We start from the raw sequence: 144179 nt of genomic DNA, 5'->3' as shown, positions 1-144179 counted from the left end.
AAATCAATTTTTGAGAAGTTATGGTGCAACTATTACAGATTAACACGCTGTCGACAAGCCGCATGAGACGGTCCCCTGACGAGTGTGAGAAGAATGAAGACGGTCACAGCTGTAACTTAAGTGATCAGGCACACAAGAGACAAAACAGGGATTGCCATTGACAAAGTCTTTCTTCAGGTCTCTTTCATATAACATGCATTAGTAATCCTGATGATTATTCCCTGGACGTTTCTCAGTGGAAATAAGCATACCGTGACACAGATCTCTTGTGGTGAGTTATTACAGGGCCTCTCCTTGTGTTTTCCAGTGCTTAAAAAGAAAAAAAAATCTCCAAACATTTCCTCTGTGAAGGAGCAAAAGTTTAGCCTTATTAAAACAAACATGGGATACCTTATGAGAATGGATTTTCATTTTGGTAAATACACTTATTTGCTTTCTTGCATCTTATTTAATGAGAGGATCCATAACATTCATGTGTCCACAAAACATGAAGCTTAGATAAACAAAAGGACAAGAAACAGCCACAGTGACTCTGTCCAAAAGTAACAAAATCTGCCTGTCAGCACTTTCGAGGTTCATTTATTACACATGAGGTCTTTTTTGTTTAAACTGCTGTTTTAAAATAACAAGGAAGGGAGTTTTGCATCTGAGTATTTCTTGGTGGGGTCCTAACATGAAAAGACTCCATACATACATACTCTTGATCACTTATCTACTTATTGCTGGGAGCGCTGGTACACTCTGAACAGGTCATCGAAAAGACTCACAACTAAGAAATACTCTGGGGCCGTTTATAAAAAAAACCACATCTTTTCCATTGTTTACTGATGGAATAAATATAACATATTATTACGTTTGTAAGCAGTTCTTTGGCTAGAATCAGGTTTACTTTTTGACTCGCACTCTGCAGACACAAGATTCTGTGCGACTGTGTAAGTGAGATCACACACACTGAGTTAAGTGACACACAAATTTGAGCAAACTAATTTTAAACTCAGCTAATCAGTTGTTAGTCATATCTTGACAAATGGGCTAGAGATATGAGAGCAAAAAAGCGAATAAGCGCACACAGTGCGTGACGGTTCATCCACCAGCTCGACCTGGCTAGCTGATGAACGGCTCGTGGCCAGGTCTACTCGGATCCAGAAGGGCCAGCAGCAGCTCTGTGGAAATACTGACTCACCAGCACGGGGCCTTAATTCAATTCTCCCTTCTCACAGCTGCAATGGTGGTGGGGGAGAAAGAATTTTATTTCTAAAACACCTCTATTGTTACAACACAAAACATAAAAGAGCTAAAGCAAACTTGCAAGAAAACCAAACCACAGTGTGCACAGGAATAAATCTCACACCTCACATAAACAAGCCCCAGAAACTAACTCACATTAAACATCAAGCAGCACCATGGCACCCAAGCCTCCATAAAAGAAAGGAGTGAGAGACAGAAAGCTGTATCATTAAGGTGGTTGGACCACTGGTAGACTGCCGGCCAATTATAAGCCTCTTATTAGACAACTCTGCTCAGAGAACTTGTGGTCTAATCATATAAAACTTTGAGTACCAGCTCCCTGTGTGCTGCACCACTGGCTTATTAGTTACTGCTCTGTTTTTGGTGCTCCGCTGCGGCAAATTGACTTATACTTTAGACTTACTTTAAAATGCTGTTTCGAGGGAGGCCCTTCTGAATTCTAACAAAAAAAAAAGCACAGGGTGAAGCGGCATTGAGGTGTCATTAAAGTCACAGTTTCTTTCACACTGTTCTGTGCAGTTGATGAAAGCTCAATCTTTCATCAGTCTTGCTCAAACATTGTTCTAAGTAATATGGACAGAGCAACAGCAAATACACTGAAAGTTAGGTCATGCTTGCTTAAAACAGGCATATAATATCATGCAAGAAAGTTGAAAATACCATCAACTCAGTGTTTTTGTTCCTTTGTGCATTAATGTTGCAGATTGGAGACACTTTTTTTCTTTTTGAACCAGGTCATTTCACCTCCAAGCAGAAAAACAGAATTTAATCACTGACATTTTTTTTTAATCTAACACAGGAAAACAGGAAACAGCAGTGATAAAGGAAGTCGAAGTGAATAACAACAACAGCAATAGCTGTGGTGAAAGAAGCATGACAATTTAACTGTATGAGTCCTTTAAGGTTTCAGATGCTCAAGCAATATCAAATGAACAGTTGGAAAAGTGCAGATGTTTACATCAACATGTAAACACAGGCAGGGGAGAATAGAAGGGAATGGGACTGCATTGCCCTCTAATCATATGACATTTTAGAGCGTTTGCAGACAGCTTGATGTGGGGGCTGGTGCTGAGCGTGGAAGCATGATCTGTTCTGCAAAAAACACTTTTGTTTCAGCATATATGTATAAACCTCGGCCATTTGCATGCATTTAACCTTTCATTTGTGGTGAAGAGCGATGGCTGCAGGGAAAAGAAGTTTAGCATTACAAAGGGCATGAAGACAAAATGCAGATTTGTTTGTATTAGTGGAATAATTCAACAGAAACCGAGCTAGAGCAGGTAAGCAATACAGCCTCACCGATAAACAGCTATTGAAGGAGCTGGCTCTCTCCAAACTTCATAAATCTGCTTACCAGCAACTGCACTTGTTTTGTTTCACCTATTAATAACCAGAAAAACAATTTCCATCCTGATGTCACAATGACGTTTCCTGCCAGACATGAAGGGGAATAGAAACACAGAATGACACTGAATAAAACAGCTTTTATCAAAAATTCATAAAAATGGCATCTTTACTAACAAATAAGGATAGAAAGCAATCACTAGTGGAGGTTTTCCAACTTTGGCCACTGTTATGTCAGGTATACTCCTCTGCCTCTCTGAATGCAAAGCTAAACCAACCATGTTGGAGCTCTAGTGGTATCAATCTTCTCATCTACTTCTTATCTTGAACTTAAAGGCTTTTGTCACGATAAAAAAAAGAACTATATCTCTGAACTGACTCATTAGTGACTAATGCCAGCCCAGCTTACGCCTTAAAGTGGAAGTTGTAATTCTGATCAACTGGAACCATTACAGTTTGTCTCAATGAACAGATAAAATTTTGTGACAATTTTGATCCGAGTTATTTTTTGAGTCAATTTACCTTTGTGCTTGGACACTAATCACTAGATTACATCTTGTTACTATTTCCAGAAAAACTTTGAGGCTGCTTAAAAGGACCGAATATGTGTATTTCCTCAAGTACTGTTTTCATTGTTTTTAAGTGTTTGAATTTTCAAGAACTCAGAGGAAATCTCCGTACACGGAAGCAGCTAGCACTTAAACACTGTTTTTATTGAGTTGACGGGCATATAAAAACCTCTGCAATAAAGGCAATATGACTACTATATCTGGACCCCCACGCAAACACGCAGACAACAACGACAAGGATTAGATCTTAGAATAAAAACACAAGCCAATGTTTCTCACCACCTACACCCCCCTGTGTTCACTCTCCAGTCCGGGATTTGGTGTGAATCTGGGTTCCAGCAGCTGTGTCGTGGGCTGCAGAGACCTCTTGGTCTCCAGGCCAAGTTCCATGTCCGCTCTGATTATAGCACTAGAACAATGCGGGCCATTGTGGAACAGTTAGTCTGGAGCCTTTTCAGTTTTCTCCATTTCCTTCAAACACAGTCATTCACACATATACACACAAAACAGCTGGAATGGACTAAAGCACTGAGAGAATCACTTTAGGGTAAAATGTATGGCATTTTTTCTTTCTTTCTTTTTCTTTTTTTCCCTTTTTCTGAATGAGCATGAAATATAGTTGACTTGGTCCCTGGTGCTCAGGCAACCTGCCAAGACTTGAAGCAGGCAGTTGAAATTCATCGCAGTTAGGCACACACAAAACATGTGCAGTCACATATACACGCACATGCGCTCATGCACATACACCCTCACTGCAGGAGACCTCAGGCCACAGGGGAAGAACAATCTCACATGCCACACAGTGAGGCTCTCTGCAATTAGACAGTCACTTTATCACACTACAAACTTCTCTCTTTCCATCGCTCTCCCTCCCTCACACACACACACATACACACCCAAACAAACACACAGAGGTGTAATCACTCACAAACACACTGCCAAACTCAAAACTGCTATTATCTGTCATTAGGGACTCACACACACACACACACACACACACACACACACACACACACACACACACACACACACACACACACACACACACACACGGTTAGAAACACATCTCGCAGCCTCACATTCTCCATAAGCAGTCAGCTTTGTGCCACTAGCCAGCACGTTACAGCAAAGTGCAGTAGCATGAGTACAGAGAATCCCCATTATGAACAGAGACGTTTTATGTTATGTCTGTCCCTCAAGGGGAAGAGAGGGGAGAGCAGTCATGACCCCTTTGCCCCATAGCCTTTGACCCCTTACCCTGGGGGTTCAGTGGTCATGCTGAGAGTCAATGATGTACACAGGGGTACATAGAAGCATTACCCTTTATATGTGTCCTCATGTCTCCCCCTTCACCCGTATTTCCTGGAGCACATCTTGAGTTCTACTGTTCTGCATGTGGGCTCATTTCAACATGCAACCTAATGCACATAAGTCACTTTTAACACATGGTTACAGGCATGCAGGGTGTATTTATTTATGAAAAGACACAGTGTATCACTCACATTTGCTGTACCCTTGTATTTACAGAGTAAGCAACTCCATTCAAGCAGTCACTGGGAGATAGTTTCGGACCCAGAGAGCAAGGCTATGATTAAAATTGTTTACATGGGTTTTTTTTTTCCCTTTCCAAAGACTAGTATGCACTTTTATTTTGATGTTTACTTTTGTAGGTGTTGGCCAAATTGCATCTGCTGCTTAGCAATTGATATTTTAGGAAATATATTTTATTTTATTTTTAGCTTCCTTTGACACCCAACACATGTGGCCGCAACTGAATAAATCATCAACTAAGAGACTCATAGTGTGAACACCGATAGTGATTGGTCAATAAGAGTCATCCTTTATTCTTTCAGCATGTTTTTGACTGCCGCAGCAAGAAATAAGAGTTGGACAGGACAGCACAGAAAGGCATGGTCAGACTCACTCTAAAGCATGGGCAACTGACTCTGTGTATTACCTGATGAAGCTCAGAGATTATTTGAGTTTAGCCACAGTAAATGTTGCATTTTTTCTGTGGACCGTGATACATCTTATAGAAGTAATTTAAAATAAATTCACTGTATTATTCTGAGAGAAACTTACTTTGGGCACAAAATGGAATTTTTAATCAATTTCAAAAGACCCAAGACAATAAAATAGGAAACACAAAGGTTAATAAACAACCCTTTTTTATGTTAGGTCACTAAAAAGCTTTAAAAATATGTAAAAGGGAGTACATCCTTAATTGTGAAGGGTTCAAATCCAAAAATGTTCGGGAACAGCAGCTATTTTATTATAACCAGCTGCAACTGTTTAGTTTCTCACTTAACCTGCTACTTTGCAACTTTTTCTACTTCTTTTGCAACTTAATACAGTTAACTACTGATTCATATCTCAACTCTATATTATAATTATAGTGCTAATTTTCACTTACCTTCAGACTAAGCTATTTTTTAAAATCCAAAGTAGCTAGTGTAAGAGAACATGATCTGCCCAAGTAAAGGCTGATGATGTGCTCATCTGCTTCTTTCATATAAAACCAGTGTGTCTCAAAAAATGAACTCTCTCTGTGGAACAGGGAGCAAAGCATGGGGGAGTAAAGTTCAGGAGATGACGCCAGAAAAGATAAACAAATGCAATTCAACTTGACATCATTTCCTTTGGTGTAAACATGCAGATGCAAACAGTGCTAAGACCAGATGGGATGACTTGGAGTGATTTGAACAGATACATAAAATGTTTTACATAAGATGTATGGAGTGCGTGTCTACATGTGTATATGATTATATAAAGCCGTCCATGTTTTCCAGTCTCTAATGATGCAAATGGAAGCGACTTTGAGTTGAACCTGCTGCCACTTCATATCAGTGTCTCCTTTCAGTCTTCTGATCCGTATAGTTGCCATTAAAGACACTAGAGTTGTCTGGCTGATGTTGGGATACGTCTGGCCCTGCCTGTACACCCTGAGCTATTTCTCTTACCCTATAAAGCTGGTTTGGTTTCAAACAGGCTGCTACAGGTCCCCGCATCTGGGATCAGGACTGGGAGACATGGAGCGAATCTTGCCTGTGCACTGCTCTGTGTGTGTGTGTCATTGTGTGATTGCAGATAGTGAAACAGATTTGCTAGAAAGGGCAAACGTGTTGCTGCATGCTGCTAGGATCTGCTGTTTTCTTTTCAGTGAGTAATACTGTAAAATAATCTTTATATAACATCTTCTCAAAAAAAAATAATACAAAAATAAAGGCATTTGGAATTAAACCCCTAAAGCAAATAAAAGCAAACCTTTGTATATATGTAGTAAATATATAAACCTCCAGTCAAGAAGGAAAAATGTGTATTCCCTGAATGGCTGTTGAGTTGTTTCTGGAGGTAACTGGCGGTTGATCAATGAAAGTAGAGACATAGAGCATGCTGCTTTGGTTGCCAACTGCTTGTTGCAGTCACTTGTAGTTGAATAAAGACACTGACATATGCGAAAAATCTCACGAACTACTACAGTAGTTGTAGTAAAACTTGAAGAAGTGCAATGCAACCCAAAAAAGGAGGCTGCTTGAGTTTAATGTAAAAGCTGGAACTTTAGAAACACGATGGCTGGAGCACAGAGGCAAAACTTTTATATTCAAGGTGAACAGCTTCTGTTTCCAGTGTGTGTTGCACTTTTCAGTTTCACTACTGCTGGCAAATAGTTTGCGAATAAAGAGAAGTCAGCAACGTTCCATTCCAACTACTGGTGGCCGCAGTAACTCATTAGTGACCAGTGTACAAAGCAATCATAGGGAAGGTGTCCGTGCAGCACCATATACCTCTTTGTGACCAGTTTTACACTAGTGACTTTCACAACCTCAAAGAACCCTCCCGAACTGGTCACAGAATGCATGTTTTTCTCTAGCACCTGGTAGTTTCTGGGCCTGAGGCTTTAAAGTTCTCTTTTTTCTTATCTCTCCCTTTGGCACTTTTTTCCATTAAAAAAACATAAAATAAATAAAGCTTAAATACTAACTAGCTAGTTAAGTGGTAACAAGCTTGCTAGCCCAATTAACACATTTACCATTATCCCCAAAGGGGCGGATGGGGCAGAGTGATGTATAAATAATATCCGAATTTAACAGGGAGCCAATGTTGTATCCTCCAAATGATACTAAGAATATTAGACAGTGAAAAGCCATATCTCTTCTGTGTTGGTTGATTTTGCTTTAATTATATAGGGATGCAGTAAATTACAGCATACAAAAATATGATTTATATCAGGGTTTCTTAAGAAATTAGGTCAACCAGCAGGGCGTGTTTTCTTGTTTTACTTGCCTTATCAGGAGAGCGATTAGAAGAATTGCTCACAACTTTCTTAGTATGAGTATGACTATCCTGCATGACAAAGCATAACATCTGCTAATAAAATTACAAATTTGCCACTAGGTGCATTTGTTAGATCCTGAAACCCTCGACTGGCACCTGATTGTTGTCTTTCACAGGAGGTTCCCCTTGTGTTGTGGAACACTAGCTGCTGAAATTTCCATTTTCCAACCACTTTAGAAATAATTCTGTCACACTGGTTTGACACCCGAGAGTGAAAGATGAACCTTGACCGTGGAAACGCCGGTAAACAAAACAACTTCACAACCACAAATTCCATTTCCTGACTAAGCTGGAGCATTAAACCATATCACAAAACCAAGATAAAAACAGCATTACAAACACTTTGAATGAAATCCAATTTAGCTAAATAACAAAGAGATTTTCCTCTTATGAATCAATCCATTGGACAATGAAGTCTATGCTTTTAAACACAGCTATAACTTGCCCCAAATGACTTTTTTCAACTATATTTTTGATTTAGTGTTTCTTTTTTAGTCACAAATGTTTACAGTAACTATGGATAAGCAGTTTTACAGGCTTCTTCTTCTGATAAACATGATGGAAAAGTATATTTGTGTATAAAGAGTCATATTTATATTGTATTATATGTAAGTAATACAATTTAAACTGGTAAACAGGTGTAAGCTGTGAGTGAAAATGAGAGAGTGTGGCTCCTAATATGTCTGTGGTGAAGATTAATAAGAATAAAAGCTGTAAACATATATTTCAACCTAATAATAACGACATAAAATCAGAGCTTAGCCTTTCTACTCCTCTGTCGGGAGGTGATTGTGCAAGGCACCCTTGCATCAGACACCCTATGACAGGTTTGATAAGAGTTGATGGACGTGATTGCACTTCATGCCTCGGGTCCTCGCAGTTTGGCAGGGTTGCAGTCAGGCAGGACCAGACAAGCTGCAGCTCACAAGAAAGGACATGATCACGTGATCGCAGGATAGGATTTGAGAAAGCGTACAATAAAACTGCCTTTTCTAGAAGGGTCAGAACACAGGGTCGTCTAACTCTGCAGCTGCCTCAAGTAGTTCAAGTGAGTTCAAGTGGAGTAATCACCTCAAGCCCGTTTACCTCAAAGAAAACGTTTTTAATTACATGCAGTCACATGTTGCACGAGTAGCATGATGTGCACTGTGCTTGAACAGGATAAAAACAACACATGCAGTTGGGTGTGTCTGAGTTATTATTCTCTTCATAGAAATTTCTCTGACCACAATCAGCAAACACAGGTATCTTCTTCTGTTGCCAAAATTGTGTCATACTCTTTATTTGCACAGCTCATGAAGAAGTAACTGAAGCTTAATCTCCTACAATTAGGACATGAAAGATTCAGAATTCAGAAAAGTGCTAGCAGACAAGTGAAAGAGATTGTTGGTATATACAGACTGCATTCATTAGCTCATTACTGGCTTCATAACACCCAATTTATCATGTTTTAGATACATTATTTAAAAATACTACAAATACTGGTGACGATTTTCCACAGAGTAATTTAAAAATATTTAGGTTGTAGTTTCTAGATACATTTTTCTTTAGTAGGAATGTCAGCTGTTGGTGGCAAATTAATTTTCGATCTATAACTCAATCAAAAATGTGTCAGTGTTCCGTTTTAAGACTTCAAACCCTTAACGGAAAGAAAATGATGGACACACGTGAGAAACTGAAGCGGGGTTGCCAACGCTCACACCTCAGATGTGTGAACAATGCTTTTAGTGTCATTCTCTTACAGTTATGCTGTTCTAACAAATTTCACATCATATAAAGAGATAAGAGAAGCATCAAAACAAAACTAGATAGACTTTAACAGATGTTTTTTTCCTTTTTTTTTTCTTGACATCAGGCTTGTTCCACTTTTCAGCACCAACACCGGTCACAGTCTGGTCTCTGGGGAAAAATTAGTATTCCCGCAACCCCCAGTAACCCCTCGACTGGTTGGCGAGAGGACAAGGGGGATGCTGCACGAAAAATCTCCATGCGATTATACGTTGGTTACTAGATGGTTGCCGTGGTCACCCGTGGTTTGCGTGAAAGACGCTGACTTGTCTGAAGACAGCATTCATTTACTCTTAAAGCTATAGTGAACCTGTGAAAAGTATGTTACAACGTGAAAACATCTGCTTTCAAAGTAAAACTTGGGCCTTACCACAGTGACCAACACATTTCAAAAGGCACAACTTGTACTTTGAAGTTTCACCACCACTTAGCGAGGAGTTTGCAGGTGTTTGCAGGCAAATTAGCATCTTTAATATGAACTATGAGTAACTACAGCAAACTACTGTGACTATGGTAGTCTTCTAGCAACCGAAGCAATCACCAGGAGGGTTTTCAGTACCTCTTTGCGAGCAATTGCATGCTAGTGACTCACAGTGACAATCGCCAACCAGTTGTGAAATATAGATTTTTTTTTACCTCAGAACTGGTGATTGCCAAATAGTCGCTGACAGGTCTCTAGGCCTTGCAACTCATGACTCAAGGCAGCGAATTAGCTTAAGACCAAAAGGTAAATCACAGTCTACAACTGACAAGACAAGTGAGCTGTCACATACACAAACCTAGGTGTACAATTAAAGAAATTAACATTATTATAAACTAATAAACTGTTTAATGAGCAGATTTGAGCTGATAAACACTAATGAATTAACTGTGGTATTATTGTGCTGTGGAACATAGCATCAAGGCTAACATTACTAGCTTGACACAGCTAACAGAACAACTACAAAGTGGATGTGATGGCTCTAAGTGGGACTTTTTTTTAATTTGTCTTTCTTTATTTTTTAACATAACATTGTCACAGTGTAATAAATTGTGAAGTGCCCTGGCTGGCAACAGTGGGTTAGCTTACTAGTACAGGTCAAAAGCTGGTTAGCCAGACATGCTAATGATTATAGATTTTACTACGTTAGAGCAAATCCAAACTAAAAAAGAAAAAAATTTGAAAATCGTAATTATATATAATTCCAAGCGGGCATGTTTAACATGTTTAACAAATCTGAAGTTGTTAAGCTGCAATCAGACACCTCCTGTAAAAGAGTGTTTAGTGAACACAACCGATAAACTAATTTCTCTAGCATAACTTTCAAGTAGGTAAAAGACCATTCCCAGAAAATTAGCTCTCTTTTTCTTTCGTGTAGCCAATTAACTCAAAAAGTAGGCCTGAGTAATTCTGCCATCGGTGTTACAGTTTATAGCCCCGAGACAGTTAAAGCTGGTGAGGGCGTTGCTCTTTTAAAGAAGAGATAACTCAGCCCATGACAAAGGTGTTTCAGTGCCGAAACATGCCTGTGTACGCTTCCTTTATTTTGACATAATAGAAAAATCAATCAACAGGAGACGGCCGCGAGGTTTAAGGGAGGAGTTTGTGAGGGTTTCAGCCAAGGAAACGTGTTTCAACAAGGAGATTGTATAAGCTTGTCACATATGACCTGGTTGCTAAACAAAATAACAGTTTCCACGCCCAAGATCTCCCATTCTGCCAAGTGTGTGTGTGTGTGTGCTGTAATTGGTTGGCAATGTGTGTTAGCATATATCTGGTTTCTAAATGTTTTCAGCCAGATTCTAGGGGCTTTGAAAAGAGAAAGAGAAAGAGACCGTGCCCATCCATCCTCCACCCGATTTCCACAGTACATTTCAGTTTCTTACCGTAAATGTGTGGTTAACCAGAAAAAGCTGTCTGTGGGGCCAGAGCAAATCTTGAGGGAAGTGCATTTTGAAAAATCTAATTTTTTGGTAAGATCGAGGGCATTGTGGATTTGCTCCTGCTAAGGCTGCGAATCACCCAGGGCTGTGATGATTATTATTATTTGAGTTGTGCATTTGTATGAGGATTACGCTCATATATGCTGCCTCTCTTTTGCTCCTTTGCTATACACGAGTGCAGATATTGAGGAGGCTAGAGCGTGGCTGGAAAGATAGAAGGCCAAAAACAAGTCTGTGAATGAAAGAAACAGATAGCAAAAGAAAAGGAGTGTGAAGAGGGAATGACAGAACCAGCACGAGTGCGCAGAGAAGGGGATGGGGGGTGGGTAGAGGAGGAGGGAGTGACTGAGCATTGCTTTTCAAGAGCACAGAGAACAAAGGCTCTTTTGTGCGTAGTGCTGAGAGAGTGAAGTGGAGCCAGGGCTTAGGGAGTGTTTAACAGTGTACACCGACTGCATTCCTGCAATGTGATTACAAGACGCTTTTAATTTATACTCAGGAAATGGACTTAACTCGTTCCTTTCCTTGCATTCCCTTACACTCTACCTGTTCTTGCTTCCCTTCTTAATTTTGGTTATTTGAGTCTTTTAATGAGCTCACTTTCATCCAGTTAAGTCCAAACAGAACAGAAATTCGTTTTATATCAAACTTAAAGAGGCTTAAAACTATAAACATCCATAAGCACAGTGTATTATCAAAGTTTAACGGACTTCTTGAATACATTTCCTTCCTCGTTCATGAGCCAGATATTCTTAAACATTTGCAGTGTTAATATTTGTGCACTTGCTGGCAGTAAATGCTGTGTTTCTTGGTCCATTACAGCCACCGCAATACGGATGCAACGCTGTGCTGTATAAAGCTGATACGGCTAACGTGTTACCTCATCAGACATCCTGCAGGAAACATTAACATTCACTTAATGGCGAATGCTGGTATAATAAACACATCAGCCGCAACATTACAACCATTACACCCCGTCTGACCTGTCAGGGCACAGACATGGGACATCTGGAGGTGTCCTGGATCTGGGGAGTTTCAAAGCCAGGTCAAGGGTTCTTGAGCACTTTTTGCAGAGCGGTGGTTATGAAGAGTGGATTTGTGTTAATACCATCAGCAGTCAGAGGTTTTAATGTTGTCGTTATTCAGTGTATGTGGCTGTTTAGATGTTTAATGCTTCACCAGCTTCACCACTTCATTGCAATCTTCAACTTTTAGTAGGCAAAGACAGACAGACAGACAGACAGACAGACAGACAGATAGATACATACATATTGAAAAACAACAGTTTCTCCTTCCACACTAAAAATATCCCAGCATTGTTTACAACCAGAGTGCCAAAACATATTTCTGCCTTCATTATCCAATTTAGCAAATGACATTTGGGCCTCACAGTCTCCTGACTTGGCTTGCCGAGTCAGATTTTCCTGCTGAAGGTGGAACAAGAGAGGGGAAATCTGGAGGATCTGAAGGCTGAGGTCAGGGCATGTGGACGTCAACCTATGGCCTTGCTGCTGCTGCAAAAAAACAACCCAAAAAAACAGTCCCTGTCTGGAAGTGATCATCACAGCTGCTTGTTATCAGGAGGGAAACATCTGATCTCAGATCATTGGCTTTCCTCCTCCTTCTCATCACTCTCTGCTTCTCTATCGAGTTGGGACGGAGACAAAGGTAAAATCTTGGTGTGTCCTCCTTCCATGAGACTGGCCACTAACTGCTTCTTTTACAGCACACTTCCTTTCCTTTTTGTTATTCCACCCCTTACCCCACCACCCACTGTATTCATACATTCAGATGTAAGCTGAAACTCACATTTCTCCCTGCTTTAAATCCTCCCCCTTGCTGAGTGATTTACTTTTTTTTCTTCCCTCCCCTTTCTCTCTCGACATCTTTGCTCAGACCTCGTTCCAGTAATGAGGCTCTGCATTGTCCAACTCAATCTCAATCTTCCATCAAACGCTGAGGAAAAAAAATATTTCACTCAAAGTAAAGAAAACCAGGGGTGGGCTGAGAAAGAGAATGCATGAAACAAGAACAGAAAAACTTTTTGAAAACTCTTTTAAAAGCAGAAATGGCCAGCTCCCCACCCACCACCAGATTAGCTTTTCTTCAGAAAGACGGTATAAAGATTTAATTAGCCAACCGTTTCTGTAAGGCTCAGTCTTTCCTCTCCTTTTTTCTTTTATCTGTATTTCAATATGCCCACTCTGCATTTTCCAGACCACCTAAAAACCTTAACTCCATCATTCTGTGTGTGTGTGTGTTCTTTTCTTTTGCCTAATCAGAAATCCAGGTCTTTAGTGAATGGAAGGTTTAAAAGGGTGATCTGGGTGAGGAGGGAAAGGGTTTCAAATTGGGAAGGAGGGTGAAGGGGGTGTTACAGTATATTGCCCATCAAAAACAATGCACGTTTTATATTCAGCAGGGATTAAGCATCCTATCAACACGTCTGGAGTGTGTGAAGAGCCACATGAGGAGCTTGTGATTGTGTATATGTCAGGCACATAAGTAGTTTTATATGTATGTTCATGTGACTGGACAGATTTCTCATTTATTTTGACTACACTGACACAAATGCAGCTATATCAGAAAATGCATGTTACTTTAAGCTTCTCTCATCTGCACTATTTAACCCCAATGATTTTATACATCAAAGGATCTTTATGTCTGTGGATGAGTACTATTTGCAAGGTAAAAGAACAAAGTTCCATAAAAACTTTCATAAAAGCCTCTGTAGCATGCTTTACAAAGCTGCTCAGGGCTAGGGGGCTCAAGGCTAGATTTAGCACTAATGGTAAAATATATGCAAATTGTCATGCAAACTGTCAGCAGTCAGGCATGATTTGGGGTAATGTATAGCCTTTTTCCACCAACATGGTGCAAGTGCCTAATCTAGAACCAGTTGCATCCATTTCCATCAAAAAGAAAAAGAAAAAAATCACTGGTGTGCCACAAAATTACTGGGGCCAAAGTTGAAACAACTAAAGTTAGTGGTTATGGTCTGGGCTACCACAAGAAATTCAGCATGATTGGCAGATGCACCGGGGCAGAACTGAAACTGGATGGGCACCATTCTGATGGAAGGAGGTGGTCTGCTTCGTGTCTTGAACAGATAGAAGGGTGTGTGAAATTAAAAAAGACAAGCCTCTGGGTTCTGCTCCATCAGACCCAGTATAGTTGTGCCAAAAATCTACGAACTCCTGATGTATGATTTTTCGCATAAGCTCAGAAGAGACTGTGGTGGCCTGTAGTGCCCTGACAGCATTGAACTCAAAGTGTTTTTACCTTGTAAAACAAAGCATTAGAGATCTGATCTGGTGTTTCCATAAGAATACCTAAATGTCCAACTAACTATAAGTGATTGATTGGTTAAAATAAAACAAAAAAGCAGATACAATAGTCATATAAACTTGGTAATGATACTTTGAAAGCTGAGTCACACATCCATTCCTTTACCTTAGTACCATATTTAGATTAATACTAAAACTGAAATATTTACAATGATGACATTTGATGAAATAGTTTGTTGCGTGCAATGCACCTACCACAAATGATCCTTTTCAGTCTGTTTTGTAATCTGTAGGTGTAGGAGAAGTATTTGTAGATCTAAAAAGGGCAAACCACAAATGGAGAATATAACATGCTGATGGTCATTCTCAAAATGTAGGTTTCCCTCCCCACCACTGAAGAGTCAAATCTTCAAAGAGTTTCCTTTAGGGACTTAAATAAGGGCCAGCATAGTTGTGATACACTGGATACCAGATAGTGCGGTTGGAGAAACACTAATAGGGGAGGAAAATCTCTACCAGACAATATAATGTTCAACATTTTTGCATCTGGAACTGGCAACCAAACTACTTGAGTTGTTCATCAACGCAGGACTTTTTCCCCGCTTTTGAAATTTTATGGTGCTAAGATAACCATGTTTCAACACTTTCATGGAAGCAATACATAAATTTGGGGGATTTGTGATTAAACCCCTTTGAATACAGTATGTGGAACAAATCCCATTTTAATAGGTGATTGTTTTTGTGCCCGTTGGAAAGTTCACAGTTTCTCAGCAAAGTCTAAATTGCAGCTGAGGTTAGAGGCCGAGAAGCAAAAGAGTGAAAGAAAGAAAAAAAAAGCAAAGCGCCAAAAGAGCTGGACAAGTTTGGAGGAGACAGCTCAGTGTGCCGGAGGGTCTGTTTTGTCAGTTGAAGAGCAAAGCAATGAGGGAGTAAAGGCGGGAGGACGGTGGGTGGGAAGGAGGCACGGTGAAAGTTAGTCTGTATGAAAAGTTTTTTTTCTTTTTTTTTTCCACATCAAAGCTCGGCCTGGCAATAGAATTAAAAAGAGGCAATCTGCATTTCCATAAGCTCCTCTTGACCCTCCTGCAACCTCCCCTAACCACCGCCCCCTCTTCCACCCCACCTTCATTATCCTCCCACACACCTCAGCTAACCAACAACCATTCTCCTATTTGCGCCAGCAAGACCATGGTCATTTATTATGTTATTTTACCCAAGAACTCCTGTCCTGATCCACGTCTTCCCTGACCTTTCACCTCTTCTGACACCTTTCTGAGGAGTTCAACCCTAAACCAGTTTTAGGTAAGTACTCTTGAATGGGAGAAACCTAAATCAATTAAAATCATCTCCATAGAAAAGTTCCCTTTTAATATATTAGATGCCTTCAGGAAAGAAAGAGAACAAGTCCAGTTGCAGAAGTGTATCCCTGCATCTGGATGATAATCTTCAGATAAGATATGTTGCCAAGGCACAAGCTTGATACCACATATCTATGCAATTTTCTAACTAAGCCCCATTCTGTAAATGAGCACATTTACCAGAACATAAACATTTCAGGATACAAAAATTGGATGGTTTGTGCATGTCTGTGTCTAACTCATCGCTTCATGGACTTAAATCTGTCTGTCATTCGTCTGCACACTGTAAGTGTCAACATGACATCTCCAAGACTACATTATCAAACAGTGGATAAATTAGAGAAAAGAGAAAAGAAAATTATTCCAATAATTTGCTTTACAGGAAACTGTTTGGCTGTAATGCTAATTAGTAAATGGTTGCAAACTAAAATGCTAACATGAAGTTGAAAATGGCAACATATAAGCTAAATATCTGCACATTAGTATGGTCACTGTCAAAATGTATATAGCATTTAGTTCAAAGCAGTGCAGTACCAAGGACGAGTTCAGAATTTGCTTTAAAATCTCTTCTGAATGTCTTGGTAGCTAGGTCGCCCATCATGCTGAAAGATGCTGACTAGCAGATTTTACTCTAAAGGTGAACATGCTATGTTTCCATATTGCGGCACATTTTTTTTCACTACAGCTTAGAAAGTAAATGTTTAGTGTCTGAAGACAGGTCGTCATCTTCCATGCAGACAAGCAACTGTAGCAACTAGCGACCATCTACTAGCGACCAAAGCAATCGCAAGCAAGCTTTTGATGAGGCACCGTCTTTGCCCACAATTTAACCTAGCGACGCACTCTCATGCAGTCATTCAAGATGCTGACTGCACACTGCTGGAAGCAGATGACTTAAGTAACTGCCGAATGGCGATTGGTTGACAAGTAGGGCGCAATAGAAAAAGGAGCGATAATGGAGTTTACTGGGAATAGGGGAACTACAAAAAAATCTCCAAAGATTAAAAAAACCACTTGGTTTCACAGCTCTTTTTGTGTCATAACTTCGGTCTCCTTCTGGATCACAGACCAACAACAACATGTAGAAATCAACCATGCTTTGTACACTGCCACCATCTGACAACAGAGCTCACTGCAGGCAAACGCCCAGTCGCTAAGCTGGAGCGGACAGTGAACGTGCTCCCTCTGCTCGACCATAAAATTAGCTTAACTAACATAACTTCCTCAACTGTTTCATTATAATTACAATGGCTGCTAGCATAGCTTTAGACTCTTAGTCCTTTTATCTCGTAAGTGAAATTTCTATATTTTAGCGTGAAGAAGATTATTAAAAAGAGAGATGACTAATCATCTAAACAGATAATTGGCAGTGTCACTGCTGTCTAGTTCTAAACTGCACATTTTTAACTGGATTAGACTGATTGTGCTGGAATTATTTTTCCATCCTCAACCGCAGTACTTATATCAGACACTCAAATATAAGACGGTTTATAATTTTTTTATTTTTTATTTAGATAGCACTGCAATTACTTGACAGGTGTAACCTGAAAAACCTGATCAACTGAACTCAATGGAAAACGCCACTCTAAATAAAGAGAATCCTCTGTACACATAGGTACAGTTACAGCTGTACATATTCATCTCAATACATGGCGGGTTTTAGCTGTGGGGGTTAAGGGGAGTGCTTGTTGAGGTAAATGACATCATGCTACAAAGTTACATGTCTGCTTGCTTATTTCCCCATACATGTTACATTTGTTTGTTCTGACTATTGCTGGATTGTACTGGTTTTTGTTTGTTTTGTTTGATTGATACTGTGGTTTCTGTTGGTCTACTTCAACATTTTGGGCCATAGCCAGCTCACGATTGCCACTGACTTTTTTGTTCACTGCATGTTAGTGGCTTCCAGATTAAAATCAGCCCCATTTTTCTCAGTTAAAATGTTAAGAGTAAAATGTTTTTGGCCACAGATTCACCTACTTGGGCCAATGTGACATCTAAAGTCTGACCATGTAGCAAAAATACTGCAACTGACTTCGCAAAGGTTATGCTAAGGTTATGCCTCGGATATGTTTTAAGATTTGAACGTGTACTTGAATATAATAGTTCTGTTAATCCCGTTTAGTGACTTTGCACAGCCATGTTTTGGCATATAAAAAAAGCCATGTTGCTATATTTGTCAACCTTTGCTGCCTGCAATGGGCCTCCCACACATCATCTTTTTCAAAGTCTGATCTTTCATTGTCTGTAGGTGCAGTAGACGTGTTTACAGATCTAGAAAGGGCAAACCACAAATGGAGACTATCTAAGAGAGGCTGATGGTCATGGCCAAAATGTGGGTTTCCATCCCCATCACTGGAGACTTAAACCTTGAAAGAACTTCCTTTGGGGGTCTAAAATAAGACCCAGCATAGCTGTGATGCATTGGGTACCACAGACTGTGGTTGGCTAGAGTGATGTGGTTGGAAAGCACAAACAGGAGACGACAAATGTCAAGAGAGAAAGTGTTTACGACACTACGGAGGTAGAAAGACAGCGAAGTAGGACGTACAAGACAAACACAAGTCAAAACGATACCATCACTGTATATTGTGACATTAAGTTATTAATTCAGTCAAGATGCTGAATAAGCATCATGTTTTATGGTTTAAGCTAACCAGAACTATACCATAAGAATAATAATCATTTGGTCTTAGAGTCCTTTTTCTAAATTTGAATGACCTTAAAAGCCTATGTACCCTTAGTCTTAAAAGCCTTGAATAAAAGATTATACACTTGATAATACTGAAAGTATAGTATTAGATTTTGAACTTTATGTGGATAACATGAATAAACATTTTTGTCATCACACAACAAACAGTTACCTGTATTACCCCCTGCCTCAGTTCATGGGAAAAGTCAGATGAACAGAAATAAACAGCTGCCGAGCTGTTTTGCACCAAAAAAGATGATTATGATATTTGGGAAGGTACATAAATCAAGAGTTTTATTGACATTTTAGAGAGATAATTTATCTGAAAATGACTCTGTAGTGCTTTTATAGTGAAATACACTGCTTGTCCGGGACTATGCTGTTTACTTTGTAGGAAAGATTATGCAAGTTGACTATGAAGATTACTGCAAGGGTTACTCTTTACCCTGAGGTACCCCTGAGCAAGGTACCGTCCCTACACACTGCTCCCCGGGCGCCTGCTTAGTGGGCTGCCCACTGCTTCACTGAGTGAATGGGTCAAATGCAGAGAAAAACAAGTAATTTCCCCATGGGGATCAATAAAGTATCCATTATTATTATTATTATTATTATTAATGAATTAGGTTTATATGGCCCACTAGAGGCAAACAGGCTTTTTTTCTCTCCTCTTCTTTCCTCATGTTGTGCATTTTCCATTGTTACACCTCTCTGACCGGTCTTCCCCATGTGATGTTGTGTAATGTATGGCGCTGGCAAAAGGTCGGCAGCCTTAACCCAATTTCCTTCGGGGTCAACCTTCAGGATCAATAAAGTTTTATTGAATTGAATTGAATTTAATATTATATACAGCTATAATATACATGATATAATATTCAAATCCTTTATAAATCAAATATGCTAAATTGCAGCTAATTTATAAATCCAATATAAATCCACCAGCTATGGAGTAAAATATCTGCCTGTGCCGTTTCTAAATACGTTGAATAAGTTCACTGGGTAGTTACTAAGTTTGTGCTATAGAGATATTGTGGTTTATTTTTTTCTTGGTTTGGTTGGGTTTTTAGACTGTGGTTAGGAAAAGAGGGTTTGGACCCATGATGGTTAACCAGACTTAGAAAGCCCCTTATGAGTGAGGGGAACTGTAGAGGTCGGTTAATTTTTATATCTGATAATCACTATGAGTTGGCTCTTTCCTATTATTTCTTTGTTGTTTCTCTTTCCTATTCTAGTGTAAAATTACTCATTCAAGCAGTGTAAATGTAGAGCTAGGCTAATGTATGTAGACATGTTTCTGATATGCACTGATATTGCTTTTTTTCTTACATTACACACGCAAAGTTGCAAGATGGTGAAGTAGAGTCAAGTCGTGTCTTCGAGTTGCAAACTAGCTTCTGAAATACCTTAATGGAAACTTAATAAACAACAACCTCATCATGTTCAACTTTCAGTAAATCTCTGATACAAGAACTGCAAACATGTGACCTGGAAAGCGTAGCAATATGAAAGATCCTAAAACTGAAATGAAGATGTGTACACACTGATAATAGCGCTGCAGCAAGTTTTTCAGTTTCAGAAGTTTATCAAGTCAATGAAGTAGAATATGTATCTATCTCTGTGTGATTGTTTTGACAAGACAGAGTTGTGAAATCACCAAGTCCAATTTACATCACTGTGTCCCAGTAAAACAATGACCTCATGGTTCAATCGTTTTGTGTTCCACCTGGCAACATAATCACCTAACTTGCAGTTTTCAAAGCTATCATTTTCTTAAAGTGGTCTTATAGAGCAACAGTTTCACTGGGTTTCTGAAGGTCTTTCAGTGTGTTTCTTTGGACATGGACCGCTTTTTCAGTCCAGTCTGTGTACCTCACCAGTTTCAGACAAATATTTTATTATTTGTTAGGTCTTTTAATGCTGGCTTATGTATCATTAAAGCATATAAAAGACACCTCACTTAAGGGATGTTCAAGTGATTCGTCTCTTGAAGGTTCTGTCTATACATAACAAACAAAGAACCGATTTTAAACGATGTCTTTACGCACTTTGTTTAGATGAATCTACAAAACATACCAAAGATGACATAACTTGACGTAAAATTATGTCAGCACAAGTTGATTACCTGAAAGTGTGGCATACACCTGCGTTATCTGCAATGTGAATGCAATGAAACTGAATGAGTGGGGGGGGGAAAGAAGAAATTAAGGGTCTAAAAAATCTGTCTACAGCAGATGAAAATTATCCGAAGTAATGTCCTTAAGAAAAAAGACATCACAACCTGTGCTCCAGCTAATGTTGTGGTGGTGTGGGGGATTCTGTCAAAGTCTTTGAAACTATGAAAAGTACCATCAGATTTTGATCTGACCTCAACATTATTGAAGCAGTGTGCCAGTATGTTGACAGAGAATTGAAAAAAAGGCAGCCAACATCCAAAGAAAAAAATTGAATGTCCTTCAGAAAGTGTGGAGAACTGTTCCTGAAGAATACTTAGAACATTACAAGAAAGCTTACTTAAGTGAGTTCAGGCTGTGTTGAAGTCTAAAGTTGGTCACACCAAGTCTTGACTTTCAAGTTCATTAGAAATGTACAAACTCAAAACAGAAGAAAATAGATGGATGGATGCGCATGTTTCACATGTTTTAAATCACTGCACCTTGTTTCCATTTTCCTAGGTAATTTTCCAAAAAAGAAGCTTTTTAAAGCATCTGCTTTTTCTAAAGTTGTTTTTACATGTTTCTTTTAAAGACAATTACTAACATTATTAAATTAAGATGTCTGGTAAAACTAAAAGCACGTGCCTGGCAGACTAACCTGATAAGGACATTTTGGAAACTCCAAGTGAAAGTCCCTCTTTATTTATTTTATGGCTAAGTCAGTAATCAGTCTTACATGTTAGATCTCTTTTGAAACACGGTGTACACATTTGAAAACACCCCCACAACCACTTCTCTGTTTAGACAATAGCAGGATTTGGAAAATACGGGTGCACTCGTCCAGATTTCATGCTTCCTCAATCACAGTGTAGAGGTGTTGACCCTGGCACTGCTGTGCTAGCTCTCGAGATACTGGGCTCAATTCAACCCTTAAGGCCCTAAAATATGAAACACCCCATTGTGTACAAAACAACTCTGTCCTCTGTGTCTTCTTCCTCCAAGCCGCTTTCGTCCTCTCTGTCTTTACAGTGTATTGAATTCTCAGCCATCACTCATGCGACTGACACTGGAATGTGTTGGTTGGCATAGTTCACTCAAGAGGGATTTTCAGGCAAAACATTATTCAAATGAGGTGCAGTTTTGTTTTGAAACTTCTAATACACCTGTCATTTATTAAGTGGCAGAATAGGTCAACGGACTTTTGTCTCTGGCATGTAATCATCCTTTGTGCCTCTCGCAGAGGCACAAAGGATGTCTTTAAATGACTCCAAATGAGATGAAATCGGTAAACTGCTGCAATTGTTCAGTTGCCTTTTAGTGACTCAACAGTTGGACTCTTTATTGACCACAACACTGATCAGAGCACTAATGATAAAAGAAATGAAGAGCAACAGACCTTGTACCAGCAGAGCAAAATGGGCTTTGCCAAGGCTCAGAAAAACCAGAAGTCTTTGTAATAAAAGACTCAAAACCCTTGTTTACTTCATCAAAACAACAGGCTGAAAACGCAAAATGTCCCGTTCCAAAAAGACAAAAGAGCCACATGTATTTTATTTACGAAAAGCTGAAACGGGAATGAATAATAGATCAGTTCAGGCTATCCTAACATAACCCCAATGAGGAAACGGGGACATTCTGGCTTTTAGACAACATTTTAAACAACAAGGATACCTGGTAGCTACCTTAGATGGTAGTGAAGCTCTAAAAATAGATATGAATCTTCATAAATAGGAGAGAGCGTTGTGGGCGTGTCTCGGTTTACCTCAGCTTGGAGTCCATTGGTTGAAGTGTGCCAAACCCTTGTATCGTACGAGATTAGGCAGGGCCAGGAAATCTAAGGGTGGCTTTAGTGTACAGATCAAAAACAAGGCTGAGCTCGGAGCCTACAATAATTGACTGCTCCCTCGCTGCTCTACATTTAACACCTGGTTATTGTTCTTGCTCAATGAGACTGTGGAAATGTTGACTGCGAGGACTTTTTTTATACATCTGACTCTTGTCATTAACTCTTAATAGCAGTTTTATGTTAAAAAAAAATATAAGGATGGATACAAAATTCAAGCAACAGGTGATACAGATCCTCGGAAGTTAGTGAGGATTTTTTTAAAGCAAAGAGAGTGTACATTTTGATTTAAAGTCATCAGGTTGCTGCAAACAAAAGTTCAAAATCTAATGCTGCACTTCCTTAAAACATGGCTTAGTTCAAAGCCTGGAGTAGTTTGAATTTAGGGGGTTTCTGATTGTTTTGTTTTATTTGCCATCACAGTGAAGGATTAAATGTTTACATTCACAGCATTTAAAGAGGGTACTGAAACCTCTCCCACTTGTTTTCACTTTACTGTAGTTCCTTTCCTCTTTCTCAGATTCACAAGAAACTTTTTCCACTGAAAGACCACAAAACACTTTACTGTGGGTGTGTTTTGTTCATCCCACCATAGTGATTAGTATCCTATAAAAAGCAACCAATATAGAGTATATCAAACATATATAAAAAAAAAAACTGCCTCCAATTTCATGTTTAAGCATCATTTTTTTGATTCACAGTCTTACCCAGCAAATACAAATACAGCAAGTGGGAAGGGATGTGTTAAGTCAGACGTGCAATGCATATTGAATGCAAAGTAGTTTTTAAGGGTATTTGCAGCACACAGTGCAAGAAAAAGGAAAAGGTTTATGATTTGGAAAGCACTAATCACAGTAGTAACTCCAGCAGTGTCAGGAAGCTGGTTACTGGCACTTAAGGAGCTCTCTAAAAACTCTATCAAACGCTACACAACTGAGAATATTTTCTTATTTACCAGCGAGAGAAAGAGTGACATGAGCTTCACTCTCCAGTAACATCCTCTAAATCACCGCCCTACGCACACCTGGGAGTAATTTGCGAGCAGTATGGGCTCTGATGAATCCGTAACAGATTTAGATTTAACAATCCAAATTGGATGGATTACACAAACAGAAGACAAGTGCGCCTCCTCGCCTGGCTTTGCCCCATCTTTGTTTAACTGCGATACCGCTGCCACCTTCATCATCGCCATCATGCCCTTCCTCCCAATACTCAACTGACCTGTGACCCAATCTTCCACATCACTCACGGGTCATCAGTAAGAAGAAAGGAGATTTAACGGCTAAGTTGGCTCGTGAAGGCCCGTGGAGGCGGGGGCCGAGCATGTCTCGGAGAATTCCAATCTTCAGCTGACTCCCCCTTTTCTTCCCCTCCCACTGCGCTTTTCTGTTCCCAGTGAGCACCAGAGAGAAAACATCTCCCCTCATTTTTGAGGATGATTATTGGGGCTGGAAAGCACGTCTGTCAGGAGTCTACTGATGAGGAACAGAGACGCCAGCTCTCTCAATGCACGATCTTGGAGAGGCACAGCCAATGATCTGTGGGGAAAAATAACTTCAAAGAAGAGTCTGATATTTTAGAAAACACGCACATTTGCTTTCTATCAGCACCTCCTAAAGGGCAGTAATTAAGCTGAAGTAAGTTGTTCTATAACATTATTCTGTGATCAGTGTTGGGTAACTTAAACTTGAACACCCCTTCTTTTTTCTTGCCCACTTTAGTCATATTATCCATAAGTTGTGCAGCAGCTTGTAAATGTCCTTGATCAAATTTGAATTAGCGCTCATTGCAGTTGACAGACACTGAATGTTCTTCATGCACAATTGGCATTTCACTGCTCTTGCCTTTTATTTAGCCAAAAAATTTAAAGTAATGTGAATATTTCCAACACTGGCCCCTTTAATGCAGCTGCCTGCAACGTGCATAGAGTGCAACAGAAGCTAGTAGGGAACAAAGGGAAATACGGCAAAACTTTAAATTGTGTATCTAACAAAGTAACTACTAACTGATTAGTGCAAAACTAAAATGTTCCGTTACTAATGAGTTACTTTACAACAAGTTACTCCCCCCCAGTACTTTCTATTACCAAGTACGCCACCACAAAGTCTGGATGCAATCACAAACTAAGCCAGTTAAGATGTTACCCATCAAAGTGGCAAAAATGCACCATACTGAATTTAGGGGACCACAATTGTTAGTAGGCCTCAAGAAGTTACTGATCTCAGCCAAGAAGTCCGGTACACAGCTTTGTGGAAAATCCCAGCCTGTCATTTCTGCTCTTCAGGTTTCTATGGATTAAATTAAGAAGATTTTAGATATTTATATATGTAGCTTGTTTAATTCTTAGCAAGAAAGCAGATTTGCAGCGCTATTCCTTTCTGTAAATCAACAAGTGACTTTACTGAGCTGGATGGGCCAACTAAGCATCTGAGGAGTGAAATTATGTGTTGTTGTCTAAGAAAAGAGACCAAAAAGATTAAAGGATCAAGCAGGAAATCACAAATGCAATCCCATCTTTTCTCTAAAGAGCCTCACATCGCCCATTGAGAGGGAAAGTCATTGGAGGGTATTTGTTCCTGCCAGGATTCCTCAACTCACTGCTTCACTTCTGAAGCAGCGCTGGCATTGCAGAGGTAGGGGGGTTTAGCCTAGAAGCAGGAAGGAATAGTGAGAGGGGCTTGTACAATTATTCCAGCTTGATCAATAACGCTATTAAACGCTAATGCATTCAGTAGAGGCAGACTCAATTTGATTGTGAAGCTTTATTTGAACATGGCAGGAAGCAGCAGCAGCAGAATCACATCAAAGACGGGCTTTGTGAGGAGAGGACCAGATTAGGGCCTCTGACGCAAAGATGGACCTAGCCAAGAGGAGGCCATGAATGCATGAACACACACACACGCAAGCCAACACACTGCAAAGGCATTCAATCTATTTTCACATTTTCCGTTCGCCTTTGCTGGATGGCTACACACACAGCTATGCAGAAGCATATGTGCCTGCACATCATCTGCACCCCAACACACAATACACCACAAGATTTATGCTTGCTATTACAATCTAAAGATAGAGGCAGCTCTATCAATCTCCTTATCCGAAGCTCAGCAAAAAAAAAAGGTTGTAAAACTTCAGCATCATTAACATTTTATTTAATTTATACTATGATTAGTGGTTGTAACAATCCTCTAGGTAATCATTTCAGTTATAAAAGTGCTTTTTATGTTAGTCTTGCATTCAAAAAACAACTTGAAACCAACATACGTTTGTTTTTTACACTTTAAGGAGCAGCTTCAGTGTGTTTTCCAGTACTTTCTTATGTTTCCAACCCACCTGCGGCACTTTGCTCCAAGTCCATCTGTTCATACTGATGACATAAAGGTTACAAATATATAGTTTCACATTTGTTAATAAAGGCTTTGTAATTTTATAAGACAGTTCGGCAACTAAGCTTCTAGCTAACATCAGCCAAATAGTGCATTTGCTGTGGACTGCACACATTAATAGACATTTGATGCTTCGGTGGCTATTCACAGCAGCATGCTGGGGAACAGCAACTAACTTCAAATTAACAACATTTGCCATGTTTATTGCAGTGCAGGAAGAAATCAACTGTGTTGCTCAGTGATGTGCTTTTTTTTGTGTACTAAAGAATATTTATGGCAAATGGGAATAAGATGTATCAGGTTTTTATTGTATATCTTGATCTTTGTGGTACTTGTTGCCCATAAGTATACAGATTCTTAATAGACAGAAGAATCTGGAAGAGTTTCTTTAATAGTCCCCGCATGATGATCGCACAAAGAAGGCCCTGCATTGGCTTTCATGGCTGCGGCCTATGTAGCGTTTGCATGTTGTTTGTGTACTCAGCCTTTACCCCACAGTCCATAGTTGTGAATTCAAGCATTGTCTCTTTATGTTGGACCTGTGATGGACTGGCAATCTGCCCAGGATGTACCCTGAATCTTTCCCAGTGGAAGCCGAGATACTTTCCAACCTCCCTGCAATCTTGAATTGGGTCAAGCAGTTGAAAAACTGTGTGGATAACCAGAACAACGAAGCTCCATGATTTAGATATACTGTGGCACAAATACCTTTAGCAATACTGGTATGGGAAAATCCACCGGTTCATTGTATTCTTTAGAATCAAACAGCATCCAATATACGGTCTGAAAGCAACTAGTCGAGCCTGACCAAGGTCATGTATAGTCATCCAGATGTTGTCATTAGATTTGCATCTGCCACACCAGAAAAGCTGTGCAGGAGAGGACAGAAAAAGAAAATGTTCATCTGAGAAGCTTATGAAGCACCTGGCTGTGCTAAAAATACAGACCCAGTAAAGTGGGTTAATGTTGCTAAAAATGAATATTCAACTACAACAAAACAGAAACCATGCACACTCCCACCCCTCCTCCCAATCACCCCTCACTCCCACCTCCGACGTACTTTACGATGCCCTGCTTCCTAATAAACATTTGTGGTGTTTGGAATCCATTAGGAGCAATATCCCACTTCTCAAAACATCCTGGCTCATTCTGGGGGAGTGGAGCAAGGAGACGGTGAGCCGCGGGAGGGGAGGGCCTCAAATTTCCATTTCTATTAAAGGCAGACGCAGGGGATTTCAGCCGAAAGAGCAGGAACGCAGAAGAACAGTGTACAGTCCGATACTGACGTGACAGAAAAGGTGATATGAGTGGGGTTGGTGCTGATAACAGGAAATGATCTTTGAATTTAAGTTTTTATGTACAGTGCAACAGTTTGATTACATATTATCATGGGTTTTCTTTCTGAAAAACACATTAAAGTGACTCTAAATTCAAAACACACTAGACTCACTAGGATCATAGAGCTCTTACTTTACATTTAACCCTATGGACAGGGTCATACTTTCGCACAGGGAAGCTGGTTGTAAAGAAACTTGGATCACAGCAACACCAAACTGTGAGAAGTCTTGCAGAGTTAAGAACCAAAGATCAAACTAACAGGAGCCACATGGAACAATGAAATGTTCCTCAAATAAAACAAATGAACCATGTAGGTGTTGACCCAGTCCTTCAGTTAGTGGCCATAAATCTGTTTAGCACCAGTTAGCCAAGGAACTTTTGTTTTCTTAGTGCAGTGTTTGTTGTGATTCTTGGTAAAGGACATTGAAACGTGTCTGATTTCTTTCCTCCTGGGTTGATTGGTTTTATCAGAATAAAACAACATAGAAGCAGAACTCAATGCCAAGGCCACGGGACTAAAACTGCTTTAAAGGATCTGAGAGTTCACGCTTGACAGAACTTCTATTTTCTTTTCTTTCTTTTATTATCTTCTCCTTCTCCCCTGCTTCCCCCTTTAAACTTACAGGTATTGTTAGGTACTGTCACACACTGCTCTTAGTCATATGTATTCCCACCATATCAGTTCTAGTGGGTGTTATCCAGCTCCAAACAAACCTTTAATCCAATTCAGATAGAAGGCACTCAAGTGTCGCAACAATTGTTCCCACTGTGTGAAAGTAAGCCACAATCTAAAAAACACAAGAGCTGCAAGACAAATGTGTGGCCAAGCGCCAACAGTGGGAGGTACAGGAGCGACGGGCCTGAGATTACAGACAAAGCAGGAGTAAACACTGCCTTCAGATAAAAACACAGTCGGGTACTTTTAACAATAGTTCTTTCCTGGTGGGGAGTAACACCAAAGCGCCTTCCTGCATGCGCGCCCCCTTGCATGCGCCCTCACTTCCTGTGGACGCTCAGACATGTGGCTCGCCGGAGACGCGTCAGCACTGACCGACTCTATGTCCCATCAACCTCTGACCTCTGAGCAGCTTTCTCACACACAACAATGGCGAAAACAGAAGAAGCACTTAAAAGCGACAATCCAGCAAAAACGAAAAGAGTCGCCTTGCATATACAGTACATGAACACAACGAACAAAATACAAAAAGTCTTTGTTCTTCGCATAAACTCCTCCTGTGGCAGGTGGGCTCGTCTGAATTTTCCCTGTTGTGTTGTGGTCATGGTGTCCAAAAGAAATACATTTTAGGCAAATAAGCCAATGCCATGATTTGAATCTCTGTGTGCTTATTTTTTGCAATGCCAAAAAAATCTCATTGATCAAGGTTTAGTTCATTAAACTCATTTTCTACAACAAAATAAAAATCCTAATCGTCTCTGTTCTGTTTTTAATTCAGTGACATCACATACTGACATTTTGCCAAAGCACTTTTGTCTAAAAGATATGAACAAGGTTGAGCTGATGCTGTGATGCACCTGGTTTTAGCGAGGCTGAAAGGAGTCTCACTTCCAGCTCGTCAAATATGGACATTTCTTAAGGATAGGGGTAAGGATAAAGGCGGGGTTTGCCTTTAAGCTTAAAGTGCAGAGTTAATGATGTAAAGAGCTATATTTTCACCACAGACAGTATAAAATATGGATGCAGCTTCCTTGTGCTTTAAACCTGCATTCTATATGAAGGCCACCAGATGGCGATGGCTGTGGTTGCCTATGGAAATACATCCTTTACAATTGTTTCCTAACAAGTTTATGGGCTCAGTCACCCATCTTGGGACAGGCTGAAAAAAAATCATTTTATAAAAACATTCAAAATTATGTTGGGGTTTTTTGCGGTATGAAACCATTATCCTCATTGGCTAACAACTTATTAATCACAATTTGACAGCCAATGAGAATGCAGCCGCACTGTCAGACCAGCCGCTCCTTGTCACATCCATTTTTTTGAAAGGAAAATGGCAGCAGACAAAACGCTACATTCATCTTTTTTTAGCCCAAACTATTATGTTTTTCTTAATCTAACCAAGTAGTTTGTGTTACCTAATCCTAACCAAGCAGTTAGTGAAAAACACACAAAATTTAAAAAAAAACTAAATACTAGAAAAAAGGAACTTTTTAACACAGGGCAAAATCCCAAAGTTCAAAGCACAGATTGGATATTTTGGTGGAAAGTAGATGAAATACCTGTTCAACCAACAGTAAATTCTTTTGCCACTATGCTACTTGAAAGACCTGTTCCGAGGTTTCTTTCTGTAAAACACACGTTGCTTATTAGTTGTAGTTCTTTGTTCCTCGGGACACGTAAGATTAAAATCATCAATGAAGTAGAGGTTAAACTCTTCTGTGGTGCAACAGCTTACAGTCCATGTCAAATGTGATTAGGGGCCAAACTCCAAACAGTATTTTTTTGTGAGGTAACCAGCTTATCCTTTAACATAATTCTTAAATATTACTGTAAACGTAACCAGCTGTAGCTATCAGATAAAAGCAGTGGAGTTTACAGCACAAAGAAGTCTTTCCTTTTGAAATAAAGTGGAGCACAAAATAGATATACTCAAGTAAAGTAAGTGCGTGAAAATGGCCCTTGAGTAAAGGTACCTAAATATAATTAATTTTCAACAGTGGAAAACACACACCAGGTCCCACAAGACATCCTTATCATCAGAAACTCTTCTCATTCCCACTCCCACTCACTGATTCCTGCTTTACTTGCCTCCCTTCCAAACAGCACAATCATCTCAAGGGGCAAACAGTTATCTAGAGAAGAAATTACAGTTCAAACTGGTTAACTGATTCATTATGTTTGTCTTGCTTTCATAAGTTCTGGCAACACATAGTCGACTGACATGAAAAAAAAAGCATATTTCTGGATGGCACATCTCTACGGACAGCTAAAAGCCTCTTTGCTTCTAAATCATAACTATAAATGATGTTTGTGCGCTCCATGCTTTTATGATTTGGGCTGGGGAGGGGGCTGAGAATCGTAAAAAGAAAAGAGAAAAGGAGAACACAGGACTTGTGGGTAATTGTAGTGGAGGGTGGTGGGAGAGAGAGAGAGAGGGAGAGCGTATGGGAAAGACTCAGCAGCCAGATGTGTGAGGAATGTTCTGGCTGCTGCAGCGTGCAGAGAGGTGGGTGGATGCATGGGTGGGTGGGTCGGGTGAGCGAGCGAGCGGGTGGGAGGAATAGAAGACCGGTCGAATCGTTAAAGCCTGCAGATCGTTAAAGAGCTGTCAAGCCTCCAATGTTTCACTGTGTATTTCACATCATCTCATGATCAGCCTCACCTTACATGTTGGACTAGAAAGTGGGTACATTTACTCAGGTACTATAATAAGATACTTAGTATCTTAGTAGTATTTCCATATTATTTGAGTGGCCTTTAGATTGATTAGGCTAAATCCTTCCCCTGTTACTGAAGGTCAACAATGGTCTGAAATGTAAATCCCACCTGTCTTTTCCTTTTTCATAGTTAAAATGCACTAACAGTTATGCAGTGGAATTTGGTCGACTCACGTTGGAAAGTTAAGCAAAAAGTGTTACTTCTTGATATTTTAATTATATTTTGCCAATAATGATTTTGTGCTTCTCCTTAAGTAAGATTTTTGGTATTTTAAGCCAGTGATAGTTCTCCCACTGATGCGCACAGCTGCATTACCGCAGGCAGCCTATGGCGATCAATCTGGAGCCACAAGAAGCTGGGCATGTATTTACACAGGCTACCCACAATGCACCTGGAGAGCTCAACCTGCGTCACAGTCTGATAGCGTTTTTAAGAAAAGAATAAAAAAAAGCACGCCCTCCATCTGCTTCTCATCATCGTCATCCATCTCGTCTTCCTCCCCCCGCTCTTGTCATCTAGACTCTCTGTTTCATGCTCTGCCTCACCAATTCATCCAACCCTCTACCACTACCACAACCTCTGGAGCTGTGGCATGGATAAATAGGCCGCAACAGCTGGGCCTGAGTCCTGAGCAGGACCACCCCTCCAGACTTGACCAACAACACACCCTTTTCTTTCCCACAATGACCACCAGCACCTCTATCAGTCTGAATCCACATGTTTTAAAGACAGAACTTGAGAGAAGGTTCCTTGTTACTGCCTTTGTTTATGTTATGATTTATTTGGGTGTGGGCGTATTTTTTATTTTTATTTTTTTCATTTTTATTCATTGAAATTTACCTTAGGTGTTGATAAATGAGCGTCCAACTGCATAGTCTGAGCTCATAAAGGGTTTGTTTACACTTTCAAAATGAAGAAATAAAAGAAAAGATCCAGGTTTTGACTTACAACAACTGCACAAAAGAGTATTTTCCATGTTATCGCGCAAGTGCTTCAGGACCATACACAAATATACCCAAAACGTACATGGTTCCAATAAATTCTTGATTGCGCCTTTAAGTTGAGAGCGTGTTGTTTGTTCAGCTGCTGAGGGCCTCAGAGAAAAACCAGGGGAGGCCGCAGAGAATTCATACCTTCCATTCATCACACGGCGCGAGGGGGGGGGTTAAGAAAGAGCAAGGAAATGAAGAGACAAGAGTGTGTGTGTGTGTTTTTTATGCTCTGCTGAGTAAGAAGAGAGGTGAGCTCAGCTTTCTGACAGCTGGCCTGAAACCTCTGCTTGGATGATCTGTTCATGTGACGGTTTTGCTATAAGTTTGCTTATATTTATAGCCGATGCCCTTAAAAGAAAGTGGGTCATTTTCGTGTTTAAGAAACTGATGAATCGGGCACAACAAATACAGGTAAATATGCTTTTTCACTACTTAACAACAGGATGCCACAATCATACTTGTACAGTATACATAAGGCTTTGTTGTGTGTCAAATCATATTTACACAGCTACATGAAGTGCACTACAAGAACTTGCATCAGGTGCTCATAATGCAAAAGACCTGAATGTTAAACTAGCTTCACCTCCAACTCTTTGGAAGTGTAAAATGGCCAGCTACGGGTGGTTACTGGCTTGCTAAAGGATTGCTAAAGCCGCATTAACACAGGCGTAAGGGCCTAACTGGTCAGTGACCACTGATTGCTAGAGAAAAGCGTGAATTCTGCAACTGATTGGTGAATGGTTGCTGGTTGCAAGCATGAACTTTGTCACAAGGAGTTACACCACGGTGCACCAAAAGCCTTCTTGAGAATGGCTTGTTTGCTAACATGTTCCAGCGTTTGTCACTTTTTTTTGCATGGAAGACTGATTTGTTTGCAAACACTTGCCATTTACTCTCTAAGCAATCTAGACACTTCAAAGTAAAAGCTGCACCTTTTAAACATGTTGGTTTCTGAGGTAAGGCACAACTTTTAATCTGAAGGCAAACATTCTCTGTTTCTAGCTTATGTTGCATTTCTGCTGTTTCACCACAGCTCAGAGTGTAAATGGGGTGTGTTTGCAATCTGCAGCTGGCCAAAGCAATCATAAGGTTTTCGGTGCAGAACCTTCTTTGTGATGGTTTTCACCTAGCAACAGCCACCTACCTCCAGCAACCACTCGCCAAATACACATTTACTCCAGAGGCTCTCAGGGGGGTCCCTTATTGGTCTCTAAGCCTGTTTGACTGAGACACAACACAACTGTCATACACAACTGCACAGTGCATCATGTCCTACAAGGGAGTGTCCCAACTGTTTAAACTGAGACACAGCTGTTTCAAGTCTTTGTACTATGCCAAACTAAGAAGCAGTTCGCTGTAGCTTTATGCAATCAATATGAGAGCGGTATCAATCTTCTCATATAATTCCCAGCAAGGAATTTTTCAAAGCAATAATTTTCATACGGAGCTGGAACGGAACGTGTTTAGTTTGGAATTGCATAAAGAAAAGAAGCCAGTGCGCACAGCTACGCTGGCTTACTCTGCTGTTCAAAATTAAACTTTACACCATTTGGAGCTTTTCTTAAAAAGAATTGAAGTCTAATAAAAGACTTCAATTCTTTTATTAGACACTGATGTCACAAAGTAACACACAAGTTGTCCTTTGGCACCGGCACACAGTGCTGGCTGTAGCAATATTGGACCATGAGGACTGAAGTTCCTTTTTCTTAAAGAGCAACAGACTCTGTTGGGGAATAGCTCCTTTCCAGAATTAACTTACAAGCTTAAAAACAAAACATAAGTGCATTTAAATCTGGCTTTCAAGGGTCCCAAAGAAGCACCACTGCGTTATTAGCTGTCTGTGAGGCCTCTCTTTGTAGTATGATGGCCTAGAATGTAACATCACCAACACCACAGGACCCATTATATCGCTCAGATGTGATGGGTGCATTGTTATAGTATGTTATAGTATTATAGGTATTATAAATCTTTGTAACTGCATAGCTGTATTAATGAGGAAACATACAGTCACCTTTTAAGTCTCTCTTAAAGTTATCAACTCAAAAGCTGGAACCACAACTTGTATATTATGTAAGCTTGGGTTATCACACAAAAGACTTGAAAATGCACACAAGCGAGTGATGAATAATCGCTGCTGGTTTGTTCATCTGTAATTTCAAGTAGCTCTCCCTTTACTGTCACTATGATTCAACCTGAGATGCATCTCCATTGTGTTCCCACTTCCCCAGTCATGTCCAAGCATTGCTTCATCTTGCTGTTACTCCATCTTGCTGTTACTCAGTTGCAGCAGTGCTTTTACACAGCTGTCTCATCAGCACTTCTCACTTCCTCAAAATCACAACTGAAAAAAAACACACACAAAAAAAAAAAAACAACAAGATGGCTGACCTTAGATCACGAAGAACACAGCCACTGTGGTAAAGAAATTATTCCAACCACGTGAACCACGCTGCGCCCAGAACAGCTGTGGGCTTTGCTGATTCAACACAATTCTAACGCTTTTAAGGTTTTCTTTCTATTTTTTTTTTTTACCATGTTTGGAGTCAAATATTTTGACATAATCACATTTTCTATCATACCAGCGCCTGTCGGAGCCGAGCCCAGGCCAGGGAAAAGGAACTGGGACAGGAAAAATAAGGAAAGGGCGGGAAGCAAAAAAAACACACAGAGGAGTTGTTTTGAGAGCCCCAATCGTTTATTACCCTCGATTTTCAGTGGCTGAAATTTCAGCCTCGCTGTGAGGAGAAACTCGAACTGGTGGTCCAGCTGTCCACAGCCTGCCAGAGTCAAGAAAACCTCCACTGCACACGCTCTCGCAAACCCACTCCCACACTTTTCCCCCCCTCTCACGTCTCTCTCCCAGCCAGGTAATCAATGGGCAATGCACACCCAAACACAACATGGTACTCGGAGAGATCGGGGCAGGCTGTTGTGACATGTAGGCCATACAAACAAATCTGTCACACGGCTCGGTGACCATGTTCCCGGTTGTATGTTTTAGAGCAGGCGGAAAAAAAAAAACAACCCCACAAATATTCTTCAATATTCAAATAAATTAATATTCTGTGTTTTGCATTTCCCATTGTCGGGAATCTGTTTTTGCCACATGCAAATATAAAAAAAAGATCATATTGTTTACTGTTTTAGTATCATTTTAATTTGCCGCAGGAGAAGGTCTCAGGTGGTTTCAATACAGAGCGAATACAGTGGAAGTGAAGACAGAACAAGAAGCTCCTCTATTGAGCTACGGCTTTGTTTAATGGGGTCATGATCTGTTATCCCAGAAGCTCTCTCTTCTCTTCTCTATCTATCACAGAGTGAATAAAGAACACACTGACCATACAGTGACTCATCATCAAAGCCTCTGCCACACACTGGGAATTAGCAACCTTGGGCACCTGACAATAAGATGTTGTCCAATCTGCTTGTCTTATCAGTCTCCAAGCAGCCTTTCTATATCTGGGAAACTTATCATCAGGTCTTTTCAGGCTAAACTCTCCCACAGCCTCCGACAACTTTCCTCAGCTCAGACACAAGGAAAGATATGCAACCATGGCAATGTGGAGCTTAGCTTTGATCTGGGACATGGTACAGTAAATCAAATCAGCTGCGTTCCTTCTTGTGCTACTTTATTTATCTTCAGCACTTTCCATTCACTGTTTAAAGTTACTTAAAGCTGTACAGGTATGCATCTTTTGAATGTAGGTATACCTTCTTCCTTTTTTTTTCAAACAGTTGCTATTTTAGCTTTTTTGGGAACAACTTGTACTTTCCTCCAAACTGGACATTACAGGCAAAGAATACGTGTGCATCTGGCTTTTGAAAGCAAGTGTGTAAGAGTTTAAAAATGCATCTGTTAATTTTTTGGCCACTTACCACTGTGATGTTATTCCCCTAAAAGCTGCTGTGAAGAAAACATTTCCCTATTTGCATATGCAGTAGACACAGAGCATTAATTTGGAATTGTGGTCACGTTCAGTTTCAAGTTTCCTTTGAGTGTTTGCTGTAGGTTTCAATAACTTGGAGGGAAATGCCATGTTTCACTGTTTTGGTGCCGCTAAAGGACAGCTGTTCAATCGGAACAGCTATGTCCTGGTGAAAAGGAGACAAAAATCACTGAAACAATCAGCTGAAAGGCACTCCTTTAAATGCTCTGCAAAGGGAAAGCTGGTCTGTCAATAACTTTCTGTGATTAAATCTACATGATTTCCTGTAATCTGATTCGTGTCACAGTAACTTGAAAACATTAAATCAGTGCGCCCAAGTGCAGGAGGCAGCTGCTCGGGAAGTTAAGCAACAGTTTAGCGGCGAGGATGCAGAGCTCAAGGTTGTTTAATTCGTACTGAATCAGCACAAAAATTTCTAAAGAAATCAGCTATTGCGAGAGAGGGGCACAAGACACGTCCATTTGGAACTGGTGACTTCAAAAGGACTTCTGCTTCAACTGCTGCTATTTGGTGATGACAGTGTGTCAAGTAAGGGGAAATTTATCAGCAAAATATAAGGAAGAAGAAAACTGGTAGCTGTGGCAATGGGTGATGAACAAACCCAATGCCAAATTAAGTACGAAAATTACTGCAAAAGCTTTATTCGGGCCTCCAGCTCTGTTACTGTGAAACACAGCTCTGTGCCTGGCAGTGTCCTAACAAAGCAGCCAACATGAAGCCAAAACTGCAGTTCCTTTGGTGACCACTTGGGAATGGTGCTATTATAAATGTTCATGTTAAAAGGCAAAAAATAAAGATAATTATGATTAGTTTCCCCTCAGGACAACTGCACTGGGGTGCATTTCTATATAATCCCATTCAAATTATATTAGAGGTTAAATTTAAACACTTTTAGATTTTTTTTTCATTAGCCAAAAGTAGCATTCTTTTCAATGCTAAAAGGAATTTGGGTTGTACTTTGCTAACCAGGCTAGCTAGCCAGTGCTAGCGAACATTTAAAACTAAATCTCTTTTGTGCGCCTTTGAAAAGCCAAGATGGTGACATTCAAGCTGCTCCATCAAATTAAGCTAATGGTGCCTACTTCCATCCTTTATTTACAGTTTATTTTATTTTCATTTTAATATAACAAAACCATTGTACTTTAACCTTTAGTCATTTTTTTCTTTTATTTCCATTATTATCAGCTTAATAACAGTAGTTGTTGATTCCTAATGACTTTATAATAATGATTACAGCGTGACATAAAATATGTCACATTGAGGCCATCTTACAATGGTGTCGTTTGCTGGTTTTAGAAGTTTGTGATGTCGGTAGTGGCAGAGCAAAATGCAGTGCGGAAGAGGGTACAGGGAGGAGGAACACGGTTCATGGTCCAGCAGATGTTTTAGCTTTTGGGTTTTGGCTAGAAAAGGGCAATTAAGAGCTGCTCTTAATGAGGCTGGCAGCCACCCCATAAACTGTCTGGTTCAGCGAAAGAATTGCTCATTAGACTGAAATGCCCAGAAAAACACCCACCTCCCCCGATCGCCTTTACCCACACTGGAACAGGAAGTGATGGATCAGACATTTGAAATATTGTAAGCCAGCATCAGACAAAGTTGCTTTCTGTTATGTCTGGCTTTAAAACACTAAGTCCTGTGCGTGTGTGTGTATGTTCATAAGTGCGCGTTTGAATGTGTGTCCTTGTGTGCTGGCATGTTTGTTGCACACCAAGCCAAGAGTGGTAATGATGCACATTTTCCATGAGGTAGCTAACTGCGTACCTCCAGGATTAAAAGGCCAGAACAGCCAACCGAACATTACTGATGAGATTGGTAACATTAAAATGCCAAACAACCAAAATAGACCCCGCTCTGATCTTCAGATGTTGTTTTCCCACCCCCTACCCCCAATTTCTGTGCGCCATAAATTTCTAATTTAGCTAATAAATAGTAAGAACCACAGCAAGGACTCCAGAGAGCTGGCTTACAGCTGGTTATCAGTCAGACACAAATACAAACACAGATTTTATTCCCTCCAGTCACCCACACACTTCCAAATCAGGACTCCACAACTGAAAAGTACATTAGTTACGTAGAACACAAATTTGGGGTACCCGAGTTTGTTTCATTCCACTGTATCCTTGTACTCCATTCAAAAGTGCTAATACAGTGATGGCTCTGCATAAATGTAGAAAAGTATTTATTGTTTCAGTAATATTTATGCAAAACACCAAACATCTTTTTTCCCATCTAGCATTACAGCAAAATAATTTTTGACCAGTGATCAGACAAAGCAATAACAAAGATGTCACTTTAACTTTCTGTAGTTGTGATGTGCATTTCTCAGTATTCCATTCATGCATCCAGCCATCTATTTTCTTCTGCTTACCCAATTCAGGGTCAAAGGGAGGGGTTTGATCATATTCCAGCTGCCACAGGGCGAGAGGCAGGGCTCACCCTGGACAGATTGCCAGCCCGTTGCAGGGTTTCAGTATTCCCATAACAACAATCTGATGAATTGACAAAATATTCAGCAGATTAATGTTCCTCCATTGCTGAAGGATTCTCCACTCTCACGCTATCTGACGAGGCCTGTCCCCGGACCTGGCTGGCATCAGGAGCCCCTGGCACGATGCTCCCTATTGAGTCTTGACAAAAACTAGGTCACTTGCAAAGCTCCTGCTGGACACGCGCAGTGGAAAGAAAATAAACGGGGCAGATGAATGGAGCTCGACTGGAGGTGGACGGGCTTCCTGCGAGGGCCTCAGAGGGATGCTGAGAAGGAGGTTAAGATAATGCAAAGCGAGTAATGTAATGCTGTTTCTGTTATTCGCTATAGATGTGGAGATTATCGTCCTTCTGATATCTAAGTCTTCCGTTCATTGTTCCATATTTTGTGTGCGATGTAGCTGTCCAAACTTCCTCCTGTTGAGTTCAATAACATTTATCTGATCTTATAAATTATGCAGGAATTTCAAATCCCATGTCTCTTTTATAAGGCATCCTCCCTTCGCTCCAGTGGTTAATGTCTGATAGCAATTAAGCTTTGGGGAACAAACAAAGATACAACACATATGACCTATTGTTCACAGCACCGCGAAGCCTACAACAAGTTTGCTGCGCACATGTTGTTGTCAACACCACAAAGATGGGGCTTCTAGAAATATGGAGTGGAAACCAGCCGTACAGGAAGTGAGGAGAAAAATGCTCAGACGAAAGACAGGAAATCAGGTGACTTTTATTGTTTGTTTGTTTTTGGAGGGTTTTTTCCCTTGTCGTGTCAAAGTAGGAAAAGATGCAGTAGTGCCAAACAAAACAGGACAAATAACACACCTGAAAGAGCCATATTCCTCCCAGTGAAAGTGAAGCACTGACGTTCTCAGTCAACAATCTGCAGAGTTATGGAATCGATCCCTGCCCCCACATCCTCCCTTCACCGTGAGCCTGAAGCGTATGTCTGCCAGATGTCCATAGCAGAGAGGGGGATATGAAAGAGCCAAAGACTGGCTAGAGGTGTCTTATATCGGAGGAATTATTATCCTAACAATATAACATGCCGTCAGTCCCTCCAGGAGTAGCAACCCTAGATTTGCATTACAACCTCATCCCTATCACTGAGCTGACGTTTCAGAAGGACGACAGACAAACAACTAGATAGATAGATAGATAGATAGATAGATAGATAGATAGATAGATAGATAGATAGATAGATAGATAGATAGATAGATAGATAGATAGATAGATAGATAGATAGATAGATAGATAGATAGATAGATAGATAGATAGATAGATAGATAGATAGATAGATGTGTGCTGAAGTTCAAGAAAAGCAATGCATAACTCCTACACTGAGCTAACATGCGCAGCTCAAAAAAAGATTCCTGAAATCTGTTCTTGAGCTTTTGCATGTTCTCGTAAGCTACATACACGTAGAGAAACCTGATCCACCGACTTGACTGGAGTTGTACTATGTTGCTCACATGTATACAGACCCTGCTAGATGGATATCTACCCCTCAGCCCCTAGAGCATTCAGTGAATAGATGAGGAGGAGGGTAGACAGTACCTGACATTTACTTAGTACTGCAGGATAGACAGGGCATTGTCTTTGCTGAAATGAGAAACTCTGCCACAGAAGGGCGAGCAGAGGAGAAAGAGGGCAGTGTCAGACAACCTGAGCTCAATCTAATGAAATAATAGCAAGTGCTCTGATGTGGATATCTGGGATATCTAGACTTTATACCCCATTGTCAAACTCTTTCTCGACCTTGGGAAGGGGGGTGACACAAATAGGGTGAACTCTGCTACACACACTCACTTTCACTGCCCCAAAAGGCGACACAGGTCGAATTAAACAAAACTACCTTTAACACGAAGCCTCTGTAAGTGTGAACACAGAGAAAGAGATTTCAAAGATTTGGCTGAGATGGCACTGATCAACCTCACAGGCTCATCAGGGCCCTGGGCTTGTTTTTCTGATTGTCTGTTGATAGCTAACAGAGAGGTAAACAGGCAGAAAGATGGAGACAAGCAGCACATGTGGCAAGCAGAAACAAACATACAATGTTAAGTCCAAGTCCAATAGCACACAATGTCTCCCGATCTGGATTACTTTCCCGCGTCTGTGGAGCAAGCCAGACCAACATGCTTCCACAAAAACAGCACGAACCACTCAGCATCCATCAGAGAAAAAAGAGGAAGGGAAAGAAGAAGTCAAGAGCTGGTGAAAGGAAGTGAGACTGAAGCCAGCAAAACATCTGTTCTAGATCCTTTTTAGAGAAGTCCGACCCCTTCTTACAGAGTGTTTTGTTTGTCCATAGGTCAAACACACACACACACACACACACACACACACACACACACACACACACACACACACACACACACACACGCATACACACACACACACACAGATATATATCTATATAAATACACATGCACAATGAGGTGCTCGGAGATGTGTGCACACAGAGGGAGAAGTTAATAAGTCATCAGAACAAGGTTCCATATCTTATTGGGCCTTGTTTTAGCTGCTAGTCCAGGAGAATAATAAACGGGACTGACACAAATCAGTGTTATCTTTTCACTCATGGGGGTGGATGGAGCGAGCCAAAGAGACGAAAAGAGACAAAAAAAGAACACAGGAACAAAAAGGAGGAGAAAAAAGGAGTGAATAAGAGAATGAAAAGCCCCCTTCTGACTCGCAGTGACCCACATACATTTGCCCAGCTTTTCTGGGGCTCGCTCTCTCTTGGCAACCGGCAGCCTCTGTGAAAGAATCCCAGCGTTCAGCCAAAGGCAAAGCCCATGTGAGGGTAGGGGAGGGGAGGGGTGAACGGCAGAGAGCGAGAGAGATGTGGACGGATGGACACGAGGCCCCTCCTTCTTCTCCCAAAGGCCTGTTGCTACTGGTGACCAGCGCTCAATGGATTCCTCCAGATCCAAGAAGGCTAAACAAGCAGCGCCGCAGATTGCAAGCAAAAAAAAGTAAAACTAAACCATCAAAACACCCTGGTGATGGTGAGAAGGCTCATCTTGAGGTTTCAGAGCTAGACTTCATTGACCAATGTGTGATATGCCCATCTTTTATGCTGCGTATGGCAGTCGGATTTGCTATGATCTATGGGTTGGAGATGGGGGCACTAACAAAGGATGTTGAATGTGGAGCTGCCAGGCAGGAGGAAAAGAGAAGAAAAACGAAGGACATGCAGAGGGTTGGTTGGTGTGACATACGAGGATACAAAAGATAGGTGAAGATGGACTGCGGGATGGACGGTGACTCCTAAAAGGAGGAGCTGAAAGAAAAAGCACAGAAGTGCCAAAACTGCAGTTCCGTACGTGGTCACTAGTCTCCAATACAAGTCTGCAGACTCCAGTGTTACCATATTTAACTTCTGTTACAAAAAGCAGTGTTTGTTTGTGTGTATAGCTAATTTCTCAAGTGTAGTGGGCTGTTTTTTATATTACGCAACACTTCAAATTAAATAAAAGCTTAAAGGTAACATTATTAATGGCGTGTAATTGGACCATCACAGTTGACTGCCCTAACACTCTCCAAGTAGCCGTGTTCTTGTAGAAGGAAATTCTAGTATTTCTATAAATCTATTAGCAAGAATTTGTATCTATCTTAATCTGTGTGATGGATCCAGACAGTCTGTAGATACAGCTTGCTATTAATTATGTTATGGTAAAATAACAAGCTGCCTAAACTTCTTTAAATTCTTTAAAATTATCTGAATTTTTATTTACTTCCTGCTTTTAATCAGATGTTTAATGAAATCTGCATCCTAATTGCAGCTGTCAGATAGTGTGATGAAATAAAAGCTACACCTACATCTATCCATGTTCATCTTTATCTGATTCAAGGAGAGCAAAAAGAGACAAAACTGCATTATCTTGGCATACTGGTTTTCCCGGGACAGAGCAGCAGCTGCAATCAGTGAACAAACTGAAAAGAGACCAGTAGAAGGTTTTAATAGGGCGTTTGATTGGGGTGTCCAGACTTGTCGCCTAATGATGGATGAATGCGGAGCCTTCTAAGCAACAGTGACATAATCAGAGAACTGTAGGTCAGCTAGTGACAGCTGAGTGGCTGCGGCTGAGCAGGAGAATGGGCCCTTTCAGCTCCAACGCTCACGGACGCTGATCCAAGTTCATTAGCAGTCAGACTGGCTACAGGGCCTGTTGCAGGCTTCTCCAAGCGACACACATGACACACATACACATGTATCAGCAAGCACTGACACACTGAACATCACATAACAAGCAGCTTTTTCTTCTTAAAGTGAATCCGTTTTTGTTCTTAATGGTCCCAGGCTGTGAATTTTCTCCCCTCTGCTCGCCTTTTAATGGCTCTGGCAAAGCGTTTTATCTATAAACAATAAAAGGTTGGGGCTAAAACATTTTTCTCTGGTTTGGCCCCTTCACTACTAATCATCTATACACTCTCCCCTCTTTTCCTGCCATTAAGCTACAATTGAGCCAAAGCCGCAGCCCAGCCAAAGAACCTGATAGTCGTGGAACCCATGCAGCTCTCCCCCACCTTGGAATGCATTTCTGCTGCGCTGCACTTTTCGCCATCCAGCAGGGAATGGATGCAGCCCCCCCCCAAAAAAAACCCACCCGCACCCACCCACTCAGACGCAAACACAACACCACTTGCTTTTGGCGAAATTGCCCCACAAACCTCGCTAGGCCAACAGTATATGCGCATGAACTGACTGACACCGAGCTGCAGAAAGCATCTGCGTACATTTCACTCATGCAACTGTCAGCTGTAATTAATTCGCTTTAATCTATTCATGCCCAAACCTTTTTTATAGCACTTTGCACTCATAGCACTAAGTCAAAGAGACATTTTCTTGTCTTCTGATTTTAGCTCTGAAATGATGATTCTAATTCTGCAATATTTTAGAAAAGTTAAAAAAAAAGAGCAAATTCTTGAAGCAGGGCATTGTTATTTTCATCCTATCCCACTACATATCTCCCAAACCACTGGGCTATACTTATCTTTACATTTTGGTGTTCATTCTCTTACACCAGGCCTCTCCCACCATTGCAGACTCCAAATATCAGGGTTTAATAGCACTAATTTAAACTCAAAAGCCTCACACAATCACGAAGAGCCACAAGCACTCACACCCTTCTCCTCATAAATGACCACAACTGAGCGGAGACAAATTCCTCCCCCGTTACACTTTTCAGCCTCCCTAAACCACAGCAGGGGTAATCATGAAGAAAACTACTCCTCTGGCCATAGAACATTTCACTTCATCTTCAACCCCCTCGCATTTCCTTTCTGGTGCATCTTTCACCATACTGTACTCGACTCACTTCTTCCATCACGCCCACAAAAAACGCCGACCTCGCACCCCTCATGAGTGGGCCTGCAACCCTGTAGCAGTTTAATTAGAGATGGAGGTGTTTGGACCAAGAATAGATGCGACGCATCAGTGCTCTGAAACTGAAAATGGCAAAGCAGAAAGTCCAGAAAACTGACATGCATTCCTACAGCGAAGCCCCCCCCCCCTCCCCTTACCCCCTCCATCTCCTGCGGGAACTATTCTACTGCCCCCTGGTGGCACAAACCCACAATTAGTGACATTGCACACCTCTTTCCCACAGTACAGTAACACCAAACCGTCCTACACAGTTCATTCACTCTCTCTGTGATGACTCAAACTATACACCACATTCAATCTGTAATTACATATACCCTAATGTGTTTACCTCATATTAAAAGGCAACTCGCCCATGCTCAGGTAAAGTCAAAGGAGCTGCGGGGTCATCGTGTGACCAAGGTTTTCCACACCCTGCCACGCTATACCTCACACCCACACGCCTGCAGAGCAGCAGATTGTTTCATGAAGGCATCAACTGGGTTACGACCTGATTATAGGCGTAATGGATGTGGAGGCAAAGAAAAAAAACGACACCTGAGACTGCTCCCCTCACCCTGGGGCCTGCCATTCTGTAGTGGGACTGTGTATGTGCGTGTTTTTTACAGTCATTTGAGCGTGTGCTTGGATGTTCGCCTAAAAAAAGTTTTTCTCAATTTTAAGACTCACTTTAATACATAACATGAGCGAATTCAGCATTGTTTTACAGTAGCAGGACATAATAAAACCTCAAATCAATGAAAACCCACAAAGGCACCACCCAATAGGGCGAAGGAAGGTATGTTGGGAAAGTTTTGCTGCTCAGCAAACATCAGGCCCTTGGTTTGAATACCTTAACAGGAAGAAACCTCACTATAGACAGACATGCAATAGATGCTCTTTGTACAGAGCAGACAGCCAAACACTGTAAACACACATAAACAATAAGGATTTGGGACAACATTTAGCAACAGCCTCTTCTCCACTATCATCCCTGTTGCAGACGGTGGTAAATGAGGTAAACCTACGGCTGACAGTGTAGTTGCTTGTCACACTTAAACTGAACCAGATTATGGCCTATAGCCAAGCTGAAGTTGTGGGTGTGAGTTGTGCACATAACTTAGATTCTCCGCTCTGCTTGTGGAGTTGTTTTCTGAAAGACTTCCTGTATTACATACTCCACTTACATAGTCATTTCATTTGTTATGCTTAAAGGTAGTACTTGGAAAAGTAGACATTTCTACCAGCTTGAAGGCTTTGCATTCATCTATTGTTTTCACCTTTCTTAGAAAGATAGCAGGAAGATAATTTTGAGTGAGATGTCTATCTGCATATGTAATTTGTAAATGGAATAGCCACATACCACAACTAAAAACTGCACAGGTGCACAGCTCAACCAGGAATGAAGGGCGAACTCAAAGATAAGAGGGGTCTGACCCTTGACTACTGCGTAAAGGCAGAAAACAGTTAGGCCAAGAGGCCGTATAATAAACTATACACTCATCTGGTGTTTAAACCTTCAATAATTATCAGCTGTGATAGCCCAGCTGTTAGTCTTCATAATGTGTTTGTCTATGTGTGTGTGTGTAAGCGTGCCATCATGGGAAAATGTGGTCATAGAGACACTGTACCGAGAAATCCAGCAAAGACAGTTCTGAGTATTCGGCTGGTGTGCAGTGTCACGCTTGGATACCTCAGAATTGACTTGCTTTTACTCAAAGTGATAGCATCATAGCTACAAAGTGTGACAGCTCAAATTGAAAAGCAAGTATGAAATGCACTGACTCACAGATACTTTCTGACATTTCCCACAAACCCTGAAAGTCAGTGAGTGTATATTTAGATCGAATGCAGAGTGTGTCTGCATGTGTAGGTGTACATCTGTCTAAGTGCTAAAGCTGGCATGCTTAAACAATGCTAAAATGAGCATGTGTGTGTGTGTGTGTGTTGATTTTCCTACAGGCCCATAAGCACTGTGGGGTCTTTTCCCCAGCCTGCATTTGAGTAAGTTATAGGCTCTGGCTGCAGTATGGGGAACATAATAGTCTCATTGACTCAATCACAAGCTCTAACCTGCCAGCCTGCCAGCTTTGTGAGCAAGCTGCGGAGTGAGCATTATTGTAAAAAGCCTTTTAAAAGTGCTATTAGGCCACATTAGATGCATGTGTGGCGTGTTAGTTTGAATGGGTTTGTACTGAACAATGTTGTTTTCACACATTGGAAAGAAGGTAGTACATCATGTAGTATATCAGTTCAGACAAAGAGCAATTTCGCTGACAGACTTCATGGAAAAAGAAATCACGAATCAGTTTTCTGTGCTTCTTTTTCCCGTGTTCAATTTTGGGTTTCTGCTTTTATAGCTCTGAAAAATATAGAGGTATGCATTCCAGTCGCTGTTTGGTCACATACTGGGTGCATAAGTGCAAAATTAACACAGTGACAATAACAGGATACAGGATCGGGATAAACTAGGGCTGATACACCAACACGAGAGCAAAGAACTAGCTCCTCTGCGCACATCAGAGAGGCTACAGCTGGCCAATCTACATGCTCACAATACACCTGCATGAGTAGACATAGCTGGTTACTTATCAGTAACAAGATATACAAGGGGAAAAGAAGAGGTGTAGGTGAAACCAAAAGAAGAAAGTCCTCTATTACTTGTACAAATAGTCCTTTCCTATATTGAGCACACAGAGTTCACCAGCGATAACAATCTATTTAGACACACAGCAGCACAACAGGTAGATTGATAAAAAAAAAATGACCCCATAAAATGTTTTATTTTATTACTTTGTTATGCAAAAGTATAAACTCCCAGTTGGCAAAGCTTTAACTAAATGCAAAGTCGCCTAGTACCGGCCAATTAAAAAAAACTACTGCAGCTGCTTACGTCTTAAATGTCCCACTGTCACATAATCACCTGGTGACAGATAACAAGTAGTGATGATGCCACAAAAAACAAAAAAAAGTATGGTCTGTTGCTGGTACTATGATTTCCTGACCTTTTATGAACATTTCTGATTATTTGCTAATTTTGCTCATTGTGACTGTGAATTGTATACTTTGAAAGACAAGACGCACATTTTTATGATGTGAAAAGAACGGCCACAAAACACAATAATAACTATAATACCAATCACAAAGACTCCTAGACTTTTCATGGGTATTCTGGGCAATGACTCATGTCATCACACACTCGTAAACTGAATGTGGGTTAGAAAATACACAGATTTATTGTTCTTCCTAGAATTGCTATCGCTGTCTACAGCAGTTAGACTTGCTAAATATTAACAAGATCTAAGAATAAAGAAGAAAATCTTTTGAAGTCTTTTGTGACTTTTGTGTGTTGTTAGAAATTTCACATAAGCTTAGTGCCAGTGCTGCCTTTATTGGAGATTATGTATGGGAATTTCAGGAGCGGGACCACGCCTCCAAACACGCTCCTTCCGGTTCTCATCTATATAGGTTCCCCCAGTTCTGCAAGCTGTTCATTCTCATTTACGTGCCCCACCCTCCCTCCCTCCCCTTTTCAATTCTTTAACTTCCTCACTTCTATTTAGTACATGGGGATCTGCCAGGCCCAGGAGCCGTCACCAGTCACCTTCGAGGCCTTCCCCAAACCGCAGCTCAAGTCATGTCCAAGCATTCACCTTCACCTACTAAAACGCTGTCAAACCTAAATGAGGACGTGGGCCCTGCTAGTGAAATTCTTATTGAAACTCCTTCACATTGATCATCCACTGGAATCTGGTTCCTTTTCTCTGTTGATATCACTTAAGTTACTTCCTTTTGTTCTGGTTTGTTTTGGGGGGGGGGGGGGGGGGGGGTTCATTCCTTGTATTTCACCCTTAATAAAAGTTTCTGCATGAAGATTTTAATTGATTTTTGCCAGCTATCACTCCCCTTTTGCCTTCAGCACAAAGCATTCTGGCCAATTTTTCTTTGACTTCCTGCATCAACAAGGAATCCTCTCACAGAGAACTGCTAGTCACTGGGTATTTTGTCTTTTTCAGACCATACTCTGTAAACCCTAGAGATGGTTGTGCAGGGAAATCCCAGTAGATGTGCAGATACTGAACTACTCAGACCAGGCTGTTTGGCATTAAAAGTAACTTAAATCACCTTTCTTCTCTATTCTAACACCCGGTTTGAACTTCAGCAGGTCTACATGCCTAAATACGCTGCCATGTGATCAGCTGATTAAATGAAAGTGAGTGCATACATTTAAATATTTGTATTGAGTGGTGCAGTTTTTTTCCTTTCCCATAAGGGAATCTCCCTGATTTCCCAAATCCATTTAGAAAATCTTTGAATGTATTTTTCAAATCTTTTTGAAAAAGTCTGGGTGGAGTTCTTCATCCTTCATAAGACGTTTAATTTAACTTTAACTTTAGAGTAAACGTTGCATGATCTGATAAAGTCCTTGCTCCAAAAGTGCACAGAATCTTTATAAAGATGCAATCTAGCCTCCTATATGGAGTAACAGATACAGTCTTTAGTGGTAATGTTTTCCATATATCTATAAGTAGAAGTGACTGTTTTTTCTCAGCCTTGTGAGTTCCAGCTATTGAATCCACACAGGACCTAAGGGCCAAGTAAAAGTCTGATTATGATTCCTTTTCCTTCTGTCTTTATCAACTTTATCATCTGAGTTACACATTCATGACCTCCCTCTTGAGGACAATAAACATTAGTCAGAGATATTTCAGGTTTTTTCTACAAACAAAACGAATCTTACTTCCTTATCCCCTGTGCAGCTTACCTTTTGTAAAGGCATGTGGACTTGCAATCATAGAAGCAATCTGTTTTTGAGTTAGGCAAGGACAGACATTCTCGTGCATATTCAAGTGATTAAAGAAACTATTTAATATAGGTATTAAACAGATCTAAACTTTCTACAACGGAGTGAGTGGAAGTTGTGCTGTGTTGTAGCTGAGAACTTAAGGCAGAGCAAAGTTAACACTTAACTATCTTTGCTTCGTGATTATCAGTTAGAATTAGGACAAAGATAATTAACTACATGTTTAACAAGGGGAAAATCCCAAATATTTACTGTTTCCTACTTTCCATATGTGAGGATCTGCTTATATATATGAGAACACAGAAAATAGTACTAGAAAACAAAAAAATCTCTATATGTCTTTCTGTTTCTTTGACCATAAACACCTCCACTGTGAGTTAAGAAACCAAACCTGGCACAGAGGTAAACCTTGGGCCCCTGAATCGTCTTATCTAAATTAGATATTATTGTGTCATGTTACCCAGCAACCACCTAACAATGGAGCTAAAATGACCCATTTTTAGCATTTATGCACCTAAAACTTTATAAAAGCATTGTATAATTTGTATTTCATGATAATAACATCTCATCTACAACCATTTTTAAGTTGAACCACACATCATATTATACCATCGCACTACCTGACAACAATAACATAGCTAGGGACTAAAATGGCCTGATTCCAGCACCTACAACACCCTATGAAAGGATCCTATTGTTTAAAATTTATGACACTAACGTCTCATTTATGTCCCCAAAATTTGAATTATAATATCTAAATATGTAAATAAAGCACTGCATTAATATCTTACACATTGTTGTCCAGCACAGGAGAGAGAAATATACATTTTATATTTATATTGTATTTAAGGTAAAGCTTGCTTATATTTGAAAGGTGCCCTAAATGTGCTCTAAAAGGAACATTTATGACTAGAATACTCGCAGAAGCCCTCAAGTTGCTTCAGTATATCATTTTTAATGGACAATAAAATGACAAGTTCACAGAGTGCAAGCTAATATATTGTTAAACCGCCTCTGGCTGTTGTGACAGCGCTCAACCGTCGAAGCATTGACAAGATCAATTTCAGAACAGCTGATAGTTTGTGGTTCCAAATATGAATTGTTTCTCCCAAAGGTCTTTGGTTTCTGTACGAAATATCTCTGTGCACTTTTTAAGGTACGATGCACCACAACCACCAATAAACTTAAGTATTTTATTACATTCATTATTATCTTACAGCAGGAATTTCACATTTGACCACACAGAAGCAACAGCACTGAGTCTGTGAAGCAAAGAAGTCGAATCTATCCAGAACCAAAGCTAAAGGTTTTATTTTCCAACAATCTGCCTGTCAACTTCACAAAACCTCTTATGTCATGTCTCTCCAGTGATCTCTCACCTGCACACACTGACACAGACAGGTGCAGCTTTAGTCTCGAGACGCAGTCGGGTTGATTGTGTCTTGACAACCGTCTTCCCTCCCTCCCTCATTTTTCACCTTATCTCCACAAACATGCACTTTACCTTTGATCTGCGTCTTTAAGAGCCTTTAGCATTTCACATCTGTTCCGACAAACTCCAATAAACACTATCAAATGCTTCCCATATCAACGTCAATCACCTGCCGTTAGTCTGAATAAACAAGCGAAGAAGACTTTGGCCTGAAAGCATAACGGTAAACTGGGGTTAAAGTACTCCAAATTAAGAACGGGCACTGTAAAGAGGAAAGTACCTTTAATCTGCTCTGTCTAATCTATCTTCACCCTGCACTGACCCAGTCTTTGTCACAAGTATTCATGTGTGTGCCTAATATGAAAGAATGAGCATGTATGAGAGAGCACACGATGGATCACTGAATCATTTATTGACTTTGCACGAGCGAGCACATGTGAATTTCTTTAGATGATATTGAGCCTTTGGAATTAACTTACAGAGGCTCTCAATTGTCCCCAATGACGAGGCCACACACTCAGAGAGCGCCACACACTTAACACGGAGGCTGCAATCATGGCAGAGTTTCCCAGGTTAAGAGGGGTCCAGATGGGCTGGGGGATGCTCAGATGGACCACATTCTTGAGAAAATTTAAACCTGCCAGGACATTTTTTAAGATTTGGGTGGTCTGGCAGAGTAATGTTGAGCAGGCAAAGACGCAGAAAAGCACCAACTGTCGGCGAGGTACGATGAGCAGACATCAAAGCAGTCGGGCGCCCGGTGGAAAGTGACCCGCAGTCCAGTCTGGCTAAGTCTGTCACCCTGAGCACTCCGGACCTGCTAAGATCACAGCCGCACTGTCGAGATCTGCTTCACGCCATCCCAGAGGAGTAATGCTTGAATGCTCACATTCCCAGCAACCCAGAATCCCAGTCAAGGTCGCACGGTGACACCTGCTGAACACAGCTCGCGGAGAGGGTTATGTGCAGGAGAGTGTGAACTCTTAACCCTGTAACCCCGTGACCTTTGCAGCGCCATTTTGGCCTTTCTTTAAACAGCTGCAGGGGACCGATCACAGCTTTCCTTTGAGACCTAACTATTGTATAAAATCAATTATAAAAAAGGAATTTTCCAAATGAATGATATTTAGGAGCTGTATGTATAATAAACAGTTTTGAGATGGAGTTAATCTGGATTCATTGCAGGCAATGTGTTGCTCCCATAAAACTGTAGATACTCATCAGAGCTATGGGATTTATGTGCTTGGTACAATCAAAGCTCATTACTGATCGCCTGAGCTGTACTCTGGGTGTAGTGCTTATTAGCATGCATGCTAATGTGCTAAATTAGAGTGGGAAAATAATAAAAAGGCTTCTGCCCGAACACAGAATAAAGGCGCTACAGAATCGTCGCCCTTTTGGTTTGGGGGTGGGAAAAAATGGTTTTCATTGGATTTGTTTTGGAAACATTATCAAATATTATGGTAGAAACCTAAAAGAAACACAACCACATCATCTTTTGTGGCTAAGGCGAAGGACTGGAAAAAATACATTAATATGGGATATTCCTCACTGCCATATTTTTCACTTTGAGTTTGTTTTCCTCTGAATTTCCTTCCTCACAATTGGTGGCTGACATGACAACAGGATTCCTTGCAATCAGCATTACCACTTAGCCTCGCTGGTTTCCCAGTCATTGTCTAGACCTGGTAATCTTGGCTCCATGTGATCCTGACCATGTTGTTTTCCAGGGAAATTAAGGGAATGAGGTCAGTGATGAACTCACAAACAATGAGACAGACCTGGTTACTCACTCTGCCTTTGCACAGCCATTCACACAGCACACTGCTACTGCAGAAAACCCCCAAACCTGTAATTCCAGTTCTCCTAACCTATTTTCCATCTAGTTCACTCGAAAGGTCTGTGTATGTGTGCGTGCCTCTTTGCTCGTTTGATTGACAAGTCAGAACAGCCTGAGCAAACATTAAAAGATCCCTGTGAGCGGTAATGAAAGGTTGAAGGGTGTGTGTGTGTGTGTGTGCTTGTGTGATATCAATCACTAGCGTAAAGCATGCTGACTCACAAAGGTCAAAAACAGCTCAGTAGAAACAAAAAAGGAGCCTCAGGTAAAGTTCCCACTGTTACATCACAATGACCGTCTACTGTCTGGCCACTGGATCTGAGCCAGTGAGCTTGATGGAGGGTAGGGCATGCCAAGATGATGGATGAGAATTAAAGACTATTAGGAACTGGCATCAGTCTAGGAAAGAAAAAGACGTGTGCTCAATAACAGGTCAGATCATGCCTCAGTTGTTTCTGTCTCCTGTGAGCTTGGAGATTTAGTGGTGCTTTATAGTCATGTAAAAAAGAACGTTTTTTCACAGGACTGTAAAAAACCTCCACCCCAGGATTTAAGAACCACCTTTAGCAGCAGTAACTTGAAGTAATCATTTTCTATATGACTTCATCAGTCTCTCACATTCTTGTGGAGGAATTTTGGCTGATTCTTCTTTACAACACTGCTGAATTCATTGAGAGTTGTAGGCATTCGTATATAGGCAGCTCTCTTATGGTTCCACCACAGCATTTCAGTTAGAATGAGGTCTGGACTTTGACTGGGACATTGCAACACCTCAATCCTTTTTGTTTTATTGTGCTTCACAGTTGGTTTGAGGCATTTTTGCTGATATGCTGTGTTTGGTTTTCTCTTTAATTATGGGGCTGTTCAATGGCTAAACATTTCCACTTTGGCCTTATCTGTCCAAAGTACATTGTTTCAGAAGTCTCTTGTTTTTTTGTTGGTTTTTTTGGTGGGGTGGGGGGGGGTTCAGATGCATCTTTGCAAACATAAACAATGCTGGCATGATCTTTTTAGAGAGACCTTTTCCAAACATGAAATACTTATCCATTATTTTCCGATCGTGCTATAAATGTTAATGGTAACTACTATTTTTTGCATTTTCTCTGAGCATTGCATGGTATGACCTTGCAAAGGGCCAGTTTGCTGGGACTGCCTCTCCTGGTAAGACTGAGCCATTCGGGTGTGTTTCAGGCTAGCAAAACATCTGCCTTCATGACGGAGGTCACGCTTGCTGATGTTCAGTAGCTCTAGCAGCTGACTGCTACCTACTCTCTTATTTCCTATGGAAGCAATAAGAGAGTGCTCAGTTTTTACAGGACTGCAAAGAATCCTGGGAAAACTTTGTTTTTCACGACTGTATAATAGATGAAATATCAATCCTAAAATAAGGTCAATATTTTTTTCAAGTACATTTGAAAGGTTTTTGCGGTATTACAGCTTTTTTTCTTCTTTTAAAGTTCTGAGCACTAGATATGCATTTCAGTTAACCTGCCAAAGGCTGTAACTCTCCCAAAACTTTTAATTCGTATGTCAAACTGAACACTTCGTGTTAGTGAATAAGGAAAATAAGCATGTATAATATGTAAAAAATATGTTATGATCTAATAACATATAGCCCTATGACCACATCAGCCTTAAACCTAATGCAATCCTTTGCAATGGAACAGGAGAAGACCGGGGAAGAGCCAGCACGTATGCCACAGCCATCTTCCGCACTCTTCTGCATCTTGTGTGTATCAGTGCAGGCTGGTGACTCATAAAACTGAACAGGAGGAAAGCCAAGCCACAACGTTATGTTATTTCCATTAGTTGGCTACGTATCTACACTCCTTATGTTCAAATGAAAACTTGGAAAAAGCAGCATGACGTTTTAAAAAATATATATATTAATATGGGTTGTGGAGAGGAATGAACTCCATGAGAGGTTTTTGTGTCACTAGAAGCCTGGCAGCCTTATAAACTTAATAGTCGGCGCTAAAATTTAGAGAACCTGGCCCTTTAAATAGCCGAGATGAAGAGATATCACTCTGTATTTGAGAGTAAACATCACTTTTATAAAGCCAGAAGTGCCTAATTTTAGGTAATACGTAATGATAAGCAGACATGACTGCTATATATATATAACTATAATGACACCATATTAACAACTATATATACTAACTTTGGATTAAAGAGGGAAAAAATGGGGGGAAAAGTTAAAAGTCATTACAGCAGTGGAGAAATTGGGGCTTACTCTAAAGATGCATGCTGTGGACCAAAGTATTAATGTGCTGCACAGCAGATCTACACATCTAAGGTGCTCACATAACCTGTATATAAATGATGGATGTAGCCACAGTTGCATCACCAGTAGGTTAAGGAAGTGCCAGTTTTGGTGCCAGTGCCAAGTGCTTGTATTTTTTTTTTTTTAATCATGGTCTGTAAGTTTGTTGTTGTGAACGTACTTCAGGTTTATCCTGTAGTTTATTATTTCCTGTTAGGATTCCAATGCTTAGTTATAGTTTGTTTTTAGCATGTGTCCTCTTTGTCTCCCTTAGTGTTGAGCTTCTGTGTGCATGTACGTATGGCCTCTCATTACTTAGTCTTACTTACTTACTTGTCTCTAGCGTCTTGTGTTTAGTTTTACTTCCCTTATCATCTCATTATATTGGATTATTATCACTTGTATCGTGTTACTCTGCTGTGTCCGCTTCTCCAAATTACCTTCATGTGTACAAACAGTCCTATTTTCAATGTTCATCCTCCTGATGTGTTTCTCAGCATTACTCTTGCATGTATCTTCTTTTTTTCATGAACATTGATTTTTGGACTGGCTTCTCATCCACCAATAAAGGTGTGCTTTTTGTTCACTCTGCCTGCAGAGTCTGCATTTGGGTCCTAGTTACACACTTTGTGAGTGTTTTCACTGTTATACGGGAACTCTGTGTGCTCATTGGCTGATATCTTGTGATGAAACATTAGTCAATTCTGTTTTTTCTTACCCTGTTGTTGTTGTTGTTTTTTGTCACAAACAACTACAAATTACAAGTTAATTTCATGTTGTAGTTGGTGTAAGCTGCAGCTTGTGACTGAGTCATTAGTAAATATGGAAACAGGTCTCTGTCACTGAGAAAAAATTTTTGTCCATCCATAAGTCAATAAGAGGGGGTTGGGCTATCTCAAAATGTAATAATTTTTTTAAAGAACTTGAAATTTTCAAAAAATTTTGTTATTTTCTCTTATATTTGTCTTATATTTTGAGACAAAACCTCCAAATTTTGACTTATACAGGGTGTTTTTTTCTGTGTCAGAAAAACTTTTCTTTACATGAGGACACAGGGCAAGGGCGCCAAGGGAAGTTTTATCATACTCCTCTTTCCGGTCTTTAAGCGATGACATGAAGAACCCTGCTTCTGGGCCCAAACTACTCTGCGTTTAATAAGGCTGTTGTGTTTTTAACATGTTTTAATGCTTTGTATCTTGTCCTACGTAATCTCAACAAGCCCCTAAAAACAGTCAGTGATCACTGTTGGCCTCTCTCGGTTTTTATTACCACTGTTCATTTTAAAGCTCAGTTTTTAAAACCTTACGATGTAACTACAGCCCAGCCCATGCAGCAGTATATTAATGATTAATCTTATATTGCAGTTGTTTTCCTGACTGAAGTTTGGTCCATTTACAGCATCCTGCCATGCAACTGCATTTGTCCCTAACCATCAGGAACCCTCCCGTTAACTTTTATCGAGTGGAAAAAAGTCAGCATTCATCCTCCAGCTTCACTGTTTATATTATGTTAACACAGCTATGTCGCTAGTGATCACGTAGCACATCATTATATACCAGCTAGCCAAACTTCAGTAACCCCACAAACATCACTGCTGTTTACTTTGCTGTCTTCATTTATGTCGGAAATGGAAGCTAACTCTCTGCTAACTTCTAACTCCGTTAAATTTCATAAATTCTGTTTTCATGGATGCCTGGATGTTAAACTTGAGTGTTACACCTGGTAGAGCAGCCACACTGATCATTTTATTAGAGATGAAAGAATTTAGACAGGTTTTCTACTTTCAGTAACGCCACAGTGATCATTTGACTTTGGGACCTGCAGTGGAGTTTGGGACCAGACACGTCTAATGACATCAGACTAAAAGACCAGATACAAGTGGAAATCATCTGGTAACTAGAAGAGATCAGAAAGAATTTGATTTGGTCTTTTTTGTTTTTCCTCAAAAAGAAGTGGAGGATCAGCCTGTCTGTGGAGCAAATGTTACCATACTCACAGGAGCATTAAGTCCATTAACATAGCTATAGAATTGTCGTGCAATAAAACTATATTTGAGAAGCAGCTGAACAACAGCTGCTATCATTTATTATAGTTGTGTTTAGGCTGCTGTCATATGAATTTAGGAGACTTAAGCAGAACGATTTTAGTGTCAGTGGATGGGACTTTCTGCCGCTAACTATGTGACAAGCACGTCTCACGAAGCCCACTCAGTCATGCTGAGCTTTCCCTTTGACTGGATTTCCAATCTTACTATAATAATGTGTAGTTTGCCTTCTTTGAAAATGTAATCATAATAAAAAATGTGTTTAATTTGATTTTGTATTTTTCATTATGCTTTCATTCACTTGTTTATTCTTCTGAGTTTTATTTTGCAATTTTCTTAAGGTGTCTGTATAATAACTGTGTTGTTTAAATTTGTTCTTAATGTCTGTGATGCAAAGCAAAGTAAAAGTAGCTTTATAAAATGACAGCGAAATGTAGCTTTTTGAATGCTGATCTTTACAGATGTGACTGGAAGGCATGTGTAACATCTGTTTTTTTTTTCTTTCCTAATGCTGAATAGTTCCCGCATGAAGCTTTCAAAAGGACATCTGAGCTGTGACCTCGGCCATTTGTCATAATTACACTCGACACTGGAAACTTCACCTGTCACCCTGAAAACGGCTTCTATCGAGCACTTTGTACAGCCAACCCGTTCCTGAGCAGTCACCTGCGAGCAATCACTCATCCACCTTCTCCTGTTCCTTCAAAAATCACACTTCTGCACACACTCGCAGCCATACAGTACCCAAGTCGTGGCCCACAGAGGGCCATTCTATTGCCAGATGCTGGCGTGCAAAGCTTCAGCTTAGGACTATTTTCATAATGACAAGAGAGATTTGTAGAAAGGGGGAGAGTTGTTTGGGAGAGTAGACATGATGTAAAATAACTTAACTGCTTCATAAAATGCATTAGGGGAGGTGGGAGGCAAGTGAGGAGCGTGCAAGAAGAAGGAGAAGCTCCCATGAGAGGAACATGCGAGCTGAGGACCACATTAAGACTACAAAAACCAAGCTGCAGTTTGGGCCAAAATCAACACGAGTAAACTGACCAGATGGCGTTTTTGCTTTGGCCAAATTAAACTTTTTTGGTGCTTGATGTTTTTGGTAGCTGGGTAAACATGTACGACCATTTTTCACCCTCTACTTTAACCCCCTGTTACTCATTTACAGGAGGTATAAAAATAATTGATAAATGTTTTTTAATTCTAATTAAGCTGAAAACATAGCTTTTTTACTGTATTAATTGCTATCCTAGTGCATACTGCCAACCTATTAATAGTTAATTAAGTAAATATTGAAGTTATCATAAAGAGTTCTACAACAAAGTTTAAAACCATATAGGGTGCTAATTACATTAAGCCCTGCAGCGCTACAGCAAAGTGTGTCAGGGATAGCTCAGTAGGTAAAGTGGTCGCCCCATGATCGGAAGGTCGGCGGTTCGAATCCACTTAACGGCTACCCTGAGGTACCCCTGAGCAAGGTACCGTCCCTACACACTGCTCCCCGGGCGCCTGCTTAGTGGGCTGCCCACTGCTTCACTGAGTGAATGGGTCAAATGCAGAGAAAAACAAGTAATTTCCCCATGGGGATCAATAAAGTATCCATTATTATTATTATTATAAAGTTGTCTTCTCCTGTGATGAACATTTGTTCTGACAGCTCAACTGTGGCCTGATGCCAGCAGTACAGTACAAGCTTCCTCCCCACATCGCCACGGCCGCGAGAGGAGGAATAACCAAGCAGCATAGCTCACAGGTGGCTCTCCGCAGAGTTCAGCGGGTCGCCCACAGTTTAACATTGTACCTTGGAAATATCAGCTGTCAGTCTGCACACCAAAGCAGCTCCATAAATAAACGCTGACTGTGCCCCTCTGCGTTCCCCTTCCCCAACTTGAGAAGGTGAAGGGGGGTTCTGGCGGTGCAGGAGTGGTTGGAGGCTAAACCACAAAATTGACCCATGCCGGAAATCACACTGTTTTCCTTTACTCTCAAATGGGGGCTTTTCTGATCACAGTAAATGGTTGAACAAACAAGGGCAATGAATGTCCAGCATATTTCATAATCACACGTCATACTGCAGCACACCTGCATAAACAGCGGCCGCACTGTAGCCTCCTGCAGAGCAGCTCCAATGCCAGTGGCTCATATACACAACATACAGTAATAGCCGTATTTGGGCCTCAGGCATGCGCCCTATATAGTTTCAATACTGAGTGAAAACAGAGCAGAGCTGCAGCGCTCACTCCTACATATCCCAATCAGTGCCATGTTAAGACTTTAGAGCAGAAATAAATATGCTTACACACTGGAATATAAGCAGCTTTGGTCTCCATAGGTAACTGTGCCGTTCATGTACAACGTTTGCAACGGTGAATTTTTGTTTTTGTTTTTTTGATCATAGACTGTACATAAAAGATGGGCACAGTCACTGTAGCATTAGATTTTCAAAGGCAGTAAAAGACAAGCTTGCTTAGCAACGTAAATATCTGCTAATTAATGCTAAAACAAAACAAAACAATTTCATTCACAAAACTTGGAGCAAAGACATCTTGGATGGGTTTTAGTGCAGTTAATGAGAGCAGGTTATATTATTTGTAAAATGTTTCATTTAAAAATGCTACCAAAAAGCACCAACACCGCACACAAGGTCGAGTGATCCAGTTCAGTGACTTAAACTAGCTGAGTTGACCCACTAACTTTAGGCCTTCATGAGGTTTAAAGGTGCGAGTTAATCTTTACTAATAATAAAATCATTCTTTTATTTTTACCAGAAGACAAAAAGCCAGAATTAAGGTTCTAGTGTCAGATAAGAATCAGCTACCATAATTAGTATCACAAAGAGCACTATCTGTCAAGTTCTTCTTATCCAAATATGGTCACATGCTTAAAAAACAAAAAGCTTTGCCATTGTCATATGAAACACCAGACCACAAACCAGTGGATGATGTCACGGTGGCTACATCTATTCTTTACGTACAGCCTGTGATCTTTACTCATGCTCTTCCTGTTGGTCACATGAAAAAAAATCTAAGAGAGATTTTTTTCTTTTTCTTTGATGATTCTGTTTATCAGGCTTCAAAAGACATTATTTTTATATTTTCATGTAAAATCTGGATTTAAGAAAATACAAACTTATTAAGATTTTCATAAGGCAAGTGTGATTTCTATAAAACACAGCTTCACCTTTTAAAAGTAGCTCAAAGAAAAAAGGTTTGACATTTCTCAGACGTTTCCACTACATTATAATGTAATGCAGTGGAAACCTAAAGTAGCATAAAAAAAAACATAAAAGTCAAATTTTCATGCAGAGTTTAAGTGTCTCGACATGAAACTTAAGAGCAGTACTTTAAATGCAGGTAGCTGCCCTCGTGCTGTGCATATAATGTACCCACAGCTGCAGTAACAAATATATTTGTACAGTATATCAAAAGCTAGTTAGTTGTTTCTACACCTGGGTGACAAAAATAAAATCAGGTCATGGGTGCCGAGTGGTGCAGCGGCAATGATCCAACATAGCAGAGACCCAAACACACACATACATACAAATAGACACACAGTTATAGCCACAGTCACTCAGCCTAATAGTATCCTGGAGTTCCTCAAGAGGCCTGTGTCAAACTTTGCCAAAACCACTGCCAGCGGCTTGGAAGCGCCACATGGAAAACACAAACGCTTGCCTCTACGGGCGAGTCATTCCACAGTTGGAAAACATGAGAGGAGGAGTATGACCCAAGAGGCTTATGCAACAAAAAGCATCTGCATCACCTCTGTGGGGGATAAGTAATACTGTTAGATTCTTATCTTAGATTGTTTGAATAAGAAAATAATGTGCACGGCCACATACGCGTATCTGCACCCCAGCTGTAATTAGTGTAAACAGACAGGGGAGAAGATAGTGTTGCCGTTAAATACAGTTAAGTTGTAATGTCGAAGTGGCAGTTTGCTTGTACCTGTATGCGTGCACGTTCACGGTGCTGCTGTTGGTCTTTCAAGTCAAGTCAAGTCAAGTTGGCTTTATTGTCACTTCAACCATATACAGTTTAACAGCACACAGTGAAGTGAAACAACGTTCCTCCAGGAACCAAGGTGCTACATGCAACATAAATTTACAACATAAATTAACAGAAAACACTAAACTAGCTAACTAAGAGGCCTAGTTAGCTGGCTAGCAGAGACAAGACAGACTGACCGAACATAAATTACAACGTAAATTAACAAAAAAAAAAAAAAAAAAACTTTCATAACATAAAGGGAGAAAAGTGAGTGGGATGTTTGTGCAAGTGCACAGAAACCTGTTCCACCACATCCCAAAGCTGCTCTACTGAACTGAAATCTCGTGGCTGTTTTAGTACAGTGAACCCATCCGTCATATTAAAGAAACCAGTTTGAGGTGGTCTGAGCTTTGTGATGTGGCGTCTTATCCTGCTGGAAGCAGGCATCAGAAGATGGATCCACCGCCAATAGCCTGAACCTTGAACCTGAAACATGATGGATCCATGCTTTCATGCTGTTTATGCCAAACACTAACTCTAACATCTGAATGTTTCAGTGGAAATCAAACTCATCAAACCAAGCGACATTTTTCCAATCTTCAATTCCCCAATTTTTGGTGATCCCATCTAAACTGCAGCCTTTGCTGAAAGGAGTAGCATCCACTGTGGTCTTCTGCTGCTGGAACCCACCTTCGTTAAGGTTTGGCTTGCCGTGCATTCAGAGATGCTTTACTTTATATCTTAGTTGTACACATTGTTTACAGTTGTTTTTCTCTCACTTTGCAGTTATCCCAGCAGATCAGCAGTTTCTGAAAGACTAAAACCAGCCTGTGTGATAACATCATCCATGCCACATTCAAATTTGCTAGAGTTTGCTCAAATTTGCTTCTTCCTCATTCCCCATGATAAAGGATTCACAATAAATATATTATTCATCAGTGATAGAGGAACTGGTTAAAGAGTATTTGGTTGTAACATTGTTTGTTTTTTTACCCTTTGTAACTGTTAAAACTCATCTGAGCTTCGGGGAAACAGTCAAGGAGAACAGTAGACTAAGAGGACACATCAGCTACATAAGCTAACTTAAAAAACAAATCTAATATGACAGAATTCCTGGAAGGTCTCACATTTTCATAGGACTGCCAAATTCTGTGGCAGTTCATCCAGTACATCCTGAAATATTTCACTTTAAGCTGCATGTTACACCGACACAAAGCATGTGCTTGACTCATAAGCAAAAATGACACAAAAGCCTTTTTAGTCACCATATTTTTGTAGTTATTTGTTGAGATGAAAATGAAAAATGTCACTGCTAACTGGCATAGCGAGAGCGAGCCATCTCTACTCCATCTTAGGTGGCCAAATGAGTGTCGAAGGTCATGTTTGGTAGGTGGAAAACTGTAGAGTAGTTCAAAAGGAGCAAACACAACAGAGCCAGACTCTCCAGTTGGATGCCATCAAAACCAAACTATGATGGTACGACGTCCTAAGTGCAAGAATTCCCACTTCAAAGTCGAGAGCAAGGAAGAACCCGGGCTCCAGCACAATGTGGCGTCTGTTTGAAACTTAGCGGAACATACTAAGACACAACGCAGACTGGGGCCCTTGGGCCTGCTGGTGTGGGGGAAATTGGCATCGGTTGTGTTGGACAGCTAAGACACTCTGATCGGTGCCCAAAAAGCTGGATTTGAAAAGGCCAAGTGGAAACAAAGTTAGACTTGAGATTAAGCAGGGATGACACATGTAAGTGCAAAATAAAGAAGCATACACACCAAAGCTTCTGAAGTAGAGGAGGGGATATATGTTGAATGTGCATCCAAACACAGCCACATCCTCGGCCCAAATGAGAAGCAACAGCATTCATTTTAATAACTGCTCCCATTTTCCTTCTTGCCAGCAGCTATTACCATAATTCATGCTCCGCTTCGTACCTGGAGAGCAGAGCTGCTGTTAATTGTCCCGGACATAGAGAAACTACACAAACAGAGAGCAGGAAAATTAAGGTAGGGTGGTTTTAATATCTTTCACAGTATATAATTAAAACAATGCAACAATGTTTCGCTACACTATAGAAGACCCTGCAGTCATGTTTAAGAGTTTTAACAGAAAATTTGACTTACTTACAAAAGTCCCTATTCTGCAGAAAAACAAACATTAAAAATCAAGGAACAACCAACACTGAAACTGTAATTAGGTTCAGTAGTCAAATAAATGCTCTTTTTAAACAAAAGGCCTGAGTCCTTTTCAAACATGCACAGTCAGGGATTAATGCAAGAGGATTCATTGAAGACATATGAGAAAAATTTGACATTATTTTCCTCTGGTGCTTGCTTTGTTGTGGGATTATGATTAATGACATCTCTTTTCTGAAGGTATTTGAGAAGTTTACAAGGAAAAGCACTCAACACTCAACAACATCCGATCTCTTTTGTAAAGGATTATAAGCTCAAAGAACTGGGAAACCGATGGTTTAAACATTAACAATCCATTGTGTTTTAAGATTATTGGTCTTTCAAAATGAAAAGTAACCAGAGTTAATAATAAATGTGATTTCTGACCTCCATAATATAGTAGTGGAAGTGTTCGAAACGAACTAAAAGTAAAGGAAAAGAAAATCCTTCACCGCTTGTTTCAAACATGTATTTACTATCTGATATACTAAAATACAGGATGTTATAAATTGCTTATTTATAGTGCAAACAATGTGAGTTTGAATATGGAAAACAGTTTGCGCAAAAATAAGCAGGGCGTTGGAACATTTCTTCATCTTGGCAGCTTCTCCTTTGACCCCGGGCCTAGATCCGTTGTGCTTGAATGTTGCCTGGTTATGAAAGCACGTTTCACCCGTGCTTACACTGACACAGTACATTGCTTAAATCGGATTGCCTGCGAGTTCACAAGAAGGCTTTGTAGCTGTGAGGTTGTTTATGTTGTTTGTATCCCTCCTACCACCTCTGAATCAGAGTTTCACATACTGTAATAATTCAATAATAGCTCACTTAAGTGTTTGGTAATAACACCTTATCTTCAGTGGTTAGCTCTGCACTTTTAACTACATTACAGGGACTCATGATAGCTCCTCCACACTTTCATTTCAAACAATTACCTTTGATATAAATACATGTAAAGCAGCGTGGGAAAGCGCTGTTCCATCTCGTTATGCAAAGCCTCGTAGTAGATAAGCTGTGACCGTTAACAAAACGGCAGGTTTCTAGAGCGCTGCAGATGGAAGTTCAAACCGTCAACATCAAGTATGCATAAACCCCTGTTGTGGTTTTACACAGGAGCTTTGCCAGGTACTAACTGGCAGGCTCAGAGGCAAGCTGATTATCCTGACAATCCGAAATACAGATAGTTTTTATTCAGGATGTGTCATCACACAGCTCTGGGACACAGCTCTCAAAGTGTCTCATTTCACATGCCTTAAGATGGGATATAAATAATGAGTGCATCTGTTTTAAAAGGGACCTCAGGGAGCACAGCACACCTGGGAAGGAGGAAAGGTAATCAAGACAATCTCCGAGGTGATTAAAACTATGCTGGAGCACTTTTTAGACCAAAATATAAATACGTCTATTTGTTTCTATTTATTACAAAGCTCCCCCAAATAACTGTATATCAGTGGCTGTGCCTTTTAGTTATAGTGAGGAATCTGCAGCCTGGCATGCCATGCATTACTAAACCAGATTGCATAATAAATGTTAAATCTGGGTTTTTCCTGGATTAAAGTAGGCCTTTGGGGCTGTGCATGTGTGCACAATTCAGCTGCATATTAGTAAAATAATAGCCTATATATTAATTTTTTTGAAAGAAAAATTAAATTAAATTTGATGTTGTGATTGAAATCCATCATCCTGTTCAACTTGAAAACATTCAAGACAGCTGTCAGTCTTCCCAGGAATGGACATCCAGGGAACTTCACAATAAGGTCATATGATGTAAAAAAGAGCTACATGTCAGAATCTACAGGCTTTAGTTAGCATGTTAAACGTTAAAATTCATGACATACAACTGGAAAAACACTGCTCTTATGATAGCACAGTTTAGGTTTGCAAAATTGCATCTGAACAAACCACAGGAGTCCTTTTGATAGGAAGTGGAGATTTTTGGACATAATGCATAGGTGAAAACTAAACACAGCATATCAGCACAAAACCATGTGTCAAGCACAATAGTGGACGGTACTTATTTGGGCTTGTTTTGCAGGCAGGACCTGGGCAGTCGAATATGAACTCCTCTGTATACCAAAGGTCATGTGAGGCCATCTGTCTGACAGCTAAAGTCTGGCAAAAACTGTGTCATGCCACAGGACAATGATCCTAAGCACACCAACAAATATCCAACAAGCCAACTGAATGGCTGAAAAAGATATGAATGATTGTGTTGCAATGAACTAGACAAAGTCCAGACGTCAACCTTATTGAAATCCCCTGTGACAGACTGACCGGTATGTCAAACAGAACATCATTATTGCTGCTAAAGGTGGTTCTACAAGGTGTATTTTTACACACAGCTTCTGCATTTTGGGTTAGTTTTTGCTAAATAAACAATGATATGGTGTAATACGGCATGTGTTGTTACTGTTTATCAAATTTTTAGGCCTACTAAAGACTAGATTTTTAAATTTCTTTATATGTATACTTTAGAATCAGCACTATATATATATATATATATATATATATATATATATATATATATATATATATATATATATATATATATATATATATATATATATATATAAACATAATTTTGGCAACCTGGTGGCACTAGAGGCTTAACAAAGTCAATAGTATCCATCTAGTACTTGATAATACTAAATAAATAACAAAATAAAATTGAATTGAACATTGAAAATTGAATTAAATTGATACATAAATGCAACTACAGCAGTGGCCCACTTTTTAGCTTATTAAATGGAAAAGAGAAACATATGATTAGATGACAAAACTTTATGTTCCCAGTTGCTCTTGGTCACTGGTGTTAACTTGTATCCTAATATGTGGACCAAAGGATTGAAGTTTCCATATTGCATATGGAAGCTGCATATTTAAATATGGTAGCCCTCCAAATTCCAGCATCTAGCCCAAGACCTCAGTCATCATGCCATGTGGATGCCATGGCAAAATCAAACATCCAAGTGAGCAGATTTATTTGGCCTCTCTATTGCAGCGTGAAGACACAGGAGTACAGTAAGGTCAAGGAAAAGAAAAGTGATGAACATGTAGCTCTTCATCATGTGCTGGTCCAACCCTGACTGCAGGAGGGCCTGACTGCCAAGCAGCCTACATGAGAGGAAAAAGTGACTAAAAAGGTCTGCGATTTCCAGCAGGATCTGAGCAAAAGACCTAAAGTCTGTCCAAAGCTGTGAAGGCATGAATGTGCTTTAGCAAAAGCCTGATGCATTCGCTCATTCACACGTCAAACAAGTTTCCCTTCAATGGAGAGCTCTTTCTTCACTGGCTCTGATTCAGTGGAAATGCAAATGTTAAGGCCTTGCCTTGATTTGATGGAACGATTCGTTTTGTCAGTCTGCCTTCCCAACCAAACCTCGGCCTCCGACCCCACCCCCAACACCCTTAATGACGCTCACTAAATGAACCATAGCGCTGTCATTCAGCCCAGTGCTTCTCAATGCCAACCTGACATTCAGCTGCCATCAGTCCCTTCCCTACATGTACACATAGTCAGTTTAGCAAATTCAGTATTGCAATTTAAAAAAATGTAACATCAGACTGCCAGCTATGCTTTGAGAAATGTGTTAAAAGACAGCAAGAAGGTTCTCAAAGTAAACTTACATTACTCTATCTTGATCATTTCATTTACTAATGTTAAACTACCTCATAGAGACCCAGCTTAGTACCCTAATATATTCTCTTAGGAGAGGACTGGGAGTGAAATCTTTTCCTCCTTCAGCCCCCAAAAAAGATGCTTGCCCAGAATCGGTGAGTGTATTTTAAAAGCTTGTTTAGCTATAAACACTGTAAGAATTTGGAATGGTACAAGCAAACAAAAATCAACCAAGAAGAGTTTTCGCCAAATCTTTGAGGAGGGCCTCAGTAGAGGTTGGAGAAACTTTAAGCCCATTTTCACATTCATACAAAATATAACTAATAAACAGAGCTAAGTCAGACTTCATAATTTGCACCTATAAAGACTACTAGCCTGCTTAAGAGTTCTGATTTCTCTCCGGCAATGTAGTTTCAGTGGACTTTAATCCACTTCCTGTTAAGCAAACTCTAGACCTGACACAGAGAACAATGAAGTCACACAAGAAAAGCCCGGTGAAACTTAAGCTTAACAAAGTGCGGGGCGCACGCACACGAGCAACACAACACACTCACAAGACAGGTCTTAAATTCCCGCCTTAGGCAGCACACTCACAGGTTCTGAATGTCCTTATTTGGAGTGCGAGAGAGTGATTGGAAGAAGGGTGATGAAGCCACTTGCCGACAGTGCCGATTGAGGCAGGGCCACAGCAGCTTTGTGCCAATTAGTGCATTCGGGCGTGTGAAGAAGACAAACCCTCTTACAGGTAGGTAGGCATGGCTCTGCTGAAGGGCCCCAGGGCCAATTGGAACTCAAAGCCAATTGATTTGACAAGGCATGTTAATGACCCATATTCTCAGTAGCTGGTGCAAGGTGTGGTAGCAAGGAGGGAGGAGATGGAAAATTTTTTCTCTACTTCTCTTCTACAAACACAAATCTGTCAGCGCACCATCATGTAACTAAACAAACTCCAGTTTTATTATGCTTACATAAAATGCTGAAGTCAGAGCCTGTCATAAATAAATTACAGGTTAAAAACAAAGATGAGTGAAACCTTCATATTTGATGGGCAACTCAACTGCTATAAAATCCTACGAGTGTGCATCATGAAAAGTTACATTTTAAACCCATCTTTGTCCCGTTGCTTGGAAAGCACAGCCATAAAAACTGCCTACTCGACAACCTAATCTTTCAGCAGACTGATGACTCAGGATCAACCTGTGTCCTCAAGCTGCCTGTCCGCTCGCCTGTCGTTGTTGGTGAAAAAGAGCCATCGTGTGGTTAAAGAAGTGAGCTGCAGCTTGCTGTGAACACATGAAAAGTACCTGCTATAATATAAACACCTATAGGCCAGGGGTTTACACTTTATAAAGGCAACAGTGAAGATTTTTGGCAGTAATTCAGAGGATTGCTTGCATAATTAACCATGATCCTGATAACTGTGATAGAGGCATGCACTCAGAAACACGGAGTGTATAATCTAGGTCACTGCAATTTACACTCTAAAAATAGGCTAAAAATATAGTATTAAAAACAATAATGCTATAAGACTAAGGTTCTGTGTTACATTACATTTACTACTGTGATTTAGATGGAAATTTGCCCTGAAAACAGGAAATAGGTGCAGTGATTCACTGAAAGCTGTGCAAATATAAATGTGTATAAAGTATATAAGGTCAAATCAAAAAGGTTTGTGGATTTCAAATCAGCTTGAAAGTCAATATCTGGTATGATCTGTGACCATTATTCTTCCACACAGCCTGAACTCTCGCATTGTCATTTCTTTTAGTAGTGTTCAGAAATAGTTCTCCAGGTGTCTTGTAGGACAATCAAAGTTGGCATTTTTCTAGATTCAACTAGAGAAATGTGAACAAATTGTATGTTTTTGCAACAGGCTGCAAGTACTAGTACTAGTTGGTTGCTATGTTCTTAGGTGTAGACACAACACTGCTTTATGGTCCTGTTTTTATGCTTAAATGAGTCATAGGTCAGTGTTAAGTGGCTCAACAAACAAAAGGCATTCCTCTGAAAATGGTCAAGTACAACGACTGGACTAAAAATGAGTGAAAAGGAGTCCAAAGAAAAACTTCAAAAAACCTTTGGACAGCCTGGAGTACCACTGAGTTGATGTGTGTTTAAGGTCTCTTAACTGTAGACTGTAGGCTTGTGCTCTGCCATGAAAAGTCGTTTTAATTTGAATGTTTTTTTTTTTTAACTTTTCATCACCTCACCTGCTTAATCATAACAACCTTGAAAAATGAAGAAAACCATGACGAATACCGGTCTCAGTCGTACGTGTTTCTTTGTTGCTAATTTGCATATAGTTGGTGTTTGGGCATGTTAGCATGCTAAAGTTAGCATTCCGCTAACAAGCCAATCCGGTTGTTCAGTCTGACGTCACTAGCCGTGTCTGGACCTAAACTCTGCTGCAGGTCCATTTTGTTTATTTATGTTCCCCTTAATTTATTTTATTTTTTGTACTCACTTTTGTCTCACTGTCCTTGTCACTCTTTCTGTTCTTCATTGTACTACCACAATGTCATCTTTTATGTGATCCCTGTTTTACTTGACTGTATGTCTAAAATGTGATAAATAAAGTTAAAAAAAAAAAAAATCCGCTGCAGGTCCATATATCAAACGATCACTATGGCATTACTGAGAGTAGAAAAACTGTCTAAATTCTTTCATCTTTAATAAAATGATCAGCGTTCTGCTCTACCAGGTATAACAATTGAGTTTAACATCCAGGCATCCATGAAAACGGAATTTATGACATTTAACGGAGTTAGAAGTTAGCAGGGAGTTAGCTCGCTAGCTTCTATCTAAATACAATATAGCATTTCCTGACTGCAGGGTTTTGGAAACAAATTAAAACGTACAGCTCTGCTATCACTTCCAGCATAAATGAAGACAGAAAACTAAACAGCAGTGACGTTTGTAGGGTTACTGAAGTTGGGCTAGCTGGTATATAATGATGTGCTACGTGACCGCTAGTGATACAGCTATGTTATGGTAAATGGCCTGTATTTATATAGCGCTTTACTAGTCCCTAAGGACCCCAAAGCGCTTTACATATCCAGTCATCCACCCATTCACACACACTGGTGATGGCAAGCTACATTGTAGCCACCCTGGGGCGCACTGACAGAGGCGAGGCTGCCGGACACTGGCGCCACCGGACCCTCTGACCACCACCAGTAGGCAACGGGTGAAGTGTCTTGCCCAAGGACACAACGACCGAGACTGTCCAAGCCGGGGCTCGAACCGGCAACCTTCCGATTACAAGGCGAACTCCCAACTCTTGAGCCACAATCGCCCCTTTAGCATAATATAAACAAGCTAACTTTTTTCCCCACTCGATAAAAGTTAACGTGAGTGTTCTCGGTGGTCAGGAACAAATGTAATCGCATGGCAGGATGCTGTAAAAGGACCAAACTTCAGCCAGGAGAACAACTGAGATAATCCATCCACAATACGAGGTTAGTCATTCATATACTGCTGCATGGGCTGGGCTGTAGTTACATCCTAAGGTTTTAAAAACTGAGCTTAAATAAATGATTAGCGGTAATAAAAGCCGAGGTAGGTCAACAGTGATCACTGACTGTTTTAGGAGCTTTTTGAGATTAAATAGAAGAAAATACATAACATTAAACATGTTAACAACACAAAAGCCATATTAAACGCAGACTACTTTAGGCCCGGAAGTAGAATTCGTCACGTCATCACTTAACAATCGGATAGTCTTATTAAAGCATCCCTTTGCTGTCTCTCTATAGCAGGTACAAAACCAAGAAGGTTTTCCACAGAATACTCACCCTTATTCTACAGATTTTGAAGTATCCTGAAAAACTTTACTCATTCCCTGGATGGAAAATATTTCGCAAGATTAAAACTATATAAAAATAAAGACAATGACAGAGAGGAGGAGGGATAGCAGATAGTGAACCAGGAAGTGAAGAGGATTAGTAAGGAGGAAGTAGGGAAGCTATGAAGAGGATGAAAAACGGAAAGGTGGTTGACTCAAATGACATGCCTGTGGAGATATGGAGATTTCTGGGAGAGGGGGCAGTGGGCTTTCTAACCAGACTGTTTAAAAACAATCTTAGAAAGTGAGATAATGTTTGAGAAATAGAGAAATAGTGTACTGGTACAGAGTTTTTAAGAGTGAGATGATGTGCAGAGCTGCAATAACTACAGAGGGATAAAAGTGATGATACCATGAAGCTATGGGAAAGAGTTACTGATGCTGAGGATGTTGACGGTGAAGTATAGAGGTTAGAATAAATTACACTGTCTTTGTGGATCTAGAGAAAGAATGTGATTGTGTCTGCTACAGTTTCAGATGTGACCCTGTGAAAATCTTCCTGAAGGAAAGCACTAGAACATGTAGTGACCTAGAAGTTCTCACTCAGAGCACCAGTTACTCAATCACAGGGAAAGTTGCTCATCCCTTGAGGATATGAGCATTTTTGTAAAGCACGTTTGATGGCCTGCTCTGTGATTTCGCATAAGCAGCAATTAGCTCGATGTAAAGAAGTCAAATGTTCAAACAAAGACTTACACCTGCTTAATCTCAGACTGCAGATGTTTTCCAACGCTGAGGGGGGGTTTAATGTGTGCGCTGTTCCCCCCCAAAAAAACCTTTTATATAAGTTTGTTTTATGTTCAAACTGTATGGATGTAAAACAACTAATTTCATCGTCCTATTTACTTTTAATTCTGGGTCTTTAGCCAAGCAGGAGAAAAGATTTAGTTGTATTACTTTTCAGGAGTAGCCATGACCTGATCCAGAGGGAAATCTCTGCTGTGAGCTACTGTACAGATATTCATTGTACCCCGAGGATGAACCCTGAAGAATCCAGAGTTGTCTTTGAGTGAAATGTGGGTAAATGTATACATTTTGTTGACATAGATCATTAAAAAAAGGTTCCATACAAACAAATATCAAGATCCAATAAATATATTTAATCCCAGCAACTGATAAATCATACATGAACAAAAAACAAAATGATTGATATACAGTACAGTGATTTCACTAAAAACCTGTACATTTCTTTTTTTGTTTGTTTCTTTAAAGCAACTGTTACAGTGCATGGGGGGCTAATAATCAGCAGGTTAAAATCTGAGTTTGACGAGATAATTTTTGCACTTGCACATGCACACTGGAGGTAAAAATACCAGAGTATCAACTTTAACACACTTTACATGCACACACAGAGACAGTGTCTCTGTACAACACCCTATGCACACTCAGCACGCCTTCATTCACATATTGCGGAGAATACACTTGCATTTTCTTGTAATTTCTTCCATTAAAGCAGTAGTACTAATTAGCTGCATACCATATTGTAGTTCATTGGATTTTAAAGAGAAGTTAAACATAGCTGGGGCATAGATTATATTGCTTTTAAGCCTTTTGAGTCACATATGAAATAAACATGTTAAAGTTAGATAAAAATGCCATGGGGTTAAAACCACAACATGTTTTTTGTTTTTTTCACAAGTTTTTCTCTACACATTATAGTTTCCATTGTAGCATAATAAAAGTTGTTTTCAGTGTATCCACCGGGTGGCAGCACTTCATCCCAGCTTAGACAGTGAAGGGAAGCCACTGCATTTCAGTGACGCAACACAGATGAAGGTCACCGTTTTACAGAGTCCATCAGTTTCTAATAACTGCTCAAGTCTAAGTTGATCAAGCACAGTGTGTCTTTCCTGTAGAACATATACTTTTCAGCAATCATATTCTATATGACATGCTATCAGTATATGCTATCAGTCCTCCAGTACATTGAAATCAAAGTGAAGTGTTTTACCTCTTTTACATTTAAACAGTTAGCACCACATAGAAAGAATGCCATCGCTTCCTGCATATGGAGGCAAGTGTATGCACTTCTTGATCCTTCTACGTCTAGAACTACCATTATTCTGTGTGGGTTACCTGCTTTTAAGACATGAATGTTAAAAAGTGTCAGAGTTTTGAGCATTTTAACCTAGTTGCGCTGATAATACGGCTCCACTGATGCACTCTGCCTCACATGGAAACATCCAGCGTAATACCAAAGAGGTCAAATTACACATCATGAATTTATAAAACACATGAGCAACTAATTCCATTTTGGCTGAAAAGTGAGTGTTTCTTCAGTAAATTATTAACAAATTCTGCTGTGAACTTCCTCTCCTTCACTTAAGTCGGCAACAAAAACAACGGGGACAGAAATGGAAACCTAAAGACCAATAATTCGATGACTCTTTGTAAATAAAATAAAAAAGTTTTTTTCTTGGAATTCAATACTTCACCTTCGGTGTCCATCCATGAGATTCTCCATTCACAGGCTTCACTTGTTCAGCAAACATATTCATACGTGTGCACTGTAACTGGACAGGAAGGAGTATTGTGTTCCAGTGAATGACAGTTACATACATACATGAGGCATGTGTGGCCTCGACAACATTAAAGAAAACAAAATGCAGACAGCGAGCCGTGTGCACGTTTTTGAACAGCTGCAAAAAAAAAAAAAAGCACATTACCGAGAAGCTTTGTGCTTTATGCTGATGGTCGTGACTCGTAACCATGACAGCAGAAAGGCGTCCCTGCATTTATTTAGTGCCATCATATAAGCTTGCAGACACACACACCTACAGTCACACACAGTGGCGGAGAAGCTGCCATGCAAGGCCATGACCTGCTCAACGGGAGCAGTTTGGGTATCAACGTCTCACTCAAGGACACTTCATCATGCAGTAAGGAGACAACAGGCAATCAACCCTGATAGCTGGTGGACCAGCTCCACCTTCTGAGCTACTGTCATTAACACACAAGCAGCAGACTGATTGTGGAGACACACAGTATGGCTGCTGAATGAGCTCTGTAAAAAAAATGTCACATTATATTGGAAGACAATTTTTTCATGCATTGTTTTTGTTTTTTGTTTTTTAGGCATTGTGGGTATTCTCTAACTGCAGAGAAACATTCGTCGTGACATAAGCTGACAGATGGCGCATTGCTTCCTGGGTGGACAGTATACTCTTAAGGTGTTGAATACAAGTATTTTATTTTGAAAGTTCAGTCACTGCTAACCACCTCACTCAGGCAAGCACATATATAGTGGTATCATACCAGCAGGCTGTTTCCTGTCACACGCAAAAGCTCCTTATTTTTAGCCGTGAATGACCTTTCAAAATAAAATGCTGGTATACAGCACCTTTATGGATCCTTTTGTAGCTACATTACTACAGTACTTTGAATAATACTAAAGGACAATATGTACATTTTAAAAAAGGACATTTCACAACCAAGCTACTTTTTACTATGATTTCTACACAGCAAGCATTCTGCTTTAATATAGACTGATGTGCCCCTGAAAAACATTAATAATGTATTTGTTCGTGAATTAATTCTTCCACAGGACAATCACACATACTCTTTGCAACAGTAGTTCTTTTACCCAAACACTGTGGGACAGGAGAGAGAGCCCTGATCTCCTTAAGGTCAAGCCCACATGGAAATGGGTGGTGCGTTATGAAATGCAGCAAACACAGCAGCATGTAGTTAACGGTACCCCTGTGTTAACAGTGTGTGATTTGGGCATTTAAAGCCCCAGTTAGGTGTTTGTTGTCTGGCTGTCTGCATACCAGCCCAGTCTGCACAGCTGTGTGTCTTCATCTCACACAGCTGAGGGGTAGGACTGCTTATGAAAAGGAGGGTCGGATTGGGCTGGTTTGGATTGTGTCATTCTATCAATTCCTTGATTCATTCTGCTTTAAGGTAGCCATTAGAATTATTTCCCATCCCTCTGCTCCTCTCTCTCCTTCTCCCACCCCCCACAGTTCCTCCATTCCCTCGGCCACCCCCAGCATCAGATTGATGGTTTGACCAACCATCCTCGGGCCCTTCATGAAAGCGCAGCCTCAGCGTTTTGCGGATGACGAGGCGCTCCACAATGAAGGATGCGCAGAACCAGGGCACCGCGTACTCAGCCGTGATCAGTCCCTTAAAGTTGTAGCGGAACTCAGAGTAGTCCCAAGGGCAGGCGTTGAATTGGCGCAGCAGCAGCCCCGTACCAAACTCCCACAGGTAGGTCCATAAAGTGTAGATGATGCAGCGCAGCAGCACGGGGCAGCGACCGCGCAGCTTTAGGTACATCTGCTCCACAATGAGGATGCAGGTGCCATAGATGAAGAGCGCCCATACACTGGTCACGCCAGGGAACTTCCAGTTGCAGTTGACCACAAACTCCCAGGCTGCAGTAAACATCACCTCACAGAAGTAACCATGGATGGCGTACAGGTACCAGCGTGACAGCGCTGTCAGAGGAACGGGAGCCTCTGGGGTTTCCGATGTCACCATCCTTCCTCCTCTCGCCTTCACACAGACTTTACTGTAGCAAAAAAACAAAGATCTGAAGGAAAAGGAGAGAAAGAAAGAGGCAGAAAGATGACAAGCAGGCAGCAAGACACTGGTCAGGATACATATTAATTCTAACAATTTTCAAGTTGTACTCTTTAGATTCTATTTATAGTTGGCATTCGTTCTGCTATAGTTATTCAATGTATTAACATCCATTTCTCGTTTTTATTGTTAGTGTCTCTTTCCATCATATCAGAGCTGTACTGACTTTTTGATCATGCAAACGTCAAGGTACGCAGGTTTTTGTGTAGGAAGGAGATAAATCAGTCGACCGGAGCAGCGGAACTATTGAGGAGTGGAGATTTGGATATTAATTAAAACAAGAGCGAAATGTGAAAGTGCAAAATGTTCAGGACAGAAACAGCTGCATAAAACTGATAACACAACTTCAGCTCTGCACAGACAGCATGCTAACACAAAGGTAGCAAAGAAGCATGCAGACTCTGGTCCAGCATCCAGAGCCTGTTCTTCAGTTGGTAACAAGGCAGCGATATCAGGCGTGTGACCTTCATTTCTATCTGCACATATTTTGAAAGTAGAATCGCTTTGAAAACTCTTTAGGCTTGTTTTCAAATTTGCTTTGTTTTTGTCCGTTTTGCGTTTATATTTAAAAACTAAAAAAGATCTTGTGTGTCCTCTTTAGGATAGAGATGTAATGGTGTGTGGGGCTGTAGCCTCAGGTTTATGTTGCTAACTGATAATTATGTGATAATGTATTTCAAGTAATATAATAATCAGTGTAACACATTATTTTCTCCGGCAAGTAATTACATAGTAATTACAGTAATTTGTAATATACTACAGGGTTTCTTTTTAGTGAAACTCCAACCCTGGGTGTGTTGAAAACTATTCACACATGTGTCTCCTGTACTGTTTGACTTTCTACATTCACACCTATTTTTCATTGCAACTTGACCACAGTGTGGAGGTAAGACAGCAGGGATTATATTGTTTTCCAGTTTCCTTTTCATTTGTTTATGAACTTGTCTGCACTCTTTATGAGTTTGGCCCCCAAAGAAACTCTATCAGTATCTTACTGGAGGGTCTGAAAACAACATACAACAACAAACATACATTACTTTTCCTGATTTTAAATATTACAGTTCCTGCCAACTTCTGAAGTAGTGATGACACAAGTGTAAGCTGTCTGGGGTCTACAGCTATTTGCTGTTATCTTTATTAACAACAGTTTGCCAGGACTGTAATCTTGGATTACAACTTTAATTGTAAATGGTACCAAGCCATAGTTCAATTAAGGACAAGGTGATGAAATAGTGTACTGACATCAGGAAGATTAAATTAGAGACTAGAGGGCTGCAGAGCACTTAAACTCTACGCCCTTCCCTCAGCTGATGCTATTTACTGAGTGACTGCGGGTGTTTCTTATGTAAGGTATAGCTTCATCATCTGACTACCTACATCATGTGCTCTTTTTCTAAATCCTGCAGCTTGACACACACACACAGGCTTTGGTATCAGGTATCAGAAGGCCCACGCAGGGCTAGATCCTTCCTCTATTTAAACACTGCACGTCCAATAAAAAAACACACAAAAGGAAAACAGCTCCATACTGGCAGGTTCAAGGACTACATAGTTTATAAGACCACTGTGTGTATATATATCATCTGCTATACAATGTTTCCAGAGGAAACTGTGTCATAGTGGCAGTTATTATACAATAGCTCATAACCGGTCTGTTAAATACAAGCTCTGACAGAGGTTAGGAGTACAAAAGCTGGTTTGAAGAACAAAAGCTGATTTTTTGGGGCTATTTATTCCTTCAAAGGTTTGCTGGGGCCCAGAGTGAGTCCCTGGGGATTAACACATTTCTCCCAAACAAGAAACAAGGGTTTCATGTGAGGAACTGGGCCACAGCGATGGACCAACTGACCTCCCTAAACCCTTTATACCATCTTTTTGTGGCTCCCTGGGAAATACTCTCCTTCTCATCCCTTCCAGCATGACTGGGTCAGCCAATAGTTGTCAAATATTGTGAGCACAAGCTTTAGCCTTTTGCAAGAACTGGTTCCCGTTAAAGGGTTTACTGCATCAGAACAGCTCCTTGTGACCTTTATGAAAATAATCAAGTAAATTTCCCTTTAGCGCCTGAAAGATAAGGACATTAATGAAATCTTAGCACTTATCCTTAAAGTGGAAAAAACACTGAAGATTCAACACATTCTCACGTTCAGGGTTCTGAAATGACACTGACCTATCGAACATGTAGCGAGTGAATGGTGCTGATGGGTATATGTTATTTGGATGGAGCCAGGCTAGCAGGTTCCACTTCTTTCCACTCTTTGTGCTGAGTATGCTGACTTGATTCAAGCTTAAGCCGTATAGCGGGGTGGGCAACTCCAGGCCTCGAGGGCTGGTGTCCTGCAGGTTTTAGATGTGTCCTTGATCCAACACAGCTGATTCAAATGGCTAAATGACCTCCTCATCATGTCCTGAAGTTCTCTAGAGGCCTGGTAAGGAACTGATCATGTGATTCAGATGTGCTGACCCAAGGTGATATCTAAAACCTGCAGTACACCGGCACTCGAGGCCTGGAGTTGCCCACCTCTGCCATATAGTCTGTGATCAGACATGAGTCGAATGGATCTTCTAATCTCACTCTCGACGTGATAGTGACTTTACCAAAATGTTAAATGTAAAGTGCTATGTTGCACTGTATTCACAGACTATGTGTGCAGGATTAGAGATGACCACTTGGTCTGAAAAAATGCACCATTGCCCAAGTGCACAAACTTGCATTATTTTTAATAACCAGCAGGGGGCAATACCTGCAGATGAAGCCTATGATAATAGGCTTCCTAATGCTATATTGACTTACTTTCTCAGTAGAGCAGACAGGGGTAAGGTGAGAGCAAGATGAGTATGCCTCCTATCTGTCTCCTTCCAAGAGAAACGAGACAGATAGTCCATGGCACCACCTATACCTGACACTTGACCCAGTTTACTTTCCATGTAATTTACAGCTTTTCCTTCTAAAACACTTCAAAACAAAAGTCATCCTTCAGGAGTGGGTTAAATACCTGTATACATACAGTGGTTAGCTTAATGCATTTTATTCATAGCATCACGTAGTGTAATCAGGCACTCATGAACCTATATCCAAAAAGGATTTAAAATCAATTCTGCGTGAGATGACCAAATCACAAAAGTATTGCATACTGTATATATATATCCCACTGTGGCCAAAGCACATGCCCATGTTTTCTCTGTATTATTGTTGGGTCTTTAAACTAAAATGTAACACGCCTTGTTGCGATTTGGTGCTATATAAATAAAACTGAATTAAATTGAAATGAATTATTCTACTGTCAAGAGGATGAGGGAACATTCAGTAAAGATGCTGTTATTAAGAAACCTTGACTTTCTGGTCTGAATATATTAGAACTTATAAAAAAATATGATAGCACTAATCTTTACCACTGGTGACTGGTTTTTATTGGATTTAAGATTTGTGGCCACTGCTGATACCTTTAAAAAGAAGCTTAAGACCCACTTTTGCAGGCTTGCTTTTATTTAGTTTGATCTATTTATGCCATTTATACCACACATGGGGGAACCTGGATACTAAGGTTTATTGATGAATGCGGGTATAAGTAGCAGGATGAATTCTGTGTGTACAGGAATATACACTCTGCTCAGATTTAGCCAAATGCTGCAAAACTGATCAGACTGTGCTTCACTGGGCAAATAAATAATGACTCAAAGCAAAGTGCAAAAAGCAACATAAGTTTGCAACTTGTCCATTGGCTCTGGGCTTCAGGCAGGCATTGGCTGTGAAAGATTTGCATCCAAATTGAATCTTATTGAAGCTTCTGAAAATGAGGCACTATGCATGAAGATGGATGTAAATCTTTGTACTTTTGTTAAAGCTCTTGAATAAAAGCTGAGATCATATTTTTATAGAATGTATGTAGAGGAAAATTTTTTACAAATGTGACATAAACACATGGACCTAAATGTAAATCGTGGTCCTATTTAAAATAAAATTCGCAGGATTTCTTTGAGATATTTTTACTTTCTCACTGAAAAGTCAGCATAATAAGACCACATCCTCAGTTTCTCAGTTGATCCCCCTCCCACTTATGGTAGAGGGGGAAATAAAGAAAAAGGCTGTGGTGATGGTCAAAATGTTGAACTGAAAATGGCCTTAAAAGAGTTCACAAACTAATAAGCTTCCCATTCTCACTCGAGTATCACATGCCTTAATTCTATTCCCACACTTTCTTCTTTCAGTTCAGTTCCCCCTTCTCTCTTCTCTCTTTTTTTTTTTTTGCTTCACTGACAGCAGTCTCATGCCCACTAAGCCGCTAATGACGAAAAATATGTGAGACGACATTCAGCCGTCTAACCCTGGACTTTGTGCCAAAGGGCCTGTAGATATATTCGGGGGTGAAAGAAAAGGCTTAAAATGATTAGTAGAGTAGTGCAGCAAACATGACTTGCTCTTAGCTTTATATAAAAAGAAATCATTTTCATTGAAAGTACTGAAAATATGTGGGTTGTTTCTTTCTCTTCAGTAGGTTCCTGTCTCTTGGAAATATATAACAGGGACGTTAATATTATCAGACTCGCTGAAATATTCAGCCGCTCAACCCGTTCTTTACACTACATTTTAGAGAGTTATCACAAAGATAAGATTACAATGGAAATTCTCTGATTGTTTACTGTGCAATACTTGCTTATGCAGTTTCGTAATAGTGCAATCCTTTTTCTTTGTTTTTTGTACCATATTGTGATGAACGTGGGGAACATCCTCATCCACCTTCACTACCTCTGCTCCATGTAGCCTCACTGTTACACCTGCCTACCGCTAATTCACACACAGCTTCTACTGAGCTTGATTTCTCACACTTGCACATACTTCTCTGCCACTCCTGACTTCCTCATGCAGTACCACAGTTTCTCTCTTGACATCCTATCTTATGCGTTCTCTAGGAAGCATATGATGGCGCCCTCTCACCAGTGTGTCATTTGGCACACCATGACAAAGAATACCCAGGACTTTTGAGTAGCTATAATGATATATCAGATGAGAATGGGACAACATTCCCTCCCAGACATCCTACAACTGGTCTCTTCAGTTCGCAGATGATTATGTTGAAACAAGAAAGAAACATGAGATGTTACACAGATATGGCCTAACCTTTGTGAGACATGTTGCTGTCATCAAATTCAAAATGAGCTAGTATTTTTTTTTTTCCTCAAAAGCTTTTCTGGAATTGAAAACATTAAACTATGACATGAAAAAAAAACTTATTTGGTTCAATCTTTTGTTACTTTGTTCATTTGAATCAATTTTAAATTTGGTGTCTGGTATCCCTAAAATCGCAGGGAGGTTGTTTTATTATACGTTGAATGTTAACACTGGACACCACAGACATTGCTACCTGACCTTTTTACTCCACTTTTGCTTTTTAAGGCAAACAGTGGGGAGGCTGATGGGAAATCGGGGGAGAGTTACTGGTGATGACACATACAAAGCTCCCTTGCTGGTTGATGTGATTACATTGTCAGCATCTTAAAAGCTGACAGGACACCTCTGCTCCCTCCTTTAAATGTGTGTGCGTGTAGGAATATCTATTGACTTGTTGCCTCAGCATGACACAGTTCACACACTGGGTGCTATTTGATTCTGCTGCTGTTGCAGTCGTTGTAGGATATCGCCCACCAACCCGCAACCCCAACGGTTCTCTCATCGGGCCAAAGTATTGACCAGCAGGACTCTTTCCAGCTCCTGCTGCTGGGACCCGCATCGCCGTTGCACTCTATTGAGCCCCGCGACGGGACATCACAGTCTGATGGTGATCAGAATGGCAGATGTGATGGAGCTGCCTGCTTTGTAAACCTCAGTATGACCATGGGGAGACACAACACAGGCAGGGTGCTCTCTGAACTGAAAGAGGGGGAAGTGTAACCACGGATTAAGAGGGGTTTGCCTGAGGACACGAGGGTAAACACCAGCCATGTGTGAGCTTTTAAATGAAAAAAAGCTGAGGGTCTGGTTGAAAACAAGGGTGTCAAGTCTCTGAGATGCATCTCTTGACAGCAGTGAAAAAACAGAAGAACGGCACAAATAAAACACACCAAATGAGAATTCAGCCAAAGTCAATTTGAAAAAGAAAAGATACACACAGATACCTTTACATTGCTAACAGTATGCTGACAGCTGTGAACTCTGACACCATATCAGAAACACACCACGTTGCAGCACAGGATAATCCCTTCATGCACTATATATCTCCCCGTGGCACGGATCCCAGGCCTATGCAGACTTTTAGAAGGTCACTTTTTGAAGGCTGCAGTGGAGTGTATAGAAACCAGCAATATCCATTGCAGCTAAGCGTCAGTCACCAAGGTGACCTAACCACTGCTTCATCTCCACTGATGGAAACAGCACTGCAGGCGACATGCCCTTGATGTAATCAACTTGAAAATACTGACGCTTTAAAGCAAATGTATTTATGTTTTGTGCCTTCTTCTGCTGAAATACACCAGTCAGAATTGCAATGAGCACACATGATTAGCCACTGGTGCTAAAAATCCAAACAAGTTCCAGCTTCTTAAGTGAGATTTTCTAAATGATTATTAGCCCGTTAATTCCCCAAGAGTGTACAGAATGCTGCTAGTTCTATGACTGGGAATCTGTAGGACTGCTGTCCCTTCCTTGATCACCATTAGCTGATCCTGGTCAATACTGCTTTTTTAGAAGCACGATGAGCAAGCGGCAAGAAGTGTGTGTTTAACAGGGCCTACGTAAAAATGTCCGATAAGAGTTAGGGGTGAAAGAAGGGGGATGGGAAAACCTACTGAGGTATTGCAAAATAAACTGATCCCAAATGATTCCAGAAGGCAGGTCGATTACCCCTGAAACAACACTGTCACTCTCCTAAATATCACATCTACCTTTTCTGTAAGATGAAGCAAATAAAAGTTCCAAAACACGCTCAACAAGCCACATCTATGTGGACTGATCTATTTACAGCTGATACCAGTGCCTGCACTTAAAAGGCAGTGTATAAAACCTGGCATCAGTAAGACAAGTGCAGCCTCATCTGGAGCATCTTCAACAACTGTTGCTGCTAATGGTGAAAACCACAAACTTGTTTCACCACTTGAGGCAAAAAAGTACAAACAGGCTGCAGAGGAGATATTAACAGCTGGTGATGTAAAAATATGACTGATATATATTATATCATGATATATATTATATATATTGATATATATATATTGATATAATATATATATTGATATAATATATATTTATATATTGATATAATATAATTGACATGATTATATATATATATATATATATATATATATATCATGATATATATTATAAACATATTATTTATTACATATTACATAACATATTATTTATATGTTTATATATAAACAAATAATAAACAAATAATATATAAACATATTATTTATATGTTTATATAAACATATTGTTTATAAATATTAGAAACAAATGAAAACAGATGGAATTACGAGACAATGATACCTCGATGCTAAAGACAAAGACACACTTCTCCCTCCTTCCTTCACAGCATCCCCCTAATTCCAGAGATTCCCCGGGGGCACATAAAGTATCCAAGCTGCTGATAGAGCGGGAGAGACGCCACGAGGACTAAAAGCCTGGACACAGCAGTGCCAACAGAGGCTCATTTAACTTTATAGTAGGCATTCTTTCTATATCTGCAAGGTGAAAGCCTGAACAAAACAAACAGAGCGGTGGGGGAGGAGTGCACTCAATAAACCGAGTGGTATGAACGCTGAAGGGTTCATTCTCACTGATAGAAACAAATATACCTGATTACCTCTCAATGACCTGATGAAGACTGCAATGAAGACTTTATTACACAAATCAGGTATTACTCAGATTTGTTGATAGAAAACTTTTTTTAAAGAAGAAAAGGTGTTTTTTTCTATATAAGGATGTTTGGTTGCTGCAGTGTTTAGATATGTCTCCAGGGTCGCCTCTTTAAGTTATAGTTCCTGAAATTCATTAAATTGACAGTTACATTCTCGATTATATAAGCTTACAGTTATTCTGAATGGCCACACATAAAACGGGAACACAGAGTGCAGACTCTCCTGTAAAAGCACTTGCAGTGTTTCATTCAGTTGTACTCCTGGAAAGTGACAGAAATAGCTGAGGAGCGTCATGAATGAAACAGGAGAGCCTGACAAGAGGAGTGACTTCAACTCTTTACTGCTTTCTCAGCTCATGCGGTGACGTGGGATTTCCAAAGTTATCTGGCAATCAACGCGCAGTGCAGAGGAAGCGTACTCTGTGCTGCTGGTAGGAATAACATTACGGAGAATGATGTCTAAAGATAAGTGTGTTCGGGTATCCCGGAGGATGGAAATGCACTGGGTTGTTTTCTGTATAGTTAAACTGCATGTCCTTCTGTCATTCTTCTTCTCTGCCAGCTTATATGTCAGTTTATCATCGTTCCTTATTACCCAATAAATATCTTAAGAATTACCCTTCACAATCCCGAAAATACTCTCATATTGTTTTCACAACCTTCCTCCAATCACATTCATTCCAGCTCTTGAGCTTTTTGCAATTTAGTAAGAGGCCCTGAGATATTGGAGCTAAGCCCTCTATCCAGGGTAGCATAGGGGTCATGGACCATAGATTAGAAATCGTGGAGCAGCTGTAAAGAAAGCAGGAGATTTACTGACATGGTCATCATGCTGCAATGGAGAGTAATGTCTATAATGGAGGGGTGCAGGCGCATGTTAATCTTCTATCAGACAGCTTCGTAATCAATCTTTGACAGCGCATAATTGAGATTGGTCTCGGTGCACAGGTTTTAGAAGGGAAGAGATCTTTGAAAAACAAAAGAAGCTGAGTGCTGGACTGGCACCTGCTCTGATCAGAGTTTAATACTTGAGTTTTTTTAAAACCTTAAACTCCGTAAATCAAGATGTATCCAATAATGATAAACATGACACTAATGTGCTTAGTCCAGAACACAAAGACAACTTAATGGAAACGCACGTTTTTCACCAGCATATACCAAAGTGCATAAGTGCAAATACAGAATGAACCCATGCCTTGCTCCTCTTTTGTGCATGTATTATAGATGCCTCTACGTGGATGTAATTTGCGATCAATATCTTCAGTTCTCTTGCTCAGTGGTGGTTCTTTTTAACTAATTGAAGAGTTTTAACGCAACCCTAAAAATATAAACTTACACTTAGCGGCCACATCATTAGGTATATCTGTTCAACCGTTCGTAAACACAAATATCCAATCAGCCATCACATGACAGCAATAATGGAAGTAGACATGGTCAAGACGATCTTTTGAAGTTCAAAGTGAGTATCAGAATGGTTGTTGATGCCAGTATTTCAGAAACTGTTCATCTATTTTTCTGCGCAACCATCTCTGGGGTTTACAGTGACAGTTGTATGAAAAAGAGAAAATGTCCAGTGAACAGCAGTTCTCAAATAACCCCTGTAGCAGAAGACCACCCCAGCGGCCACTTTGGCCAGCTAAGAACATTAAACGAAGGCTAAAGTTTGCACAGGCTCACCAAAACTGGACAACAGAAGGCTGGAAACTGCTGCCTGGTCTGATGAGTGTTCATTTCTGCTAAGACATTTACATGGTAGGCTCAGGATTCACGGAAACAACACGAAAGCATGGATCCATCCTGCTTCGTGGATGACCAGTGGAAAAAATATAAAGTGAAACTAGGTTAAATGAACTTTACTGAGTGGTGAAAATGACAACAACAACAAAAACACTGACACTGCTGTGCTGGTGTTGACTGAAATTCACTTTTTTTATTGTCTTTAAAAAATGTGGGGCTGTGACGTTTCCTTCACGCGTCTTAAAAAGCCTGATAACTCAAGAGGTTAGCAATTCATATATGTGTATGAAAACAGGTAACAGGTCCATTTGTACAGCTACGTTAATTTAGATGCCCACACGCTGATAAATGCAGTTTTTTCAAGCATTTGCATTTATATTAACGGGTCATTCGGGGAATCCTCACTGTGAAATCTAGTGAATGGCTTATAAATAGGTCCAAAATGTCAATAGAGTCAGTGTAAAAGGCTGAGGCGGGATATAGGCTACAGAGGCTGCAGCAGCAGGGATTATCTCACCCCAAATGATAGTGAACTGCAGGCCTTACATGGAATAAATCAATGAGGGATTTTGAAAATCCAAACCCCATATGGCACCGTGTTTCTGTAAAAACACATCCTACAGTGTGACCATGATCCAGAAGAGAAGTCATGACAGAAAAGAATCGCTTGTCTACTTGTAATTAGATGTCCAAAGTCATCTTATCCTGTCCCTGGAAAACTACGGGCCACTGCGCAGGCCCGGCTGCCGAGACTCCGCTGCAGCATCACGCCTCCTTCCTACTGAGCAGTGCGGTATGGTTATCCTTGACAAATAATAATTAAAAAGGCCAGATTCAAAACAGAGAGGGTTTGAAAACACTTGCTTTCCTCTGACAAAGCCTCCGCGTAATGAAAAAGACACACTTATACGCGCAGGCTGCTTTTATAATGCGCTCGTGTACGCTTACATATCCTTATTTTAACAGGTGCCAACAGCCTAACTGTGCACAAAACATGTTAAGTGATGACCGGTTCGACCAGTTTTGACACAGGATGTCCAGCTGTTTTTTCCAGCCTCGGTGTACTAAATTTGCGGCACGGTTAACAGAAACGCGGCTGCACAACTATCAACTTGCAAGGAAACACTCATTAGTAACAAGCGGGTGAAATTCCCACGGTTGGATACATTACAAAAACCTGCAAAATAATAACTAGGGAGCCTCACGAATACTTGTTTTGATCATGGCTATTTCTACTAAATCCTAACATGTTGGCTACATGTCGCTGAGCTCCAGCACACCGACGTGAATCATCGTCTGTGCATTTCGTTTACCTTTCGGCTGAGCTCTGCGGTGTCCCTCAGCACACAAGCCGGACGATCAAATGCATCTCCCCCGGAGAGATTGTCCTGGTTGACTCGGTGTCCGCTTCCTGCCGCTCATCTGCTGTCCCCGGCTTCTCCTCCACGGTGTCTCTACTGTCCGATGGAAATTGACACATTTTACTTCACTGCAGCAGCAGCGGCACCAGCAGCACATGCTCAGACAGACTCACGCAGTTCTTGCATCTTTTGGTTAACCGTTTCTGCACCGGAGCTCAGCGTGTGCGTGGCTTCAGGTTGTTTATTATTGGGCTGGAAGTCAGGTGGAAGCCCTCTCATTCAGGTAATGTAGTGTGAAGTCACAGGACGGAAGAAAACCATACACACACGCCCAGTTGGACAATGAATGGCCTACTTTAACAATTTAACTGTGTTAACCTATATGTAAACAACACAGGTAAAGACTTTTATGAAGGAATAGTTCTGCAAACACTGACTTGGAATAATAGATCGACATTTCCGAGGTTTAGTCCTGACTTTCACTGAAGTTGGATTAAAAGTTTTAAATGCAGTTTTGTTCTTGATATCCATACCCTGGCAAAATACTTGAAGAGTCACGCTTTTATGCTTGCCCACCATTTTCAAATCCTACATTATAGCAGGTCTCACTATTATCTTATAAAAACCTTCCATTTCACTGTTGCTGCTATCTGTCTGTCACAAATTAGGCTTGACAGTAGTCTCCACCCTGTCTGCACTCACTTCTACACCTCTCTTCTGCATCCTCCATTGCTTATTTAAACCCAGTTATTTAAACTCATCTACCTTCACCGCCTCCTTCATTGTCTCCTTCTCATTCACACACATATATTCTGTCTTGCTTCTACTTCTACTTTTTCCACTTTTCTCTAGAGCATACCTCCACCTCTCCAGGATTTCCTCCAGCTGCTTCCTATTCTCAATACAGATGACAAAGTCATCTGCAAACACCATAGTCCACAGAGACTCCTGCTTTCCCTCCATTTGTCCATCATCACTGCAAACTGGAACCGAAGCAGATCTTTGATGTAAACCCCACCTTGAACCCACTGAACTGTCTTGCTGTCCTCATACGTGTCCTGCACCACCCTCACATACTTCTTCTCTGTCACTCTGGACTTCCTCATGCAATATCACAGTTCCTGTCTTGGCCCCCTATCATATGCTTTATCTAGATCCACAAAATGCACACTGATTCTGACCTTTTCTCTACTTCTCCATCAACACTCTTAATGCAAACATTGCATTAAAGGTTGCAAATTGTACTTCTTATGCCCTCTTGTCCTGCTAGATCTCAGTGCATTGCTCAGTAGCATTTACCATAATATTTCATTGCACATGAAATATTATGGTGCAGTATAGTGCAGTATCTTTAATGTTGTAGGAATTAAAGATACTGCACTACCCTTTGAATCTTAATTATCTAATAGACTCCAATTTGTTCATGTAAATGGAAAGTCCTCATTACACACTAATGTTAATTATGGAGTGCCACAGGGTTCTGTGCGAGGACCAATTCTGTTTACATTATGCCTGCTTCCCATACCATGCATTTTCATTCCTATGCAGATGATACACAGCTCTATCTATCAATGAAGCCTGATAACGTACGCAAATTAGTTAAACTGCAGAAATGTCTTGAAGACATAAAGACCTGGATGACCTTAGTGAAAAGACTTTTTTCCCATTTTAGACCAGAATCTGTTATTCAGTGTCCATATTAAACAAATATGTAAAACTGCTTTTTTGCATTTGCGCAAAATCTTTAAAGATTAAAAACATCCTGTCTCAGAGTGATGCTAAAAAACCAGTTCATGAATTTATTATTTATAGGACTATTGTAATTTATTACTAGTGGGCTGTCCCAAAAACTACCCGAAAAGCATTCAGCTGGTCCAGAATGCTAAAAAAGGGGGCTAAAAAGAGAGAATATTTCTCCCGTATTGGCTTCCTGTTGAATCTAGAATCAAATATAAAGTCCTTATTTGATTAATCAGGCCCATCTTATCTTAGAGACCTCATAGAGAACTTTGCTCTCAGACTGCTGGCTTACTTGTGGTTCCTAGGATATTTTAAAGTGGAATGGGAGGCAGAGCCTTCAGCTTTCAGGTCTCTCTTCACAGTTTGGATTTGGGGAACAGAACACCTCTCTACTTCAAAGATTAGGCTTAAAACCTTCCCTTTTTTAAAAAAACATATCCCTTAATTATGCTGTAATAGTCCTAGACTGCTGTGGTTCCCTATGAGTGTTTCTTCTTTAACCCTTTTCAGTCACTATGTGTTTATAGATCACTCCGCATTTCATTTAGTTAATTAGTTATTATGAAGTGCTTGACATGACTGTTGTTATGATTTAGCTCTATATAAACAAAACTGAATTCGATTGAATTATTACAGCTCACCCTTGTTCTTCACACTCAGTACAAGTACAAATGTTCTCCATTACATTCTCTTAATCTCCAGGATGGTGTAAAACAATCTTGTCGATCCCTGTCCTCTCTTCTAAACATCTCCATACCATCACAGGTATGTCATCCAGACCTACCACCTTTCCACTCTTCAAAACTAATCCTCTGCACTTTCTGATTTACTCAATGTCCTCCATCCATTCTCCTCTCTCTCATTTTCTTCATTCGTGAACTTCTAAAAGTATTCCTTGCATCTTCTCAACACACTCTCTTCACTTGTTAGCACATTTCGATCTCTGTCCTTTAATCACCCTAAGCTGCTGCACATCCCTTCCCACTCAGTCTCTCTGTCTAGCCAGCCAATACAAGTCTTCTTCTCTTTCCTGAGTGTCCAGCCTGACATATAATTCACTTTAAGCTTTTTCCTTTGCCATCTGTCTTTTTGTTATACACCTAGTCCTAATTTCTTTATGCTCCTGGCCTTACTTCCCTTCCACCTGCACGCACAATATATCTATCTATCGCTCCTTTATATCAGCCAGCTCTCCCCCTTTAGTCCCTAGTCTCACTTCTACCTGATCTCTCACTGCCTCCTAACATTCCTTACCCCGTCCTCTTTTTCTCTTGCTTCTTTGTCTTCAGCCAACAGTAGCACAGTTTCCATTGGCACCCAGTTGGCCAACACCACTAGAGGTGGTCATTGTTAATGCAGACCTCGATTGATCCAGTACGGAAATCTTATTCTTGATGATCCAAATGGCTTGGTTGTATTTATTTACAAACAGTATATAAAAAGAAACATATTTGGCTCATTTGTGCTTTGTTTTCCCGCTCCCTGAAACACAGACAGGAAGCATTATGTTAAAAGTGGATAATATAAAAGTTGCATCCAAAGAAAAATCACCTGTTTTTATTTTAGTTCTGTAGTTAAAAAATTTTCACAACAAAAGTGAATTACTTTAAGTAATTGCTGCTGCAATATGATGTAAACTGTGGCGCTGACCTCCGTTTCAGCCTAAAACATATTTAATTCTCAGAAAACACATGCAGTACATAAACATAATTTCCAAACATCCATTGTTACTCGTTCCTGTTTAGACCTTTGATCTTAAACTAATGGACATGAGAGGATTTTCCCACAGGCTTCCAGCTGAATGAATATTTTAGGAGTTTGCTGAGGTATGAACCCTCACACATATCCAGTGACATCTGCATGTCTTTCTCTTTCAGTTAAAAGAAACCAGTCACAGTGTTTAGGGGCATGTGGTAACTTGAGTCTTATTGCCAAACAATTTACTTCAGCAGAAGAAAAGGTGCTCCAGGCACATGATGAAGCTGCTGTGTAGTCACAATCCAAGACATACATATAGTTCACAAACAAGAGCTTAAGTAAGGACTTTCCATGAGTCATTATAGGATTTATGAAAACTAATTTAATTCAATGTGCTGGCCAAGAAATATATGAGTCGGGGAGTGTGAATTGTACTGGAAAAATACAGTATGTAAAGTAGATGATACAGTCTAAACAACAGATAATGCACTGCCTGACCCCACGCAGTAACAACAGTAATATTATGTACAATCATTAAACCTGACATGATGCACTACAGGACATAATTGAAATATTAATACGAACTCTAAGTGGTCTTCAAAGTACCTATAACAAGATTTGAAAGGCCATTCAGTGTTTTGAAAAACTTTATTATATGATTATGGTAATCTTATCTGTATGCTTGGGCACATCACTAACCAGGTATGATTTCAACTGGACATTAACGGCAGAGGCTAAAATACCACATAGACGGGATTTTCCATGAGGCCACATAAAGTAAGGAGGGATGCTCTTGCAGAATCGTTATGTTGGCAATCAGCATCGATCTCATGCTGACAAAAAAACATGCTGATCATCTTCCTCTTATCAGATAAGGAAAGCTAGGTGAAATAGCTTGAATAAAGCTGTAAAGGTGTCACAATATGGCTAGCAAAGAGCTGTTTGATTTGCTTTAGCGACAAGTTCTTTACCTCAATATTGTGATTTATTAGCGATTTCTCCCTGTTAACATGTTCCTCCTGTTATTACTAAACAAGTTTTTATTACAACGTACCAACTTGAAATCAGTGATCTCCTTTCCCAGATTTTAAATACTTCATTTTTTTTACTGTGTAGATTATTGCATGGATTTGATTTTGAGTCTGTAACATCAACATGGATTTTAACATATCAGTATTAAAAATACATCAGTACCACTTCTCAGTTTCTCTGCTGATTGGGTGTCCTCCCTGAGGAGCTACTTTAGTTAAATATGTAGTTTTCATTCAACTTTGGCTTTACACTAAGAACAGTTGAAAGTATATAGGGGTATTGTGCTTTTTATTATTGACATTTTTGAGTCTTCATAACTTTGAACCTGGATGTCAGTAAAAAGGAGAGCTGTCATATTCTTACACTTAGTTAGATCAGCCATCAACCCTACATGGCGATGGCTTTCAAATGTTTACCCAAAATGCCAAATTTATTTTAGTTTTCACCTGTGAATGCTCAAAAATCAGATAAAACAGCCAGGTGTACCAAACCCTGTTTCTGCTAATACCCTGTACTTCACTTAATGACTTCTTTTACTACAGAAAGTTGACAGTCTTGTTTCCCCTTATTAGTCCTATAATTTAAATTTTTTACCAATTAGACTGGAATAGTGCAGCAGATAAATCTACATTTCCAGGTGAATACAAGTTGCAAAATTTGTACACATACTCTTTTATTGCTTTTTTGATGAAGCCAACTTTCTATTAGCTAACTGAAAATTCAAGATGAATGTCAACAAAGGCAAAAAGTTCCTCTTTTTTAAAGATTATGTAAACTACACTTCCCTTTTTGAATGATCTTTGTGTCAAATGATACACATTCAACTTTGTAGAAGTCAACTTTAAAAGTCATTTTGTGATTTTTTTATATATATATATATATTTTTTTTTTTTAGTTTTTTACATTTTCAAACAGGGTGTGGTGTGCAATAGTATAAATGTGATTTGTCTCAGTTGCATTTCCTGAATGGATTCAGCCTTGAACCCCCAAATCTTGTTTATTTCTCTTATTTATATTTAGAGCAGATTGTCTCCTTGAAGGTCTGCAATTCAAACCCCAGATTCTGCATCCATGTATTGCTTGTCAGGTAAACTGGTGGTTCTAAAATTGTTTTTGGAGTGACTGTTTAAGCCTTCAAAAAAAAAAAAAAAAAAAAAAAAGGAAGGAAGGAAGAGGCCGATAGCATGCCGTGCCAGCACAGGAGAGATGAGCCAAGTGTGTGCATCAAATATGTAAAATTCAAATGAACTACACAGAAATATAATGACATGAATATTAAAGGTGTGCTTTCAGTGGTGTAAAGGGGTTTTAAGTTATAAATTTTGATTTGCTTGAAGTCAAAAATGTAAAAATCAAGAGTAACATTTCTTAAATGTATCCAGTGGTTGAAATTCTGTAGTTGTTTCTAAGGTTGAAATGACGGTCAAGATGGAAAATGCAGAAGTTCAAGTAGCTAATAGGATTTTTCACACTTCTCCAAGTGGACAAACCTGCAAATTCTGCTGCTTGTATCCACTTTTGAAAGATTGTTTCAGTTATCTGCTGCACTACAATACTGTAAACTGTACATGTGCTGTGTCCAACTTTCTAAAGCATTTCATTGTTAGCATCATTACTAAAAAGTGAGTTCAGCCCACCATCACCTAAAGACAATGATGCAAATTCACTAAATTGGTCAGCAAAACCACCAGCTGTACCCAGCCACTTGATTAGAGACTTTAAGGCTCAGATATGTTCTGATATAAGGCTAAAAAGCCAGCACAGGTTGTCAGGCGTCAACAGAGCCTAGGATGTTACCCCAAAGTGAAAAATGTTTGCAGGAGAAGAGATGTAATCTGCAAAGCTGCTAGCAAACATACAATAAACACACAAAGGACAGGACATGAAAGCAGAGCACACTCCTGCTTTTTTTTTTTTTTTTAGTTTTCAGATGTTTGCTTACAAAACATGTTTCTGGTTGTGCATGAAATCTTTTCTAATACTAATCATATAACATATAAAGCAATTAGGAATGAAAAATTCTCCATTATTTTTTGCATATACCCTGTTTGCATACCTGCAGGAGTAAGAAAGACGGGTAAACACCAGCTTGAAAACAGAACATTCAGTGCAACTTTCACCTCCGTGCACAGACACCAAAGGAAGAGGGGGGAAAAAATCAATTACCTCTTTTTTTCCTTTTTTAATTACACTTTAGAAGCATAGATGCATTACTTATGAAAAAGGTAGAAAAAACACCAAGTCTTTCTCAATAAGTTAAACCTCTCTGGGCGAAGAGCAGGGCCGACTCACACAACAGAAAATTTCCTAGAAAGCATTCAAATTCAGAAAAACAAAAGACATTTTGAACTCGTGTCACTGAAATCAAAGTGCGTCTCTCTTTTTTTTTTTTTTTTTCTTTTTAAACTTGAGAAAAAGAAAAACACAGAAGATGCAAGTGGCTTTTGTTACGTTCCTTCCACCCTTTTCCACAGGGTTTTTTGCAAGCATTTTTCTTGAAACTTCAAGTTTCAACGTTTGATCGACAAACAAATAAGCTGAGTTATAACTGGTAAAAAAAGAAAAAAGAAAAACATTAAAATAACAATAACAATAATTACAAAGACAGTAATAACGAGAAATGTAAGTAATAAACACAGTCCTGTACAGTCAGGCTCATTTTCTGATTGACCACAGCCAAACTGATCGATTAGTCTTCAGAAGTCTGATAGACTCATACTGATTGAAGAAAAGTAGCCAATGCTGTCGTCTCCTTTCAGCTGCCCTCGGCTATGGTTATAGTGGGAAAAGCCTCATCCAATTCATATCCCCCGCTGCTGTGGAAGAAACACACAAGGGAAAGGTTTTACACACAGTTAATGACAGCTGACAGCAAAAACTCTCAAAACTGGGCAAAAACCATAATGTTTTACCTCTCATTAAAACGTTAAAGTTTTCATACCCCTTAAACTCTTCTTGGCTTTAAAAATAATACTGAGTATTTAGTTTAACTGCTCCTTACCTTTAATGAAAGCACAAATTGTTTTTGATCTAATGCAACATCAAAACCAGTGTTAATTTTGACAACAAAGCTTAATTAGGTTTTATTCATCATTTAGGCATCTAGATTCTTTTAGCTTTAGATTATAGTTGACTGAATCGAAAGTTTATTTAGTTGACCAAAATATAAAGTGTAACAGTTTACAAAGCACCTTATTTTCATTGACATCAAATTCAAAAGGAGTCTACATTTCAACTCTTCTCTCCCTCCAACCCTGTTTATCGGGGGCAGACGTGACAACCTTCCTATGCAAGGAGATCAATTCTGATTGACTGAACGTAATTAGTTCTGATTGGAGTAAACTTATTTTCAAAAAATAAAAAAAATACAAAAATTAACACAGGTCAGAACATTTATTTCCATCTGGAATTGCATAAATTCCCCCCCCCAGCTGCCGATTGTTTTGAAGATGGGAGAGTCAGACCACTGTATGAGGTCTTCTCCAGCACATCCAAAACATTCTCAAAGGCCTTAAGGTCCGGATTTAGTTGTGGCTAGTCCTATTCCCTGAACTACTAATCATAATTTGAGTCTGATGAATCCTAACATTGGTATCTTCCAATATCCCTGAAAGAAAAAAAATCCACTGCTGGGAAAAATCTGGTCACTCAGTATATGGTAGTCAGCTGATATTGACCTGACCACATGGAGCAACCCCTGATCATAGCACTGCTTTCACAGGTTTGTAGGGTAGGCACCAAGCATGATGGGTGCATTCGCCTCTCTTCTTACCCTGATGCACTCATTACAGACCACATGACCTTCCTCCATTGCTCCATAGTCTAATCTCTGTTACCTAACAAACTGAACCCTTATTAGCCCAAGTTTAAGGCTACACAGCCACTTAGTCTCAATGCCTCTCTCTTCACACTGTGTTTGTGGAAATGCTCTTACTTTCATCATTAAAACACAGCTGTGACTTCTACTGTTGCCTTTTTTTAGGATTTAAATTCACCAAACATTGAAGTGATGCAACACAGTCATTAACAAAGATTTCCTGATCATATTTCTCCCTCAGTGAGAAGTTCACCACTATTCTTCAAAGCAATGTATCTGTAGGTTTGTATCCTAGTTGTAATAGATACAAGCGCCTTAGATGCTTTCTTTGCTTTGATTTTTTTGATTTGTATTTTACTTTCGTAGCGTCTCAGGTTATAGGGGTAGCTGGATAGGCGTATGTTTTTCCTTTCCTCGTTTTTGGCGAAACAACATTGTTAGACAGAACAGCAAAACTATTAACACAAAGGCAATTAAAAATAAGCATCCTCACGGGTAAGTGGGGATTTCTCACCTCACTGAGGTTCGCAGTGAAGGTTGTCCCGCAGAGTGCTCAGTCCAGTTCATGTACCTCGTCCTGGAGGGACGATGAGGGCCGCACTGCTTCACTCATTCGTTTGGCCATAATGTCCCACTGTGGAGCCAATACTTTGGATTTGGCACCTAAGAAAAAAAAAAAAAAAAAAAAAAAAAAAAAAGACCATGAGAGATGTCACGGGAGAAAACTAAAATAAATACAGCTCTAGTTTTTTAGTCTACAGGCAAACAACAGTATTTTCAGATGCTCCCTTATTAGTAAGGGGCTGCACAAAATTATTGCTTTCTTCTGCCCTCTGCTGGCTTCCTAAAGTACTTCAGCACAGAGGAAAAACAACACCAAACCTTATTTTTGCTGCGCTTTAGAAAACAACGTGTGCCTCCACATCTTCCACTTCACTACTTTTTATACGCTTCAATCAAAGCCCATCAGGCCAACACCATTAACATTCACATTTAGTTGGCAGCAACACAAAGTAGCAATAAAATGATGTAATATTCAAGTTAATTGATGTTCTAAATTGAAATTAAAAACTCTAAATGCACTCATGCTTGCTAGAGAAGCAACGAAGGCTATTTTGCAAATACTTGTTAGTGAGATTTCATGGCAGACTGTCATTCAGACACAAAGTTTTGTAAGAAGTTATATTTCTGCATTGAGGTCTGAGCGCCTCTCCTCAGCATTTACATGCTACTATTACATAATATTGTTCCTATGCTGTTTTGTGGTCTCAGTTTCTTCTTTTCTTTCTACTTTTCTACTCCTCAAACGATTTCAGCAAATCATCGCAATTCTTGACGCTAGAAGGAGACTTTACTCGTCCCTTTCACCAGCTTTTTACTCACAGTAGAAGCTTCTATTCACAATGATGCAGCATATCTCCAACTTCATACATATAGAAACATACTAAAGAATTTAATTGGCTGTTCCATATGTATAGTGTTGTCTGGGTTAAGCAAACAAGACAAAACGTAGCAAATTTTATAAGTAGCAAAGTTGGATGAAAGAAGTTTCTTTTACCACTTGGGGGCAGCAAACACAAACTTGCCATTTAGACAGACAACAAATACAAAAGTCAAGATTTAAGCCTCTTTTGGTCCCCTTTGTGGTCTCTACCAGCTCCTAAGGGAAATACAGCCCTTAGGTTGTTAACGCCTCGCTACTTTCATCAGCTCCTCACTGTGCCTGCTCGCAGCCAAAAAGATGCTGTGAGAGCGTGACAGTAAACCAAAACAGTAAACCTCCAGGCGAAACAGCTGAACAACGAGCTGAAACTCATTACGACGCTCCATAAACTCAATTTGAGCAGCAGACTTGGGTCACAATTTCGTGTGCGTTCTGACCACAAATGATCCCTTTCACTCTGCCACAAAACACAGTCATTTAATAAGACAAATAAATAACGATGTTTAAAAGTAATGAAAATAAACATGCAACAGAAACCCTTTCTGTCCTCTGATATGATTGAGTCAGCTAGTTGGAAGTGAAACAAATGAAAACTAATCCCTAATCCTCGAACCTGGACGATTTCCAACTCCGATCTCCTCCTGGTGTGTTATCCCAGCATGGGCCTGAGGTGGGCTCATAGAGCAGTGGAGATACTCTCCCTCAGGATACACTTACCGAACCCTCCTGATCCTCCTTTCTCCCGTTACCATGACAACATAGACCGTAGCCTCCAGCTAAAGAAGCAAGGCCGATCGGATCCTGTTGCAATCTCCCTCTTGCTCTCTCCTCTTTCCATCCTTCCCTGGCATTCTCTCCCTCTCTTCATTTCCCAGTCTGTCTCTACCCATCTCCCATTTCACAGGGGAGAAAGAAAGTGGGACATAACGCCCCAAAAAATAAATAAATAACATATAACAACATAAGAGCCCCACTCAAACTGTTAACCCTTCGGCAGTGGATCGTAACTATGTGCTGTAGCCGCAGAGGTCGCAGGTGTAGATTTATATTCTGCTTAAATAATCTGTGTTAAATGATTCACAATAATGAGATAATAAATGTAAATGTGACATAATTGCAATAATTTAAAAACTGAATTTTAAAAATAAAAAGGCAAATACATTAAGTATTATTTAATTCAACTTCAAAACATGAGAACTGCCTCTTTAATGGTCCAAATTTGATCAAATGAGACAAGCAAACTACACCAAGGCAAATTCAAGTTGCCTGTAAACCTTTCAAAACCCTTTGAATGTTTTTTAAAGGATATTTTCATTTTGAGAAACAAAGGGGATTTTGATTAAAATGCATATTGATGGTAAAAGTCTTTAACAACCAAAAAACAAAACAATGTTCAACATATCAAGCATAACTTGGGCATGTGCTGAATTCAAGCTTACAGACTTAAATGCTGATACATTTCTGCCTGCCCACAGATGCTGCACATCTGCAAGCCACATTGCAACCCACCCCCATCCCAGCCTGCTCTGTTCTATACGAAAGCCTTGATGCCGCTGCTGCTCTCCCTGCTTTTGGTTTTCCACATATCAGTGAGGAAGGGTGGAGAGGTGCAAGAACAAAGACATGCTGCCAAATATATACCACTGCAGATGGAAATAATCTTCTATGGTGGTTGTGACAAATAGGAGTTCGGTGAAGATGACATTCTTTGACGCTGACGAGGCAAACACATGCAGATTGTATATGTGCTTCAAAGTTTCTAGTCTGTCTGGCTCACCATCCAGTCCATTGTGCTGCTCATAGGTACGCTTGCCCAGGATGGTGGGAGAGCCGTTGTTGAGGATGGGAGAGGACTTTATAGGTGTCAGACTGCCTGTAGAGATTGACCCTCCGCGAGTCGGTGGATTGGGCTTGGATGGACGGGGATGTGCTTCTGAAACATGATCAGAGACACATGAAGAAAATGACAGAGGAAATAAATTCATTTTGTCATAATACCTAGCTCAAGGTATCACACCCAGTTAAAAGTGACCTGAAAAACTAGAAACTGAAAAATGAACATGTAGTGGCGAATTGATCTCACCTAAATACCGAACAACAGACTCCAGAGGTTTACGTTCCACAGGTTTCAGCGGCAAAGGCTTTTTTGGCCTGTCTGGTAATCGCAGAGCACCTGCACACATTCAGTGAAACAACACTGTCATTAGAAATATGAGGACGTGTACAGAGCGCCCAAATGTTATAACATGTCATAGTTATGCATGAGGGAAACGGTTCCTTACATTCTGCTTTGATGGCTGCTGTGTTGACTGGGAGGTAGGGGTGCCTGGCCATATATCGAGGTCTGATGATGTCCTGGCAGGTGCGACGTGCCATCCGTGTTAGGCTGGTGGTCTGCAGGTAAAAAGCCTGCCGGGTCTTTACAGCAAACTTGGGGCTGCCGCTGTGGCGAAGGGGCAGGCCATGGGGGCTCTAGAGAAGGTTTAGAGGATGAGAAACTTCTTTTGTAACCAAAATGTTGAACAGCCTGTACTAGTAGAAATGTGTATTTACAGTTGAATGCTAAATGATGGATTAGGGAGAGATCAATTTATCACAGGACTAAAGACAAGGAAAACATCTGGACTACAGTCATTGCCTGATAGGAATTTAATGGCTACCAAAGGGAAAGACAGATGCGTAGAGTGCTTTTTAACTCCCCCCATAAAGTACCCGTGAAAGACAGTTAAGTTCTGACACGTCAGTATATGTCCGTAAAGTTGCGGTCCAATGACCATTAGAATAGGTCCTGTTTTTTCCCAGGGTAGCTGCACAGACAGAGATCACCCTCATTTAATTTCTGATGCAAACCCAGTCATTTTGTTCTATAAGCAGACCTGAAATATGCCAGAAAGTCCCTCAGTTCAGAAGAGAGCTCTCAGGGTTACTCCTAGTAGGCTTTCAAAGGGTATAGATTTAAAATGCACAACACAACACTCTGTGCTGTAGGGATTTTACTGAAAACTCAACAGGATTGTAATAAAAAATATTTAAAATAAAATAGGATACACTGCTCTTTATTAAAAAGGACAAAAACCACAAGAAGAGAAATGCATAGATGTATGGTGTGTTTGGCATCTGTAGACCCCAAATTAGGACACTGTGGTACTTTCTCTCTTGAAGTAATAAATATTACTTTTTCACAGGTTGTGGTTGCCGCACTCAAAGATGGAAAGACCTACTTTCCACCTTTGATTCATTCTCGAGGCTTACTGGGACACTTAATGGAACTGGGCTGTGATTAACTCCACCTTTGCTTTTCCTACTGTCATAAGACAAAATGTTTGCTTTAAAAGAGCATCATTTGGACCATTTTCCCCCAAACAATAATATCATACTGATTCAAGCGTCTCAGATGTCATTTTCATTTTATACAATGACTGGGTTAATTTAAAAAGGCTAAATTAACTTAACTAATAACCAACATTAGATTTTTCTCTGGAAGATGAACTTTTGGTGAACTGCAAGGTTTCCGGCAGACAGTAAGGCTGTTATTTGTGGAAAGGAAACAAAGTCAATATCTAGTGAAGCGTGTGTGAGCTTGTACCATGTTGTTACGGTTGGGTCCGGGCCTCTCGCCATCCAACCTCGTGGGCATCTTCAGCCCTCCGTATTTCTTCCAGTAGGTCCAGCATGAGGCGCACAGGCGACATTGCATGTTGGGAGGTCCCCACGAGTACCACTGGTAGGAGCTGCTGGCTATACACACAAACACACAGCACAAAATCACATGGCTAAGCAGAGATGATTACAAAAAAACCAAAAATGGGTGTAGTAAGCCCTAGCTTTAATCATTCATCGTTAAATTAAGTACAGCCTCTAAAATAATTCAAACAATACTTTGCTGCAGGGCACATAAGGCCATTTTCTCTTCTCTCTATTATGGAAATCCAATATCAAATGTGTGCCACATACAAAGAGCACAGAACAGATCTTTAAATTATCTGTATTAGATTGAAAATACACCGATCTGAAGACAAGGATGATGGAGATCAACATAGGCTGATGATCTTGGATGCTAGCTAAATAAAAATTAGGAAAATCAGTACAAAAGGATGTTGTCATCACGTATACTAAAACTACAGACGCAGCACCCAAGATCCATACCAGGTTAATTATCGAGCGCAATTAAAGAAGCAAATAGATTTTCACACCGAGACTGAAAGATGTTTAATTGTCGCATCAAAACTGATTAGGATTTGCAAACATCTGAGGCTTTGACTGTATATCTATCACGACAATCTCATTTCCTCTAAGGAGGAGAAAGAACTCTTACATCAGGACAGTAGCTACTGCATTTGCGCAATAACAGGACACAACAGAATGACTTACTGTAGCAGCTTTCACAGGCTCTACCCAAGCCTGGGGTCGGCACTGAGCCTGGAGGTCCTGGGACCGCTGTACCCGCTGTACCCACTGTACCCGCTGTACCCGCTGCTCCATTTACCAGAGCTGGCTTTACATTGTTACTCAGCTGGTTAGGGTTTGGCTTGTTACTGATATAAGAAGAGATACAGAGACAAGACATTCACCAAGAGAACAAATAATATTCATCAGCCTGCAACCAGAGACAGTAGTTCCACTGATCCAGTACTGAGAGCGTTTGTGAATAATAAAAAGAAGAGTTTGTACTGTATAATGAGCGACAAGTGCTGAACTTTAAAATACCAGAGTTGTTGCTGTGACCTTCTCCGCAGCATCGACTGATTTAATACTTGATAATATGTAGGAAAATGAAAGCAGGCTGATAAAATGCTGCATCAAAGTACTCACTAGTTGGGGATGTAGACCTGCTTCAACTTGCTTTCTGCCTCGGCTGCTTTTAATCGTTTCTGGAGCAGAAAAGGAGGTTGTTGACGAGAAGTGCAGTTAGACCTAGTGAATTTCTAACCTTTAGGTACCAACAACAGATTTGTGAATCGCATGCAAATATAAAATTAATTAATATGGGTCACTTGGTTTTCTTTTTTCCTTAAGAAATATATAGAGGAAGTTGTTACCTGCTGTACATATCTATCTGTGGTCTTCCACATGTAGTAATACTCAATAATACTCGTCAGGGATTTCCAGGGCAACTACACAGGGACAGAAGAGGAAAATAATTATGGTTTTAGTTGAGGTGATGTTATGGGAACAGATAGAAAGAGAGGAAATCTTGCTGAAGGCAGGGAATGTAAAATTAAATCTGAAACTCTTGATTACATGATCATTAACGACTTTAACTAACTGAGAAATTAAGATTGGTACTCAAATAAGATGATTCTCCCTTTCGTGACATTTATAATTATGAATGCTAAAATATCTGTGTATTTCTTTCACATTTTAAGGAACACACACGCATTCAACCTGATGTAGTACTCGCTCATTAAAAAGGTAAAGATACGATTAAAAAACTGAAGCTAAATCGTTACATTGCCTCTATGAAGTTTGAAAGAATATGAGCCTTTAAGTGGTGGCCCCACCCATACTGATGGTGTAGTCTTGTTGTTGGAAAAAAACCTCAAGTAGAAACAAAAGTCTGCAGCACTGACAGCAGATGGCCACCAGGTGGCGGACTGATGCACACAGTGAGAGAACACTAAAGGCAGCGCCACTCTTCTCAGCACTGAAGAACATGAGGCGCTTCAGCAGAGAAGAGGCAGCTTTCACTGGATGTTTGTTTAAAAATGCTCACTATTCATTCTTACCATGGGGCTGGACACAGTGCTTCTTTACAAGACTACTGTTATGCTTGAAAGTTGCATAAAAGGAAAATCAGCTGAACACCTAAACGAAGTCTAAAATGGGGAGAATCACAGGACTGGTTTGAGCTGTAAAGGTGTTGGCAAGTTAACTTCTAGAGGGTACGTATTACAGCCAGAGCTCTCTCCAGGATATTCCTTTATGTTTTCTGTACATAAAATTCACAATTTAATTTCAGTGCAAATTGCTGCATAAGTTGATAATTATAAAGCTTGATGAGCTGAGAAAAATCTGTAAAATGAAATGAATTCAAGTGGCTGTATTTGCAGCTCTTAAATAAACCAAGGACACTTTGCAATACATTTTGTTATTCCATTTGAAACCCAAAGTGGAAAACAGCACTTCTATGTCTGTCTGCCCGGTTCTCAGCTTACAGTCTTTATGTAGTTTCATATACTGCACACAAATATGACAGAACAAAAGCATGTTTCCTAAAATCAAATCCTACTGTTTTCCCACTTACAAAATCCTGCTGGATGTCGGTAAAGTCTTTGCCGTATTTCTCGAGGGCCTCCTCAAAGAGGTTGGCCTCCGAGGCGCTCCACTCCTCCATTTCATCCCTGCAGAGGACGGGTCCACCCTGAGGAACCAGTGCTGCGATGGCTCGAGTCATGTCGTAGCCTGTAGCATGGAGGGTGTCCATGGCATGAAACTAAATGCAAGACAAATCCATGTCAGTGCATGAGTTGAACCAATCATGCATTTCATTGCAGCTATATGATTATAGTTTACCAGTTTAGAGTGTGTAGACACAGCCTCCATGAGAGTATCTGAGCTGTTTCTGTGTGTCTGCATGTGTATTTGTGTACATGTGGGTAGCTAGGGCTCTCATCCATGTTTTATATATGAGGAAAGGATCTAGGGCAGAATAGACCCACACTAGGCTGGCTAGGTTTTGGGGCCAAATGCTTGTTAAGGATAACCAGACACAGGCTTCAACAATCACTAACAGACTCACGCGCAAGGATTTTCTGATTAACAGTCCTCCTTCTCCACAACACCTTTCACATGTCATGTGTTAACAGTTTAAATCAAATCATATATATGTCTATCTCACCAAGGTGATGTCCCTGGAGGCTGCAGCAGCACTCATATGTAGGCTGGGCTGTCGGACAGAGCTACTGCAGTCCAAAGCTCTGGCAAAGGTACCTACTGACCTGTGGGACACATGAGAAACTACTGATATAGTTCCCTTTACAGAACAAACATGGAAGTCATATCAGCAAAGTCCTAACTTTGGTTCTTCCAAATAAAATATTCAAGTCTGTAGTGTGGTCAGACAGATAATGCACCTCAAGCAAATTTAGACCTCAACAGGCTAAAACTGCTTAGCAACCAAATATGGCTTGAAAACTAGATATTCACAGATTTTAGGAAAGGTTTGTAGTACTTATTAGTTTTAGTGAATTCATGTATTTTCTCTCACGCTGAGAATTAAATAACTGCAGCATCTTTACCAGGTGCAATCATAGCGTTTCACAACAAATCAAAAGTTCTACCACATTTAAATCTTCAATCTTCCTGAGCAGCAGTGCGCCGCTTTCAGTGCGGCGGCTATTTTATTTTCTATTTCTCATTCCCTGCAAGTCCCACTCAGATTACTTGCACTTGTGTGTCCATAATGTGCACTGGATCTGCTCAGCTGTGTAAAAACAATGACTCCTCAACTTGAATTACATAAAGGGGAATAGAATGAAGTCTCAGGGAGCCGTAGTTGAGACCATTTGTTGTAAATCTTCTCCCTCAACCACCTCAGGACAGAAAATACAACAACAACAACAAGCATGCTTCTGGTGCCACTCCTCGCTGATGTGCCCTCGCTCTCTCCACCAGTTATGGGGGTTGGGCTGGGTCAGCTTGACAGAGAAATTGATGTTTGCTCTCTGGCAAGTCAGAGCTCCACGGTAAAATAATGTGCCCATACAAGTAGTCAGAAACGGACTTCCAGGAAGCGATGTAAAAATAGCAGCTGAGCTGGAACCGGTCCAGATGTGCACAAAGACATGATGTCAAAGAGAAAATTGGAACAATTTAAAGAGGTGAGGTTTTTAAATTTAATGACTCAAAAAACGTCTTTATGGCACCCCATAATGCCCGTTCAGCATGATGGGTGTTTTTATTTTTTTTTAACCTTGCCTTGACCTTTCTAGTGACCTTTAGGAAGTTTTAGACTAGCTCTTGGATTCACTTCGGATTCAAGTACACCTGATTAAATGTAGTGCACTCCCTGAAGAAAAAAAAAAAAGTATGCATGTGTTTTATAATAACTGTCATAATTGTTTTTAGATGCACACAAATAAAAGCCAGACATCACGGCTCTAAGACTGGATGGATTAAGTTTACTTGACACAGTTTTTTAATAAGTGAGGCAAATTTACCTTAGCATAACTAACTTTACAACTAACTTTCTCTGAAATTGAAAGAAATTACAAAAATCAGATTTGTTTTTGTTATTGTTATACATTTCATGTCTGAGCTGACTTACCGTGCTACTACTAAAAACTGATCAATCTGTTTCTCTGTCAGTGAGCTGTTGGGGTCCCAGATCTTCTCCTCCATTTTCTCCAGGTCCCTGCCATCATCCTCACCTAAATGCACCACAAGACAAACAAATGTGGATGCAAGTCCATTTTTAATGCTCTCCAAGATTGCCATGGGTCTTTATCGGGGGGAAAAAACAACAGCAAACACAAAAAACTCAAGTTCAATTGTCTGCAATTTTCCTTTTAGATTAAAATAATAAATAAATCCTGCTTTGTGTGGGGCTTTAATGAATCCCAGAGTTGAAGAGGTGGGCTCTGTCAAGTTGCCAGCCTTCAACCAACGAGCCAGCCTGCCTGAGATTCTAACACATGTAGAAGAATTTCATTAACATGGGTTTAATTAGCAAGCCTAGTGTCCCATGGTGCTTTAATTGCAATTTCAGATGCATCCCACCTGCTAAGAATAAAATTCTGGCAAAACACAGGATGCCAGCAAAACACCATAATCTGGCAGAAAAACAGTCACATTTGAAAATGATTACCTGATTAATGATTACCTTACAAACTATTGGCAGAGAATGCCCGGAAAATATCCTTCTGCTCATCTAAATGGAAATAATAGTGGATTTGTGTTACTAACAAGTTGGATTTAAAAACATTACAGTTTGTACAAAACTGTCAAGTCCCAGTTATTAAAATGAATGCTTACAAATATTTTGCTACACTTTACGACCTATTATATTTCATCGTGGGTGTATACCTCAATGACAGCTTTTTTGATGTCAGATTTGGGATGCGTTATGAACAGTTGTCTTCTCTGCGGGTGACTGTAAAGTCATCAATTGTGCAACACGAATGCAATAAACTGTTATTTCAAATGCTGTGATTATGTATAATCATTGTTAGTCCACAGTGTGATTGCCATGGAAACCCAACTTGGTTGTTCTCTCAACTTTACTCGTAACAGAAAAGAGGAAAAAAAAAGTGGTGTATTAAGGCAGAAAAGTCATAAAAGTTCATGACATGTTCCTGAAATTTGAGCAGTTGCACAAATATTAAAAAGTTTGACAGTCGTGGCTCAGACTGTTAAACTTTTCCCATTAATGCAGACATATTGCTAAAAAAAATAATCAGTCCACTGCAGGGTAAAAAGTGCCCTGCAGAAAATGGATACAGTGCTTCTAAGCGAATAAGTCATTTTTAAAAAGCAGCCAAAAATTTTAAGCACAACGTACCTTCCTTCAGGAGGTCGGTGATGTCGGCCTGGTACTTGTTCCCAACACGGATCTCCCCCTTATCAGCCAGCAGGGTCTTCTGCTGAGGGTCGTATACCAGCGAGTAGAAGAAGGCATCCTGGGAAATACAGATGACAGGAAGGTGTGAGGATGCAATGAAAGGAACAGGAAGCGGGATGGGCGAGCGGAGAGGCGAAAGAGTGGGGTGTATCAGTTGGTCTGCGTGCGTGTGTGTTTGTGTCTGTGTATTTCCCCCCTCTCCTAGTCTCTCGTCTCCTCATTACAGTACGTGAAAAGAACATTCTAGGTCAACACGTTGAATAATTCATCTGGAAACAAGAATCTTTAACTCATAAGATTCTTACTCTCCTCTTCTCTCTCTCTCACTCACACACTCTCACACACACACACACACACACACACACACACACACACACACTGAAATCTAAAACCTAATTACAGTTGAGACTCCATCATGACCACGTACCTCTCTGTCCAGGTAGGACTTCAGGGCTTCTGTCTCGTTCAGCAGCGTCACACAGCACTTTCCCCTGAAGGATGTAAGAAACACAGTTAAGGAAGAAGTGAGAGAAAAAGAAAGAAGAAAAAAATTAAGAAAGACACAGGAGGAAGTCATAGAGGAGAAAAGTATGAGCCAATATTTGACATGTGAAACATTGAAAAGCAGACGGGGCTTAAAGTCCATGGGATACTCTGCAAGAAAATGTAGGATACAGCTCAGAATCTCCAATGATGGTATTGATTCAGGTCCAGTTTGCCCAGCTTGGTTTTTTGGAGTTTTTTTGGGATAAATCCTGGTCCCGTGTGTTGACACCAACAGCACTCATCCCTGTCCCCAAACTGCTACAGTCTGAACTGGGATTATTTACCAGCTAATTAGTCATACCTCTCTAGCCTGAAGCAAATACGATTTGGCAGGGTAATAAACTCAAGCACACTGTGTAACCTCGCCACACACTGTTAAGTTAGAAAACTTAATCAAGCTTGAATTCTCACTAAACAAACTGCACATCAGAGCATTTTTATTCGAGCAGATGTCAGTTTGCTCTTCTTGTGATTTCAGGAATGTCAAGTAATAATATGCTAATGATTAGGTAGGTTTGCCTCGAGCTTACTGATGAGCAGAGGTAGGTTTATATCTAGAAACAGCTTTCTGTTGACATTTACTGCTCAGCGTGTACCCTGCATATGAGTGGATTACTTTGTGTCTGTCTTTCTCGCCAGCACAGCTTCACGTATAGCAGGCAATGTGACATCAAGGAAATTGCAGTATTTGCATCAAAAAGCATGAATACACATTATAACAGTATAAATGAGTCCATGCAATGCATGTAAATAAAAAATTGCAACATGGAAATGGGAATAATCAGAAGAAATTTGCAAATATTTGTTATACTGTAGGTCTTAACATTATGATGCCATCAAGATTCGCTTTTTAGTATTCGAAAATTATCTTATTAATCAATGCAAACAACGTAAACTGCATTAGTGATGTGAATAAGTCCACCTTTCCTACACTTGATCTAAATTTCCTACTTAAGCAAAAGGTGATTCACAGTCAATAATGCTGCAATCCATCTAAATTTTAGGGTCGAGTTACACAGGCCCAGAGACCAGTTACCAATCATCTGGCAAATCACTCGACATGGGGGAAAAACAAATGTTCCTCAATCTGGTCCAAGTGGTTGCTGACCTACACTGGCTGCAAAAAGGTGCTGCACCAAAAACCTCCGTGTGATTTCTGCGGTCGCTAGCAGACTGCTGCAGTCGCACAAGAGCAGTCTCCAGCAATCACTTGCAGCCACTGGAGGTATACACATTTTTTATCCCCCTCACAACTGGTGGTTGCCAGATGGTTACTAACCGGTCTCTAGGCCTGCGTAACTGAGGTGTTAATCAGCCTAAATTTTTACTCATTTACAGTATCAATGCTACATTAAGCCACTGCTCATTAGCTGAAAATTTCTAACCACTACCAATTTTTATTAACCCCCTATTGGCTTGAAGCCAACACAGAAAAACGACAAAGCATTCATCCCTGATAGTATTCATAAAAAAAAGACAACAAAACAAAAAATGAGCTGCCATTTTTTCATCTTGTTATTACCATAAATTTATAACTACTTTTTCTAAAAACAAGTCGGTTCTGTCTGTCTTGTTTTCTCTTCACCGACCCCGTACCGTCTAGGAAAATTTCATCAGAAATGTTCTGTTTGGAGAAAAAGTTGGGTTTGTTGAATCAACTGTAACCCAAAAGATTTGGATGAAAAGATGAAGAAACATTTAGTGAACAGAACTTCAGTCACAGCATGAGATGGGTATTTGAAACCAAAATAGAATGTCAAGTAGGTGGGTGGGTTTAGAAGTTGCACAAGCAAGTCCCACAAAAAGAAGGTAAATAAAGCATCTAGTCCTGTGACACAAATGAAGTGTACCTGATGTGTGTGGCTGGTAAAGACTCCAGCTGGCGAGAAAGGAAGAGCTCTCTGTGTCTGAGCTGGTGTTTCTGTTTCTCCGGGAGATCCCGCATCTCTGGATTCTCCATCTCCTCCTCCAGCTCCCCTAGGTGAAGAAAAAGAAAAGAAAAAAGGAGGAGGAGTGTCAAACATAAGTACTTTAGATGAGGCAGAACGATGAAGTCCATAAGCGGGGGGGGAAAAAAAGTGAGAATGGCAAGTGAATCGGCTGAAGCCACACACTCCACACAGAGGATGCACATTTGATGAGCTGCAACGATGGAGCCCCCAAGGACAGGGAGAGCTGTGCATATATACAGATATTTTACATAAAGTGGTATGAATCAAACAGGATGTCAAGTGGACTGAGATCACTTGGCTCAGCTCTACAAAAAGTGAAGTAAAAGGCCCAATCCAGCCTTTGAGGGTGTAAGGTAGCACAGAGTGACACAATTTAATGTGCTATTGTTGGTAGTTATTCCTGCTATAATACAATCAGAAATCTAATCAAAATATAATCAAGAATCAATAAAATCCAATAAGAAAATAATCACTACAATGATAAATATTTAAATCTTTCAACCCAGACTTTCTTTGTGTGTGTGCACTCGTTCTGTGCAGCCGCGACCTTGAGCTCTGTTTGTGTGCGTAAGGAGTTAGCCTAAACAATCGTCTGAGTGACAGAAAAGTGGAGCAGGCAGAGAGACAGATGCAGAAAAGGGTTTGGATTTTATTGTGCACGAATAGCAGAAGAAGTAATTTTTAAGTCTATTTCACCTCAAATCCTGCAACATCCCAGGTATCGCTGTTACCTTAGGACTGTTCATGCTTTTAATGCCCTTCTGATATGCTGTTTGTTATGTCCTGTATTTTTAAGCAAAAAAATGTAATTCAAAAGTTAAGAGCATGAGAAAAATTACAGAAAATATACACCTGTAAAGAGATTCTGATGTTAAATCTTTGATGTCAATATAGAACAGAAACACAAAAGGGTTTTTTGTTTGTTTTGAAATTTGAAGCCATCCATAAATGATCAATAAAACAGTCCAAACATATGCAGTTAGTGGGGTTGGGTTAACAGGTGATACTAAGCTGGCCATAGGTGTGAATGTGAGCGTGAATGGTTTCGTAATCTCCGTGTTAGCCCTGTGAGACTGGCAACCTGTCCAAGGTGTACACCCTGCCTCTTGCCCTATGGCAGCTGGATAGGCTCCAGCCCTCCTGCAACTCTGAACTGGACAAGTGGAAGAAGACTGGTGGATGCATACATGGATGGACATTGTTTCAATTGCATTTTTGAATATTAAGATAAGTTTCCAAAACAATTTGTTGGGTTTAAAAATCTTCAAAAAAAATTTGTACTGCAACTTTTGTACTACACTTGCAAAAAGATAAAGTATTCCAGGATATATATATATATATATATATATATATATATATATATATATACACACACAAAAAATACATAATTTTTAAAATTCCCTCTCCCACTAAAAACACAAGGTCCAGATAAGCAAAATCAATGCTTTGGAATGTTTCTGGGTTCAAACCTGCTGGGCAACTGGTGTCTGCCTGTTTGGGATTCTAAATTGGCCATAGGTGTGAGCTAGGGGTGGGCGATAGAAACGATATACGATAGAAACGATATCGTATACCGGTGGCGCCAGTGTCCGGCAGCCTCGCCTCTGTCAGTGCACCCCAGGGTGGCTGTGGCTACAATGTAGCTTGCCGTAATGCTCTGACAATCCATCAAGCAGTGCGGCTAACCAAAGTTGTACTAAAACATTTTTTAACAGATTTCTGCACGCCCAAATCGGTTCGAGGTCAGTAAGCACAACCAGAATTCATACATAAGGCACACTCTAGATTTTTGAGAAAATTCAAGGATTTTAAGTGTGCTTTATAGTGTGGAAAATACGTTATACAGAAGAAAAGAATATATCGTGATATATATCGTTACCGCACATGCTTCAAATTATATTGCGATATGAATTTTAGGCCATATCACCCAGCCCTAGTGTGAGCATGATCATAAATGATTGTCTGTCTCTCTGTGTTAGCCTGCTATCCTCCCCAGGGTAAACCTTGTCTCTAACCAAATGTCAAATAGGACATGCTCCAGCCTCTCCCATGACCCTGAATTAGATAATAGGTTAAGAAACTGACTGAATGGATGGCTGACTGGATAAAAGAACGGCTGGGTTGTATATTTCCCAGAACACAACCAATAAAATCTTTCTGTTAGTCTCTCTCACCTTGTTACCGTTATTTTTAAGACTTGATAAAAGCCCTTTTTTTTTTCTTTTTTTTAAATCACAGAAGACATTTATTTAACTGTTCTCACAAATTGGATAGTATATTGACTGACTAATAAGCTGAACTTGAGGTGTACAATTCAGGAGTTACACTTTAGTTGCGTGCTGCTGATTGAGCTAATTTCTCTTGAGTCAGAAGCTGAGCTCAAAGATTTGTCTTCTATTAGTTGTTATCTCTCTCCCCCTCGCTCTCCCTCTCACTCTCTCCCTCATGTTTGCATGTAGAAAAAGCAAAAATCAAAGGGCACCAGGTGAGATGAAGGGGAAGGAAAAAAAAAAAGAGAAAAGAATAGTTCTAGTAAAGAGGTCCAAGAATGACTGGACAGAGAGATTGCTGAAGAGATGTCTGCCTGTTTAAGTGAGCCATGTATCTGAGTCATCCTTTAGTAAAAGATTGAGCCATGGCTAGTGGGTTAGTACATTTCCAATATTAATTCCTATTCCCATGGATGTGGATGAATGAGGGAAACGCAGAGGGAAAAGGAGACGAGATGGATGGTAAAATAAACAGAGACAGAAAACAGTAGAGAAGAGCACAGGAGAAAAATGTGACAAAAGTGATAAAGAGAATGGGAGCTTAAGATGTAGGCCGAGCAACATAAACACATCGAGGAAACGAGAGAGGGGTAGAAGGGGAGCAATAGAGAAATCAGCAGGGAGAGCCGGAGTGAGAGAGTGAGGAAGGAGGCCGATGAGAGAGCAGAAGTGAAACGAAGAGCGGGAGAGCAGTCAGTACGTGCTCCAATTCATTTGGAGTTTCATTAGAGGAAGCGAGACAGAAAGAGGGAGACAGGGAGCAGAACAAAAGCAATCAAGGGATTTTCAGGAGAAGAGATGTGTGGCCAAAATCAATAAGTACTCCATCTCTCCCTCACTCTGCCCAGCACTCAGCACCCAGCAGACACACTATCAATGCCCAGGCAGAGCAACGCAGAGGCACGCACACACACTCACACACAGCGTTCACCATCTTCTTCCATGTGAAGGCAGGAAAATATGGACCAAGATCCAAACAGGAAAAGTACCAGAGATTAACCTGAGAGATGTTTTGTGAATCTCATTTCTATAAAGATATTGTACTGATGTTCCCAGCAGTTACCATGAATCAGATGTTAAAAACTGGAAGTACACGTCGGTTGTCCTTTACAAGACATTGCTCTGGCAATTAAAAAATGAATAAATAAATCAAACTTATATTGTGCAAATAAAGTTGTGTTGAATATCAGTGAAACTGGCTTTACTGTGATGCAAAAGTATGCATAGAAAATATTTAAGAGTAAATCAGTGTTTTGGGTATTTTTTTTTTGGACAGTAAATACATTTAAAACTAGTAATTAGACTCAGTGTTACCTCTGATTGAATATAGCAATAAAGTACTGTTACTAGAATGGATGAAGAAAGAAAGAAAGCAAAGTGAGGAAACAGAGGAATTATATACAATAAGATCCAAAGCCGGAGTACTTTAATTAACCCCTGATCCTCCAGGATATATTACTGCTCATTTTATCTGTCTCTCAATAATATCCCATTATATAAACAAATATAGCCACAATTAGTCCCAGTTGACCTAAAAAACATACATGTGAAGTATATAAGAGGATTTCTTACACTAAAGAATATCTGGAGTTGTGGGGTATTATTCTAATGTCAAAATAGGCCTTATTAGAAGGAAAGGAATAAGGATGCAGAATAAGAGATTAGATTTGAGGTTTGAGTTGGTAGGGAAAAAAAAATGTGAAGCCCTGTCAAAGACCAGGAGTTCTGTTGGAGACTAAAAACCTGAAACTTTGTATGCCTTTAAATAAGAAAAAAAAAAGCCTAAATAAATTAAATTTGGCTGTTGTCCCCTTTGAGGTCCTCTCCTTTTGCACTCTTGAACCACTTCGAGCATTCCTGCCAATTTAGGATCACAGTGGACTCACAAAGCCTGCCTGTATTTAATGCCTACCTCCCTGTTTGTGTTTTGTGAAACTGTTCCCTGTAATAGATTACTGGTGAATTTACCGATGGTGACCTTCATGTTATCCAGATTGACCTTGAAGAAAATGTATGTTTCTTGATTTTACAATATAAATAGTATTTGCTTGACTTCAAAGCTAAGTCTCAATATGTGGGTGTGAGTGTTTGGATGTGTGTTACTCTGCTTCTGCATCCCCATATCTATTACTTCATACACACACACACTCTAGCAGGATTATGTAGTGGTCCATCAGCAGGGCTGGTCCTTCCAGCTGGCCCCTGGCTGTGAGTCCTTGAGAAGCAATTCAACTCCCCAACCTCAGTCCTCCTCCTCGGAGCCAATCTCCTGGCAGTGCACCCACACCATACTCTACAAATTGCCTCTCCATCTCACCTGTCCCAGCCAATTATCAATTATTGATGAATGGGTCGCCTTACTGTGTTGAGATGGTGAGAGGAGAGGAGAGAGCAGGCTTCAGGGCAAGTTGAGGAGGTGAGGAAAGCATAGCTGATTGGTGTTAACTTAACCAACTGACTACATCTTTATGAAACAGACCACTTTTTATGATATACTGAACTGCAAACAGCTGCAGAGAGGCTCATGTAATTACTAAAATACCACTGGTAAACCTCTTATAACCAACCCATCATATCCATGACTATTAAGTTTAAAAAATGAAACTTTATTTAATTAACTGAATTTAAATTTCAGTCATAATCCTAATTTCAAAGGTTGGAGGCTGTCTAAAATAACAGACATCAATGACTTGCAGAGCTATTAAATCCGTATTGACAGCAGAAAAAAGAAAATTAAGAAAATGTAACATGTTCGGAACAAAATGCTTCTGGGGGCGGGGCAACAAAAGAATGGAAAAGTGGTACTCAAAAGGAATGTGTGGTGGAGTATTTTGCAAATAAGTAGGTTTGTTGGGAAAAGGTCAGTAAGACTGGTTATAAAAAGTCTTATTGAGGGACAGACTTTCGTAGAGGTAAAGGTGAACAAAGGTTCCTTAATCTGCCAAAAAGGAAAAAAATTGATCTGCAAAATTGTGGAAGAAATTTCTGAGCTATGTTCCTCCATGTAATACTGTGAAAACTTGGAATATCTCATCATCAACAATACATAATGTCATCAAAGGTTTCCAGGAATCTGGAGAAATCTCTGTGCACAAGGCTGATAATCATTACTGGATACTCGTGACCTTCGGGCCCTAAGACAGCACTGCATTAAAAAACAGCCATGATTCTGTCACAGAAATCCCTGCATGGGCTCAGAAACACTTCCTGAAATCATGGTCTGTGAACACAGTTTGGCATGTCATTCACAAATGCAGTTTAAAGTTCTATCAATGCTAAAAAGGAACCATGTGTGAACACGATCCAGAAATGCTGTGGTGTTCTGTGGCCCAAAGCTCACTTACAATGGACTGACGCAAAGTGAAAAACTATGAAGCAGAATCCAGGTGCTGAACTAAGAACTCTCTCTGAGCCTTAAGATACCTCCACACACATACCTTTGCAGACATCCAACAGTGGCCTGGTACAAGGTACACTAATCTTAGCCCAACTCCATCATTCTTCACATCACATCACCCTTATCCTGCCTCATGTCCTCCTCTGCCTCCTCATTAACTCAAATGACTAATAAAGTTCTATTTACAGTTACAGTAAAAGTTCAACAAAGGCCTGTTTTGATCAATATAATATATATAACAATTACTCACCAAAACTCACCAAAATAATTCTGATTATGGTTTTGGCAATGAACCAAATGCCCAACATTAAACTGAGATGATATTTTCTACACTTATCTAACTGCCCTGTCCTCCATTAGCCGTTTACTTTTAAAATGTGATATTAATTAACTTGGGCTGCGGCTGTTGATTATTTCAATAATCACTGGATATAACGTCTGTCAAAATAACAAAATCCTTTCATTTCATTTACGTACCATCCTAAAACCAGATTTATTTTTTTTCTTAAATAAAATAAGGTATACATATATTCTAAACTAAGGCATTGGGGGGGAGAGCCTTTGTCTTCTTAAAAGACTTTCTAACATTAAAATAAGGCAAAAAGGCAACTCACAATATTGTATTTTGGTGTGTGTTCATGAGTATTTGTGTCTTCATGTTTAAGTGTACCAGTGAGTGACTGTGTGTCTATAAGCCTTTAAGCATGTGGTAGCTTCATCTGACCGTTCTCAGAACTGAGGACTGCCATGTGCTCTTAAGAAGCGCCTCCTGCTGCAGAAAGCAGAGGTTGTGATGGTGTAGATGTTAATAATTAATGTTAATAATAATTCAGTGTCCTGAGTAACAGCACCAGGTCATTGGCTCAGAATTTTACTGTGAAATTCAGTTTAATTCAATTCAATTTTATTTATATAGCGCCAAATCACAACAAAAGTCGCCTCAAGGCGCTTCATAGATACAGAGAAAAACCCAACAATCATATGACCCCCTATGAGCAAACACTTTGGCGACAGTGGGAAGGAAAAACTCCCTTTTAACAAGAAGAAACCTCCGGCAGAACCAGGCTCAGGGAGGGGCGGTCATCTGCTGCGACCAGTTGGGGTGAGAGAAGGAAGACAGGATAAAAGACATGCTGTGGAAGAGAGACAGAGGTTAATAAAAGATATGATTCAATGCAGAGAGGTCTGTTAACACATAGTGAGTGAGAAAGGTGACTGGAAAGGAAAAACTCAATGCATCATGGGAATCCCCGGCAGCCTACGTCTATTGCAGCATAACTAAGGGAGGATTCAGGGTCACCTGGTCCAGCCCTAACTATATGCTTTAGCAAAAAGGAAAGTTTTAAGCCTAATCTTAAAAGTAGAGATAGTGTCTGTCTCCCGAATCCAAACTGGAAGCTGGTTCCACAGAAGAGGGGCCTGAAAACTGAAGGCTGTCCCTCCCATTCTACTTTTAAATACTCTAGGAACAACAAGTAAGCCTGCAGAGCGAGAGCGAAGTGCTCTAATAGGGTGATATGGTACTACAAGGTCATTAAGATAAGATGGGGCCTGATTATTTAAGACCTTGTATGTGAGGAGCAGGGTTTTGAATTCAATTCTGGATTTAACAGGAAGCCAATGAAGGGAAGCCAAAACAGGAGAAATCTGCTCTCTCTATCTAGTCCCTGTCAGTACTCTTGCTGTAGCATTTTGGATTAGTTGAAGGCTTTTCAGGGAGTTTTTTGGACATCCTGATAATAATGAATTACAGTAGTCCAGCCTGGAAGTAATAAATGCATGAACTAGTTTTTCAGCGTCACTCTGAGACAGGATATTTCTAACTTTAGAGATGTTGCGCAAATGGAAGAGAGCAGTCTTACATATTTGTTTAATATGTGCAGTGAAGGACATATCCTGGTCAAAAATGACTCCAAGGTTCCTCACAGCGTTACTGGAGGCCAAGGTAATGCCATCCAGAGTAAGAATCTGGTTAGATACCATATTTCTAAGCTTTTCAGGGCCGAGTACAGTAACCTCAGTTTTATCTGAATTAAGAAGCAGAAAGTTAGCAGCCATCCAGGTCTTTATGTCTTCAAGACATTCCTGCAGTTTAACTAATTGGTGTGTGTTATCTGGCTTCATGGATAGATAGAGCTGGGTGTCATCTGCATAGCAGTGAAAATTTATTCTGTCTTCTAATGATGCTGCCAAAGGGAAGCATGTATAATGTAAACAGTATTGGTCCTAGCACCAAACCCTGTGGAACTCCATAATTAACCTCAGTGTGTGAAAAGGACTCTCCATTTACATGTACAAATTGTAGTCTATTAGATAGATATGATACAAACCACTGGAGTGCAGTACCTGTAATACCTACAGCATGTTCTAATCGCTCTAATAGGATATTATGGTCGACAGTATCGAACGCTGCACTAAGGTCTAGCAGGACAAGCACAGAGATGAGTCCACTGTCAGAGGCCATATAAAGGTCGTTTGTAACCTTCACTAAAGCTGTTTCTGTGCTGTGATGAGTTCTGAAAGCTGACTGAAACTCTTCAAATAACCCATTCCTCTGCAGATGATCTGTTAGCTGTTTGACAACTACTCTTTCAAGGATGTTTGATATGAAAGGAAGGTTGGAGATTGGCCTATAAGTAGCTAAGACTGCTGGGTCTAGAGATGGCTTTTTGAGTAAAGGTTTAACTACAGCCAGCTTGAAGACCTGTGGTACATAGCCGATTATTAGAGATAGGTTGATCATATTTAAGATCGAAGAATTAATGAAAGGATTTCTTTGAGCAGTTTTGTAGGAATGGGGTGTAAAAGACACGTTGATGGTTTGGAGGAAGTAATTATTGAAGTTAACTCAGAAAGATCAATTGGAGAAAAAGAGTCTAACTTAACATCAGTGGTACTAAGAGTAGCTGTAGATAATATTACATCTGTGGGATGATTATTGGTAATTTTTCCTCTAATTATAAAAATTTTATTGGTGAAGAAGTTCATGAAGTCATTACTAGTTAACATTAAAGGGATGGTTGGCTCAAAAGTGCTCTGACTTTTTGTCAGCCTGGCTACAGTGCTGAAGAGAAACCTGGGGTTGTTCTTATTGTCTTCAATCAGTGATGAATAGTAAGATGTTCTGGCTTTGCGGAGGGCTTTCTTATAAAGCAGCAAACTATTTCTCCAGGCTAAATGATGATCCTCTAAATTTGTGACACGCCATTTCCTCTCCAGCTTACGAGTCATCTGCTTTAGGGTACGTGTTTGAGAATTATACCACGGAGTCAGGTACTTCTGATTAGAGACCTTAGTTTTCACTGGAGCTACAGTATCCAGAGTCGTACGTAGTGAGGAAGTAAAATTATTAACAAGATGATCGACCTCTGTTGGAGTAGCGTTCAGATAGCTGCTCTGCTCTGTGTTGGTACAGGGCATTGAAGATGATAACAGTGGGTGGATTATATTCTTAAACTTAGTTACAGCGCTTTCAGAAAGACATCTACTGTGACAAAGTCTACTCTCCACTGCTGTGTAATCAATTATTGTAAAATGTAAATGTTATCAGGAAATGATCAGACGGGAGAGGGTTTTCAGGAAACACTGTTAAAAGTTCAGTTTCTATGCCATATGTTAAAACAAGGTCTAGAGCAGACCATCCCAAAGTGTGGGGCCCGCAGGGGGGGGCGCGGGATGAAAAAGGGGGGGGGGGGGGGGGGGGGGACGACAAAACGCTTGGACACTGCTAGCATGGGCGTATACAGAAACGCAAAGCAGGAGATGAAGCATAGCTGAATATGTTTCCAAACCAACTTCATTCTAAGCCAAAGACTAGAAAATATGGTGAAGCATATCTTCCCTTTGGCTTCACCTGCACAAGTGCCAAGGTAGGTCTCCCCTGCAGGATTGCTTTTCCCTTCGTCGGGAGCAGCGCTGGTCTGTTTAAATCACGGACAAACAGTATGCCACATCTGTGATTTTTAGTTCACAAACACTTCTTGTAATGACTAACGACTCCTGACATTTTGGAGATGTTAGCTCTTTATACAGTAAAGTTACAGCGGGATACAAATAATGTCAGGCTGATCCTGCCACGATTTGTGATCTGAAAAATGTATTGATAGCAATGTTGAATATTTTTACACAGGAAAAAAAACAACTACACGTAAAATAATCACATCGTGACGCCTCTGCCTTTGTAAATGAAGGGACATTAACTTCGTGTGTATGTAAGCGTGTAAAACCTGCAGATAGTCAGATTAACAGTATTTTGTCTCCATCTGCCATTCTGCAATTCATCTCATGTAAACAATAACGTGGCGCACAGCGTGCCATGAAAAAAGGCACATACCTTTGACGTTGCGTGGCGAACTCTGTATTCCTCGTCCACATGTAAACTCAAAAAAGGAGTTTTTAAAAAAAAATCTCAGTTTTCGGTGAGTCCAAACACCGTTTACTTGTGGACGAAACAGCTGCGTTTTCAAAAATACGTCTGAAAAGTCTGAGAAATCAGACAGAAACTCTGTGTAAGGCCAAGGTGGACGATAGAAACCAGTCTTACTTGTTATCATCTGAGTTTTACAGCTGGGGTGGGCAAGGCTAAGCATCAGGCTTTCAAATGAATTAAAAGTCTGTCTTTGTCTTTCATTAATTAATAGGCTGGTGTGAAAAATTGCTGCCACACCGCCCCCTCGGCCTGTGCTTCGAGATTTCTGGTAGTTAGAATGACTCGGGGGTGTTGATTCATTTAAACTAACATAATCATCCTGCTGCAACCAGGTTTCTGTAAGGCAGAGTAAATTGATTTGTTGATCAATTATTAAGTCATGTACTAACAGAGACTTGGAGGAGAGAGAGACCTAATATTTAACCCTCTGGGGTCCAGGGTATAATTGGCCGTTTTTGACTACTTTTGATTTTACCTCTATATTTCACCTTTAAAATATGTTTTTCTTGCCTTGTTTGGTATCATTATTTTCTGCACAATCTCAAATATCTGAAATTTGAGTTATTTTTTCATTTTGGTATACTATATTATCACAGTTGATCTAAATTAGGACAAAAAATTCAAAATTTGAGTAGAAAAAAGTTAGATTTTTTACTGTAAAACCCACAAACATGTTTAACGAATCAATTTCATAACTTGAAATGCAAATAGAAATTGTACATTTCTAAAAATCTAAAAAGTTTTGCAAACAAAGTTATATGGTACTATTTACCTAAAAATGCAGCCAAGGCCTCAGGCATTTTTTATATAACCATTTAAATCTATTTACAGAACAATCAGGTGTGCTGCATCAAATAAGAAGGCACACAAATTATTTGTGCCAGTCCAAAAAATGTAGTTTGTGTTCAGTATAAGACAGAGTAGAACACCAAAGGCCTAAACCCTACAGGTCTGACAGCAGGAGGTGGATCAGTCCTGTTTTCCATGTGGGAACAGCGTTTACACTGGAATCTGCCTTTGACGGCTTTTTTAGAGCAAATATGAAATTCAGCAGTATAACTGACACACAATACAAAACAATAACTACACAGCACACTAACTACAGCCTCCAAACACGCTAAACGTCACTAATGTCTCGCTCACCTGCTTTCCGTCAGGGGTGTCACTCCTAAAAATCTTCCCCTTCTTCCTAAACCACCAAGTGTCACATGTTGCCAAATCATTTTTTTGATTGGCTGACATGGTAAACTAACACCAATAGGGAAGGGGTATTTTTTTCTTTTTTCACACACAAGTAGAGAGTGTTTGCTAGCGATGTCTGTAGAAAACAGCATCGTCCTTCCCGCTGTAAACACCACTGTTTTGTTCAGAAAAAAAACGTGTATTTTTCATCATAACTGGTTTTACGTAGCCCATCGACACAATTCAAAAACTGGTATATAGTTTGAAGTCCGCACTTTCGACCCAAGTTGAAACGGAGACTGACTCGCTGCATCTTGTAGTTGTGTCGTCTTAAATTGGTCATGTGATTTTGACGCGCCAGCGCGTCTGGCGACCCCAGAGGGTTAATAATCCACATTTCACTGTTTCACTCTTTGGTTCAGATGTGGATACTGTATTGTTCTTTCTTTGTGATTTTTTATGTTTAAGTTGTTTGTTGCTGGTTTTTAGTTTGTTTTTTGTATTTTTGGGAGCTGACACAGTCTCTATGGAGATGGGTTTTTGGGGGGGGGGGGGGGGGGGGGGTAGCAGGATGAGAGAAGCTGCAGAGAGGCTTGTAAAACTGCAACTCTGCTTCCTGGTCCCAACTCTGGATAGTCATATTTTGGTGGGTTTAATAAATTTGTCCATATTTCTAGAAATGAGAGTTGCTCCATCCAAAGTGGGATGGATGCCGTCTCTCCTAACAAGACCAGGTTTCCTCCAGAAGGTTTGCCAATTATCTATGAAGCCCACATCGTTTCCGGGACACCACTCAGACAGCCAGCAATTTAAGGAGAACATGCAGCTGAACATGCACTCCTGGTCTGATTGGGGAGGGGACCAGAGAAAACTACAGAGTCCGACATTGTTTTGACAAAGTTGCACACCGATTCAATATTGATTTTAGTGACCTCCGATTGGCGTAACCGGGTGTCATTACTGCCGAAGTGAATTATGATTCACGTTGTCATTACTGCCGTAATATATTAGTATATATTAAAAATATATACTTTCAATGGCCTGTGGAAAAAAACATTATTTAACTTTATTATCTTTATATAATAGGTCTGCTGAATAATGTTACAAAACCCTTGAAATAAAAGTGTACACCCCATATCCCCCTTTAGATTTTGCTTTTCTTCTTTGCTTTTCTTCACTTTGGAGCTTTTTGAACAGTTGTTTTTTTTCCCAGTAAAGATTTTAAAGTTGATTCCAATTGCAAGTGCTGTTTTTTCCCTCCACCTGAGCTCACTGTCTCAGTAACAGCTCCGCCTCTTTACTCTACACTATTTGTGTGTAGACAGACTCCACATTAAACAATGACAGCATTGTCACTGCTGTTGCTGTATTTCAGTTTTTTGTTGAGAAACCTGGGGCCTACTTGTGCTCAATGTTGTACTACTTTATGTTCATACATGTGTTCCCAAAAAAAAATCTATTTTTATTTGCAAATGTGGGTGAAACCCTCACGCTTACATGGTGAGCTGCTCTACAACATCTTTTTGCAATCTAGTCATTCAAGTTACTTGAATTTTTGTTATTGTTGTTAACTGCTACTACAAAAATAGCAGTAACCACACCTAAACTCCCACCACATGATCAATGACTAGACACAGCATTTTATGTGCTGCGTAACACCCATTTCAAATAAATCTTGAGATAGACATCTTTAGATCTGCCTCGTCATAGGTTAAGATGAACAAGAAAAAGTACTGTGATTTTGAACGCCTTTCCCACTCACTCAAGCGCACGATCAAGATGATGTTCCCACCCCCCGTTTTACAGCACAGTCCAAGTAAGAGTAACAACAACAACACAGTCAGCTGAAGAAAAAAAAAAAAAAAAAAAAAAGAAAGGAAGGAAGGAAGAAGACGACATCGCAGTGTTGGAGTGCCGATCATTTTTTTGTGCCGGTTGCATAACGGTTACAATGGGACTTCAGCTCCAGAATGCATTCACTCAAGTTCTGCTTGTGCATTGTTTTGTTTTTTCCCCCTCAAACCACAAAAATCATCCTGGATGTTGTTCAGTCGTTGCAGCAGACCACATTTTATCCCTATAGCTCAAGGAAAGGGTTAAGGATACAACAGACAAGTGTTCTACAGTGAATGAAGAGATTCAGAAATTCAAGCACATGTAACTACCAAGAGACATAAGAAGCAAATCCCCATGTACATTGTTTTAAATTATGTGGTTTGACTGGTTAATGTTCATTTGACTCTGGCTGGAAGGAAAAACCACAAAAGTGCCTTTACAGTCACAAAATAATAAATCATGTCTTCTAGAGATTCAAGCCATGACTGCAACATGGAGGCCCCCCCTTCTCACATTTCAAAGGCTTAGGAACAAGTGATGCATGTATGTGAGCTTAAGATGTACCATTTGAATAAGGTATGTACAGCGCTGCATATAGATTGACCTTCTTCCAGTAAAATAAACTATTAAAATGACTAGAATAACTTATTCAATCAGATGTTGAGAAAGAAAAATATGCCATCAACAATACATCGATCCACTTTAGGGTCACAAGGGGTTGGAGACTATTTCACCTGACTCTAGGTTAGAGGTCAAGTAAACCATGTACAGCACACCAGCCCATCACAAAGCTAATATAGAGAAACATGCAATCATTCAAGCTTATATCCACACCTAAAGCCAATACAGAATTAGCAGTTCACCTAACAAGGATGTCTTTAGACTGTGTGCCCAAATACAGTACACCTAGCCAATAGGTTCCAACCCAGAATCTTCTCACTGCGCCACCCGTTTAAACGTGGTCACATGTTTAAGATCATTTCTACAGCAGTGCAGTAGACACGGTGAACAGTGTCTTTCAAACTGCTATGCAGTGTCAATAGCATATCTAAAGACTACCAGCTTTTGTAGGAAACATAAGGAAGTAGGAAACAGAATTAGAATAATCTGGCTGTTGCTGTGTGTGCAAAAGTTTGAATAGCTGACGAAATGCAGTTTTGGCAGATATTTCTTTTCGTGCGTGCTTGTAAATACATGCAGAAAACAAGGTCATTAAAAATAAAAAGCAGTTATGTTCATTCCAGAGGCATATCTTTCAGCAACAAACAGTAAACCACTTGAACCAGGTTGAAGAAAAAGGAGATACGAATTTAATTTCATAGGTTTTCATTTATTTGTTTACAGCATATTGAAAATGACTGCTACCTGCATTATTCTGCAAAATCCATATGGTATACAACCATCTGTACAGCTACATGTCAGCATTTCATGAAGGCAAAAAGAATAAATATTCCTATAGACTATACACTTTTTCATAAAATATACATTTCTTTTGTTTATTATTTGCTTACAGTAGGTAACGTGCGAGTCCTGCAGTGGGTTAAGTCACTGCTGTACAAAGAAACAAGCCAAAAACAGTCTGAATAGCTACAGTTGATCAGGCTATTACTCACAGTAAAAGCTTATGACTTTCTAACTGTGTAAGTGACGATGTGCAAACTCCTATACCATGCACTTAGTTATTCGACATTAAAACATAATAAAAAGAATATTCCATTGTTTTTGAACATTATTTTAGCCTTTAAAAAAAAAAAAAAAAAAAAAAAAAAAAAGAGGGGGGGAGGTTGATGTAACATAACGTTAGCCGAAGACCTGCTTGATTTTAGTCAAGCTGATTCAACTTTCTGTGCATCATTTCACTGGCAACAGTGTTTCCTATTGTTTATAGAAGCAAGGAGCGACATCTCCAAAATAGAAAAAAGGTTTGAGTCATGGCAAATTCAAATGTGTGGAAGGAGGGGCCGTGGAGGTAAAATGCCAAATCTGCCACAGAGTCTGACCACTCAGGAGCCTGCTTCACTCACAGGGGAGGGGCTACCACTGGATTCGGAGGCCCCATTGAGGGAGTGCTCTGAATCTTTGCAAGCAAAATATTTGATCAATGACTCACAGCAGACACACATTAAAAGCACACACACACACCACCGCCATCCTCCGCTGGTCCACAACGAAACTGAATTAAATGCACCCCTTCAGCAATTCCTCCGACAGGGCCCAGAGCTAAAAACTCAAGTACATCATGCACATATAACACGCGGACCCACACAAGCATGCAGACGCACATATACACTCAGCCAAAGTGGGGCTGCAGCTACATAAATGCAGACAGGATGCAGCCCACACCCATGGGGTGCACAGCAATTCCTTACATGCATTTTTTTTACATATTGAAAATGTCTAGAAGCCCCCTCACTGAACTGCAGCTGGTAGAGAGCTCTATATAGGAACAGTCCACTGATGCAACATTCATAATGCAATATCCATCAGCACAGTGCAACTTCCATATAACGCTAGCTTTATTGGAGTATTGTTTTTAACACTGCAACCCTGATTATACATTCATATTTATTTATCAAGAAACCAGAGAGAGGATACAAGCGATCCACAAAAATACCGAAATAGCAATATTTAATGACTCTTTCCAATATACAATAAGAGCATATTTCCTTTTCAATCAACACCAGAGCAAGAACAAAAACATCAAAAATAATCAGACCTTCTTAAGAGAATGCCACACTAAGAAGCTGATGCTGTGTGGTCCAGCAGAATAAACAATCCCCTTCTGCCATGGTTACAACCCCCAGGCCTCCTCAGTAGACGCTGTGGTTAAGACACACACACACGCACACACACATACATTCACACACTAACAGGATACTAGCTCTCAGACACGCACGCACACGCACACACACTTTCACACCCGAAGAGCTAACATTTATCCTGCCACACCCAGACAAAGTCTGGTGGCTGGTTTTGCTGGTCTCGACTAAAGGATGTCAGTGTTTCCACTGCTGGTTATCACAAGAAAAAATGGACGTCAAATAACATGCAAAGATTTTTTCTATTTGCTTTAGCCGGATCTGTTTTACGAGTGCTTTCTAGAGCAGGGCGATATGACCAAAAATATTTATCATGATATACATTTGAAAATTTGCGATAACGATATAATTGACACTAGACAAAATACTTTATAACTCCACAACTTTATTAGTGCAAAAAAAAAAAAAAAAACATCAAGCATCTGTTTTTTATGGGTTATGTCAAAAATTTAACAGTGCAAATGCAAATTGCTGACAGTTTAACCAAAAGGCATTTCCAGTGGAAACTGGCCAACAGATCCTCAGCATAAACATGTATAATATCTACAAAACTTTTCGAGCGCCGTGTACGACATAAAATCGTTTCGAGGTCAGTAAACACAACCAGAATTCATACATAAGGCACACGGGATTATAAGGGGCACTGTCGATTTTCAGAAAAATCTAAGGATTGATTTTAAGTGTGCCGTATTTTCCAAAGAACACGGTAATAACGACGGCCTCTAGCATGCTCTACCAAAAATAGTGCTTTGTTGTGTGTCTGACAGACGAAAGCTAAACCAGTTCCACACCACTGAAGTTGCAGCATTTTTACAAACCAATTCTGGTTCATCCGTTTCATTCAACAATCCGCTTTCGCCCTTCTCATTCTCCGTCGCCGCCATCCTTTTTCGGCCATGTGCGTATGAAAACAAAGGCACTGCGTATGCACGTTTTACCCATCTTATCGTTGCCCAACATTATACCGGTATTACCGTGAACGGTATGATATGGCCCAGCCCTAGTGCTTTCATATTAATGTTAAGTCTACCTGATAAAACTGGCCACACTGCTCTGGACACCAAGTGTACCTGCTTTAGCCAAAAGTCTTTTTGAGCCTCCAAAAGAACCTGAGTATGTCAGGAGTGTGGACCGTTGTTAATGAAACACTCCATTACATAGAGAAAGCAAGTGCTAATGTGTTATTCTACTTAGCTATATCGGCTCTTTTGTATAACAGGTATAGTAGAAACCAGCTGAGTATGTTGCCTTCTGTCAGTCACCTTGGAAAGTACATCAGTAATTCAGGATTACAAGCGGGTCAAAAACACATGCAATAAAAATGGAGTGACGTCAGAGAAATTACTTGTTCGAAGAAACGGAAAAAAATAATAAAACTGTAACTGATGAGTACAGAATGAACCATTTGATTTGCTTGATTCTTTTACATTGCTGCCACATGACCACTGACATAGGAGAATGTCATATTCCTGATGAGAGACGATATGAAAAATAACTGTTCATAGATCTATTTAGCCTCTATTTAACCAGTGAGAACCCATGAGATTAAGAACCTCTTACATTGGCTGCATTAGCCTTCCTGGGTTTGAACCCAGGTCCATCTTGTTGCGAGGCAACCAAATGCTCCGCTGTGGCAGCATGGATACAGATTGCTAACTTAAGTAGTGGGTAGTAGTGGGCGATTATATTTTCTCACAAGACTAAACACACAATAGATAGACAACAGTTTCAAATGAGGATGAACTCAGGTCTTTTCAAGTTACATTTAAAATAGATATAACCTTCCAAGGCAAGGTTGGCTTGCAGACAAGGTTTACAACCGTATTCAACTAACAAGCAAACTGCACAGGTTTTTATTCAGTTAAAATATGTCTAGAAAATTACAATAAAATAAGAAGAAAATGCAAAGATTAAAGGAAAACAGACTAAGTGCCTTAAATATATGTAGCCAAACTGCATAGTTACCTCATAAAAGGCCCATAGTGGGACCTCGATGTACCTCCATGAGCCAAAAAAAGGCACCTTTTACATGGTCAAACAGGTAATATGGAAGAAGAGGTGGTCATGCCAAAAGCAATATCTCTAAGTGGCAATAAATCCTGTATCCTTCTCTTCTTCTTTGGAGCACTCTGGAGCAGTGCCCTGAAGGCGTAATTTCCAACTGACCACGAGGGACGTGACCTAGTAGTCTCAATAGTTTGGCCTTTAAATGACATACTTGTGTTACCTGTTAACAGTTTTCATTTACACTACTTTCTTTTACTGTTATCAAAGCTACCATCACATTCTGTCTCTCTGACGGAGCGTCTATATTTCCTGTTCCCTATTTTTAAAACCACCGCTTGAAGGCGCTTCTCTCAGACTAAACTTCCTGGTAGCCAGAACTTAAAAAGAAAAAAATAATAATAAAAACATACGAAAGGCACCTGAGATGGAGCCCAAGCAGCAATGCTCCAAGCTCTGAAGGACAGGAGCATATTCAAGCACAAACTAAACTCACCCAAACACTCAGACGTTACCATATTGATATACATAACTTATCGAATGCTTTCTGCAAGTAGGTCTATCAGAGGAGGGGCTAAAGTCTGGACCAGCTTGGTAAAAGAAAACAAACTTCAATTTTGTATCACCCCTTGATAAAATCTGAAGTACAAACAAGCTTACAATCAAGCCAAACAACAAGCAGAGCTGTATTTTTCTGTTCAGGGAAATCTTGTTCGATTGGATGTGAAAGTACCACAAGTTTGCAGTGGAATATGACTGCAGAGGGTTGTCAGAAAGAAATGTTTCATGTCCTGGTTGGCAGTTTTGTTTGTTGCATGATTTTGGCTGGCTGGGTTATGGTCGGTCACTCACTTGCATGTTTGTCTGCCAGAGCGATGAGTGTGCTGGAGATGTCCCTGCGCCGGTAAAAACACACCACTTTGGCCTCCACATTCCCATTGGCTGTCTGCAAACCAGAGACAATCAGCGTTACCATGGCAACAAGTGGTGCCTCACACAGAGAACCAACACGCGCATGCACGGGCACGCGCACACAGATGAAAAACCCATAACTGAGGCTAGCTTTTTAACTTTGCCTGAAAACAAAGTGGCCACAGCAATCCTCCAAAAAAAGAAAAAAGAAAAAAGAAAATCACGTGTTGCAGTGATGAGGACTGTCTGTGCAAGCCCAGCTCTTTTCCCTTTACATTAATTCCTACATAGATGTTTTCACACAGAACTGTTTTTAAATTAAAATCTGCATGACAATATTTTATTGAATACTACCTAAAAACAGAAACGAATACTCCTAGTAAGATTATTTAAAGTGTAAAAGATACTAAGTATAATTTAGACACCAAGTTATAGCTTTTACCTTTTTTCAAATCACTATGCATTAAGTTTTGAGCACTGACTAACTTTTTTATGAGTTTATTGTGTACTGTATCAGGAACGAAGGGATGACAAACAAAGTGAACACCTAACATAGATTTACATTCTGTAGACACTTCAGCTCTGCAGACTTTCTACTTTCCCAATCATCAAATAATTAAAATCCAATTTTCCAGTTCCATTTTTGAAAAAAGGCCATAGAACAGAGGAGAGATAAATGGCCCATTTATGGCTACAAAATAAAACATTTTCTTTGAAAATGAAGAAAGTTTTGAAAAAAATAAAACTCCCACAGCACCCTGTGACAGCACATACCACAGTGAACCACATGAACCACAGTTAATCTTAACATTTCCAGTATCACTTCATAAATGATGTATGTGCACATTTAAGCTGTAAGAGCTGTATTTAGTGTACTACAGCCATTTATGGTCAGCACTATCATTGGAGTTTGTGTGTAAGAAACGAAAAACAAGGCCTATCTAGGATTTTTTTTTTTTTTAATGGATCAGAGTTTAAATATAGGACAGCAGAATGAGGAGTGTTTCATACTGAATTAGATATTCTTGGGGGTGCATGTGCCCCATTGCAAATATTCTACTTGCTAAGTACTTTGCAACCAACAAATAATTAAGCAACACAATCAGCTGCTTCTCTTGTCTCTGGTCTTGCTGGGAGACTCCAAATCCACCTTGCAGCTAGCTCATAGCAGTCATTGTTCTGCTCTGTAGCCTCCATGAGGTGGCACAAGAACCAGCACTTCACCTGATGCAGGTTTTGGGTAGAGTGGCCCTGGAGCTCACACAGTACCTCAAGAGCAGAACAAGAAATACTGGTGTATACAGAATGATGGAGCATCCTGGAGAGTAGGTTGGGAAAAACGATGAGGCTTCAAATATAATTTGGCTGCTGTTAATATACCTGAGCAACACGCCCAAGTAAGATCTGTGATTTTAACAGTGAAATATACAGTTTCCTTTCACAATAGTATCATAAATAGACACAGAGAAATGTGCATGCAAGTTACATGAAAGCTATACACTGCATATTTATTTCACATTTTAATCAGCAGGCAAACCAACTGATTTGCAGCTTGTTGGGGCACAAAGATTTTCAGACTAAACTGTTAACTTGATCAGTTATCAGTTTTGATCAATGGAAATGTTTTCCCTCAGACACTGTATTTTCTAAACCAGCATCTCAGGCCGTATGGAAGAGAAACCCAAAGATCCCCGAGGAGCAGAGAGACTGACAGTGACAGACAGAATAGAAGGCCGACTCTGAGCTCTGTGTCAATCACATTAAACACTCTCCATATTATTCAGCGCAGGCCTGGAACAGGGGACAGACAGCCGGCACCTGTAACTAGTCTACAGAGACATCTCTTTTTCTGCTTCTTTAACTGAACAACGTACCAAATAGCAGGCTGGGATTTACCCAACACCTTAACAGCAACATCATCATTAATGTGACACTACAACGCAATACTGCTTTCACTACTGCATTATGCTGAATAAAAACATACCATTTACTATATGAACCACATAAATCATACATTTAAAAGTATAATAAAAATCTGTCTACTAACATTTGGTTTCTCTTTTCATTAAGATCTAGTTTGTAGAATTTGTCAAGACTAGCATCCCATATTCAAGTAGTGCATTGTCTAAAAACACACTAACAGTAAAAAAATAAAAGTACACCCATTGTTAATTCTAAGGCTTTACATATCTGGGCATTAAAAAAAAAACAATGTAGTCCATAACAAGGCTTAAGAACCAGGTAAATTTAACCTCAGATGAAAAACAGCACAAGGCATTTACAATGTGTCATTATTTAATTAAGCCAAAATGCAGAAACAGTGTGTGAAAAACTAATTGCACACCATGATTCAATAGCTTTAAGAACCACTTTTAGCAATAATAACTTGAAGAAATCATTTTAAGTACGACTTAATCAGTCTGTCACATTGTTGTGGTGGAACTTGGGCTCACTCTTCGTACAGTGTTACTTCAGTTCATTGAGGTTTGTGGGCATTAATTTATGCACAGCTCTTTTAAGGTCCCACCACAGCATTTTAATCAGGCTGAGGTCTGGACTTTGTCTGGATCATTGAATCACTTGGATTTTTTCACTTTTCAGCCACTCTGGAAGAGATTTGCTAGTGTGCTTGGGATCACTGTCCTGGTGACACAATTTTAGCCAAGCTTTAGATGACCTCACATTTAACTCTAGAATACTTTGGTATACAAAAGGAGTTGACTCAATGACTGCAAAGCATGCCAAAATCACTACCCTTCTACCACCGTGCTTGACAGTTTGTCTCACTATAGTCTCATCTGTCCAAATGATATTGTTCCTGAAGTCCTGGCGATTTGTTCAGATGTGACTTTCCTTCTCCAAGCCATGCTGCCATGTTCTCTCTTCAAGATAAGAGGCAAATTTCCAAACAAGCCATACTTGTCCAGTCAATTACTGAAGCCTATATAGTGTCTTAAATGTGCCTCTTGGGTTGTCTGCAATTCCTCCAAGCGTTACATGGTCTGACCTTGAAGTGAGTTTATTGGGATGTCCACTTTAGTGTAGACTGGCAACTGTGAATAATCTTTCTCGCTGTCGCACGATGGACTTCAAAGTGTTTGGAAATTGACTTTTAACCCTACTCAGATTGATGGACAGCAACATTTGATTCATTAAGATTATTGCTGACATCTTTCTTCCTTGGCACTGTGTTAACACACACACCTGAATCCTTCAGACCAAAAAACTGACAAAGCTTCTGCTTTTATAGAGGTGACCATACTTGATGATGATCAAGTGAATTTGATTAGGAGCACCTGGCTGATACTTCCCCTTTTAATCCCCGTGGACACAGTTAGCACATACTTAGTCTTTCCACATGCTGCTCCCGCATTTTGGCTTAATATTTGCTAAATAATGACATGGTGTAATATGTTTTGTTTTTCTTCTGGGGTTACATTTACCTAATTTTAAGACCCGTAAAAGACCAAGTTTTTCTGATGCCCTGATATATAAAACTTATAATTTTAAGAGGCTGTATTTTCTTTTTTTAATGACTGTAAGTCTGAAGCCGAATGAAAGCCTATTTGCTGTCGCATACGCAATAAAAATCTGCAAATCATCACACTTCAGAAGCTGGGACACTTCAGCACAGATAATGATTTTGTTTCTCTCAATAAATAAATCAGCCTATCATTACATGCCTCTTTTCAACATTCCCCAAACCAAAATTTGCATTGTAATCAAAGTGCAATTTGTTCAGATGTTATGTTCACTCTAATAAATTATGAAGTGAAATGACACATGTACAGTGAAAGAAATAATTAGGCAGTTTAATATATTCCCCTCCTACCTAAGAGGAGTTTTGCACTGAACAAGCTGTAGAAAGTATAAAGTAGCTTCAGATATCAAAAAAGCTAATGAAAATAGATTTTAATGGCAAAACTATTCTACATTACAAGATACATTTATTTATTTTTACTTAAATATACAAAAAAGCACCTAATATTAGTTAAAATGTGCCTTCATTAAAGTGTATTTGAATGTTTGAGATAGAGACATTAATATCCGATTTGCAGTGCTGGGATATGTGCTGCATTCAAGGGTATAAATTCAACCTCAGACACCCACTCACACTCACCTTGTTCAGCTCCTCTATCCTCCTGATCAGCAGTGGGTTACTGGACGAGTTCTCAAAATAAACATAATCTGCAGAGGAACAGCAAGAAGGAGAAGGAGGAACAGAAAGAAACAGAGTGGGGAATGGAAAGAGAAAGACAAAGAAGTGTCAGTTAGCAATGTGAGGTCAGTCAAACGTTCAGGGCAATTTCCAATTGGACCACACAACGACAGCTTGATTAGTCAAGAGGAAAGTACAGCAGAGACATACACAAAATGTTGATTTAACTCGATTAGGCTAATTTCATACACAGCAGTTGCTGTTGTAGTTGGGAAGTCTGACAGAATGAGATGTTGACGTGCTAATGCACACTCGCACATAAACAACAAAACTGGCTCTCCAACCCTTCCATTCAAATAGCAAACCTTGTATTTCCCCAGCCCTCATGCTTTCTTTGTCTTATTGCTCCATTCATTCTCCCCATGTGTGGTGGTGTTTGTATGCGCAGTGTGTCTGCATTTGTGTGTGGGTGTACGAGAGACACTGCACAGGCTTTACCACGCGTGTGTGGATTTACTATGCATTCGTGTTAACGTGTATGCGTGTGTGTGTGTGTGTGTTGCTCCTGGCACCACTCCAGGCCCATTGGAGGCTTAGCTCTCACCAGGATGTCCCCACAGGCCCCAGTCTTGGTAGGGTGCCTGGTCTTAGCCCTGCATGTGTCTTGGCTGAGTGCTGTCAGATTATACCCCACACTTGGTATGTTGCCTGGAGCTGGAGCTATCCTCCCTTCACCCTAAATCTGCCCCCTCCCATCCCCCCACGCTCCCCTAAGACCCGTCTTCTTGACCGACTAGGCCAGAGATCGCCCAAAATTCCACCAGCACAACCGCAACATACACTGACTCTTGCCTTCATTTCTTGCTCCTCCTGTGTCCAACACTTAACTGGTTTAGGCATGCACCCATCCTGTTAGCACACCCATAATCTGCAACGACATCCAAGTCTAACCCGCACAATAATAAGTGCCACAGTTAAAGGAAAAATCCTCATACAAAACATTGTAAACACAATTAAAACAATTATCTAAGACGCATTTATCAAGCCGTTCTGTTCCAGCTTCCTTTTAAAACCCAAAGGTGGCTTTCAAACAGTTTTGTGGTTGGTCAAATGGTTTTGCCCAACCAAACAGTTCAACCAATATGGAAGATATTCCATTTTTGACTCTAAAGTTGTTAGCCATCATCTTTGAAAACCAACTGAATAAATTAGTCAGACATTGATAAAGTTTTTTTCTGCTGAAATCGTAAATGTAGTCTCAGTGCATTAGTCTCAGTCTTGCCTCTCCCTCCCCGTCCTCAGTCCAGAGGACTCATTTGGCTTTTTTTTTTTTTTTTTAAACTAATGACAAGTATGACTAGAAAGGCATTTTGTAACTTTGTGTAAGATGATATCATGTTTCCATCTACATAACAACCTATAGATGGTTTACACAACACACATTATCCAAGCAGGAAATGAAGCTTTCACTACTGGATATAATATCTCTTCAAAGCTTTGCAACAGAAAAAGCTGCAGCACTTATATGCTGGAACTTCCAACACTGAATTCTTTGAGGTTTCATTGATCATTTATGCAACTACTTATCTGGGGTCCTTATTGGGTGAAGGTAGGGGTGCTCAGAGAGACCGCAAGACACACAGTCAGCTGAAGAATTGGTTTTGCTAAAGAATTATTTTTGCAATTCATTTTCTCTGCATTGCATTTTCTTTTCTGTCTTGAGCTTTATTTTCATACGTATGCCTGGCATGCATAAATTGCAGTATTTAATGTGTTTCTGCAAACATACTGTATGCTTTCAGTACTCCCCATGCAACGGCCAGGATGCATTTATGTCATAGGGCACCGAGGATACAAAACAAACTTTTGCCTGTTGAATACCAGAGGAGCATACTGAGAGCTCCTTCCCATGAACGACAGTATGAACAAAGTTTAGTGTTTTTTTATGTTTTTTTTCTCTTTACTCAGTTTTCAAACTAATCTGTACCAATTCACAGAATTTCTTTGTCTCGTCTTGGGTGTTCTTAACTGCAACTCTGTTGAGGAAAAAACGGCATGTAAAGACACTGTCTTTGGCGCAGAGGAACCCGAGTGAAAACAGTTTCCTAACAATTCACAAACAACCAAAATAAACTGAACTACCAATGACATCACATCTGACATGTATATATTTAATATGTCTGCTGACTGTAACATTTCCAATAATCAACAGTCAAACGTTGAAAGTTTATCTCAGAGACAGTCTCGCCCACGCTAATCTTTAACACATAATAATGCAAAGCAACCACTGCATCTGCATAGGGGGCACACCTTGACTTCTCCACTGGAAAACCTTTTGCTCCACTATGCTCATTGGTATTCTTCTCTCCACCCACACTTATAACTGAATACAAGAGGTTCACGCCCAGTCTGAAGTTTTGTAATGCAAGATAACTCTAATTTCCAGAGCTACGGTTGGCAGATAACGTTTATTTTATTTAAACCCTTGAAAAAATTTTCTATGCATTAAGCCACTGAACAATCATCATTTGCATGAAGATGTAAAACTTTAGCACTTCCTCCAAGTAGCAAAAGCAATTCAGAAGGCATACACAGTGCAAATTTTATGACTTGCGTCTTCCAGCAACCCTCTTTTTACTGTTGAACATTGCTACAAGATGGGAAAAGATCGTCACATCATGCCTGTCTACTCTTCACCCTGTAACAGCTTGTTACTAGACTCCGCTGCCACTGTGACATCTCCGTCCCGCTGCTGAATATCAAATAGGCCAAGCTGAAATTGAGCGGCACACAGAGAAAGAAAATGAAGACGAGATATCCGACTTGCTCGCTTTCAGACACACATGTGAGTCAGCAGCACGGAGGTCAGGGGTTGAAGAAACTGGCTTGTGACTAGTTGTGATCACCAGATTGGCTGTGAAACTGCAAGAAAGTGACCAAGACACTATCCTTTTATTAAGCACGGTCAAGTCATCCTTGAACAAAAAAAAAAAACTTGTTCAGCATGAACAGAAACTGAATAGCTAATTAAACTACCGGTAATCAGAAACAGTTTTTTGATTTAATACTGCTTGAAACTTATTTTAGCTTCTGAAACGTGACTTACGCCTTTCACATGTAGTCTTACATCACAAAAAGTGAAATATCTATTTCGGTTTAATCTCTTTAAAGACATATTTTCCCATTTTAAGTTTGAAATCATTTAATGTTCAATGAAAGAATTTTCAGAATATAATGAAAGTAATCCTTGACTGCTGCGGCCATTATTCCTACCTGCCTGTAACAGAACAAGCTGTACTGTAGTGCAGCCATGAATCAATTAGTTATTTCATACACATTTAGAAACAGTTATTTAGATTCAATTATAAGCTTTGGCTCTTTTTTTCTCAGGGAAATTGGCAAGAAAGGATTTTAAATTTATTTACATAAACAAACAAAACCTTTCCCTTTTGGACTATTGATTAGGAAACAAAACATTCCAGGACACCAACTTGCTGTGGGACGCTGTGATAGCCATGCTGTAAATAATCAATCAACTAATCATCACATGAATTACTACTGAGAACGGAAAATCCCTTTGTTGCAAAAAAATGAAAAGGAAAAAAAGTCCATGTTTACAAGAAGAATCCTAATTTACCAAAAAAAAAAAATAGGGACAAGTCTCTTGGCAAAGCGTGGGGAGAAATGATGACGTGTAGCTGCGGCCCTCAAACGCTCACCAGCTCAGAGGGACCCATTAATCAGGAGCCAAAATGCGTCATAACCATTTTAGAAAATGAAGCAGAACCACATGTTGAACATTCGGTTTGATGTGGTGTTGGGTGTGAATCGCCACTACATGCTAAGATTTTTTTTTCCCCCCTTGGTTGGTGACAGCACGTCTCCCGCTACATTTAGAGAAGGTGGGACTTTGGGCAAAGCTCAACGTGTTCTTTTTTTTTCCTGGCACGGAAATTTAAGTTACCAAGAATGGAAACACTTAAGTTCAACCCGTGTCCCTTCCTGCCACCTCCAGAAGAAGAAAAAAAATTGTAATAAAATAACCATGGGAGGAAAATGGCTCAGTGACTGTCCAGAACAGCCTGGTTGAATGTTGGAGTTTCTACATGTGAGGAGCTGAAGCCTGTTGGAGAGCAAGCTGGAGAGGAACTCAAAATGAGAGCAACAGAAAGAGAGAGCCTGTAGGCAATGAGCAGCATCAGTCTCTCGGTTTCCCATCAGCCCTCCCGTCACATCATCCCGCGTACAACCACCCCGCTCTCCATCCCCCACTTTCAGCGTCAGCCAATCGGCAGGCTCCGGCGGCCATGATGTCATAGTGCAGTCAAATTTTCTGTGAGCCAATCAAGGCACGTTATTGAGCCCCGAAAGAGAGAGTCTGCTGGGCTGATTCAAACCAGGCCAGAGAGACAGACTGGCAGAGACGCAATGATGAGAGAGACAGAGAGAAAGAAAACATGAGATAAATAATCAACCAGAAAGAGATAAAATCTAATATAAGTGGAACAGGTGTGCGAATTACAATCAAAATAACCTGTATCCAAACATTCACTGTAAACTTCGGTTAAGGTGACCAGGATAATCCAAGATGCACATTGTAAGGGCCTAAAGTCCAAATCCCACAGCTCTGGCTGAAAACTATACTGTATTGGTGGTCTCATCGAGACACACTTTACATAGTCGTAGTGGTTTATTATGTTAAATATGCCCTCCAGAAAGTACAATTCACCAACACTATGCTCATCTTATTACCTAAATCTCTGTTTTCAAACAACTTTGTCATTGAGAGTTTCTTAAAGCAATTTAAATTAAGCAATCCCAGAGGGAACATCACTTGTCAAACAGCTCAGAGACACACCCTGCAACACACTCCTAGTTAAAGGCATTTGAGTAGGCACAGTCATGAGACAAACAGCTGGGAATCTGTGTATTAGCGTATTATAACTTATGTAGTACATTAAAGCTGCAGTGATTAGCCATTTGAATTATTAGATTAGTTAACAAAAAGCAAATTAACATGTGAAATTCATTACATTTCTGATTGTAGCTTCTACAGATCGCAGACATCACAAAGAGGATACAAGAATGCTGAACCGAAATCTGTGACCAACACCAAGAGACAGCAGTTCCCCACAGCCAATCATCTACTTTATAACAGCTGAAGTGGGAAACATAATAAGAAAACCACACTGTTGCAATGATGCAAGAGGTTCAAAACAATTTTAACAGGGATCATTACTGTAGTGAAGATGTAGACAAGTACAGCTGCAGTTTCCTTTTTTGCCTTAGTGTATCCAGAACATAAATTGGCTCAGCAATCGTTCGAGTACTCTAACCCTGACTCGCTGATCCTGTCGGCACTTTTAAGCAGAGTCTAAAATTAAGCGGTCATAAAACTTTGTTCATACCTAGTAAAGGGTATGAACCTTTTTTTTTTTTAACAAATTTGACTGTTGATTCTGTGTATGTGTTTTCTTGTACGTCTCACTGACTACTGAAATCAAAGTTACACCTCTCTCCTCATGTATCCATGACTTGGGATGGGACTATTTTCTGAACTTCTACAGACTACGTGGTGAATCATCAAATTCGTAGACATTTCAAACGATAGCTGGAAGTCTGCCTGTACATCCCTAAAAGACAGCTCTACCAACACTGTGATTATGTGACAGAAAAACCAACAACGCAGTGACCAACTGATCTTTGCTTCCATTTAGTCTGCAATATGCTAGCCCCAATAAAGCTGCACCATGGCATATCCAAATATTTCAACTTAATGAAATGATGCAATTTATTTCAAATTCAAAAAGTGCTCCAGCTTCAAACTCATCTCTAGAGAACTCAATGTCTACACGTAGTACAGCATACTTTAGTCATATTTCTCTTTTTTTTCCAAAGGCTGGGCTAGAGCTAGAAAGGGAGCTGGAGAGGCAGCAGAGGAAGAGCATGAACATCTGCCCACGTTAGTCCAAGCAAACACACGCCCTCCACAGCTCACACCCCATCCGATGCTTACTCATGCAGTCACACGGACAGGTGTGTCTGTTGTCAGAAGCAGCAACCGCAGACAAGATAGACTGCCATAGTATGGATGAAGGTTTCTATGGTAATAGAAGCTAATTTAATATCCTAAAGTCAAACTCGCACCTTATTTTCACACTTTGATATCACTCACAATCAAGTACGATCTGCTGTATGCACAGATGCATACACCTCTGTACAGTCTATACAATCTACCTGGCCTGCTAGTATCTGCTAGGATTCCTGGCAAAAGCAGGAAAGAGACAAAAATATGTCTTTCATATCCCGTCCCGCTCACTTTTCTGACATATTATAATATTTTACACAGAGGAATAAAAAAATGTTTAAAAAGCAGTTTTGCATAAAGTCAGCAGTGGTGTTAAGGCTGAGATGGATTTGATCTTATAATAATTAGATCACAACTCCCATGACACCTTGCAATCATACTGCAGCAGCCACTGCAGCTTGCACTTAACAAATGCGATAAATCAGCAAATTTTTCCACTCTTTTCTCAAACATTCATTCTAGTGAAGTTTATACAACCAGACCCTTAAGTCCATAGGAAACACAAGGAAGCTAGCAAACAGGGGTTATTGTGAATGGCGTTCAGGCAGTTTGACCCCCTCAGAAACACAATGATACTTTGCTGAATGGATGTAAAAAGGTTGTCATGCATCTGTCCAACTAGTTGTCCTGAACTTGGCAGGATTGAAGCAAAGAAGCCTCAGCTCGCCACTCAGCGAGTACACCCACCAGACCCTGCAAGAGACACAACTGCCAGCGTGGGAGATTAACACCAGCCATGAGCCAAACAAAGTGTGGGCACTGTCAAAGTTTGTAATTTAGTCAGTTTGTAGATTAGTAAACAGTGCAACACCTTCAGGCACATTCTGAATAATTACTGTAGAAAATCCTCACCATCCAAAGGAAATGTGGGCATTAACACCCAAGTTTCTCACTTTTTAAGTTAGTAAACAATGCAACACATTTTGCAAACTCTGTGCAAGAGCTGTCACAATCCAAACATTTCAATACAAGTTCTTATTTAAAGGATGGATCCCGTATTTTCCAATTATTTCTTTAAATAACAGACCTCTACCCATATGACGACCGAAGAAGTGTTTGCATCCTGTAATCATTCCTCGTGATCATAACATCCTCGGATATGGCCTCATACTGCAGTTCCGATGCAGGTGATGGGGGAATAAAACCCACACTCCTCATTCTAGGTAGAAATATATTTTGACCAGAGCAACACAGTTTCAGAAAATACAAACAGGACATCTTTTACTATATTTTGGAACATCTCTATCACAGTAGGTCCTCATTCAGAAGCCTGTTGTACAAATTCATTTTAAAAGAAACAAACAGAGGATGACCTGGCCAAAAACTGAACCTGGCTTAACACCACCAAGCAACTTACTGTAATATTGACTACAAAATCAAAGCTCCACAGTTTTAAAAGCCTGTCCGCTTTTTTCAATGATAGGTCTGAATACCCACTAGCAAAAATTGTAGTAAACTTTCTAAACAACTTGACAACCAAATTTAGAACATCATGATCTCAGGAAAGCGTTGTTTTCACTTGGGGAAAACAAGTCGTCAGCAAGTCTTAGAGGCTTTTTTAAAATTTCACTGCATTCATAAAAACGTCTTCCAACCGCTGAAATGGTTAAAAGTTATCGTGTAGCCTACACTTAGTCACCAACACTTTCCTGCACATGAGGGAAAGCACTAGGAAGAAGTGCTGCAGGCACCGGATGAGTGGCTTGTGGCCTGGATGGTGAAAACAAAGACATCAAGACCTTTTGTCTTTTGTCCACTGCTCATTCAAGGGGACTCATTGCTTTCCCAAGATGATCCTGCATTGTCTTGCAAAGCAGCAGCCATCTTTGTGTGGGCTTCTGCTTTGTTCTGGTGTTGGCCTGGAGAAGCTTCAGTCAATTATGAGGCCTATTTTTAGGCCAAACTAGAACTGTGATTTTATTTTTTTAAACTAGAAGTGTGGTTGTAGGACGAATTAAGACTATGCTTATTAAATTGTGTTTTGTAGTTTTAAATTGAATTGTGAAGGTTGAGCTTACTTTTTACTTTTTCACTTTTCCAAAAAAGTAATCAACTTTGCTTTGATGACTGAGCATTAAATGTTTAAGCCATTCTGATTGATTAGATTTCACAAATTAGTCAAACTACACAACCTTAAAGCTGCGAGGTAGATATGAAATAAATGAAACAATCTTTTTTACTGCAAATTAGTGTGCTACAAACAAGACATAGCTTAACTGGTTGGTATGTCAGTGTAAGAGACTGACAGCGTAAACAGAAATACTAAACTAAGTAACATCTGGCTGGTAAAGTGTTAACTTTTTACCCTGCTCCAACATAATCCAGCTCTCACTCAGGTAGGCTTTGTTTCATTTGACTAAATAACAATGCCATTATCTTCAGCATAGGCTATTTTTGATTCATGCTCCAAGCCAACTGCAATCACATCAGTCATATTTCAAATGACATTAGTACTTAATAATCTTAAAAACATAATCAGTTTGCTTTCCCTCCCTTTTCTACTGACAAATGGCCACAGAGTCCAAAAAGACATTAAAGTGGATGAATAAAGAAAGAATAAAGAAACTGTCCTGCAAATGCTTAGGACTGCCATCTCCATTACAGTCGTCACATCAAACCTCTGTGTGGTGACACTTTTTGACAGCTAAATTTGAAGTTTTTTGAAGACACATCTAAAAAGCTCTCCATTTTTTATGCATCTCCACTGCAAACCCCCTCAAAACAGCACATTCTATTTAAAATACAGTGCAGCTATAGTGGTTATCGTGTTTTCATTTTCACACAGTACCTACGGGATGTAAATCAGGGGAATATATGCAGGGAAAAAATGAGTGGGAGGGGAAATCAGGATTTTTAATTTGGTATTAAGTTGAATTGCCTGCACAAAAGAAGCGAAGACACACTGGTTATAAATGTGTAAAACGGATCTCTACGCATGCTTTGAGAATTTTAGTGGTTCCTGCATGTAAAGTGTTGTCTTTAACTTTTTGTTCCACTCCTTCCCTGCATTTTAAAAGCATGCACTCCTTGCTGCTGTCTTGTGAGCACTGAGAGGTTTCTGCAGGACACTTAAAGCACTTACGACGTTACTTATGGCTGTGAGCGTATAGTCCGGGCTGTAGCTGAATGGCACGCAAAACTTTTAGAATATATCCACTACGTTACATCAAAATATATAGAAGCGCAATGCATGTTACTCAGAGTGCATCGTTGCACTAAAGTACTTGTTTGCTAAGTTGCAAGAAAAACGCAAAAAGAAGCGAGGAAATCCGGGGAGCAGTTTTGTAAAGAGAACCACTACTCTTCATCACCATCCTCCTCTTCACAGTCACCATCATCATCATCTGTGAAGCACAAGGCTCTTTAGCTTTAGGGAAATAAAAGAAGGGAAGCAAAAGACGGACCACGCGCTGTAAATACATAAAAGAACCGACGTTAATCATGGCGAGTCCGCCATAAAAAATTACAGGAAGGTCTTAAAATACTACCCCCTCCACCTTACCTCCAACCCGGTACATGTTCGCTGCCATGACTGCCCCCGGTCCCTGGCTTCCTCTCCAGGTAGAGGGGTGGCTCTCTTCTCTCTCGCGCTGCCGGAGCTGTGTTAGCACTGCCGCCGCTCTGTGTTGGAAAATGGTGGATTGATCAATACGAAGAGACTGGCTGGCTGCCTTAAAGAGACAGTACGCCTTTTTTCTTTTAGCCCACAACTTTGGCGCTGGTAAATGGGAATCAGCACTGTAACAAATTAACGATTTAATTAAACAAATTTCTTTAACTTAAAATAAAATTTAATAAATAAATAAATAAATATTTGCCTTTTTAAACTGTACCTACGTCACTGTTAGCAACCAAGCACGCGCTCGTCCGAAAAGAAGCGTTTTCCTATTAACTTTGCTTAACTTTACTACTCGGTTAACCTTACATAAGTAGTTCATTTACCTTTTACTTGCCAGTTTAGATTATAAACGGAAGGGTACATTTCTTGGAAATGGACCTGTATTTATTATTAAGACATGAAACTTGGATACTAGCTTAAAGTTTTATTTATTTATGATAATTATACAGCTCTTTAATCAACTAATCGACAAGTATCGCGATAACTTACGGTGGCAAGCAAGTCTTTAAGTAAGAGCTCGATGTGAAAACTTCCAGGGCCTACCAGGCCTACTTCGGACTGTATAAACTCCCACATTGGATGACTCATGAATTGTGGACAGGTTCCAGAGCTGGTTTTAAAATAAGCCTTTTACCTGGAACTGTATAGCTGTGTAAAAATGCATCAGCCCTAAAAATAAACCAGTGCTGTGATCCTAAATCCCTCAATGCTCACAGTGTCAGTGAGGGTCAGAGGTCAGTGGACCGGCAGGGGAGGGATGCACGGGCTTAAATGTAAAAATAACAAAGTATGTTAAATATAATTCATGTATATTAGAAAGACACCGGGTCATCCCTGTGGTCTAATTTTTAGGGTGGTTTATAGTGGTGGTTTTGGGGCTGTCATGATAGGGCACACTGTCGTGTAGCTATATAGTTTTGTCTTTTAATGTTAAACATTTATTTAACATTTGTCCTTAAATACATAATTTTATTAACAAAAGAAAGGAAGACATATGCAAATTCTTCCAATCTAAAAAGGTGTATTAAAGTTAGGATTGGTGGTTTATGTATAAGATAGCATAGCTCTTTTTTGTCTCACTGTATAGGACTACATTATAACCACAGCATGCAGTGAAGGCAGAAACATGCAGTGAATTATGGTATGATAATATGAGATATATTTTGGATTCTGGAAATACTATGGAGATTTAGGATTATTAAGCTTATTACAATGACATGGTTAGTCCACAGTACAACTCTATGTGCACGTGGTTAGGAGAACAAGCTAATAATCTGCCATTAAAATAGGATGTTGGTTCTGCAACATGGACTAGCAGCAGTGTTTCTGTTCTTATCAGTAGCCTGTGTGTGAGTGTGTTTATATTATTCTTTCAATCTTACCAAAAACAAACCATACAGTACCATATCACCTTGGATAAGGCACAATAAATTGTCAATCAAACCACAGAATGCTTAAAAAAAACCTCACATGAGCATAGCTTTTTTTCTACATGGCTACCCGTCTTTTATGGAAAGGTATCTACAATGTGTGATTCTGAGTGACCAGATATTTGTTTGATTGGCTCACTTTTTTTGTAGGTAGCATAGGGCCTCTGTGACAGAGGAATGCGTGGTGAAGGCTACGTCTGATCTATACCATATGGAAGCGTCAATTACTGTGACCTAACACAGGGGATCACAGTCTGCAGTCACATGACTGTTATAGGCCAATCATGTGTACTTAGAGTATGCACTCCTACTCAAGTGTGCAGTTGGAACTGTGCTGCATTGGAGGGATTCTGTATTATGTCCCGGGGCTCTTTTATGAAAAGGAACGAGAGACAAGGAGTGTGTGCTTTGTGTGTTTTTTGTGCATGTGTGTGTTTATGTATGGATGTGTACAAGGATTTACATCTACACTGTGTCATTCAAATTTAATTACATTGAATTTGCGATGTTTTTCAATGCCAGTGAATGGTACACTGCACAATATTTTGATTTGTAGTATAGTTGCATGCTCACTGATGAAAGAGCATCACTATACTGTACATTTATTTTTAAGTATACACTGCTATGTGCAACAAACAGTGCATTTCTGCATAAATGCTTATTTTTGTGCATATTATATTGCTGTCTTGTGGAATATTTCAAGTGTAAAGCATAATCCAGCATATCCCTGCACATTATGTGTTATTTGTTAAGCATATGGAGACACACGTGAACAGTCTTTTGAGCTGTTGTAATTTTCCCCAATGGGCTCAGAAGAAAACACTGCCAGTGCTTAATATGCCTTTAATTAAAGGAAAATAGGTGGTCGACAATGCACCCTTGTATTTGGGAACTGTTACCACTTTCATTAGGGCTGTTTGTTTACTTGGCTGCTTGATGCTGTGCAGATGTTCCTTTTTTTTTAATACACTTGCTCCTCTGCCAGATGTTGCTGCATTTGGGAAGACAAGCATGCAGGCAGAGCTCTGTACAGAGCAGTGCAGTGCAGGTGTTCTCCCTGATGACTCTCAGTCTGTGGAGATGGATTGGCTCAAGACGCAGAGCGTCTGCAGAACCTCCCTTCACTTTGGAAGAAGACCTCTGATGGCCTCTCTTCCTACTTCTCTTCCTCCCTCGTCCTCTTTCTTTCCTCCGCTCCTCCATGGAGCAGGTGATTGCACAGGAGAGACAAAGACACAGAGGAAATCAGTTAGACCTGTTTTCTTGCAGAAACTATTTCATATATTTTTAATTCTCTTTCTGAAACCTATGCTTGGATCTAGACACACTATGGGTGGTGCATGAATAAAGGGAATAATGTTAGAGCTCTCGCTCCTCCACACCTAACTTTGTATGGGTGTATTCCTTATTAAAAGTGAATTACCTATACTTTGGAACAGTCTGTAACACTGCTCTCTAGAGGATGCTTGAATATATTCCCTTCCCAGAAGGTTAGTGCCAGTGACCTTCTGCTGTGAGTCCTGCTATAGATATAAGACATATGTATAAGTATATAAAGCAGGATAAATATTACCGATAATAATCCAGTGAGCTACTGTACAACATCACAGATGCCTAGATTCCTGTATGGAGACTGCTCTGCACATCCATCTAAAACACATTCACCACCACTGCTGTTGATTTTAAAGACAATATTCTTTTTTTTTCTTTAGTCTATGAAGCCATGTTCTCAGTCCTCTGAGAGCTGTGGGAGGAGATAGCGCTGACTTATTGCAAGTAAAAGAAAATACTAGGAGTTTGTATTTATTTTCAGTCACCATTAGGGGGAGCTATTGTCTAGCTTTTTATAAAAATGACCACTTAAGACAAAGGCTTGCCTGCCTTAAACCGATGCAAATTCAGACATACTGTTATCCATTATCTTTAGCTCATACAAAACACAAAATTGAGCTCTGAAACCATTCCTTAACAATGCCTGATCTTTCCAATACTCACTGAAAAAAAAAATGCTCCAAGTTGCACTAAACATAGTCTGCCAGTAGGGGACATCATGTGCACAGCTATTTCTATTGTCCCCATTTGCTCCATGAAAAACAGTCATGCTGTGGGAAGAAAAAAGAACCGTGATGTGGCCATCGCTAACAGCGAAAACGTCACTTCAGTGAGTTGTGATTTTTGGGTTGATGCCTGCTATTTGCATCTAAAGCTGCAACACAGAGCTGTAGATCAGAAGCATAAGATTATCAAATGTTGCCATTAAGTCAATATTATTGTGTCTTTTCTGGGTGTGTGTGTTTCTATTGGAAGACATCCCTCAGTCTGTCATCTGTCACACAGCTTTGAATGAAACACTCAGCCTCCCAAGAATGCTTTGCACTAATCTAGAGGGATTAAGAATATTGCAGTTGTGGGTTATTGATACTGACCCGTACGAATAGGGTGTTACTGCGAGACTGTCTCACACATGGAAATATGTGGCACTCCAAAAGTTATCCCTTGCATATTCTGAACCCCAACTTGTAAGACACTCCTGTCACTGAGTGTCCACCCTTAACCACAGAACCATTTGCCAAAATGCCAGGAGCTGCCAGACAAGTGCAACTGCCTTTTCTTTCTCTTTTTTTTCTTAGAGAAACAGCTGGTTGAACTGCTAAAAATGTCTCAATCTTCAGAGAGGCTCTGGCATTTGGTGACTGTGCCATGTGGGGAAAAACCCACAACAGTTAGACGGAAGAAAAAAAAATGAGTGACTGGAATGGCAAGCACTTGCTCAGCAACTTGAGATGCATGTTTTTTTATATATGTATCACATAAATCATCAAACAAATGTCAGGAAAAACAACGGGCACATAATAATAAAGCCATGGTCAGTGCAAGAGTAGACGGACATAATGGGCAATGATACCACCTTTGCAGCCTACATGACAAATTCAAGATTACACAACCTATCTAAAACCACATCATGAACCAATATGCATTTATAATAACCATAAATGCCCAGTATGCTCATAGCGAATATATTTTGCAAGTTTCAAGTGAGATCGCGCTTCCATGCTTCCAAGACAGCCTTATAAACTAATAATAGCTGTTTTTAGTTGGAAGGAGTTTGTGCAGACATGTTACAGTATGTTACTATTAACTGAATAATTAACATGATTGTTATTACAGTGTAATGTGGGTGTTTTAACATTTTTATTACCAAATCATAGGTCTTATTTTTAAATTGTGTTGGAATTCAGCTGAGGGGTGATAG

The 144179-nt window shown here is 40.0% G+C and overlaps 2 protein-coding genes across 3 annotated transcripts; both read right to left on the bottom strand.

Moving 5' to 3' along the window:
* Positions 1-70537: 70537 nt before the first annotated feature.
* Positions 70538-85256, bottom strand: tmem229b (transmembrane protein 229B). The gene is made up of 2 exons (XM_085442096.1): positions 84946-85256; positions 70538-73995 (listed from the first exon to the last, which is right to left on the bottom strand). Exon 2 carries the CDS (start codon positions 73941-73943, stop codon positions 73347-73349), a length of 597 nt encoding a protein of 198 aa, XP_085298222.1. The 5' UTR covers positions 73944-73995; positions 84946-85256; the 3' UTR covers positions 70538-73346.
* A 6090-nt stretch (positions 85257-91346) lies between these two features.
* Positions 91347-139897, bottom strand: mta1 (metastasis associated 1). 2 transcript variants are annotated; one of them, XM_085440616.1, is made up of 19 exons: positions 139820-139897; positions 139380-139498; positions 129751-129818; positions 125571-125664; positions 106680-106806; positions 104711-104774; positions 104224-104341; positions 102991-103093; positions 101563-101662; positions 100969-101157; positions 99764-99838; positions 99537-99595; positions 99096-99259; positions 98311-98462; positions 97007-97196; positions 96808-96897; positions 96502-96657; positions 93795-93943; positions 91347-92279 (listed from the first exon to the last, which is right to left on the bottom strand). In XM_085440616.1, exons 2-18 carry the CDS (start codon positions 139405-139407, stop codon positions 93834-93836), a joined length of 1887 nt encoding a protein of 628 aa, XP_085296742.1. In that variant the 5' UTR covers positions 139408-139498; positions 139820-139897; the 3' UTR covers positions 91347-92279; positions 93795-93833. The 2 variants fall into 2 exon arrangements, with proteins under 2 accessions (XP_085296742.1, XP_085296743.1); XM_085440617.1 differs by having other exon boundaries at positions 91347-92276.
* Between the last annotated feature and the right edge of the window lie 4282 nt (positions 139898-144179).

The sequence above is a fragment of the Copadichromis virginalis genome, linkage group LG19, assembly GCF_057382275.1.
Source record: "Copadichromis virginalis isolate Kocher_CV1m ecotype Utaka linkage group LG19, C_Virginalis_male_GT1.1, whole genome shotgun sequence".
NCBI lineage: Eukaryota > Metazoa > Chordata > Actinopteri > Cichliformes > Cichlidae > Copadichromis > Copadichromis virginalis.
This window is presented reverse-complemented; position numbering and strand designations above follow the sequence as displayed.

Coding starts and splice junctions, on each gene's coding strand:
- tmem229b (XM_085442096.1), bottom strand. CDS start 73,943: ATGGTGACATCGGAAACCCCAGAGGCTCCCGTTCCTCTGACAGCGCTG.
- mta1 (XM_085440616.1), bottom strand. CDS start 139,407: ATGGCAGCGAACATGTACCGGGTTGGAG. Junction 99,839..100,968: donor CCGACATCCAGCAGGATTTT/GTAAGTGGGAAA, acceptor GTCCCTGTGTAG/TTGCCCTGGAAATCCCTGAC. Junction 98,463..99,095: donor AGCCTGTGAAAGCTGCTACA/GTAAGTCATTCT, acceptor TTGTGTGTATAG/CCAGCAGCTCCTACCAGTGG.